Here is a 118,517-nt window from a genome sequence, read left to right on the forward strand (position 1 = left end):
GCAATATCGCGGCGGGGGACACCAGAAATGGGCTTCACACAGAATCACTTAAGAGTGAAGTTTAAGGGGGTGATTTAATCCTGTCAAACAATAGTGGGATTGGTGACCGCGCCTTCAAATTGAGCCCTGCTATGTTTTATGGTCCGGCCCTGCCCTACCATGAAATGCAGGTTATAGAAAAGAATGTGGCGTCTACATCGACAAAATGACATTCGCCCAACATTGTCGCACCTTAAAAACCTATGCAGTATTGGTGGGAATACACTTGAAATGCCCACTGTTGCGTTGACCGAGATAATGTTATCATGATGATGTTCCGAATTAATTTCATTGCTTGGATAATTTTGTTAGTGAAGACATCGGAGATTAAGACTTGGCTTAAGAGTGTGTTTATGAACTATGAACTTTCGTTAACTGTTTACTTGGCTGTTAACAAACAAATAACTGTTTACTTGGCTGTTAACAAACAAAGTCACCTGTTCTCGGTTTTGGAGTTGTTGTAGTTGTGGTGGTGGTAGTAGTAGTAGGAGTGGTGGTAGTGGTAGTAGTAGTAGGAGTGGTGGTGGTAGTAGTAGTAGTAGCAGTGGTGGTAGTAGTAGCAACAGTGGTGGTAGTAGTAGTAGCAGTGGTGGTAGTAGCAGTTGTAGAAGTAGTAGTCGTAATGCCAAAGCCATCACACTCGCTACGAGCTACAGAAGAGAGTTATATGTTTCCATTGAATATGACACCAAAATAAATCAATCGCAGATGAGGGCTTCAATACATCAACAGGATTTTTTTTCGAATCTCACTTTCACTAAACCTGCCAATTTCATTCTTACTCACTCCCCGTTGTATATAAATATAAATATCGTTTAAATATTTCAGCATATCAAGGCGTGGAAGATAGCCACATCGGAACACATGAGCACTAATATGGTGTTGACCCACCAAGGGTCATAATCAGGGCAAAACCTTGTATTCGAACCCACCACGCGCTGTTTTGAAAAACTATTTCTGAAATTTCCTATAATGGAAAACATAGTTAAGTTTCCCAACATAAGATATAATCATTTTTCTGTAATTAGATTGTTATTGTTTGTTGTTTAACGCCGCACTCAGCAGTATTCCAGCTATATGACGGCGGTCTGTAAATAATCGAGTCTGGGCCAGACAATCCAGTGATTGACATCACGAGCATCGATCCACGCAAATGGGATACGATGACAACAACCAAGTCAGCGAGCCTGACCACCCGATCCCGTTAGTCGCATCTTATGACAAGCATAGTCGGCATTTACGGAAAGCATGGGTTGCTGAAGACCTATTCTACCCCGGATCTTCACGGGTCAGCATGATCAGTCACTGTACGTGTATCAGTCTGAGCACGTGGACCGTTAGTAAAGATCAACCCAGCAGTGACCCACCCACAAGTGGTCCACACAGCAGTGACCCACCCACAAGTGACCCACCCAGCAGTGACCCATCCACAAGTGGTCCACCCAGCAGTGACCCATCCACAAGTGGTCCACCCAGCAGTGACCCATCCACAAGTGACCCACCCAGCAGTGACCCACCCACAAGTGGTCCACCCAGCAGTGACCCATCCACAAGTGGTCCACCCAGCAGTGACCCACCCACAAGTGACCCACCCAGCAGTGACCCACCCACAAGTGGTCCACCCAGCAGTGACCCACCCACAAGTGGTCCACCCAGCAGTGACCCATCCACAAGTTGTCCACCCAGCAGTGACCCACCCACAAGTGGTCCACCCAGCAGTGACCCATCCACAAGTTGTCCACCCAGCAGTGACCCACCCACAAGTGACCCACCCAGCAGTGACCCACCCACAAGTGGTCCACCCAGCAGTGACCACCCCCAAGTGACCCACCTAGCAGTGACCCACCCACAAGTGGTCCACCCAGCAGTAACCCACCCAGCATTTCTGTAATTAGAGTCTTCTCGTTTGTCATATGTTCACCTACACAAAACAGTCAAGCATTGACTGTCACAGTTTGCAATCTTCTTATTCATTGCTATGTCGAATTCTGCATAGTGGTCAACTTGACAGACAACGGACGTCTCTCTGTAGCATCGATTGTAGGACTCCCAGTCTCTGAAAATAGCCAAAGCACGTAACAGTTAAAACCTGTTGGTCTTTATCTTACCTGTAGATTCCTCTGTGTGCGTGCGTGCGTGCGTGCGTGCGTGCGTGTGTGCAGGAGACCAAGTCGTCTAAGGCGCCGCATTTCGCTATGCAGAGTTGCGTCCCTTAGGTACCCCAGACACCTATGATTGTGGGTTGGAAACCGGTTCGCCCCGAATATGTTTCCAGGTTCGTCAGCACCTTACCCGTGCTCGTGGGTTTCACGAGGTGGATACACTCCTGACACCTGCATCAATTCGGGCTTTCCTCCAACATTTATACAACATGATACAACTGGAATACTGGTCAAACTCACTCACTCACTCACTCACTCACTCACTCACTCACTCACTCACTCACTCACTCACTCACTCACTCACTCACTGAATGTCTGCATTTATCACTGGAAGAACAATATACCTTTACGCAATCAGATGTTTACATATTTGTAAATAAAGACTTTACAAGCATAAACAATTGTCGCATGTATGATGGTTACAAGCATTAACAATTGCTGTAAATATGATACACACAAGCATAAACAAGTACCACATATATGATATTTACTAGCATAAACAATTGTCGCATGTATGATGGTTACAAGCATTAACAATTGCTGTAAATATGATACACACAAGCATAAACAAGTACCACATATATGATATTTACTAGCATAAACAATTGTCGCATGTATGATGGTTACAAGCATAAACAATTGCTGTAAATATGATACACACAAGCATTAACAAGTACCACATATATGATATTTACTAGCATAAACAATTGTCGCATGTATGATGGTTACAAGCATAAAAAATTGCTGTAAATATGATACACACAAGCATAAACAAGAACCACATATATGATATTTACTAGCATAAACAATTGTCGCATGTATGATGGTTACAAGCATAAACAATTGCTGTAAATATGATACACACAAGCATAAACAAGTACCACATATATGATATTTACTAGCATTAACAATTGTGTGTAAATATGATACTTACCTGGCTTAAAACTTGTTGTAAATCAGAAGATAAATATTAATTTTCATTCTTGAGGTAGGTTACCTGCATCTTTAACCGTGCTAAATTGAATTGGGAACAGATCTAACTTAGAAAAACGCGAACTCTTTGGTGTAAGCAAATGTATTGAGTGAATCGGCACGGGTAGAGAGTCCAGGGTTTTGAGTAGGCTGTCGATCAGAATTTACGGAATCACCTACAACAGCCTTTAAACTGAATATGGTGCTCTGTATGCTCAAGCAATGTGTTGCTACACATCCTTTGAACATTGTAGTAACCGCAACTTTGCACTTTGTAGCCAATAATTGTACACATAATTATCTAAACATGCCTACCCACAATGACTATAAAAGAAGTACTATTCTAAAAATATAAGCTTCCGCGGTAAATGTATTCTTGTTTGTCTAATCATAAATGTCATCGATTGTGTCGTTATACCCTCAGGAAAGGGGCGGTCGGGTAGCCTAGTGGTTAAAGCGTTGGCTCGTCACGCCAAAGACCCGGGTTCGATTCCCGACATGGGTACAATGTGTGAAGCCCATTTCTGGTGTCCCCCGCCGTGATATTGCTGGAATATTTCTAAAAGCGGCGTAAAACCATACTCACTCACTCACTATACCCTTAGGTTGATCGCCGCATTCCTCTTGTGATGGTATCACCTGTCATCGGTAAATAAATTATGGAGCGAAAGCCTGACAGTGTTAGTCTGGACAATATTGAGTGAGTGAGTGAGGAAATTCATCCAGTATTTTACAAGCAGGCAACTGCTTCAGCACGAGACTGCATCCGTGGTGTAGTGGACAGAGCGCCCGTCCAGAGAGCGAAAGGTTGTTCGATCCCCGGCCGCATCAAAACAAAACATGTAAAAAGATGTACTTATTACCTTACTACCGTTCGGCTTTAAGGGGTTTAAAGAACAACTGGTCGTCTCGGAGACAGTATGCTGTGTCAGAGTTGAGTATCCATGTTAGGCGCGGTCAGGTGAAATGGGGTTTACTGAACTTATATAGCGACGTGCTGCTTACACGTGTGTGTATGATTGTGCTTGCCCACCGAGATACTTTGCTGCAGTTTAACATGAATACACAGTGCACTGACTCCGAGCCGACCAGTGCTTGTTTTATCCCCTTAATGCCGAGCGCCAGGCAGAGTAACAACAAGTACCGTCTTTTAACGTCTTCTGGTATGACGCGGCCGGGGACCAAACCCCGGACCTCCCGCCTGGCGGGTGGACGCTCTACCACTAGACCGGGTATCCATGTTAAACTGTGACAGGGTATCTCAGTGGGATATCACTCTTAAACCTGCATTACACACACACACACACACACACACACACACACACACACACACACACACACACACACACACACACACACACACACACACACACACACACACACACACACACACGAACACACACACACACACACACGAACACACACGAACACACACACACACACACACATCGAAACTGTGTAACCTTTAAATTGACGACACAGCAGGTTTAGCCTTAAAGTGAACGGCAATAAAGTTAGCACGTCAATGAACTGACACACATTTTGGATGTACTAGTAACTCTGACGTACTCGCAAGGCATGATGGGGTTGGGTCCTGTGAACGAGGCCGGTTTACAGGCGATCACATCTGGACAGAGCGACTTGATGTAGTCGTTCGCCTCTCTGACGCCGTCGCCCCTTCGCGCAGTGGCCACTGTCAATAAAAATTCCAGTTAATGAAAACATATTAAGCGTATAAAAAAACACAAAAAACTATAAACTCTTTATTCGATCTTAATGTAAAAGTAATCATAGACTATAAACGTTGATACGATGAGTAAGTAAGTAAAAAGACAAATCCATATATTGAAACGTTACGTCTTTGAAATATGAAACTTCAAAAGTCCACATTAATTTATCATCACAGCTATTGTTGGGCGTCATGGTCAAGTTTACAGTTTTAAAACGTATCTAACGAGCGAAGGCGAATCGATGCATAGCTTGTCTAATCGTAAGATCGAAGTGGCGCACTAGTACATTACAGCACGGTCATGGTTGACGCTATCCGGCTTAGTGCTTGCTATTGCTGAGTGCGATAAGAGAAACATATTTCCCCCGACACATGAAATATCCTACAAAATCAACTTTAACAAAAAATAAACTTAAAAACTACCGAACCGCTGCTGAAAGCGAAAAATACACGCTGCTCAAGTAACAAAAATGGCCCTTTGCGAAACGAACAGTCCGATTGAGTGAAGTGAGAAATTTACAGTTTATGACGAAACATTTTCAAGAGAATAACAAACAGCATGAAGCGATATTAACTCCATAAATGACTATCTGTCACTAGAGTGCCTTGTCGGTGTGGAAATAACTTCAAAAGGAAGTCAACAGTTTGTGTACGGGTCAGACACTCTTGTATGACAATAGTTCCGTCAAAGTGTTGTGTTAACTGCAGTGAAACATCAATTGTTATGTTCACTGCAATGAAAATATCCCTTTTCTCAACTTTGGAAAAATCAATCTTTCACACTTAAGTATATAATAGAGTCTGGTACTCACAGTGCACAATGCAGAGAAGCGTGGTTACTGTGAAGGTCGTCATGATCATGTCGAGCTGGGCAACGCAAGCGTTGTGATAAGCGTTCCTGTATTTATGTGTATTGGTAGGTAATTTCAATAAAGACATCAAAGAGGATTATGTAGACCAACTATCTATATGGTTATGGCAGATGACACGCTCATGGCTCATACGTGTCACGTGATCTGAGATGAGATCTCTAAGCGGTTAATCGGTTAATCGACAGAACATCGATATCGTTTCACGGACAGCTAGACAAACAATGTATTATATATTGAGGAAAATAGAAAAGATGTTTTACATCCAGCACTATCTTGTCTTATCTGTTTCGGTAGATAATCTAGACTGGTTATTCTCTTGCATTGATACTACATTCTAAACGTCTCCATAAACTGCCGAAACAAATTCCATTGGAAATGACAAACATTATAAACTTATAAATTGATTTGAGTTTGAGAGTCGATTGAAGCAAATCTAAAGCATGTTGGAAGTGAAAACATATACGTATTGAGGATGGCGTTTTAGCATCATGTGAACAAAATTTACTCCATAAAAGCAGTTCCGTGAAGATCCGGGGTAGAATAGGTCTTCAGCAACCCGTGCTTGTCGTAAAAGGCGACTATGCTTGTCGTAAGAGGCGCCTAATGGGATCGGGTGGTCGGGCTCGCTGACTCGGTTGAAACATGTCATCGTATCCCAATTGCGTGGATCGATACTCATGATATTAATAACTGGATTGTCTGGTCCAGACTTGATTATTTACAGACCGCCGTCATACAGCTGGAATATTGCTGTGTGCGGCGTTAACCAACAAACCAAACAACCAACCATAAAAGCAGAAACGTACGGGTAAAAAGAACACAAAGATAATGGGGGTCAAAATGAGATCTTTCACATCGTCATTGTCAAAACATCTGGTTACAACAGACTTGTAAGTCATAAGTCACAGGTTTAATATTGAGTATGTCCACCTCGTTCCTTAATCCGCACCGATGACGTCAAACGCTTGATGACGTTAGCTGGAATCCGATGCTATTCCTCGGAGAGAAGTCCCGACGGCTGGCTGGTGGTAGTGGTCGCCTTCTGACTTGCCTGTCGAGATGATCCTACAAATGTTTGGGTTCATGTCAGGAGGGGCGGTCGGGTAGCCTAGTGGTTAAAGCGTTCGCTCGTCACGCCGAAGACCCGGGTTCGATTCCCGACATGGGTACAATGTGTGAAGACCATTTCTGGTGTCCCCCGCCGTGATATTGTTTGAATATTGCTAAAAGCGGCGTAAAACCATACTCACTCACTCACTCACTCATGTCAGGATAACAGGAAGGTCAGGACAAAACATTAACGTTCATGTTTAAGAGGATGTCCCGTGTCAGCCTTGCAGTATTGGATCCAGTGTTATCACGCTGGAAGATTTTACCGCGTGGTTGTAGTTAGATAAATGGCAGCACAGCCGAACGCAAAACGTCATTCCGGTACCTTTGTTCAGTAATGTTGCTTTGAAGGATAACCAGCCTCTTCTTCAAGTCTCCACAGATTCCTCCCAAGGCCATGACACCACCGCCTTCAAAAGGCTGCACGTCCTGCACACAGTTGGGTGCTGGGCGCCATATTGACGTCTGTACACACGCTGCAGACCATCAGCTCGAAACAGGCAAAACATGCTCTGATCAGAAAACATGACTCGTCGATAGTATCAAACCTGACAACGTCGAACCCGCCTGGCCCCCTGTATGGAACCTACTAACGTCGAACTCGCCGCCCCATATCAACCTGTTATGTCGATGTTGTGACGTCAACGTCATTCAAAGCTATCCGCGTGCTGTAGATGCCGTTGCTGTCGGAGGGATGAAGCGGTTTCAGAGATGAATTCAACTGATGAAACGCTCTTCAATGGGCGTGGCCCTACTCCTAGGCCCGTGTGTAGTCTTCCAAGTTACACTGATTTCAGTATCTTTGACTATTGTGTTGATAACGATAACTCTTATCGGCCCAGTATCCCTGTAGTGTCTCCAGCCTCCCGATAGATAATTATAGCACATTAATGAGTGAGTGAGTATGGTTTACACCGCTTTGAGCAATATTCCAGCAATATCACGGCGGGGGACACCAGAAATTGGCTTAACACATTGTACCCATGTCGGGAATCGAACCCGGATCTTCGGCGTGACGAGCGAACGCGTTACCCACTTGGCTACCCCATCGCCCTCTGACACATTAAATTTACAAAGTCATTAGATAAACATCTTCTGAGTGTATTTCCTTTTGGACGTCAGTTGAATATAGGAAACGAATATCTGGTGAATGTTAATAAAAGCAACAAAAAACATTTTCATATTCACAAGAAGCCACCATATACAGTTATATCCTAATCATGTGTTAATGAATCACTATCAAATAGTGATGACAACGAGTGTACAAGCAAAGGTAAAACCGTAAAACTAAATCTAAGCTCTTCATAAAGGTTGCATTCTGTTTTAATATTATTACAGAAAGGACATAACATGTCCTCAAGAGTAATGAGAGTCTATATTGTGGCGTCCTGTCTTCGCATGTGAGGATAGGCTTCCATGACGTGGTCCAGGTTCTTAAGTGTATGCTAGTTTACTACGCATTGATAACTTTAGTCATCTAATTACATCAGTTTACAGTTTAGATTTTCGGGACATTATATATAAACTTAAAGAATAATAGCCGATTATCAACTTGAATCATGTAACCAATTCTAACATCAAAAGTAGGGTTCCGGCATATGGGATCTGTATACTGTCAGACTCGTATTGCAACAATCAACATTGTGGCTTCCTGAGGTTTAATTTCTTTTAAAGATTCATTTAATCATTTAAAACAAAATTTAGGTTTTTGCGGTAAACTACTTCTTGCGATATGATATACATTACAATCGAAATCGTCACGGTTTCGGTTATGTTCAGTTCAAATAAGTAGTGAAGAGAATTTTAAAGAGGAATTATATGTTTGGGTGTCGCTTTCACCTTTACCCTATACAGGTAACACAAATTCAATGCATAGGGGCCATCTTTACAGCAGTTTGTCTATCTACATGGTTGTCATTCTGGCATGTATACTTAGGGGCAAAAGAAAGTATACTGAGTTTGTTTTGCATGTCACTGAAAATTGAAAGAACTGTTGTTAAATTTGATTTTGTCTATTTAACCATCACTCATTCTTGAAAGGAATTTTCAAACACACGACCACTACCATATTTGAAATATATTTATTTAATTTATTTTCAACGATAAGATTCTAAGATACCCATCGGCAGTTGTGTATTATGTGAATGGTTTGTTTCGTCTATGAAATCCAAATCAGTAATTCACAACTTAGTGCGTAGGTTTTTGCAGTTTGTATAAGATTAATCTAGTTTGGGATACAAGGTACACGTTTAAGTACATAAAGGTAATAGTTAGCATGTGTGTGTCCAGTATAGACGTTTGTATAGACGATGTCTTGTCAAGGCACGGTGTAGCAAAGAGTCTTAATCGTAAAGATCTGTGTTAGCCGTCAGTGTATATCGGTCACGGCATGGCTGAACGCCAGCACGTCCCTCTGTACACCAAAGACCGGATATACTGTCATGGATTATTAGAGTCAGGGTGAAGTCACCAAGGGTTCTGACAAGTTCTGGGTGGCATCGCTAATGACCATGGCAGAGTTAGAACGTCAAGGACAACGACAGTCAGTGTAAAGTCAAGGACAATGACCGATTCGGGTGGGATCTCAAAAGACTATGAGTTAGGTCACCAAGGACCATGAAAGATTCTTGATGGGATCGTCAAGGGTCACGACAGGTACAGGGTATGTCACCAATAATCATGACAGAGTCTAGGTGGGGTCGTCAAGGAACATGACAGGTACAGGGTTATGTCACCAAGAATAATGACAGATTCCTGGTGGCATCGTCAAGGAACATGACAGGTACGGGGTCATTTCACCAAGATCCATGACAGGGTCTAGGTGGGGTCGTCAAGGACCAGGACAGGTACAGGGTTAGCTCACCAAGAACCATGACAGAGTCCAGGTGGCATCATCAAGAACAAGGAGAGGTACAGGGTATGGTCATCAAGGACTATGGATGTTAGCAGTGAGGGGGTTAAATTGTTCCTCACATAGGCGAACCGCCTCCTAGTAGCCCGGCTAGCAGTGAAAGGGTTAAATTGTTCCTCACATAGGCGAACCGCCTACTAGAAGCCCGGCTAGCAGTGAGTGGGTTAAATTGTACCTCACATAGACGAACCGCCTACTAATAGCCCGACTAGCAGTGAGTGGGTTAAATTGTACCTAACATTAGCGAACCGCCTACTAGTAGCCTGTCTGGTAGTGTTATCGCTGTCTGTACGTGGAGGCAGTGTACTTGGATGAGTGTATGATCTCCATGCCAAGTATTACGGACAGAGACTCAAGCCGAGTATTGGCATCAGCATATGATTTTATAACGCTTCTGCTTCTTGAAACAGTCACTCTTGATTTAATTCATTTCGATCACAGAACTGACGGTTTACTACCTATTGATAACTTGAGTCATCTAACTACATCTAACTACATCTACATTTTCTGGACATTATATATAAACTTTAAGAATAATAGCCGATTATCAACTTGAATTATGCAACCAATTCTAACATCAATAGTAGGGTTCCGGCATGTGGGATCTGTATACTGTCAGACTCGTATTGCAACAATCAACAATGTGGCTTCCTGAGGTTTAATTTCTTTTAAAGATTCATGGAATCATTTAAAACAAATTTTAGATTTTTGCGGTAAACTTCTTCTTGCGATATGATATACATTACAATCGAAATCGTCACGGTTTCGGTTATGTTCAGTTCAAATAAGTAGTGAAGAGAATTTTAAAGAGGAATTATAAGTTTGGGTGTCGCCTTCACCTTTACCCTATACAGATAACACAAATTCAATGCATAGGGGCCATCTTTACAACAGTTTGTCTATCTTCATGGTTATCATTCTAGCATGTATACTTAGGGGCAAAAGAAGGTATACTTAGTTTGATTTGCATGTCACTAAAAATTGAAAGATCTGTTGTTAAATTTGATTTAACCATCACTCATTCTTGAAAGGAATTTTCAACCACACGACCACTAACATAATTTATTTATTTTATTTATTTTCAACGATAACATTCTAAGATACCCATCGGCAGTTGTGTATTATGCGAATTCGTTTTAACTTTTAAAAGTTCAAATCAAATTATATTTAAAAATTAAAACCTTGTAGAAGTATTCTTTGAGTGCAGACTAAGCATCAGTACCGTTCATTTTTGGGATATGATATCGCTGACTTAGGAGATTTTAAATTGTAATTCAAACATATGATAAAATCAACTGAGAGGTATAGTTTGCTTCGTTCATGAAATCAAAATCTACTATCAATTTCAGTGATTAAAAACCTAGTAAGTAGTTTTTTTTCAGTTTATATAAGATTAATCTAGTTTGGGTTACAAAGTCCAGGTTTAAGTTCATAAAGGTAATAGTTAGCATGTGTGTGTCGAGTATTGCCGTTTGTCTTTCAAACAGGCTAAGACTTAACGATGTCTTGTCATTGCACGGTAAAGCAAAGAGTCTTAATCGTAAAGATCTGTGTTAGCCGTCAGGATATATCGGTCACGGCATGGCTAAACGCCAGCACGCCCCTCTGTACATCAAAGACCGGATATACTGCCAGGATTATTAGACAGCCTTGTCGTCCATGCGTCCCAATGCCATACTGTCCAGTTTTACTCTGATATAGTTCACTCTGGCGGTCATATAAGGGGTGTCAGTTGTCTGTGTTGTCAATGATATAGTCAGGGTGAGGTCACAAAGGGTTGTGACAAGTTCTGGGTGGCATCGCTAATGACCATGGCAGAGTTAGAACGTCAAGGACAATGACAGTCAGTGTTAAGTCAAGGACAATGACCGATTCGGTTGGGATCTCAAAAGACCATGAAAGATTCTTGATGGGATCGTCAAGGGTCATGACAGGTACAGGGTTATGTCAGCAAGGACTATGACGATGGACCATGACAGATTCAGGTTAGGTCACCAATGACTATGGCATGTACAGGTCGGGGTTACAAAAGGTCTTGCCATATTCTGTGTGAAGCCACGAAGGGCCACGCCAGGGTGGGGTTCAGTAACGGCCATGACAGGTTCAGGTGGGGATCACAATCACCCTGACAGGTTCAGGTGGGGATCACAGTTACCATGGCAGGTTCAGGTGGGGATCACAGTTACCATGACAGGTTCAGGTGGGGATCACAATTACCATGACAGGTTCAGGTGGGGATCACAGTTAACATGACAGGTTCAGGTGGGGATCACAGTAAACGTGACAGGTTCAGGTGGAGATCAAAATTACCATGACAGGTTCAGGTGGGGATCACAATTACCATGACAGGTTCAGGTGGGGATCACAGTTAACATGACAGGTTCAGGTGGGGATCACAGTAAACATGACAGGTTCAGGTGAAGATCCAAATTACCATGACAGGTTCAGGTGGGGATCACAATTACCATGACAGGTTCCGGATGGAGATCACAGTTACCATGAGAGGTTCAGGTGGGGATCACAATTACCATGACAGGTTTAGGTGGGGATCACTGTAACCATGACAGGTTCCCGATGGGGATCACACTTGCCATGACAGGTTCAGGTGGGGATCATAGTTACCATGACAGGTTCAAGTGGGGATCACAGTTACCATGACAGGTTCAGGTGGGGATCAAAGTTACCATGACAGGTTCAGATGGGGCTCACAGTTACCATGACAGGTTCAGGTGGGGATCACAGTTACCATGACAGGTTCAGGTGGGGATCACAGTTACCATGACAGGTTCAGGTGGGGATCACAGTTACCATGACAGGTTCAGGTGGGGATCACAGTTACCATGACAGGTTCAGGTGGGGATCACAGTTACCATGACAGGTTCAGGTGGGGATCACAGTTACCATGACGGGTTCATGTGGGGATCACAGTTACCATGACAGGTTCAGGTGGGGATCACAATTACCATGACAGGTTCAGGTGGGGATCACAGTTAACATGACAGGTTCAGGTGGAATCACAATTACCATGACAGGTTCAGGTGGGGATCACAATTACCATGACAGGTTCAGGTGGGAATCACAGTTACCATGACAGGTTAAGGATCGGGATCATAGTTACCATGACAGGTTCAGGTGGGGATCACAACTACCATGACAGGTTCAGGTTGGGATCACAATTACCATGACAGATTCAGGTGGGGATCGCAATTACCATGACAGGTTCAGGTGGGGATCACAATTAACATGACAGGTTCAGGTGGGGATCACAATTACCATGACAGGTTCAGGTTTGGATCACAATTACCATGACAGGTTCAGGTGGGGATCACAATTACCATGACAGGTTCCGGTGGGGATCACAATTACCATGACAGGTTCAGGTTGGGATCACAATTACCATGACAGGTTCAGGTGGGGATCGCAATTACCATGACAGGTTCATGTGGGAATCACAGTTACCATGACAGGTTCAGGTGGGGATCACAGTTACCATGACAGGTTTAGTAGGAGATCACAGTTACCATGACAGGTTCAGGTGGGGATCACAATTACCATGACAGGTTCAGGTGGGGATCACAGTTAACATGACAGGTTCAGGTGGAGATCACAATTACCATGACAGGTTCAGGTGGGGATCACAATTACCATGACAGGTTCAGGTGGGGATCACAGTTACCATGACAGGTTCAGGTGGGGATCACAGTTACCATGACAGGTTCAGGTGGGGATCACATTACCATGACAGGTTCAGGTGGGGATCACAGTTACCATGACAGGTTCAGGTGGGGATCACATTACCATGACAGGTTCAGGTGGAGATCACAGTTACCATGACAGGTTCAGGTGGGGATCACAGTTACCATGACAGGTTCAGGTGGGGATCACGGTTACCATGACAGGTTCAGGTGGGGATCACAGTTACCATGACAGGTTCAGGTGGGGATCACAATTACCATGACAGGTTCAGGTGGGGATCACAGTTACCATGACGGGTTCATGTGGGGATCATAGTTACCATGACAGGTTCAGGTGGGGATCACAGTTACCATGACAGGTTCAGGTGGGGATCACTGTAACCATGACAGGTTCAGGTGGGGATCACAGTTACCATGACAGGTTCAGGTGGGGATCACAGTTACCATGACAGGTTCAGGTGGGGATCACAATTACCATGACAGGTTCAGGTGGGGATCACAATCACCCTGACAGGTTCAGGTGAATATCCCCATTTCCAGGTTAGATGTTCAGGTGGGGGTCACCATTACCTTGTCAGGTTGAGAGTGAGATAAACAAAGACCAATGGTTTTTGTTTTGCGTTTCAAGATGGGATATCAACCTTTCTGATATATGCACTAAATGCCCAACGTATAAACAAGTGCGTAGAGGTAAGAGGTATATGTAAGTCAGTTGTGGTTGCGTTTTATTGCACCTTGTCAGTGCTGTCTGACGCATGTGGCTAATCACACGCAGTATCTCCATAGTTGTCAAATGTGGGTCCATGTCCGGAATTCAGCTAAGCTAGTATTTATCTCCACATCAAACACCTAACCACTAACGCATTGCAATCTACTTAAAGATGCATGAATGCTATTCATTATCGGGATTGACACAACAATGCGTCTACATTGAACATGGACGTTATTGTAATTAATATAGATTTTTTTAGAGGGAAATACATAATGTTTGTTCTTTATATCACGTCGGAGTTATAATTACAGCATGATCAGTTTGTTTGTTTGTTTGTTGTTTAAAGCCGCACTAATTAAGCAATGTTTCGGGTATATGACTGCGGTCTGTAAATGTAAATCAGACCATCCAGTGATTGACATCATGAGTACTTGGGATACGATGACATGTATCAACCAGGTAACCGAGCCTGACCACCCGATTTCGTTAGTCGCCTCTTTCGACAAGCATAGTCGCCTTTTTACGGCAAGCATGGGTTGCGGAAGACGTGTTTTAGTCACGCATTAAACAAGTATTACAGATGGAAGACGTGAGTGTTACATTTCGGGTCAACTAATCATAAAAGACTGAAACCCTTTCCAAAATCATAAGAAATCTCCATTGTACGATTCAATCCACGCAATTGGGATACGATGACATGCATCAACAAAATCAGCGAGCCTGACCATCTAATCCCGTTAGTCGCCTCTTACGACAAGCATAGTTGCCTTTTACGGCAAGCATGGGATTGTGTCTATAAACCACTATCAAGTAGATATGATACAAGGTGAGAGCATCCTACCTCACTGGTGGCACCTGTCACCTCGCCTAGAAGTGGACCGCCTGGTAGTCAGCCTCGTCGTACCCAACCAGGGAGTGGTCCGCCCACATTCATTGGTAACCTGCCTTGAAGTTGTCCGCCACAAATGGCCCGCATAGTATTACACAACTCGGCACAGGTCCACCTACTTGTAGCCCGCCAGCGAGTGAGTTAAATTGTTCTCACATAGGCGACCCACCTACTAGTAGCCCGGCTAGCAGTGAGTGGGTTAAATTGTTCCTCGCATAGGCGACCCGACAATTAGTAGCCCGGCTAGCAGTGAATGGGTTAAATTGTTCCTCGCATAGACGACCCACCTACTAGTAGCCCGGCTAGCAGTGAGAGGGTTAAATTGTTCCTCGCATAGGCGACCCACCTACTAGTAGCCCGGCTAGCAGTGAGAGGGTTAAATTGTTTCTCACAAAGGCGAACCGCCTACTAGTAGCCCACCTAGCAGTGAACGGGTTAAATTGTTGTTCACAAAGGCGAACTGCCTACTAGTAGCCCACCTAGCAGGAAGTGGGTTAAATTGTTCTTCACAAAGGCGAACCGCCTACTAGTAATGTGTTAATGAATCACTATCAAATAGTGATGACAGCGAGTGCTCAAGCAAAGGTAAAACCGTAAAATTAAATCTAAGCTCTAAAGGTTGCATTCTGTGTCAATATTATTACAGAAAGGGCATAACATGTCCTCAAAAGTAATGAGAGTCTATATTGTGGCGTCCTGTCTTCGCATGTGGGGATAGGCTTCCATGCCGTGGTCCAGGTTCTTAAGTGTATGCTAGTTTACTACACATTGATAACTTTAGTCATCTAATTACATCAGAGAAATCAGATTTTATATATAAACTTAAAGAATAATAGCCGATTTTCAACTTGAATTATGTAACCAATTCTTACATCAAAAGTATGTTTCGGGCATCTGGCCATGGGATCTGTATACTCTCAGACTCGTATTGCAACAATCAATGCAAGATTCATTTAATCATTTAAAACAAAATTTAGGTTTTTGCGGTACCCTTCTCCTTGCGATATGTTAAACATTACAATCCAAATCGACACGGTTTCGGTTATGTTCAGTTCAAATAAGTAGTGAAGAGAATTTTAAAGAGGAATTATAAGTTTGGGTGTCGCCTTCACCTTTACCCTATACAGATAACACAAATTCAATGCATAGGGGCCATCTTTACAGCAGTTTGTCTATCTACATGGTTATCATTCTGGCATGTATACTTAGGGGCAAAAGAAAGTATACTGAGTTTGTTTTGCATGTCACTGAAAATTGAAAGAACTGTTGTTAAATTTGATTTTGTCTATTTAACCATCACTCAACAATTTATTTTCAACGATAAGATTCTAAGATACCCATCGGCAGTTGTGTATTATGTGAATGGTTTGTTTCGTCTATGAAATCCAAATCAGTAATTCACAACTTAGTGCGTAGGTTTTTGCAGTTTGTATAAGATTAATCTAGTTTGGGATACAAGGTACACGTTTAAGTACATAAAGGTAATAGTTAGCATGTGTGTGTCCAGTATAGACGTTTGTTTTGACGATGTCTTGTCAAGGCACGGTGTAGCAAAGAGTCTTAATCGTAAAGATCTGTGTTAGCCGTCAGTGTATATCGGTCACGGCATGGCTGAACGCCAGCACGTCCCTCTGTACACCAAAGACCGGATATACTGTCATGGATTATTAGAGTCAGGGTGAGGTCACCAAGGGTTCTGACAAGTTCTGGGTGGCATCGCTAATGACCATGGCAGAGTTAGAACGTCAAGGACAATGAAAGTCAGTGTTAAGTCAAGGACAATGGCCGATTCGGGTGGGATCTCAAAAGACTATGAGTTAGGTCACCAAGGACCATGAAAGATTCTTGATGGGATCGTCAAGGGTCACGACAGGTACAGGGTATGTCACCAATAATCATGACAGAGTCTAGGTGGGGTCGTCAAGGAACATGACAGGTACAAGGTTAGGTCATCAAGGACTATGACAGATTCCTGTTGGCATCGTCAAGGAACATGACAGGTACAGGGTAAGGTCATCAAGGACTATGACATGGCTGAGTGGGATCGTCAAGGACCATGACAGGTACAGGGTATGGTCACCAAGAATAATGACAGAGTCTAGGTGGGGTCGTCAAGAAACATGACAGGTACAGGGTTAGGTCATCAAGGACTATGACATGGCTGAGTGGGATCGTCAAGGACCATGACAGGTACATGGTTATGTCACCAAGAATAATGACAGATTCCTGGTGGCATCGTCAAGGAACATGACAGGTACGGGGTCATTTCACCAAGATCCATGACAGGGTCTAGGTGGGGTCGTCAAGGACCAGGACAGGTACAGGGTTAGCTCACCAAGAATCATGACAGAGTCTAGGTGGCATCATCAAGGACCAGGAGAGGTACAGGGTATGGTCATCAAGGACTATGGATGTTAGCAGTGAGGGGGTTAAATTGTTCCTCACATGGGCGAACCGCCTACTAATAGCCCGACTAGCAGTGAGTGGGTTAAATTGTACCTCACAAAGACGAACCGCCTACTAGTAGCCTGTCTGGTAGTGTTATTGCTGTCTGTACGTGGAGGCAGTGTACTTGGATGAGTGTATGATCTCCATTCCAAGTATTACGGACAGAGAATCAAGCCGAGTATTGGCATCAGCATATGATTTTATAACGCTTCTGCTTCTTGAAACAGTTACTCTTGATTTAATTCATTTCGATCACAGAACTGACGGTTTACTACACATTGATAACTTGAGTCATCTAACTACATCTAACTACATCTAACTACATCTACATTTTCTGGACAGTATATATAAACTTAAAGAATAATAGCCGATTATCAACTTAAATTATGCAACCAATTCTAACATCAACAGTAGGGTTCCGGCATGTGGGATCTGTATACTGTCAGACTCGTATTGCAACAATCAACAATGTGGCTTCCTGAGGTTTAATTTCTTTTAAAGATTCATTTAATCATTTAAAACAAAATTTAGATTTTTGCGGTAAACCTTTCTTGCGATATGATATACTTAACAATCGAAATCGTCACGGTTTCGGTTATGTTCAGTTCAAATAAGTAGTGAAAAGATTTTTAAAGAGGAATTATAAGTTTGGGTGTCGCCTTCACCTTTACCCTATACAGATAACACAAATTCAATGCATAGGGGCCATCTTTACAACAGTTTGTCTATCTTCATGGTTATCATTCTAGCATGTATACTTAGGGGCAAAAGAAGGTATACTGAGTTTGATTTGCATGTCACTAAAAATTGAAAGATCTGTTGTTAAATTTGATTTAACCATCACTCATTCTTGAAAGGAATTTTCAACCACACGACCACTAACATAATTTATTTATTTTATTTATTTTCAACGATAACATTCTAAGATACCCATCGGCAGTTGTGTATTATGCGAATTCGTTTTAACTTTTATAGGTTCAAATCAAATTATTTTTAAAAATTAAAACCTTGTAGAAGTATTCTTTGAGTGCAGACTAAGCATCAGTACCGTTCATTTTTGGGATATGATATCGCTGACTTAGGAGATTTTAAATTGTAAATCAAACATATGATAAAATCAACTGAGAGGTATAGTTTGCTTCGTTCATGAAATCAAAATCTACTATCAATTTCAGTGATTAAAAACCTAGTAAGTAAGGTTTTTTCAGTTTATATAAGATTAATCTAGTTTGGGTTACAAAGTCCAGGTTTAAGTTCATAAAGGTAATAGTTAGCATGTGTGTGTCGAGTATTGCCGTTTGTCTTTCAAACAGGCTAAGACTTAACGATGTCTTGTCATTGCACGGTGAAGCAAAGAGTCTTAATCGTAAAGATCTGTGTTAGCCGTCAGTGTATATCTATCACGGCATGGGTTAACGCCAGCACGATCCTCTGTACATCTAAGACCGGATATACTGTCATGGATAATTAGACAACCTTGTCGTCCAACACTGGTTGAATCCCAAATGCCATACTGTTAGAATCCCAATGCCATACTGGCGGAATCCAAATGCCATACTGGCAGAATCCCAATGCCATACTGGCATTTCCCGGAGTATTTCACTCTAGTATAGTTCACTGTGGCGGTCAAATAAGGGGTCCCAGTTGTCTGTGTTGTCCATGATAGAGCCAGGGTGAGGTCACCAAGGGTTGTGACAAGTTCTGGGTGGCATCGCTAATGACCATGGCAGAGTTGGAACGTCAAGGACAATGAAAGTCAGTGTTAAGTCAAGCACAATGACCGATTCGGGTTGGATCTCAAAAGACTATGAATTAGGCCACTAAGGACCGTGAAAGATTCTTGATGGGATCGTCAAGGTTCATGACAGGTACAGGGTTATGTCACCAAGAATCATGAGAGAGTCTAGGTGGGATCGTCACGGACCATGACAGGTACAGGGTTATGTCACCAAGAATCATGACAGAGTCTAGGTGGGATCGTCAAGGACCATGACAGGTGCAGGGTTATGTCACCAAGAATCATGACAATCTAGGTGGGATCGTCAAGGACCATGACAGGTGCAGGGTTATGTCACCAAGAATCATGACAGACTCTAGGTGGGATCGTCAAGGATTATGACAGGTACAGGGTTAGGTCATCAAGGACTATGACATGGCTCAGTGGGATCGTCAATGACCATGACAGGTACAGACAGGGCATGGTCACTAAGAATATAGACAGAGTCTAGGTGGGATCGTCAAGGACCATGACAGTCACATGGTTATGTCACCAAGAACCATGACAGGGTCTAGGTGGCATAGTCAAGGAACATGAGAGGTACAGGGTTAGGTCATCAAGGATTATGACATGGCTGAGTGGAATCGTCAAGGACCATGACAGGTACATGGTTATGTCACCAAGAACCGTAACAGAATCTAGGTGGCATCGTCAAGGAACATGACAGGTACGGGGTTATGTCACCAAGAATCATGACAGATTGCCGGTGGCATAGTCAAGGAACATGACAGGTACAGGGTTAGGTCATCAAGGACTATGACATGGCTGAGTGGAATCGTCAAGGACCATGACAGGTACATGGTTATGTCACCAAGAACCATAACAGAGTCTAGGTGGCATCGTCAAGGAACATGACAGGTACAGGGTTATGTCACAAAGAATCATGACAGATTGCCGGTGGCATCGTCAAGGAACATGACAGGTACAGGGTTAGGTCATCAAGGACTATGACATGGCTGAGTGGAGTCGTCAAGGAACATGACAGGTACATGGTTATGTCACCAAGAATCATGACAGGGTTTAGGTGGGGTCGTCAAGGAACATGACAGGTACAGGGTTATGTCACAAAGAACCATGACAGGGTCTAGGTGGGGTCGTCAAGGACCAGGACAGGTACAGGGTTAGCTCACCAAGAATCATGACAGAGTCTAGGTGGCATCGTCAAGGACCATGACAGGTACAGGGTATGGTCACCAAGGACTATGGATGTTAGCAGTGAGAGAGTTAAATTGTTCCTCACATAGGCTAACCGCCTAGTAGTAGCCCGACTAGCAGTGAGTGGGTTAAATTGTACCTAACATTAGCGAACCGCCTACTAGTGGCCTGTCTGGTAGTGTTATCTCTGTCTGTACGTGGAGGCAGTGTACTTGGATGAGTGTATGATCTCCATTCAACGTATTATGGAAAGAGAATGAAGCCGAGTATTGGCATCAGCGTATGATTTTATAACGCTTCTGCTTCTTGGAGCAGTCACTCTTTATTTAATTCATTTCGATCACAGAACTGACGGTCTTTAAAAAAAAACAAATCGAGAAAGACATTTATTGATCGATATTTTGGTAAATTACAATTGGTTCCTTTTCTGGTTGTGGTCCCAACTTTAACTCAGAAATACACAATGTGATTGAACCATCATAGTCAAAGCTGAGACACATACCGCGACTGCAACTAAACATGGCTTGTATGTCATTGGCGGAGTCCAGACTGCTGGCATGTCAATGAAGATAGTGAAGAGAATTGGTAATTGGTAATTGTAGTAGTAGTAGTAGTAGTAGTAGTAGTAGTAGTAGTAGTAGTAGTAGTAGTGGTGGTGGTGCTGGTGGTGGTGGTGGTGATGGTGGTGGTAATAATAATAATAATAGCAATAGCAGTAGTAGTAGTAGTAGTAGTAGTTGTAGTAGTAGTAGTAGTGGAGGTGGTGGTGGTGGTGGTGATGGTGGTGGTAATAATAATAATAATAATAATAATAACAATAGCAGTAGTAGTAGTAGTAGTAGTAGTAGTAGTAGTAGTAGTAGTAGTAGTAGTAGCAGTAGTAGTAGTAGTAGTAGTAGTAGTAGTGGTAGTAGTAGTAGTAGTAGTGGCGGTGGTGGTGGTGGTGATGGTGGTGGTTATAATAATGATAATAATAATAATAGCAATAGTAGTAGAGTAAAAGTAATAATATTATTTGTTTCGCAGAAAATACTAAAAAATACTAAAGTTTTCTATTCACCTTTTAATTTCCCACAATTACACGACAGAACACGACAACAGTACTTAAACTATACAGAGCGATGGTATGCCGACTATGATGGGCACGGTCAGTCTAGGGCTAAGTTCTAAAGCTAGACTCAACAAACATGTTTATAAGAAAAACTTATAAGGCAACGCATGTGGCATTTTAATGTTCTTACCGCGAAGCTGAATGCGTTCGCAAGCACACTTCATTTTCTGAAAACAAAATAAACAAACGTCACTAAACAGTAATCCTTAACGTGCCTCCGCTACACATAGAAATCACGTGCACCGCAAAGTTCAATCCGGAAAGTAGATTACATTGTTCTTGTATTTGAACCTGAGACACATGAGACAACCCATGAAAAGTTCTTCAGTCCAGTAGCAGTAGCAGTAGTTGCAGTAGCAGTAGCAGTAGCAGTAGCAGTAGTTGCAGTAGTAGCAGTAGCAATAACAGTAGCAATAACAGTAGTCGCCTTTAATACAGCAAAAACAGAAAACCGATGGAAAAGCAGTAGTTGAATCAAATGTGGATTAGTTTGCATCAATATTACAGTACTCTGACGGAGGTTTTGAAACAATAGATCAGACAACCGGTGATTGCCATCCTTAGCAAGAAGTAGTATTAGCAGTAGCAGTAGCAGTCGTCCCCTTTAAAACAGCAAAAACAGAAAACCGATGGAAAAGCACTAGTTGAATCAAATGTGGATTGGTTTGCATCAATATTACAGTATTTTGACGGACATCTCGATACAAAAGATCAGACAATCCGGTGATTGACATCCTGAGAAAGTATCTGTGGTAGCAGTAGCAGTCCGTGGATCCGTAAACAAGCTAATTATGAACCGACATGAAAACAACGTTTCTTGAGCCAAGCATGATGGCCTGGTCATATCGGTCGAGTCGTGACATAAGCGATTACAATGTTAAATGTGTTGTTAATATCCTCCTTATTACAGTAATATTTAAAACATATTCAAAACAAGTACGTGTAAATGTTAACCTGGGACACATCATTTACTGATCATGAAAAATTACAAATATTTTCTAATTATGTTATTAAATAACAACGGCTTTAATGTATAAACTAAATGGTTACTACACATCTTCGTGGTGACGTAATTCACTAGTTGCGTAACATATAAGTGCATTTGATGACGTCATGCATTTGATGCCGTTGTTATTCACGGTACTGCCTCTTCCTAAAACGTCAACGACATCTTCCCGACGGTGAGACAGAACAGCGTCATCGACGTAGATGTCAAGGTCGTTGCAGCGTCGTTACGAAGATATTTCGAGATCTTGCCCAGCATTCCCTCGGTCTTGTTGTCGTGGCCATGTTGGGAAAAGCCGTAATTGAGATATTCGTTCAGGATGTGCTCGTGGTCAGGGTTGGTGGTCAGATTCGTCTCCACGTGGCCAAACATGTCCTCCCCTGAAAGTATGGGAACATGTCACTGACTATTTATGTAAATCAGATGGTCTAGGTTTAATTACCGCAAACGCCAAGAGCCGCATTGTGTGTGTTTCCATTCGGGAAAAAAACGAATATTATCACTGGTGTGAAAGCGTCATAGTCGTATGTCTCGCCGAAGTGATAAATATCTGCGACTTGGATCGCTACGGTCTTAAAACTACACACAACTCTGACACACCGTTTTACTACTGTTCAGACCGCCTCCGTGGTCTAGTTGTAGAGCGTCCGCCCGGAGAGCGGAAGGTCCGGGGTTCGATCCCCGGCCGCGTCATACCAAAAGACGTTAAAAGATGGTACTTGTTGTTACCCTGTCTGGCGCTCGGCATTAAGGGGCTAAAACAAGGACTGGTCCGCTCGGAGTCAGTATACTGTGTCTGAGTGGGGTATTCATGTTAAACTGCGGCATGGTATCTCAGTGAGCTAGCACTATAAATCGGCATCAGTCCGGACTAGTACAAGCAGCCACACAAACACACACACGTACATGCACGTCGCTATATAAGTGCAATAATCTTGGACGAGACGTTAAACCCCATTTCACCTCTCATCAATGTTCAAATCGGTCGATCGAGCGAATAATCAGTCAATCGATTAATCATGCACAAGTTTATTATATACAGTTTCAGCAAACAATTCATAAGACTTTTCATGCTCATTACAAAATTAAAACATGTGATGCATATGTTTCTTTGTGTCATATTTATGTCATATTTACAAATATTATATACTACCATGATGATCGTAGTCGTTGTGACCATAGTCGTTGCCGTAGTGGTGACCGTAGTAATGATTTCCGTAGTGGTTGTAGTGGTAATAATGTTTAGAGCCGTTGTCGGTGCCGTTGGCGTCCTTGTCGGTACTGTTGGTGCCTGTATCATAATCGGTAGAGTTACCAACAGGAGCCGCGTCGCTACCACAGAGGAGAACACAACCTGTGAACAGAGTGGAGTGTTCAAAGAGGTTTTTCATTAGTTTGGACGGGTAGAATTCATTATGATCATATATATATTATTTTGTCCGTACAAACGACACATTTGAAAGTGATTTCTCTTGCCATTCATCTCAAACATGCAGAGAACATTTCTATTTGAAGCATCAGCGACAAAAACTATGTCTGATGCAATTCGCTTCTTTGACTGTTAAGGTTTAACCACTTGACTTGCCTTTGCTTGTATTTGTGAAGGGTACCACCGGTGGCGCAGGATACGCTCACAGTTTTACACTTTGTGTTATTACTGTTTACTTTAAAGCATCCACATAAAATGTTCACGTCTGGCTTAAAGCTGAGTTTTTTCAATCAAGATTTCACCGTAAAAGGTTAGGTCATCTCAGGATGTTTTGTAGATATTCAGAAGAATTTACAAATTATGACACGTTGCTTGTCAACATCATCTTTGTGTTCTTGTAATTGAACCAGGATTTCAAAAGCTATTCTGGACGTGCATTTTATCAAGTAACACTGAACCAAATATAGGTCATTATGCAAAATTATAGATGTATCTGTTAATTTAGGAAATAGAATCAACATTTTTTCCTGATTTCTGTGTTACAGATTTCATATCTTACTCACCGGCACTTTCTGGTTTATAGAAAATTTGTGAGTGGTAGGTGCTACCGGTAGCATTATGTTTACCCTTTTCAGTGAACACCTGGTGTCATTACTGATTTTCAGTGATCCGTTCATATTATTTTCATCACTAATTTGCTTTTTATAATTTTACACTTTATCAATATGTATGGAATATGTTTCGGCAGATAGCCAAGACTAATAATCATCTGGCCAATGAATGTATTACTACATAAACCATTGTTAACGGAATGGAAAATGACGTCACAGCTAATCATTGTTGACGTCATATAATATCATAATTGATGACATCAGATTAGCTGATCGGTGCACTCCCATTTGCAGTGATAGATAAAGAACGGGGTAAAATAAAATGAGCTTATCTATAGAATAATTTTCTTGAATATTAACTTGCCTCTTGATTGTATGTTATCAGCATTTGACACAACGATTGCCGAGTTTAATGAATGGTTCGGAAATTTAAGAATTTGAAAAGACAAACAGCAGCTGGTTTTAGTGACACAACTTTCGGAGTATTTGGAAGAGAACCACTGCATATAAACATGTATAAATGCATTATCATTTTCTGGCTTGAAGCAAATATGAAATCCGAAAATTAACAAACATTTCATACCAGTCTATGACTCTTAATTGACCCCATATTGTTGATAAACTTCCATGGATTTCTTTTGTGAAAGAAGATACTAACTGTGGACTTACTGAATGGTTTGATAACCCGTTTATATGTTCTGCACAATGGCTGGCCTCAAAGGTAAAATAAATATTAAAAGATCAATATCTGCAAAACTGGCGCAGTCCCTTTGTGGAAAGAGCAGAGGGTACTACAAAAAAATTAAAGAAACCATATATTTTGAAAAGTAACTTCCAACATGTCCTTCACTTGCTGAATAAATAAATGAATAAATAAATAAATGCTAACAAGGAAATATTTGTCCTTTTCCCATTTTGAATACTCCAACTCCTCATCGAACCTCACCTGGAAACATGCATAAGGGTGATATGTGGTAATCAGCAGTCCCTGAACCATTAATTATAGAAACACGAGTCACAATGGGAAGTAGTCATAAAGGGAAGTACAATGTATGATACATATTTGTGGGTTTAAAACACATCCTTGACCAGTGCCAATATTACAGGTTAAACACTCAGATACACCTTTGGGAGTTCCAACACAAGCAGATAGATGGGATTATATAAAAAAAAATTACCCTTAACAACAACTTCACTCAATGAGTGCAGGAAAATATCATGTCTCAGAGTGTCAAATGGCTTGGAAAAATCAATGAAGAGGCAGTAAAATCTGCCTCTTTTCTTACCAATGTATTTTTTAACTATAGCCTGGAATGAAAATATTTTCAATAGTGGAGTAATGAGCCCTAAAACAGCTTGTTGTTCATTAATAATATTATGAATTTACACCAATTCTGTAGACATCTGTTCAAAATAGACGTAAATACTTTAGAATTTGAGTCTCTGGGAGAAATGCCTCTATAGTTGATGGGGTCAGTTTTACAGAAAGACTTGAAGAGAGGACATAATTTACTTCCTTTATCACTAGTCCCTTTATGACTACTTCCCTTGATGACTAATTCCCATTATCAATACTTCCCATTATCACTACTTCCCTTGATGACTACTTCCCATTATCACTACTTCCCTTGATGACTACTTCCAATTATCACTACTTCCCTTGATGACTAATTCCCATTATCACTACTTCCCTTGATGACTACTTCACATGACTACTTCCCATTATCACTACTTCCGGTGATGACTACTTCCCATTATCAATACTTCCCATTATCAATACTTCCCATTATCAATACTTCCCATTATCACAACTTCCCATTATCACTACTTCCCTTGATGACTACTTCCCATTATCACTACTTCCCTTGATGACTACTTCCAATTATCACTACTTCCCTTGATGACTACTTCCCATTATCACTACTTCCCTTGATGACTACTTCCAATTATCACTACTTCCCTTGATGACTAATTCCCATTATCACTACCTTAACACATCCCTTGATGACTACTTCACATGACTACTTCCCATTATCACTACTTCCGGTGATGACTACTTCCCATTATCAATACTTCCCATTATCACAACTTCCCTTGATGACTACTTCCCATTATCACTACTTCCCTTGTTGACTAATTCCAATTATGACTACTTCCCGTGATGACTAATTCCCATTATCACTACTTCCCTTGATGACTACTTCCCTTGATGACCCTCTTTTTTCAAGCAAACAATCAACTGGACAGTGTCCGAAAGCAACGTTGACTGATGGCGGAAATCCCACACAGAGCCTGTAAAACCTGTGGGAAATTCCAGCTAGGGTAAGTACTCGTGCACTGAACAACGACAGTCACGCCATGTATAGTTGGTGAACTTCAAAGACTTAACAAAACTCATTGTAGACTGCTGGGGAAAAGAAATTACACACTCATATTTGATTTTGGTTAAAAAAGAAACAAAAAAGAAGTGGATGGTGATGTATTTTATTCGGGCATCATTGATGTGTGTTGGACCTTGCAGTGTTTTGGTGTTTTCAGCCACGTAACGTTTTGTTGACATTTGAAATATTTTGGTCAAATCCAATTTTCAAGTGTATACTAATGTTTGACCGGCAGTTTATTTAGATATGCTGCATCTTGGATATCCAATAGGACGATGAGAGTTTTGCATCCATTTTGAACGAAAGTACTATATGCAAATATAAGACAATATCGCGATTAATCGCAAAGAACAATGAAGAACGAAGTGTGGTTTATTTCAGGATAAAACATTGTTCGTACATGACGTTATTTCCGGAGATTTGAACATGAGCTCCCAACTTGATGACTTCATAAATTGGCCGACGTTAGTATTGAGAGGGAAATGTCCAGTGAGTTGTTACCCATAGATAGCTTGGCTACGCAGATAGACGCAGTGGCCCAACGATCGCATCCAAAAGTGGGAGAGGTGTATGACAATCGGTATTGAGAAAAAAGGTCCGGATAATCGACGTACAAATTAGAAGAATATGCGGGAAAGACCAAATTTAAGCCCAATTGCCGAGGTGGGATTATTTATATGGGTAAATAATTTTATCTTACCTCCATGTCAGAATGATGAGATCTCTTGATCCACGTGATCGTGATAAAATACTTTATAGCTTGTACATTCTATTAACATTCTTAGAAGCTGTACATAATATTGATAAGAAATAAACATACCTACTTAAATGGGGGGAGGGGGGGGGGGGGGGGAGAGGAATTGTTAAAGTGTAAACGATCGGTTCGTTAGTATATTCCCTTATATCCCGCTTCAAAGCAAAACGCCGCACGTTTTTTTTCCGAATCAGTGGAAGTCACGTAACCTCAGCTCTATCTAACAGCCGTTTTCTATCCATTTTGATTTTGTTTGAATTCTTTTACGATGTCATATTAAAACATGTCGGTAAGATAAATTCGTTGTAGCAGGATCACTCGGTGTACATGGGGTTTTATGCGTCCCCCGAACACAGGACGCCTCCGGCTCATGGTATAAAACCTAACGTGGGAAGCATACAACCCCATGTTCCCCTCGTTTGCTGATGCAACTTTATAGATTGGCCCATTCGACTAAGACTGGCGGAGTAAGTCTGGATGCATGTACACAAACTGATGGTATCAACACCCATTCATTTATTTATAACAAATGTCTAAATACACAACAAACTACCGAACAATTGCCAACGTTACTAGACTGAAAAAAGTCGCCTGTTGTTTTTGTTTGTTTGCTTGTTGTTTAATGCCGCAATATTACGGCTATATGACTACAGTCTGTACATAATCGAGTCTGAACCAGTCAATCCAGTGATTGACATCATGAGCATCAATCTATGCCATTGGGGTGCGATGACATGACACCAAGTCTTCGAGCCTGTCCACCCGATCCCGTTAGTCGCCTCTTACGGCCAGCATGGGTTGCTGAAGACCACTTCTAATCCAGATCTGCACAGGTCTCCCCTGTTGTAAGATACGCATTGATATGATACATGTAATATCGTCTATAGTACCCGTATCAAATATATCACCATCGAAGAACCACTTGCTGTTTGTTTTATTTGTTGCCCGGCAGTTTTTTAGCCACTTCAGCTTGCTAAAAAAATTATCAATGTGTCCTGCAATAAGGACATACATATTTATCAATTCTTAATTCTATAATGTTGCAACGCATTGTTAAGATGAGTTTTTATACCGGTACATGTCAACAGTCTTGTTAGAGGCACTCCGGCTTGACCCTAACTGAAACAAGATGAGGTACAGGATCCGATGACAGTAGTTCGAATCCTCGATTCGTTCTGAAAATGATTCTTGGTTTAAGGGCTCCAAACCCGTGCTTTATATTAGATTTCACCAAAGCTGTAGACGTCTGAGATCTGTGTCACACTGTTTTGTTTGTTTGTTCAACGCCGCACTCGGCAATATTCCAGCTACATGAAGGCATCCTGTAAATAATCGAGTCTGGACCAAACAAATCAGTGATAGATATCATGAGCATCGATCTACGCACTTGATATTATGTATAACTTCCTATTACAATAGCACACAACCAATTCACCGAGGAGGACCACCCAATCCATTTTGTTACCCTCTTACGACGAACTTCGTGGGCACAAATCCCAACTCTCGATCCCCAGGGGGAGCAACTTTTCCAGATTAGGTTGACATACCGTGAAAAAAAAGAACTGGAATACATGCAATGCTTAAGTCCCCATTCACACACCTCATATGATCACTCACTCTTTTATACGGTTTCCATCATCATTGTGCTGTAAGTTAAATACTTGGTTTAAGATATATCTTCCATGCTTAGCTTGATGGTGTCAACTCAACCACGTCTTATCTTCGTTACCGCGTTCTCCCCAAGGTCACATATATCCTTAAGATGGCGGAATCGAGATTCAATATATTTAATATCATGTTACTTTCTTCTTCTTTTTTAAATCTGTCCAACACTCAGTGACCAATGTTTACGCACTCTTCATGATAATCCACCCGTGAGGAATCCGGTAAGAATATACTCCCGCTGCTTGTAAGGCTAAATGGATCGAGTGGTCAGGCTCGGTGACTTACAGCTGGAATATAACTGCGCGTTAAACAACAAACAAAACAACGTTTGGTTAATACTTGTTTGTCCTACCTAGTGCAAAGTACCCAACGACATCCATCCTCACACGTCTATACAGCATCTTCCCCCGATAAGCTTTTCTCTATGTTGTTTCTCCTTACACATCCAGCACTGGAATGTTCACAAAGCCAACATATTTTTTACAATATCGATTTTGGGTTTTGTAGAAAAACAAGGACGAAATTCACGTTCCCCTTGCTTTGTGTAATCAATAACAATGGTTGTATTGTCCGAACAAATACATATGTTTACAATAGCAATAATTGACCCCTTATTAGACGATTGCGATCAACCGCTCCATATTTGTCTGATGTCAATGGCTGTTTCTTTGAAGCATAGCTTTTGTTGTATTGTCATTACACTTAAAAAGATGCCGATTGCGGTTCATATTTCATAGGTAGCCTTCAATAGATTGCCTTTGTCATAACACTTCCAGACCCAAGTACCACATTACGATTAGCAAACTAGACTTCAATTACATTTGCATTTAAATTAAAACGACATTTTAAACATAATGCGTAATTGGCTACTTCTCCGTTCGGTACTTACTGGCCATTTTAAATAAAATAATTAACGCCGCAGACAAAACAAATGTGTCCTTGTGTGCGTATCTGAACAATGTTCGTTCTGGGCTCAATTTGTCTCCGCCCATTATACTGTTTATAGCTTAACAAACAGTTCAGGTGTGCGGTTTATGGTACTTATTTGTCATGTGCTGAATTTATCGTCGTGCTAAATGTGGACGCTAATCATATTTTTTTTATAAGAATGAACATGGAAGTCACCAACTACTAATTATTAAACGTATTCGGTTGTTTTAAATATGTTTAGATCTAAAAACACACCTCTAAATATGGACAGGGGGCACGGGTGGCCCAGTCGTCTAAGGCGCCGCGATTCGCTGTGCAAAGTTGCGTCCCTTGGGCACGCCAGAAACCTATGATTGTGGGTTCGAATCCCGGTTCACCCCGATTATATTTCTAGGTTTGTCAGCACCATAACCCGTGATCGTGGGTTTCACCGAAGTGGTAAACGTCTGAGACCTGCATCACTTCGGGCATTCCTCCCACATAAAGCTGACACGCCGTGATATAACTGGAACACTGTTAAAAGCGGCGTTAAACCCAACTCACTCACTCTAAATATTGACAAGGGGCGTTTTAGGTTTGTGCTTAAGACTGAAACACATTTTGTCAGTGTTTATACACACGGATGAGGATAGCCATGTGTCAGGGATCCATGACGTGTAGGAACAGTATTTGTATCATAACACATATATGTAGTAACCGTGTGATTGGGCGTAACGTCCACCTGTGCGACCCTATACCCTTGACCAGCATGACAGTAACATTGCTACCCGTATTGAGATAACATCTTCACGACTCTTTCCACCATTGACATTCCTCACGTTGTCGTCACAGTATAAGGTGTGATAAGCCCATTAAGATTCACCTCTAATAGTTAACAGCCAAATTGTATACCCTGTTCAAGGCCGTGCACCTAGGAAATGACGTGTCCATATACCTTGAACACCATGAAGGTGCTTGTACTTTGTCAATGATGATGTTGAAGACAATGAAGATCCGGGTAGAGAACAGGTCTTAATCAACCCATGCTTGCCCTGAGAGGCGACTAACGGGATCGGGGAGTCAGGATCGCTGGCTTGGTAAGCATGTCCACGTATCCCAATTGCGTGGGTCAATGCTCATGATGTCAATCCCTGGATTGTCTGGCCAAGACTCGATTATTTACAGACCGGCGTCATACAGCTGGAATATTGCCGAGTGCGGCGTTAAACAACAAACAAAGCAAAGCAATGGATGTATTGATATTGATCAGTGTTTCATTATTATCTATGCATTGATGGGTGTGTAAGTAGGGGAGGGGGTAACTACTCTGTAAGAGGGCGGTTTCGAATCTTGGTGCCTCGGCACCCCACACCGCTCACTTGTACACTGCTAATCATTATTTGAATGTATACTGATATTGATCCTGTATTCATAACAAGGGTTACGGGTGGTCAAGTGATATAATATTGCGGGGTAATCATCCCTAGTGGTTAGGACTACAGGGTTCCATGGTCGAGTCGCTGGTATGTCAGCACCAGACACGTCTGTTTAACTGTCTACGACGTCTCTCCTTTTCCTCCCATATCAAAAACAGCCCTTGGGTCGCAGATATGACTGGAATATCGTTAAAATGCAAATGTACCCTAAACCCATCATCACATACTCTCTAATGTTTGTATTAGTGAGAATCTGGTACGTTTTTTCTGTCGATGATATCAATATTCATTAATATTCCATGTCACATAATAATTTCATTTCAATGGAGAAATCCGTATTAAATTATTATTTTGAGTGAAACAATGTTAAATCATAGGCAGTGCGGGTAGGCGGGTGGGGGTTTGGGGGTCTCAGGGATGGGTAGGGGAGAAGGGATAATCTATCTGTGGAACACTTTCTAGAATGGCTGTCTGTCAACGTTAAACCCTACTTCAGATCACCTCACCTAACCTCACCTCACCTCGCCTCACCTCGCCTCGCCTCGACTCGACTCGACTCACTTCCCCTCACCTCACCTCACCTCACCTCACCTCACCTCACCTCACCCCACCTCACTTCACCGGTGCTCTCTCGAGGTACCAGGTGTTAATGTCTCGATTACTATACATGCTAGATGTTTGTATGGTTTTTCGGTTAAGCAGTGTGCTTTCTTTTCCCGATGTTCACGGTCGTGTGTCCCCTAGGCGTGCCTGGAATCTGTGATTGAGGTGTTCGAATCCCTGTTAGCCCTGATTAGGTGTTTAGGTTCCTAGCACCAAACCTGTGTTCGTGGGTTTCACCAAAGTAGTAAACGCCTTAAATCAGCATCAGTTGGGGCGTTCCTCTTCTCACCTCACAGTTTACCACTTCCGTGCGACCAACGAGCATTGGTATGGTGCTGACAAACCTAGAAACAAAATCAGGACAAGTGTACCTTGGTTACATACTGGCAATATTACCAGCAACCTTGACCCCTTTGAATAGAAGACATGCATATCGTGAACGTGTGACGTCGAAATCTCTCCTTTTCATGAATAGATCATTAATCCTTAAATCAAAGAAAGGAAATTGTAAGATTCAATCTATCATCCTGTTGGCTCACGCCAACCGTCACAATTATCGCCACCTTATCTCTGTTTTATCGGCTAAGGTTTGTTTCTGATCTGCTTTCTGAGGCGGTGATGGTCATGACACGCGGTAATAACCAGTGAATCACATTCAGGGATCAGCGGTATATATCAGAATACATCACGCCAGATGACGGGTATATTAACACACAGTGCCCTGTGTGTTGGACACTGGGCTTCATGAGAAAGATGTTCAGTCGACTTTTGAACATTCTGATCGGCGCTGCTCTTTTCGGGCAGATCGGCGCTTTATGGTTCGGTAAGTTGATTTTACTGTAGAAATGTACGTAAAAGTTAAATTGGTGTTCCAGAATAATTTTACTGAAGGAGGGGTGATTTGTTTGTTTGTTTGTTTAACGCAGCACCCAGCAATATGCCATCTTTGTGACGGTTGTCTGTAAATAATCAATTATGGGCCAGACAATCCAGTGATTGACACATAATCATCGATCTACACAACTGGTATACGATGACATGCATCAGCGAGCCTGACCACCCGATCCCGATAGTCGCCTCTTACGACAAGCATGGATTACTGAAGTCCAATTCTAACCCGGACTCTTCACGGGTCGTACGAGGCATGGGCGAGGTATGAAATCCACGATAGCCTTGGAAACAAGACGTTCTCATTAGATTATTGTTTTCCCATTTTACATGTCAAAAAGCATTGTGTTTGCTTGGTTTCGTCATTTTCTTTTTTTTTGATATATTGACAATCACCAGAAACAGATTGTGCATATGCGCATGACGACTGGATTTCATTTCAATTTTCCTACTCGCCTCTCGGGGCAATTTTCCTAATGCCTACTATAGACCTTTAAGGTGTCAATATTATGTATCTATTTTGAAATTCTACATGTTTGAGACAGTGTAGTGAGTCGCCCTAAATCTGGTTTTCGTTCGTCTTTGGAATTTTCACCACTTAACTCACCATCGTTGAATGGTCCAGACCTCATAGGTGATGGTGAAAAGGAGTGTTCCTTACGGTGTCATCGTTGCATCAGGGGCGATGTTGTTGCCTTGTGGATAAAGTGTTCGTTCGTCACGCCAAAGACCCAGGTTCGATTCCCCACATGGGTACAATGAGTGAAGCCCATTTCTGTAATCCCCTGCCTTGATATTGCTGGAATAATCCTGAAACTATACACATTTACTTTTTGCAAAGACACTTGGCGTTCGTATAATCACCCCAACTCGATGTCATTTTAACTTACATTTGTGCTGTGGAGATTTAAGCTGGTATACTGTTGTTGTTGTTGTTGTTGTTGTTGTTGTTGTTGTTGTTGACGTCGAGTTTGTTCTTGTCTTCATGTTCATAGTCTTCATCATCATGTCATTATTTTAAATGAATGAATAGCTCCTCCAGACCCGGATGAAATTGATGTTCGGTGTCCCACGTTCCGCAGCTGCAACACAGATTATTTCAAAGATCACAGAGAGGATCCAAATAAGCTTGTGGCATGCGCGTAAGTAGCACTTTCAGAAATAGTGTGGGAGTGAGTGATTTAAAATTTATTGCCGCTTTCTACAGTATTCCTGTTACATCCCGGTGTGTCTACTTAACGTGGAAGGAAAGTTCGAAGTGATGCAGGTCTCAGAGATTTACCACCTTTGTGAAACCCTAGAGAACGGGTATGGTTCTGACAAACCCAGAAACATCATCGGGACGACCAATGATCATAGGTTCCTTACGTGCCCAAGGGACGCAACTCTGCACATCGAATTGAGAAAACTTGGCCACCAGTGCACCCACTTTCAGAAATAAGTTTAAAATCGACCATCCTTTTTTGGGGCATGGCATTATGCGCGTCTGCTTGTGTACAGTTAATCATCGTTTACTCAAAGTCCTAATCACTATCGTTAGTACAGGTTAAAAATGATATTTTAGTTTAATACTTGTTGCACACGTAATGAGACATGTAAATAATATGTAAAGTAAGATAATTATGATAGGTGTTAATGTTATTTTTCTCATCACATTGGAGGATTTATACAGATCAAAAAAGCTGTATCCGCCCATGTTATGTATCTAGTCTGGTTTTCGTTCGTCTTTGGAATTTTCATAACTTATCTCGCCATTATTGAACGGTTCAGACCTCATAGGTGATTGTGAAAAGGAGTCTTCCTTACTGTGTCATCGTTGTATCAGGGGCGATGGTGTTGCCTTGTGGTTAAAGTGTTCGTTCGTCACGCTAAAGACCCAGGGTCGATTCCCCACAATGGTACAATGTTTGAAGATCATGTTTTATCCTAAAAGCTGCATTAATATAGATACGTAGGTTTGTGTGCGTGCGTGTGGTGAGGTGAGGTGAAATGGGGTTTAACGTCGCGTCCAAGATTAGTGCACTTATATAGCGACGTGCATGCACTTGTGTGTGTTTGTGTGGCTGCTTGTACTAGTCCGGACTGATGCCGATTTATAGTGCTAGCTCACTGAGATACCATGCTGCAGTTTAACATGAATACCCCACTCAGACACAGTATACTGACTCCGAGCCGACCAGTCCTTGTTTTAGCCCCTTAATGCCGAGCGCCAGACAGGGTAACAACAAGTACCATCTTTTAACGTCTTTGGTATGACGCGGTCGGGGATCGAACCCCGGACCTTCCGGCGGACGGTCTAAAACTAGACCACGGAGGCGGTCGTGTGTGCGTGTGTGTGTGCTTATGTTTAAGTGTGAGTGTGAGTGTGTGTGTGTGTGTGTGTGTGTGTGTGTGTGTGTGTGTGTGTGTGTGTGTGTGTGTGAGTGTGTGTGTGTGTGCGCGCGTGTGTGTGCGTGTGCGTGCGTGTGTGTGTGTGTGTGTGTGTGTGTGTGTGTGTGTGTGTGTGTGTGTGTGTGTGTGCGTGTTTGTACTAGACAATATAATATAAAACGTCAACGCGAGAGAATAACCAGTCTCGATTATCTGCCGAAACAGACTCCATTTGGCGTAAAAGGCACTACAGTAGTGAAAATAGTCTAACATTTAGTCTCTGTAATCTTATATTACACAATATCCTTCTTGACTCTAAAAATATATTTAAAAAATTCCCTATGCTGATTTCTAGCTTGAGCTGGCTAGACTTGCTTTTGTATGTGTTTCTGGATTATTTTTTTCATAAAATAAATTTATTCCAAGGTCATGGTGTAGGACTATAGTGAAAATTATAGGAAAGTATCTCAAATCGGTGGTGACACCAGGTGTTCGCGAAAAGGGTAAGCATGCACCCGCCACTCAAAGAAGTTTGCTGTCTGCATTTGTTGCCTGACGCGACACAGCAGAACTCCTGCCATGCGATGGCGATCTGTAAACAAACCAGACAATCAAGTGATCGATGGACCAAAACATCTACTGACACGATAGCGCATTTTTTTTACGAAAAGCAAAAACAAATAAACACGTCGAAGATGTAGTAAATAGTGAACTTTAGGCTTTAAATATACGTTCCAAGTATCTCAATCTCATTAAATTCAGAAGCCCGTGAAGAATCCGGGGCAGAATAGGTCTTCAGCAACCTATGCTTACCGTAAAAGCGACAATGCTTGTCGTAAGAGGCGACTAACGATATCGGGTGGTCAGGCTCGCTGACTCAGTTGATGCATGTCAACATATCCCTTTTGCGTAGATCGTAGACAATTGCGTCACTGGATTGTCTGGTCCATCGATTATTTACAGACCGCCGTCATATAGCAGGAATATTGCTGAGCGCGGCGATAAACAACGAATGCCATCTTCGAACCGTTAAGGACGATGGAGCATCCATTAATCAAACCCTGTTTATGTGTTTTCAGTTATGATGAATTTCTTACCACCTGCTGTTTTCTCTAGGGCACAAGAGACACATATGTCATGTGTTTACAACCAAGGGGTAATATGCGATCTATTCGACTTTGAGGACTATCTGCGCCGGTACGAAAACAAGCAAGAGAAGTGTTTTGCCCATTGCGTGGATGGTACGTACTGATTGCCCCAGTCACTGTTCACTCACTTCTAAGAATAAGAGGAAGAAGTTAGATTATTTATTACAAATCTTTACACTTCCATGTCTCAGGGTGGTGTGTGTGTGTGTGTGTGTTTGTGTGTGTGTGTGGGGGGGGGGGGGGGGCACGGGTGGCCCAGTCGTCTAAGGCGCCGCGAATCGCGGAGTGCAGAGTTGCGTCCCTTGGGCATGCCAGAAAACTATGATTGTGGGTTCGAATCCCGGTTCTCCCCGATTATGTTTCTAGGTTTGTCAGCACCATACCCGTGCTCGTGGGTTTCACCGAAGTGGTAAACGTCCGAGACCTGCACCACTTCGGGCTTTCCTCCCACATTAAGCTGACACGCCGCGATATAACTGGGATACTGTTAAAAGCGGCGTTAAACCAAACTCACTCACTCGCTCCATGTCTCAGAGTTCGAAAATTATATTCCAGACCACGTATTGCCTTAAAGTGAGTGAGTAAGTATGGTTTTACGCCACTTTACGAACACTTTAAGATATACGAGTAAACGTATACAAGGAAACGTATAATCGTAATAGTTTGAAAACATATTCAACGGCCACGACAGTGTCTGCAGTGGTGTGGCTATAGTACTGTGTTGTGAGTGAGTGTGTAAGGTTTTACGTCACTTTTAGCAATATTCCGGTATTACCACGACAGGGGACACCAGAAATGGGGTTCACACATTGTACCCCATCTTCCTGAGGTAAGGGAGTTAACTGACTGTAAAAGTCCAGTTTCCACCCTTGCTTAACAAAGCTGAAAATTCTGAGCTCGATCGTAGCGCCACCAGTGGCTATTACGATTTATGTCCCTTCTATGTCCCTCCTGTTGACCAATCAGATTCCATCTCTGATATCACTTATCACTTCTTCAAACAAAATGGCGGCGCCCAGTGAAGGCGGTCTGAGCGATAACCAAAATCTATATTGTAGTAAAACGGGTCTTACTTCGCGAAGTGCTTCATATCACGTGAAATGTCTGTGGACGCTTAGTTGACGGTACAAATGCGTTGCAAATCCTGCAATCGACCGAAGTCTGCACGGCAGTTTACGAACCGGATGTCGATTTTGTTACGCGAGTTTGATTGGGCTATACAAAAACTCGTTAGTCGAGACAACATATAGCTCCATAATTCCAGCCTAGTTCGGCAAGGGTGGCAAATTGACTTTTATAGTAAGTTAACTTTCTTGGTTCGGGAAGATGATTGTACCCAGGTAGGTCTCAACCGAAAACATTATTTATCACAAACCTGTAGACGTTGTTACAAGGTGATTTCCGATTTGAAACGCGAAGGTCCGCCCAGAACTAAATTGTTGAATTAGCAAATAACCCCCACACAAGATCAACGAATAATAAATTATATTGAAACTCACAGGGCGAGATTTACAATCACATGAGTCAATACAATGGTTCAAATGTGTGGAAGCATTATTCAATGCTGATGCCATATTTACATATGGTTCCCAGGACGACATGTGACACTATCGAATGCCTTGAAAGTGGCACGTTATCCGTTTTTGAATTCGGTAAACAGTGTTGGAAGCTGGAAATGTTTTCAGTTTGGTATCCAATCCGCACTGGACAAGTAGATGAGACGCAAGTGGGGTCGTAGAATGCCACGAATTGTCTTTATAGGTACAGACAGAATTCTAGTGACTGTCGAAACTATTCGGATGATGTAGGCCATTGTATCAACTAAGGGAGGAAACTCTAATGTACAAAGGTGCATAACTCTCAGGAACTCAGATCACTCAGATCACTACCAAAGATTGGTATTTTATTTTATTTTCTGCGGCAAATATAGATATAATTCAAGACGTCAACGCCAGAGAACAATCTCGACTATCTGCGGAAACAGAATCCAAAGACAAACTGGTGGTGAAATCATAGCTTGATATGATTGTCTATGGTATTTTCTTTAACTGCCATTGATTGGTTTACTATAGGTTATTCCGAGATATGTGGTAGGGAGCCGAAACTTACCACAACAACCACCACCACAACTACCACCACTACTACAACCACTATAACCACTACCACCACTACCACCACTACCACCACCCCTACAGCTACTGGAGACATCGTGGGTGGATCTGACAGCATCACTCAGACGGAGCCAGACAACACTGGGTCGCCTGGAGCTGGTGATGCGCTGAGGGGAGACAACTCTACTTTGTCGGACAACAGTCAGGATGAGGATGGGGATTCGGGCTTCAACCTAATGGATTTGTTTGACAACAACGGGAGTGACAGCATGGCGGCGTCTCTGGTAGTCACGATGTTTCTTCTTGTTTCACATCTCGTCCCAACCATTATGTAAACAAGGCATAAGCACTGATTGTGTCATGTAAGCATACATTACATCACGTAAGCACATATTACATCATGTGAGTACTGGTGACATCGTTTAAGTACTGATACTATCCTACAAGCAATGGAAATGTGTAATTTATGTTTTATTATGACGTAATCATACCAATACAGATACATAATAACGAAGCAGTCTATTTCTACTGGGGTGACGGGGTAGCCTAGTTGTTAAAGCGTTCTCTCGTCACGCCAAAAACCCGGGTTCGATTCCCAACATGGGTACAATGTGTGAAGCTCATTTCTGGTGTCCCCGCCGTGATATTGCTCGAATATTGCTAAAAGCGGCGTAAAACCATACTCACTCACTCACTCTGTTTCTGCTCTGTTTCAACACCATGAGTGTTTAAGACTCGTCTTCCAGCATCTGTTCGATAATTGAAGTGATAGCTCTCATACTGGGGCATGGGGTTGGTTACACGTCTGAAAACTGCTAGCATATAAAATTACTAACCCGAGGGTATGTGATACAATCATTAACACATTAAGTTAAATGCATGATTACAATGAATCTGTAAACATTGAAAATAAACAAAGGAAGCCTGTCCCCTCACTGCACTGCATTATTTGATTGTGTTATTATTTTCGTATTTAGTTTTGTTTGTTTGTTTGTTTATTGTTTAACGCCGCACTGCCGTAAGGATGACACCTCTGCAAAACTTACACCACTTGACCACCCGTAACCCTTGTTATGAATCCAGGATTAATATCAGTTTAAATTCAGCGGTGTGGTGCTGAGACACCAAGATTCGAAACCGCCCTCTTACAGAGTAGTTACCCCCTCCCCTTCTTACAAACCCATCAATGTATAGATAATAATGAAACACCGATCGATATCAATACAACCATTGCTTTGCTTTGTTTGTTGTTTAACGCCGCACTCAGCACTATTCCAGCTGTGTGACGCCGGTCTGGTAATAATCGAGTCTTGATCTGACACTACAGTGATTGACATCATGAGCATCGATCTACGCAATCGGGATACGATGACATGTATCTACCAAGTCAGCGTGCCTGACCACCCGATCCCGTTAGTCGCCTTTTACGGACAACGCCCATGAAGATCCGGGTTAGAACACTAGGTCTTCAGCAACCCATGCTGGTCGTACAAAGCGACTATGCTTGTCGTAAGAGGCGACAAATTAAGTGACCGAGCCTGACCTCTCGATCCATTTAGTCTTCAGCTACCCATGCTTGGCGACTCTGCTTGTCGTAAGAGGCGACTAACGGCACCACTGAGAGAGGGTCGTCTTCACTGCTGAAAGCCGGTTCTGTCTGTACAGAGCTGATGGAAGGCAGCGTATTTACCGATGATGGGGAAAACGAACGGTGGTATGTTGAGTTCGGAGGTCGTGCCGTATGATGGAGGGGGTGTTATGGTGTGTGGAAAAAATTTTGGACAGGAGAGAACACTACAGGTCATCGTTAACGGAAATTACATGGATGACAGTCTTCGTCCGATTTCCTACCATTTCTGCAACAACTGCTTTATCAGCATGACAACGCCAGGCCCCATACAGCACGAATCGTTCCGGAATTCCTTGCAGCCAACAACGTCAACATGTTGCCGTGACCAGCACGTTCCCTAGACATGGGACCCTAGTGGTTGTAGTTGTAGTAGTGGTGGTTGTTGTGGTGGTGGTTGTTGTCGTGGTGGTTGTTGAAGCGTTCGCTCGTCACGCCGAAGACCCGGGTTCGATTCCCGACATGGGTACAATGTGTGAAGCCCATTTCTGGTGTCCCCCGCCGTGATATTGGTGGAATATTGCTAACAGCGGCGTAAAACCATACTCACTCACTCACTCACTCACTCACTCACTCACTATACCGACGGCGTGGGACGTTGTTCATTATATCAATCTCTGGATTATCTTCTGCATACTCGCTTATTTACAGACCGCCCTCAAATATTTGGAATATTGCTGAGTGCGGTGTTAAAAAAAATAAAAGATGGACGATCAACTTTAACCTCACCGGTTTCCTGTTCTTGTTGTATTTAAGGGGAAGAGGATATACTATATCCCGTCTAGATATATAGTGTTTTGTAACAAGGATAACTGTATGTGCTATTACGTCACAATGCGAAACAAATATGTTAATAATCCATGGAGTAGTTACCTAAGTATAGTTTAGTATAGTATAGTATAGTATAGTATAGTATAGTATAGTATAGTATAGTATAGTATATCAGGTGTTTTGTATACCCCTGGGATCATTACTATTTAATAGTGATTCATAAACACAAGCTTATGATATAATCGGAATCTGCTTTCAGTGATTTCTTATGATAATGGAAATGTTTTTGTCACTTCTATTACCTTTAGCAAAACATTTGTATTCCAATGTATTGCGATGCATGTATCTGTATGCGATACGTATTGTGGTAGATTGGGAGTTAAAATGTCTGACAGTGATTGAACCTGAATGTACATGCAGATCCAATTTCAACATACTAAAGTAAATACTACACTGCATTATCAGTCGCCGCCATTTTGTAGTCATGGAACCAGGGGAGATAACAATGTGAGAGAAAATTCATTTCCGCAGTTTTGTCAATAAATTTCGAAGGAAAAACATCATTTGTGAATTTAAATATGTTAGGTTAAACCATACAAGTGATAGTGAAACTTGTTTTATTTGTTTTATCCAATATACCAGAACACAGAGAATATATTGCAATACCTATTTAAAATCGTATCGCAGTATACAGATAGTACGATGTAGTCCTAAAGTACTACATGTAGGAGTGTCCTAAAGATGCATTTGAAGGAAAAGCAATATTTGTTACTTGAAATGGTCTTGATAGTTTGATGACTTGTACCAGTAGCACGTTATCCGGTGGGTTATGTTTAACAGATGAAAGTTTGTCCTTTTGAAAGTCGTTGCCTGTGAGTACCTAACCGTGTAAAATAAGAAGTATTGACCTCATTGTTTTGTGAAAGACATTTTGTTGTTAAAAAACGTGATCAATACTGACCCAGATATGATCACTCGGGAGACAAGAGTGTCCTTAGTTTCTGTCGTCAGTATCTGTTACATAGTTTGTAAGTAAGGGTGTCCCGCGAAGATTCCGGGTTAGAATTGGTCTTCAGGTGAGGTGAGGTGAAATGGGGTTTAACGTCGCGTCCAAGGTTATTGCACTTATATAGCGACGTGCATGCACGTGTGTGTGTTTGTGTGGCTGCTTGTACTAGTCCGGGCTGATGCCGATTTATAGTGCTAGCCCACTGAGATACCATGCCTCAGTTTAACATGAATACCCCTCTCAGACGCAGTATACTGACTCCGAGCCGACCAGTCTTTGTTTTAGCCCCTTAATGCCGAGCGCCAGACAGGGTAACAACAAGGACCATCTTTTAACGTCTTTTGGTATGTCGCGGCCGGGAATCGAGCCCCGGACCTTCTGCTCTCCGGGCGGACGCTCTACCACTAGGCCACGGAGGCGGTCTGGTCTTCAGCAACCCATGCTTGACGTAATTGGCGACTAATGGGATCAGATGGTCAGGCTCGCAGACTTGGTTGATGCAAGTCATCGTATTCCAATTGCGCAAAGCGATGCTCATGATGTCAGTCACTGGATTGTCTAGTCCAGATGCGATTATTTACAGACCGCCGTTATGTGAAGATCGGTTCGGGGGCGGCAGCGTTATGGTATGGGGTGGGATTACAGCAATACAGAGGACCCGTTTGGTAGTGGTAGAGGGAAATCTCAATGGACAGTGTTACTGCGACGAGATCATCGGCCCTGTTGTTCTACCGTTTTTGCGTCGTCATGGCCCAGGCATTACCTTTCAACATGACAACGCCCGGCCTCATATTGCTCGACTTGTTCAGGATTCTCTTCAACAAAACAACGAGAATGTCATCCCCTGGCCGGCCCGCTCCCCTGATCTCTCACCAATCGAGCACATGTGGGGTGAGAAGCATCGGCGCCTTCGACGTCAACTACGTATTCCACAGACACTCCAGGAACTTCGAAACATGCTCCAGCAGATATGGACAGATATCCCACAGGACATTGTGCGACGCCTGGTCCATTCCATGAGACGAAGATGTGTTGCTTGCATCGCAACCATAGGTGGACACACGCTATTGATTTGTAAAATGACATTTTGGCATGTTCATGGTTTGTTTTATTTTATGAAATCACGCATTTTCTGAAGTCATTATGGCAAATTAGACCAGTTAAACACTTACAGGGGTCTTTTATCTGATGCAAACCGAAATTGTTTCCGATTTGGTAAAAAAGATAACTTTGCATTAAATCTTATTCAATGTCACAGGTACTTTTGTTGTTCAGTATATATCGCACATGGCAAACACTATTTAAAAACATGCCATACACGTCATACACATGTCATACACATGTCAAACCAATGACAAAAGCATGTCACACATGTTATACACGCTACACGTCACATAAATTTGTCCTACCATTAGGTTTCTTGGTTGTTCTTGAAAACCTGTTTTGGAGTCTATATTCTTCATTGTTGTTTATCAAGATCCCTGAATTTGCAAAATACGCTTACGTTAGAAATTGGTTTTTAATGGAACCTGATATTTCATTTACATTTACATTAAATCACGGTCGGAAAATATGCTTAGAAAAAACGACCGTTACTTCACAGTGACCCCTTCACAAAATTGTCACCACTATTTGGCTTTTTACGCCCAATGGAATTTGTTTCGACAGATCGTTGATATTCTCGGGCGTTGACCTTATAAATTCAACATTAACAGGTTTTTGTTCAATTTTGAAACATTCTCTGTACTAACAAACAACAACACGCACCAGAATGTTTTGTTCATGTTGCAAATGACTTTTATTTTTGAATAGAAGTTGGTTTCATGACACAAAATATAAGCAGGAATAGTAACGTGGGAATTACTGGGTTCAGCATTAATGTTTTCCATCACGCTGTTCAGGATCACCTATAAGATTCCAGAAGCGGTTTGCTAGTTCACATGTGATGGTTCCAGCGATATGACTACCTCGCAGTATCTTCATTCCCTTTGCTTATTTTGGATCGGAATAGGTGAGTAATGCAATTAATAACCATGTCAGAATAACCTGCCATACACTGAAATATAAACCGTCAACGCCAGAGAATAATCAGTCTCAACTGTTACGGTCAAAATAACCTCTCTAAAATAATTCCTATTTATTTTTCCAAATTATTAAAGTTTAAATTTTTCTTAAATTTTCATTCAAAATTTAGCATGTAGAAGATTATTATTGTATGCATGCTTCAGGAGTTTAGCCTGTTTAGGCTGCATGCCATGTATGCTTTTTAGTTTCTCGAAGGAGAGAATGAGGACCCATGTGGTCAGTGACAAAAAAGCAAAAAGTAAAGGTTAGAGAAGAATATGGGTCTACCAAAATGGTATGTTGTCATGCATTTGTATTTCTTTTCCATTGTCAATATATTTCTGTATATATCTGCCGAGACAGATTCCATTGGGCGTAAAGGGCAAAATAGTCGTAAAAGTTATATGAAAGTATCATTGAAAATCTGTCATGACATTGTTTGCGAAAAAGGAAGCATGCCTGCTCTACCGGAAGAACCCGCCACTCACAATTTGCATATAAATGTAAGCGTTTACATTTGTTACCTAACCTCGCACAGAAGTACTCCTGCCATACGATGGCGGCCTGTAGAACGATCGACTTTTGACCAGACAATCCATGGATGGACCAGCCAATCCAGTTATCCGATAGCATGTTTACAGATTTTGTTGTAGCTAAAACGATCTGGTAATTTTTTGTAACGTCTACTGCGTATAAGTTCAGATATTCTGATGCTTACAAGTAAAGAAAAACAATTAGGAAATTTAACCTGTGTTTTCTGAAGACGTAAGAACTCTCGCGATGCAAGCTGCCGAACACAGTGCCACCCACCCACTCTCCGCAACCGTAACTTGTACAATGGGCGCGGTATACAGGACCACGGGCCATGATAAAGTCAGTCAGTGCAAAACAAATTTGTCAAAAGATGTCCAGATCTTTTTGAAGAATTTATGGTGTCCCTGAGCGGATGCCATTATATGACCTTTCAAATCACTTGGTTTATTGGGTCAATGGTAGAAATATATACAAAAATAAAACGATTCCCATAACGTGTTTAGTTATGTTTTTAGGAATAATTGTTTGATGGCAGTTAAAAAGAACAATTTACTCTCCTCATGGGGGGGGGGGGGGGGGGGGGCGGCGGCGTGTGTGGCGCAGGGGTTCAGAAATAATTAGGCTCATAGTCTTATCTTGCAGCTATAGCTGATTAAATATTTAGTCTCAACCTCTCCATCAACCACCAAGAATATCATAAGTTCAGTGCCTTACTGACAATATTTCAAAGTCTGCCTGTGGTGTAACCAGTATCTATGTTTCAGTGCTAGTACTGCCGTGTCGTGGGCAACATCGTGGTTCCTGGAGGTCTAAACCAACAGCGGCATCACGATGGGGGACTGTGGGTGTTCGCCAAACTAAAACATTCAGCCAACCACCCAGCCCTTATTGTGATCATTACCAGAACTGTCTGACGACTCACACCACCCACAGAAGGACGGGTCAACGGTGCAGGTATAGCTCCATTTTCTCATGTGTTGGTTGCAGGAAAAATAATCCATCTAATCACGGCATATATTTATGCAGTTCCATAAGGCTCTACAACATTCCACAGCCGGCATGTATGGTAGTCCAAGTCAGTATTCAGGTGGCTCTACAACATTCCACAGCCGGCATGTATGGTAGTCCAAGTCAGTATTCAGGTGGCTCTACAACATTCCACAGCCGGCATGTATGGTAGTCCAAGTCAGTATTCAGATGGGCCTACAACATTCCACAGCCGGCATGTATGGTAGTCCAAGTCAGTATTCAGGTGGCTCTACAACATTCCACAGCCGGCATGTATGGTAGTCCAAGTCAGTATTCAGATGGGCCTACAACATTCCACAGCCGGCATGTATGGTAGTCCAAGTCAGTATTCAGGTGGCTCTACAACATTCCACAGCCGGCATATATGGTAGTCCAAGTCAGTATTCAGATTGGCCTACATCATTCCACAGCAGTCATGTATGGTAGTCCAAGTCAGTATTCAGATTGGCCTACATCATTCCACAGCCGGCATGTATGGTAGTCCAAGTCAGTATTCAGGTGGCTCTACAACATTCCACAGCCGGCATGTATGGTAGTCCAAGTCAGTATTCAGATGGCTCTACAACATTCCACAGCCGGCATGTATGGTAGTCCAAGTCAGTATTCAGATTGGCCTACATCATTCCACAGCCGGCATGTATGGTAGTCCAAGTCAGTATTCAGGTGGCTCTACAACATTCCACAGCCGGCATGTATGGTAGTCCAAGTCAGTATTCAGATGGCTCTACAACATTCCACAGCCGGCATGTATGGTAGTCCAAGTCAGTATTCAGATGGCTCTACAACATTCCACAGCCGGCATGTATGGTAGTCCAAGTCAGTATTCAGATGGGCCTACAACATTCCACAGCCGGCATGTATGGTAGTCCAAGTCAGTATTCAGGTGGCTCTACAACATTCCACAGCCGGCATGTATGGTAGTCAAAGTCAGTATTCAGATGGGCCTACAACATTCCACAGCCGGCATGTATGGTAGTCCAAGTCAGTATTCAGATGGGCCTACAACATTCCACAGCAGTCATGTATGGTAGTCCAAGTCAGTATTCAGATGGGCCTACAACATTCCACAGCCGGCATTTATGGTAGTCCAAGTCAGTATTCAGGTGGCTCTACAACATTCCTCAGTCGGCATTTATGGTAGTCAAAGTCAGTATTCAGATGGCTCTACAACATTCCACAGCCGGCATGTATGGTAGTCCAAGACAGTATTCAGGTGGCTCTACAACATTCCTCAGTCGGCATTTATGGTAGTCAAAGTCAGTATTCAGGTGGCTCTACAACATTCCACAGCCGGCATGTATGGTAGTCCAAGTCAGTATTCAGATGGGCCTACAACATTCCACAGCCGGCATGTATGGTAGTCCAAGTCAGTTTTCAGGTGGCTCTACACGATTCCACAGCCGGCATGTATGGTAGTCCAAGTCAGTATTCAGATGGGCCTACAACATTCCACAGCCGGCATGTATGGTAGTCCAAGTCAGTTTTCAGGTGGCTCTACACGATTCCACAGCCGGCATGTATGGTAGTCCAAGTCAGTATTCAGGTGGGCCTACAATATTCCACAGCCGGCATGTATGGTAGTCCAAGTCAGTATTCAGGTGGCTCTACAACATTCCACAGCCGGCATGTATGGTAGCCCAAGTCAGTATTCAGATGGGCCTACAACATTCCACAGCCGGCATGTATGGTAGTCAAAGTCAGTATTCAGGTGGCTCTACATCATTCCACAGCCGGCATGTATGGTAGTCCAAGTCAGTATTCAGATGGGCCTACAACATTCCACAGCCGGCATGTATGGTAGTCAAAGTCAGTATTCAGGTGGCTCTACAACATTCCTCAGTCGGCATTTATGGTAGTCAAAGTCAGTATTCAGATGGGCCTACAACATTCCACAGCCGGCATGTATGGTAGTCAAAGTCAGTATTCAGGTGGCTCTACATCATTCCACAGCCGGCATGTATGGTAGTCAAAGTCAGTATTCAGGTGGCTCTACATCATTCCACAGCCGGCATGTATGGTAGTCCAAGTCAGTATTCAGATGGGCCTACAACATTCCACAGCAGTCATGTATGGTAGTCCAAGTCAGTATTCAGGTGGCTCTACAACATTCCTCAGTCGGCATTTATGGTAGTCCAAGTCAGTATTCAGATGGGCCTACAACATTCCACAGCCGGCATGTATGGTAGTCAAAGTCAGTATTCAGGTGGCTCTACATCATTCCACAGCCGGCATGTATGGTAGTCAAAGTCAGTATTCAGGTGGCTCTACATCATTCCGCAGCCGGCATGTATGGTAGTCCAAGTCAGTATTCAGGTGGCTCTACAACATTCCACAGCCGGCATGTATGGTAGTCCAAGTCAGTATTCAGATGGCTCTACAACATTCCACAGCCGGCATGTATGGTAGTCCAAGTCAGTATTCAGATGGGCCTACAACATTCCACAGCCGGCATGTATGGTAGTCCAAGTCAGTATTCAGGTGGCTCTACAACATTCCACAGCCGGCATGTATGGTAGTCAAAGTCAGTATTCAGATGGGCCTACAACATTCCACAGCCGGCATGTATGGTAGTCCAAGTCAGTATTCAGATGGGCCTAAAACATTCCACAGCAGTCATGTATGGTAGTCCAAGGCAGTATTCAGATGGGCCTACAACATTCCACAGCCGGCATTTATGGTAGTCCAAGTCAGTATTCAGGTGGCTCTACAACATTCCTCAGTCGGCATTTATGGTAGTCAAAGTCAGTATTCAGGTGGCTCTACAACATTCCACAGCCGGCATGTATGGTAGTCCAAGACAGTATTCAGGTGGCTCTACAACATTCCTCAGTCGGCATTTATGGTAGTCAAAGTCAGTATTCAGGTGGCTCTACAACATTCCACAGCCGGCATGTATGGTAGTCCAAGTCAGTATTCAGATGGGCCTACAACATTCCACAGCCGGCATGTATGGTAGTCCAAGTCAGTTTTCAGGTGGCTCTACACGATTCCACAGCCGGCATGTATGGTAGTCCAAGTCAGTATTCAGATGGGCCTACAACATTCCACAGCCGGCATGTATGGTAGTCCAAGTCAGTTTTCAGGTGGCTCTACACGATTCCACAGCCGGCATGTATGGTAGTCCAAGTCAGTATTCAGGTGGGCCTACAATATTCCACAGCAGTCATGTATGGTAGTCCAAGTCAGTATTCAGGTGGCTCTACAACATTCCACAGCCGGCATGTATGGTAGCCCAAGTCAGTATTCAGATGGGCCTACAACATTCCACAGCCGGCATGTATGGTAGTCAAAGTCAGTATTCAGGTGGCTCTACATCATTCCACAGCCGGCATGTATGGTAGTCCAAGTCAGTATTCAGATGGGCCTACAACATTCCACAGCCGGCATGTATGGTAGTCAAAGTCAGTATTCAGGTGGCTCTACAACATTCCTCAGTCGGCATTTATGGTAGTCAAAGTCAGTATTCAGATGGGCCTACAACATTCCACAGCCGGCATGTATGGTAGTCAAAGTCAGTATTCAGGTGGCTCTACATCATTCCACAGCCGGCATGTATGGTAGTCAAAGTCAGTATTCAGGTGGCTCTACATCATTCCACAGCCGGCATGTATGGTAGTCCAAGTCAGTATTCAGATGGGCCTACAACATTCCACAGCAGTCATGTATGGTAGTCCAAGTCAGTATTCAGGTGGCTCTACAACATTCCTCAGTCGGCATTTATGGTAGTCCAAGTCAGTATTCAGATGGGCCTACAACATTCCACAGCCGGCATGTATGGTAGTCAAAGTCAGTATTCAGGTGGCTCTACATCATTCCACAGCCGGCATGTATGGTAGTCAAAGTCAGTATTCAGGTGGCTCTACATCATTCCGCAGCCGGCATGTATGGTAGTCCAAGTCAGTATTCAGGTGGCTCTACAACATTCCACAGCCGGCATGTATGGTAGTCCAAGTCAGTATTCAGGTGGCGCTTCAACATTTCACAGCAGTCATGTATGGTAGTCCAAGTCAGTATTCAGGTGGCGCTTCAACATTTCACAGCAGTCATGTATGGTAGTCCAAGTCAGTATTCAGATGGGCCTACAACATTCCACAGCAGTCATGTATGGTAGTCAAAGTCAGTATTCAGGTGGCTCTACAACATTCCTCAGTCGGCATTTATGGTAGTCAAAGTCAGTATTCAGATGGGCCTACAACATTCCACAGCCGGCATGTATGGTAGTCCAAGTCAGTATTCAGGTGGCTCTACATCATTCCACAGCAGTCATGTATGGTCGTCCAAGTCAGTATTCAGGTGGCTCTACAACATTCCTCAGTCGGCATTTATGGTAGTCAAAGTCAGTATTCAGATGGGCCTACAACATTCCACAGCCGGCATGTATGGTAGTCCAAGTCAGTATTCAGGTGGCTCTACATCATTCCACAGCCGGCATGTATGGTAGTCAAAGTCAGTATTCAGATAGGCCTACAACATTCCACAGCCGGCATGTATGGTAGTCCAAGTCAGTATTCAGATGGCTCTACAACATTCCACAGCAGTCATGTATGGTAGTCAAAGTCAGTATTCAGGTGGGCCTACAACATTCCACACCCGGCATGTATGGTAGTCCAAGTCAGTATTCAGGTGGCTCTACATCATTCCACAGCCGGCATGTATGGTAGTCCAAGTCAGTATTCAGATGGGCCTACAACATTCCACAGCAGTCATGTATGGTAGTCCAAGTCAGTATTCAGGTGGCTCTACAACATTCCACAGCCGGCATGTATGGTAGTCCAAGTCAGTATTCAGGTGGCTCTACATCATTCCACAGCCGGCATGTATGGTAGTCAAAGTCAGTATTCAGGTGGCTCTACATCATTCCACAGCCGGCATGTATGGTAGTCAAAGTCAGTATTCAGGTGGCTCTACAACATTCCACAGCCGTCATGTATGGTAGTCAAAGTCAGTATTCAGGTGGCTCTACATCATTCCACAGCCGGCATGTATGGTAGTCAAAGTCAGTATTCAGGTGGCTCTACAACATTCCACAGCAGTCATGTATGGTAGTCCAAGTCAGTATTCAGATGGGCCTACAACATTCCACAGCAGTCATGTATGGTAGTCCAAGTCAGTATTCAGGTGGCTCTACATCATTCCACAGCCGGCATGTATGGTAGTCCAAGTCAGTATTCAGATGGGCCTACAACATTCCACAGCCGGCATGTATGGTAGTCAAAGTCAGTATTCAGGTGGCTCTACATCATTCCACAGCCGGCATGTATGGTAGTCCAAGTCAGTATTCAGATGGCTCTACAACATTCCACAGCAGTCATGTATGGTAGTCCAAGTCAGTATTCAGGTGGCTCTACAACATTCCACAGCCGTCATGTATGGTAGCCCAAGTCAGTATTCAGATGGGCCTACAACATTCCACAGCAGTCATGTATGGTAGTCCAAGTCAGTATTCACGTAGTAGCTCTACAACATTCCACAGCCGGCATGTATGGTAGTCCAAGTCAGTATTCAGATGGCTCTACAACATTCCACAGCAGTCATGTATGGTAGTCCAAGTCAGTATTCAGGTGGCTCTACAACATTCCACAGCAGTCATGTATGGTAGTCCAAGTCAGTATTCAGGTGGCTCTACAACATTCCACAGCAGTCATGTATGGTAGTCCAAGTCAGTATTCAGATGGCTCTACAACATTCCACAGCCGGCATGTATGGTAGTCCAAGTCAGTATTCAGATGGGCCTACATCATTCCACAGCCGGCATGTATGGTAGTCCAAGTCAGTATTCAGGTGGCTCTACAACATTCCACAGCCTGCATGTATGGTAGTCCAAGTCAGTAATCAGATGGGCCTACAACATTCCACAGCAGTCATGTATGGTAGTCCAAGTCAGTATTCACGTAGTAGCTCTACAACATTCCACAGCCGGCATGTATGGTAGTCCAAGTCAGTATTCAGATTGGCCTACAACATTCCACAGCCTGCATGTATGGTAGTCCAAGTCAGTATTCAGATTGGCCTACAACATTCCACAGCCGGCATGTATGGTAGTCCAAGTCTGTATTCAAATGGCTCTACAACATTCCACAGCCGGCATGTTTGGTATTCCAAGTCAGTATTCAGATGGGCCTACAACATTTTACAGCCGGCATGTTTAGTAGCCAAAGTCGGTATTTATTCTGTCCAGCACATCCTACAACGCTTATGTCATGAACGTCCTCAAGACCGTTGCGTCAGCTATATCAGTGCAAAGTCACATGTCATGTTGCAGTTCCTCAAGTGCCTACCTGCAATGTCTCACCCAAGCCAGGTTGAAATGTGATGCAACTATGCTTCCCCGAAAGATGGACATGATTTATAATTATTTGCAGAGTACTTGCAGAAGCCATTGCCAAGGTAAGAATTAATTAAAAAAGCCCGGGTTACTGTTTTCTCTGTTAACCCTCGACAATGGTGCTTGCATCCTCTTTTTCCCCAGGGCTAGACACTAACCGACACTAACCCCTGCATCCATTCCCGTGGTTCTCGCGATCTCAAATTATGGTACTTGTTGTTACCCTGTCTGGTCGGCTCGGAGTCAGTATACTGTGTCTGAGTGGGGTATTCATGTTAAACTGCGGCATGGTATCTCAGTGAGCTAGCACTATAAATCGGCTTCAGTCCGGACTTGTACAAGTAGCTACACACATACACGCACGCACGCACAGTTTCGTATCTTTTTATATTTGGATCTTACACTTAAATTTATACGAGTAAAGCTCTTTCAACCCCTTCGTATCAAAACACCGTAAACGACACAAATAACTAGCCTATGACACAATGGCTTGACATGAATAATAGTCGCATACAGCGTTAAATATAGGATCCAGATTGAAGGTGTGAACACATCTTATTGGACGCTTATTAAAGGCGGTGTAAATTTAAAGGTGCACCGATGCACATTATCCTATTCTTACCATGTGGATTCTCAACAACTCAAGACATTTGCTTGATGTTTTTGCCGTCTCAAAAAAGAACTAAGATCAATTATTTCAATAAAAGCGACAAACATGTCCATCACCGTAAAAAATGTAACCTTCAGATGGCATTTGCTTTCATTTTTGTCAAATTGTCCTGAGCCGTTAAGGATAGAGGTGTAACTATATTCATGTTCACCGCATTTATCAACAAATGCCCATTGGATCAATGGATGAAGTTTTCCTTAACTTTGTTGTGTGGGAGAGTGGTGTACAATGTAGAAAATAAAATTCTTTGACACAATTAAACTTGGTCCCTTTGTGAGAGTGCAAATATTAAAGCAATTCCTTTGAGTTTTTGAGAATCCACAATTGTTTTTTCAAAGTTGATTTTTCATCACTTTTTCCACCACTATCCCACCTTCGTTCTCTGATCCATGAGACATTCATAATCAAACGTGGTGACCATAGATATAGTTTCCTCACTATCTTTAGAAGTTCAGGACTATTTGTCAAAAAAATGAAAATGTCATCTGAAGTTTACTGAGAATCAAATATGTGAAATGCTGGACTGGGTAGGGAATGGTCGGTGTGGTGAAGGGACTGGTGGATGTGAAGAAGGGAGTTGATTGTGTGGTAAAGGGAGCGATGGGAGTGGTGAAGGTCGCGGTGAGTGTGATCAAGGGCCTGGTCGATGTTCTGAAGAGAGTTGATTGTGTGATGAAGGAAGTAGTTGGTGTGGTGAAGGGAGCGGTGGAGTGTGGTGATGAGAGCGGTGGAGTATAGTGAAGGGAGTGGTGAAGAGAGCGGTAGAGTGTGGTGAAGGGAGTCGGGGGTGTGGTGAAGGGAGTCGGGGGTGTGGTGAAGGGAGAACTGGGTGTGGTGAAGAGAGAAATGGGTGTAGTGAAGGGAGCAGTAGGTGTGGTGAAGAGAGTGGTTGGTGTGGTGAAGGGAGTGGTGGGTGTGGTGAAGAGAGCGGTAGAGTGTGGTGAAGGGAGTCGGGGGGGTGGTGAAGGGAGTCGGGGTTGTGGTGAAGGGAGCGATGGGTGTGGTGAAGGGAGAACTGGGTGTGGTGAAGAGAGTGGTGGGTATAGTGAAGGGAGTGGTGAAGAGAGCGGTAGAGTGTGGTGAAGGGAGTCGGGGGTGTGGTGAAGGGAGTCGGGGGTGTGGTGAAGGGAGAACTGGGTGTGGTGAAGAGAGAAATGGGTGTAGTGAAGGGAGCAGTAGGTGTGGTGAAGAGAGTGGTTGGTGTGGTGAAGGGAGTGGTGGGTGTGGTGAAGAGAGCGGTAGAGTGTGGTGAAGGGAGTCGGGGGGGTGGTGAAGGGAGTCGGGGTTGTGGTGAAGGGAGCGATGGGTGTGGTGAAGGGAGCGGTGGAGTGTGGTGATGAGAGCGGTGGAGTATAGTGAAGGGAGTGGTGAAGAGAGCGGTAGAGTGTGGTGAAGGGAGTCGGGGGTGTGGTGAAGGGAGTCGGGGGTGTGGTGAAGGGAGAACTGGGTGTGGTGAAGAGAGAAATGGGTGTAGTGAAGGGAGCAGTAGGTGTGGTGAAGAGAGTGGTTGGTGTGGTGAAGGGAGTGGTGGGTGTGGTGAAGAGAGCGGTAGAGTGTGGTGAAGGGAGTCGGGGGGGTGGTGAAGGGAGTCGGGGTTGTGGTGAAGGGAGCGATGGGTGTGGTGAAGGGAGAACTGGGTGTGGTGAAGAGAGTGGTGGGTATGGTGAAGAGAGTGGTGGGTATGGTGAAGGGAGTGGTGGGTGTGGTGAAGAGAGAAATGGGTGTGGTGAAGGGAGCAGTAGGTGTGGTGAAGAGAGTGGTGGGTATGGTGAAGAGAGTGGTGGGTATGGTGAAGGGAGTGGTGGGTGTGGTGAAGAGAGCGGTGGGTGTGGTGAAGAGAGCGGTAGAGTGTGGTGAAGGGAGTCGGGGGTGTGGTGAAGGGAGCGATGGGTGTGGTGAAGGGAGAACTGGGTGTGGTGAAGAGAGAAATGGGTGTGGTGAAGGGAGCAGTAGGTGTGGTGAAGAGAGTGGTGGGTATGGTGAAGGGAGAACTGGGTGTGGTGAAGAGAGAAATGGGTGTGGTGAAGGGAGTCGGGGGTGTGGTGAAGGGAGTGGTGGGTGTGGTGAAGGGAGAACTGGGTGTGGTGAAGAGAGAAATGGGTGTGGTGAAGGGAGCAGTAGGCGTGGTGAAGAGAGTGGTGGGTATGGTGAAGGGAGTGGTGGGTGTGGTGAAGAGAGTGGTGGGTGTGGTGAAGAGAGCGGTAGAGTGTGGTGAAGAGAGTGGTGGGTATGGTGAAGGGAGTGGTGGGTCTGGTGAAGAGAGTGGTGGGTGTGGTGAAGAGAGTGGTAGGTGTGGTTAAGAGAGTTGATTGTGTGGTGAAGGAAGTAGTTGGTGTGGTGAAGGGAGCGGTGGAGTGTGGTGATGAGAGCGGTGGAGTATAGTGAAGGGAGTGGTGAAGAGAGCGGTAGAGTGTGGTGAAGGGAGTCGGGGGTGTGGTGAAGGGAGTCGGGGGTGTGGTGAAGGGAGCGATGGGTGTGGTGAAGAGAGAAATGGGTGTGGTGAAGGGAGCAGTAGGTGTGGTGAAGAGAGTGGTGGGTGTGGTGAAGAGAGCGATAGAGCGTGGTGAAGGGAGTCGGGGGTGTGGTGAAGGGAGCGATGGGTGTGGTGAAGGGAGAACTGGGTGTGATGAAGAGAGAAATGGGTGTGGTGAAGGGAGCAGTAGGTGTGGTGAAGAGAGTGGTGGGTATGGTGAAGGGAGTGGTAGGTGTGGTGGAGGGTGTAGTGGGTATGGTGAAGGGAGTGGTGGGTGTGGTGAAGGGAGCAGTAGGTGTGGTGAAGGGAGTGGTGGGTGTGGTGAAGGGAGCAGTAGGTGTGGTGAAGGGAGTGGTGAGTGTGGTGAAGGGAGTGGTGGGTGTGGTGAAGGGAGCAGTAGGTGTGGTGAAGGGAGTGGTGGGTGTGGTGAAGGGAGTGGTGGGTGTGGTGAAGGGAGCGGTGGGTGTGGTGAAGGGAGTGGTGGGTGTGGCGAAGGGAGTGGTGGGTGTGGTGAAGGGACCAGTAGGTGTTGTGAAGGGAGTGGTGGGTGTGGTGAAGTGAGTGGTAGGTGTGGTGATGGGAGTGGTAGGTGTGGTGAAGGGTGTTGTTGGTGTGGTGAAGGGAGTGGGGGGTGTGGTGAAGGGAGCGATGGGTGTGGTGAAGGGAGTGGGGTGTGTCGTGAAGGGAGTGGGGGGGTGGTGAAGGGAGTGGGGGGGTGGTGAAGGGTGTAGTGGGTATGGTGAAGGAAGTGGGGGGTGCTGAAGGGAGTGGTGGGTGTGGTGAAGGGAGTGGGGTGTGGGGTGAAGGGAGTGGGGGGATGGTGAAGGGAGTGGGGGTGTGGTGAAGGGTGTAGTGGGTGTGGTGAAGGGAGTCGGGGGTGTGGTGAAGGGAGCGATTGGTGTGGTGAAGAGAGAAGTGGGTGTGGTGAAGGGAGTGGTGGGTGTGGTGAAGAGAGTGGTGGGTATGGTGAAGGGAGTGGGGGGTGTGGTGAAGAGAGTGGTGGGTGTGGTGAAGAGAGCGGTAGAGTGTGGTGAAGAGAGTGGTGGGTATGGTGAAGGGAGTGGTGGGTGTGGTGAAGAGAGTGGTGGGTGTGGTGAAGGGAGAACTGGGTGTGGTGAAGAGAGAAATGGGTGTGGTGAAGGGAGCAGTAGGTGTGGTGAAGAGAGTGGTGGGTATGGTGAAGGGAGTGGTGGGTGTGGTGAAGAGAGTGGTGGGTGTGGTGAAGAGAGTGGTAGGTGTGGTTAAGAGAGTTGATTGTGTGGTGAAGGAAGTAGTTGGTGTGGTGAAGGGAGCGGTGGAGTGTGGTGATGAGAGCGGTGGAGTATAGTGAAGGGAGTGGTGAAGAGAGCGGTAGAGTGTGGTGAAGGGAGTCGGGGGTGTGGTGAAGGGAGTCGGGGGTGTGGTGAAGGGAGCGATGGGTGTGGTGAAGAGAGAAATGGGTGTGGTGAAGGGAGCAGTAGGTGTGGTGAAGAGAGTGGTGGGTGTGGTGAAGAGAGCGATAGAGCGTGGTGAAGGGAGTCGGGGGTGTGGTGAAGGGAGCGATGGGTGTGGTGAAGGGAGAACTGGGTGTGATGAAGAGAGAAATGGGTGTGGTGAAGGGAGCAGTAGGTGTGGTGAAGAGAGTGGTGGGTATGGTGAAGGGAGTGGTAGGTGTGGTGGAGGGTGTAGTGGGTATGGTGAAGGGAGTGGTGGGTGTGGTGAAGGGAGCAGTAGGTGTGGTGAAGGGAGTGGTGGGTGTGGTGAAGGGAGCAGTAGGTGTGGTGAAGGGAGTGGTGAGTGTGGTGAAGGGAGTGGTGGGTGTGGTGAAGGGAGCAGTAGGTGTGGTGAAGGGAGTGGTGGGTGTGGTGAAGGGAGTGGTGGGTGTGGTGAAGGGAGCGGTGGGTGTGGTGAAGGGAGTGGTGGGTGTGGCGAAGGGAGTGGTGGGTGTGGTGAAGGGACCAGTAGGTGTTGTGAAGGGAGTGGTGGGTGTGGTGAAGTGAGTGGTAGGTGTGGTGATGGGAGTGGTAGGTGTGGTGAAGGGTGTTGTTGGTGTGGTGAAGGGAGTGGGGGGTGTGGTGAAGGGAGCGATGGGTGTGGTGAAGGGAGTGGGGTGTGTCGTGAAGGGAGTGGGGGGGTGGTGAAGGGAGTGGGGGGGTGGTGAAGGGTGTAGTGGGTATGGTGAAGGAAGTGGGGGGTGCTGAAGGGAGTGGTGGGTGTGGTGAAGGGAGTGGGGTGTGGGGTGAAGGGAGTGGGGGGATGGTGAAGGGAGTGGGGGTGTGGTGAAGGGTGTAGTGGGTGTGGTGAAGGGAGTCGGGGGTGTGGTGAAGGGAGCGATTGGTGTGGTGAAGAGAGAAGTGGGTGTGGTGAAGGGAGTGGTGGGTGTGGTGAAGAGAGTGGTGGGTATGGTGAAGGGAGTGGGGGGTGTGGTGAAGAGAGTGGTGGGTGTGGTGAAGAGAGCGGTAGAGTGTGGTGAAGAGAGTGGTGGGTATGGTGAAGGGAGTGGTGGGTGTGGTGAAGAGAGTGGTGGGTGTGGTGAAGGGAGAACTGGGTGTGGTGAAGAGAGAAATGGGTGTGGTGAAGGGAGCAGTAGGTGTGGTGAAGAGAGTGGTGGGTATGGTGAAGGGAGTGGTGGGTGTGGTGAAGGGAGTGGTGGGTGTGGTGAAGGGAGCGGTGGGTGTGGTGAAGGGAGTGGTGGGTGTGGCGAAGGGAGTGGTGGGTGTGGTGAAGGGACCAGTAGGTGTTGTGAAGGGAGTGGTGGGTGTGGTGAAGTGAGTGGTAGGTGTGGTGATGGGAGTGGTAGGTGTGGTGAAGGGTGTTGTTGGTGTGGTGAAGGGAGTGGGGGGTGTGGTGAAGGGAGCGATGGGTGTGGTGAAGGGAGTGGGGTGTGTCGTGAAGGGAGTGGGGGGGTGGTGAAGGGAGTGGGGGGGTGGTGAAGGGTGTAGTGGGTATGGTGAAGGAAGTGGGGGGTGCTGAAGGGAGTGGTGGGTGTGGTGAAGGGAGTGGGGTGTGGGGTGAAGGGAGTGGGGGGATGGTGAAGGGAGTGGGGGTGTGGTGAAGGGTGTAGTGGGTGTGGTGAAGGGAGTCGGGGGTGTGGTGAAGGGAGCGATTGGTGTGGTGAAGAGAGAAGTGGGTGTGGTGAAGGGAGTGGTGGGTGTGGTGAAGAGAGTGGTGGGTATGGTGAAGGGAGTGGGGGGTGTGGTGAAGAGAGTGGTGGGTGTGATGAAGAGAGTGGTGGGTGTGATGAAGAGAGTGGTGGGTGTGATGAAGAGAGTGGAAGGTGTGGTGAAGAGAGTTGATTGTGTGGTGAAGGAAGTAGTTGGTGTGGTGAAGGGAGCGGTGGAGTGTGGTGAAGAGAGCGGTGGAGTATGGTGAAGGGAGTGGTGAAGAGAGCGGTAGAGTGTGGTGAAGGGAGTCGGGGGTGTGGTGAAGGGAGCGATGGGTGTGGTGAAGAGAGTGGTTGGTGTGGTGAAGGGTGTGGTCTGTGTGGTATAGGGTGGGGATGGTTGACCAATTGATATGTTTGGCCAGTTCACGAACATCTTTCCTGTAGTTCTACATTGATCACTCAAGCTAAAGCCAGAGGATTTGTATTTTTTATTGACAGATAACAAAGACAAATGTAACATGAGTGGAAAAGGAGGCACCTCGGGGAACTTTGCGGACCGCAATGATCAGAATACGAAGACAAACGTGACGGAAAAGGAAAGAAAGGAGAAAGAAAGGGAAAAGAGAGAAAAGGAGGAGAAGGAAAGAATGGAAAAGAAAACGAAAGAATTGCATGAGAGGGTGGAACTTGCAAAGATGCAGAAAGAAAAAGAAAGAAAGGAGAAGGAACGGAAAGAAAGGGAAAAAAGGGAAAATGAGGAGAAGGAAAGAATTGAAAAGAAAAATAAAGAATTGCATGAGAGGATGGAACTTGCAAAGATGCAGAAAGAAAAAGAAAGAAAGGAGAAGGAACGGAAAGAAAGGGAAAAGAGAGAAAAGGAGGAGAAGAAAATAATGGAAAAGAAAACGAAAGAATTGCATGAGAGGATGGAACTTGCTAAGATGCAGAAAGAAAAAGAAAGAAAGGAGAAGGAACGGAAAGAAAGGGAAAAAAGAGAAAAGGAGGAGAAGGAAAGAATGGAAAAGAAAACGAAAGAATTGCATGAGAGGATGGAACTTGCAAAGATGCAGAAAGAAAAAGAAAGAAAGAAGAAGGAACGGAAAGAAAGGGAAAAAAGAGAAAAGGAGGAGAAGGAAAGAATGGAAAAGAAAACGAAAGAATTGCATGAGAGGGTGGAACTTGCTAAGATGCAGAAAGAAAAAGAAAGAAAGGAGAAGGAACGGGAAGAAAGGGAAAAAAGAAAAAAGGAGGAGAAGGAAAAAATGGAAAAGAAAATGAAAGAATTGCACGAGAGGATGGAACTTGCAAAGATGCAGAAGGAAAAAGAAAGAAAGGAGAAGGAACTGAAAGAAAGGGAAAAAAGGGAAAAGGAGGAGAAGGAAAGAATGGAAACGAAAATGAAAAACCTGAATGAGAGGATAGCAATTGCAAATATGCAGAAAGAAATGGATAGAAAGGAGAAGGAACGGAAAGAGAGGGAAGGAAAGGTCGAGCAGCTGGAAAACGAACGAAATGAAAAGGAAAGAAGGGGCGAACAACTGAAAGAAAATGGAAAGATCCACGAACAAAACAACAATGACAACCATGGGGGATCGCAAATAAAAAATGATTTAACCCTGAAACCAAACTTCATTTCTCCTGTTACCTCGGAGACGACAAGGGACATTCTCATCGACAAACAAGAAACTTCGTTGATGGCCTCAACGAAACAACCAAGCGAAGCTTTTACCGGGGATGCTGACACCACACTTGTCGGTGACACGGATGGTGACTATGGAGACGAGGACCATGCCGATGATGCCGATGATGCCGAGGCTGAACGTTTAACAGGAGCGATGGCAAGTGCAAATAGATGGGATATCCTTGGCAACAACAGCGGTGCGTCATTTGGCGATGTCTTCAGTACAGTCTGCTTTGCAGCCGCAGCGGCGACTCTATTTTACTCAGTTATATGGGGCGGTGGGGTAGCCTAGTGGTTAAAGCGTTCGTTCGTCACGCCAAAGACCCAGGTTCGATTCCCCACATGGCTAAAATATGTAAGCCCAATTTTTGGTGTCCCCCGTGGTGATATTGCTGGAATATTGCTAAAAGCGGCGTAAAATTCGCTCTTGGCAATTGGATTTGTTTTCTAACTTTTACAATTATTCGTTTACTTGTATATCGTACGTGTTCTTAAAATAATTAATCTTTTAAAAAGCCTGCATCGGTTATAATAACTCAATACGTGTAAGAAATTGATATCGGCCAAGTACTTCATCTCTGACGTTCCTCGAGCGAGTCATCCATGACAAGAAGACATAGTTCTCGTGTCTTCACAAAGGAAACTATTGAAAACCTCTGTCTTTTAGTCGACAGTACTCCACGGGTTGTGACCACCTTGCTTTTTCTGTTATTACAGTATTGCAATATAATGTTCCTGTTTACATGTATGAATACACTGTCATGTTTGAATTTATACTATGGCATTAAATCGGCTACTGGCACATTATTTCAACTTGCTGATTCAGTGTTTCGTTCACACGGCGTACAATGAGGTCCAATATGGTGGAAGCACGTCAATAGTGATTGACTTTTAGTGTCATCGCGTGTCAGCTTGGAAAGCCCAAGTTAACGCAGTGTCTTTGACATTCAACGCCTTGGCGAAAACCACAAGCGCAGGTATGGTGTTGACAAACCTAGACACATGATCAAAATTATTTTTTTAATAAAAAAACTTGAGGGGAGGGAACTGTATTTCCTAAATCACAAGTAGTGCTGAAACTGTTCCAAGTGTTATACCCGGTGTTGTGTTTAATCTGGCTTCTACTGCTCTGATTTGCAAGTTAACCCTAAGGTTATATCAGACGTTTGTTGTTTAATTATTTGGTTAAATGATCCGCCGACCCTAAATTTCATGAATGTTGAATAAAAAAATAATTATTAATTTCTTTATCACGCTGAACCTATCAATATATACAGAACAAAAATGTTAGGGATCATGACTACTTTGGGGAATATTATTATAAAAATGTGTGCTAAGTCTTCATTACAAATATAATAAATAGTAAAAACCTTCAGCATGTACAAGCACCACTACTCGGATCTCCGCATGCGCAGAGGGGTGTACGTGACCTCCAATAATTAACCGTATACCGTCGTATGCGAAATAAACAATTGAAGATCACGGCAAAAGGTGCTTATGGCTGAAAATAAGTATGCGTACACACAAATCGAGTCAAGGAAATTAACTGTGTCAACTGGGGGCAATTCACACTTGCATGCACCCATAACAGAATGAGCAATTGTTACCAGTGTGTTTACTTACACCAAGATACAATGGGCGGGTGGGTGTATACAGCTGAACACCGTTATCCGTACAGATTGAATTTCAATGTCTAAATAATTAACGGAGGTCAATCATCCATTCTTAGAGTACGTTAAGGGCCGTGGGGTATTATTTGGAAAAGATTGACGCAAAGGGTGGGTGAATGTGGAAGAAGGGGCGGGGAGATTTGATGACATACAGTGGTGTCTACAAAGTCTTCATGACCTTTTTAACGAGAAAGTCTAGTTCCAGTCGCCGTGCCAGTCTGTTATTTTTATAGTTTTATAGTTATAGTTTTTAACCCCCAGGCTTTATTCGACCCATGGAACAAAAAGTCGGTAAAATGGAAAGTGAAGGACAAGGTTTTATAAATGACATCTGTGGCCAACAAGATCAGTATTAAATTAGCAAAATTGTAAGAAATAGGTCTGAAAGTTATCTGAAGTGTTGATATGAACGAGAAGAAGATTTTTTTCTCAACATTTTAGAGATTAAAACAATACTGAGTGTAGAGAAATGAAAAAATGTATGAAAGATGTATATTTTAGTGGTTTTCATAAAACGCGGTTTATAATTTGAACATACATGTACGTCTTTGACACAAATACATTTTCTTGGGAGATGTTGGCAATGTGATTATACAATAAATCTTCGAATTGTTATTTTGAAGTTCTTAACACCTGCCTTTTACACTCATCATAGGTTTACTTATGTAGTTTATCATCCATCACTGGCTTCCATGGGAGAGTCGCTTGGGGGAGACCAAGCGGTATCTTCTAGGAAATGTCGCTTCAATGAAATTACGTCATATTGCTTTGCAGACCATTGTGACGTTAGTGTCACCATGATGCCACAATACATTGCCGTCACTATTCCCTCTGCCACTGAAGCTGGTCAGCTGTACTTTTACACTCAAGGCACTGGGTCCCGTTCCACAAAGCGATCGTAGCACTAAGACAATCGTAACACACCTACTTTAACATAGACATACTAGCAGTCATACCGCCACGATCGCTTTGTGGAACGGGTCCCTCGTTATTACTGTGGACAAACTGAAATAGCTGGAATGATGATTTGGGAGGGAAAAAAGAATCTCACCCGAGTGTTGGATATCAAATTTATCAACACAAGTTGAGGATTGTCGAAGAGGTTGAAACATTCATAGTACTGACACATTTTATATTAAAAGACACCAGGTGAGATATTCTTTTGATCATGTCAAAGGTGCACACCTCCCATGTGTATTACTAAGAAAATAAAAGTATGTTTTCTGAACATGACAATAACTTGAAACTGTGCCATAGCCACCTGTCCAAAAAATCTTTTGATTATAATAATCTTTTCATGAAGAACAATTGTGTTAATGAACGCGAAAACTTCTTCGGGCCTTTTACTGTATTTACAATGGACTTGGTTTACATACTTTTCTTTTCCAAAATGCACAATCGGTGGTCGAAAGATAGAGAAAATTGGAAAATAATGTCTGGAATTTGTCACTATACAGTAAAATGGGTATGGTCAGCGTACCACTAATTACAGCCATTCTCTCCTTTGTACCATTTATACCACGTGCCTCGAAAATATCAGAGACATTATTTGTTTTTAGTGAAATGCTATTGACAGACTCGGCGGAAATAAGAAATTATTGCAATCATAATTTTAATTTTGTTCCACATTTTTTTAAATTTCGGGTTGTCGAATCTGTAAAACAATTATTTATAAACGGACGTGTTAGTTATGCTGTTTGGATGTAGAAAGTTCGTCATCGCCTCACCCAACTTCTATATGTGATTGTAAGTACATAAGTATAAAAATTACCTCTCTGTAGTTGACAGTATGTTGACCCGAAATCTAAAAAAATTGTTCGATATTGACCATTATCTTAAAGTTAGATTTCCCGTGCACAGTGTACAGTGCACAAAACACACACTACATGTACACTCGCGAGGGACGTGGCATTGCTTCCGTGTTGTAGGTAATAAAAAAACAACCACGGCAATAATGATGGTGGGGGGATTTCGGTGTACGTCCTTGTCCGATGAAATGCGAGACAAGTCCGAAACTAGGTTCAGATTTCAAAGTGAAGGCGTTCAACTGTACGTACCACAAGATGGTTTAAAATATCATATTTAAAGGGAGGAGAAGGGGGGAGAGATTGTAAAGGGGGGGGGGGGGGGGGGGGGGAGGAGAAGGGGGGAGAGACTGTAGGGGGGGAAGAGGAGAAGGGGCGAGACTGTAGGGGGAAGAGGAGAAGGGGCGAGAGGCTGTAGGGGGGGAGAAGGGGGGAGAGGCTGTAGGGTGAGAGGAGAAGGGGGAGAGACTGTAGGGGGGAGGGGAGGGGCGAGAGACTGTAGTGGGAAGAGGAGAAGGGGGAGAGATTGTAGGGAGGGAGAGGAGAAGGGGGGAGAGGCTGTAGGGGGGAAGAGGAGAAGGGGAGAGATTGTAGGGGGAAGGGGCGAGAGGCTGTAGGGGGGGAGAGGAGAAGGGGGAGAGGATGTAGGGGGAAGAGGAGAAGGGGGAGAGATTGTAGGGGGGAGAAGGGGCGAGAGATTGTAGGGGGCAAGAGGAGTAGGGGGAGAGGCTGTAGGGGGAAGATTAGAAGGGGGGAGAGAGTGTAGGGGAGGGAGAGGGGAAGGGGCGAGAGACTTTAGGGGGGAGAGGAGAAGGGGGAGAGGCTGTAGGGGGCAAGAGGAGAAGGGGGAGAGATTGTAGGGGGAGGGGAAGGGGTGAGATACTGTAGGGGGAAGAGGAGAAGGGGAGAGATTGTAGGGGAGGGAGAGGGGAAGGGGCGAGAGACTGTAGGGGGAAGAGGAGAGGGGGGAGAGATTGTAGGGGGAGAAGGGGCGAGAGACTGTAAGGGGCAAGAGGAGAAGGGGGAGAGAGTGTAGGGGGGAGAGGAGAAGGGGTGAGAGATTGTAGGGGGGGAAGGGGTAGGAGACTGTAGGGGGGAAGGGGTGAGAGACTGTAGGGGGTAAGAGAAGAAGGGGGAGAGACTGTAGGGGGAAAGAGGAGAAGGGGTGAGAGACTGTAGGGGGCAAGAGGAGAAGGGGGAGAGACTGTAGGGGGAAAGAGGTGAAGGGGTGAGAGATTGTAGGGGGGAAGGGGTAGGAGACTGTAGGGGGGAAGGGGTTAGAGACTGTAGGGGGCAAGAGAAGAAGGGGGAGAGACTGTAGGGGTGGGAGAGGAGAAGGGGTGAGAGACTCTAGGGGGCAAGAGAAGAAGGGGGAGAGACTGTAGGGGTGGGAGAGGAGAAGGGGTGAGAGACTGTAGGGGGCAAGAGGAGAAGGGGGAGAGACTGTAGGGGGAAAGAGGGGAAGGGGTGAGAGATTGTAGGGGGGGAAGGGGTAGGAGACTGTAGGAGGGAAGGGGCGAGAGACTGTAGGGGGTAAGAGAAGAAGGGGGAGAGACTGTAGGGGAGGGAGAGGAGAAGGGGTGAGAGACTGTAGGGGGCAAGAGAAGAAGGGGGAGAGACTGTAGGGGAGGGAGAGGAGAAGGGGTGAGAGACTGTAGGGGGAAGAGAAGAAGGGGGAGAGACTGTAGGGGTGGGTGAGTGGAAGGGGCGAGAGACTGTAGGGTGGTAGAGGGGAAGGGGTCAGCGAGTAAGGATGGGGATAGGAGACAGGCAGGTGAGTGACAGAGGGGCAGGTGAGAGAAACATTGAGAGAGAGAGGGAGGATGGAGTGAGAGGAGGTACATGTAGGTAAGCGAGCGGGACAAGTAATTGATTGAGAGAGGGAAGTAGTTGAGGTGAGTGAGGAAAGATAAGACAGATGGGGGAGGGGGGGTTCGCGTAGGAGTGTCGGGGTGAGGGTGGAGGTCGAAGAGCGGTGGGGGTTGGCTTGGATGCAACCTCATCCACATCATGGAAGTATTTGAATTAAATAAACACATTCAATGCATCCGTCCAATTTGAATAGAAACTTTGTCACGCACTGTATTCTGTATTCTGACATTATGACGATTTCACTGAAAGGCAGCCAATGTATACTTTATATGTAATCTCACATTAATACTCAAATGACATGTTAAACTCTTAAAACGTTGCTCAACCACACTTCCAGATACCGTGTCATGCCTAGGCACGCACATGTCACTTCTCTCTATTGTTTTATTATAATGAAAGTCGGTTATCTTAAATCGAGCCGTACACCAATTTAAGTTCACGAACTGGGCAAGATCCGAACTCCAACGCATGGCCGGGCGCTGTAAGTTGGAAAGTGAGATTCCGTGCCTACAACATAGGATCAGAAGGTCAGAGTCCTGTGCAGCTCTCTCCAGCCAGCCACTGCCGGACAGTTCCAGATTAATCAGAGGCTAAGATAAGCCTATCTTTATAAGGGATATATTCAAAGTGTTGAAGATCTCACCAGTCTTATAATTATATATGAACAAATGTCTCGCGCTATATTTTCGGATTTTGAACAATCTCCCTGATCATGGTTCTTGGTTTGTCAGCACAAAGGTCGTAGGTTTAAACAAAGTAAAGAACGCGTACCTTCATCACTTCGGACTTTCAACATTTTGCTAACATTTTTCTGACGTTTGTGTTAAAACTGAATCAAACTCACTCGGTCACCAGACAGTTTTGTTAGCGGCGAAATATAAATAAGCATACACCGTAGTATCTGATGAGTGATAATGAAGATAGCTCACACATAGTATGGACTGTCTTCACATCATTTAACCGGTGCGGTGCGGTGCGGTGCGGTGCGGTGCGGTGCGGTGCGGTGCGGTGCGGTGCGGTGCGGTGCGGTGCGGTGCGGTGCGGTGAGGTGAGGTGAGGTGCGGTGCGGTGCGGTGCGGTGCGGTGCGGTGAGGTGAGGTGAGGTGAGGTGCGGTGCGGTGAGGTGCGGTGCGGTGCGGTGAGGTGAGGTGAGGTTAGTTGCGGTGCGGTGCGATGAGGTGAGTTGAGGTGAGGTGAGGTGAGGTGAGGTGAGGTGAGGTGCGGTGCGGTGCGGTGCGGTGCGGTGAGGTGAGGTGAGGTGAGGTGAGGAGCGGTGCGGTGCGGTGCGGTGAGGTGAGGTGAGGTTAGTTGCGGTGCGGTGCGGTGCGGTGCGGTGCGGTGCGGTGCGGTGCGGTGCGGTGAGGTGAGGTGCGGTGCGGTGCGGTGCGGTGCGGTGCGGTGCGGTGCGGTGCGGTGCGGTGCGGTGCGGTGCGGTGCGGTGCGGTGAGGTGAAGTGAGGTGAGGTTAGTTGCGGTGGGGTGCGGTGGGGTGCGGCGCGGTGCGGTGCGGTGCGGTGCGGTGCGGTGCGGTGCGGTGCGGTGCGGTGCGGTGCGGTGCGGTGCCATGCGGTGCGGTGTGTATGTGGTGTTACCTAGTGTGGTTGTGGGTGTGATGATGTTATTACTCAGCTTTGTAGGGAATGCTTCCTCGCAATATGTTTTGTTAGTATGTAAAAACATAACATTGGTAATTCAAACAAGGTATATGTCCAAACGCCGCAGGCAAGATGAGTGTGGGCGGCCTCCTAATGACTGTGCCCTCTGATTCTTAATAGGGAGCAATAGTCACAAAAAGTAACGACCTTTGAAACATTTATTAATTTTATTGAAATGTGTCTCAATAATTACGTGACATGAATTATACCCGTGACATATGTATAACAATGTGACCATGAAATTAAGTTCATTGTTTGTTTTTTATAAAAAGTAAAAAGATTTATCGAATCAATTAGCGTTTGGGATGAATTTGTTTACATTCAAAGCATAATGTATGACTCTTTGAGATTCCTTGTTCAATTACAATGGATGGCTGAATGTTAATGATAAATTAATATTAATTCTATTCAATGAACAGTGAATTATATTATCGGATAACACATGACGATCTCGTGTATAAGATCAAGCGTGAGTGGTCTTAGCAGGGTTCCCTAACGTGGCATCCCAGATTTTCATGTCCTTGAACTTCATATCAACGGACGTGCCGGCCATATTGGATTGCCTTTGGTTGACCGGAATACCAAACATGGCTTCCCCGAGATCTTCACTCAGTTGCGCCAGTTTTGCGGGTTCCCGGAAGTGGGTGACAGCCTGCGCCATTGCACGTGCCCGAGGGGGAGGATTGGAGCTCTTGAATATTCCTGATCCCACGAACACACCGTCGACCCCCAGCTGCATCAGTAACGACACGTCAGCCGGAGTAGCTGCAACATATATTCATTATAGTGAGTGAGCATTGTTTTACGCCACCTTTAGTAATATTCCAGCAATATCACGGTGGGGGAGACACGAAATGGACTTCACACATTGTACCCATGTCCGGAATCGATCCCGGGACTTCAGCGTGACGAGCGAACGCTTTAACCACTAGGACTGTACATTCATTGGAGTCGTGTCACGGTCTAGACATACCGGCTGTATCACGATGTACACACTCGGAGTCACAATCAGGACACGTTCGTTATAGCATGATGGTCAATCGGAACACACCACCTCTATGATTACGTACTTCACACAGGGACAGACACACACAACAGGGACAGATCTTGGGTAGAAGAGGAACCCATGCTTGCCGTAAAAGGCGACTAATGGGATCGGACTCTCCTCCAACATTAAGCTGACACACCTTGATATCACTGGAATAGTGTTCAAAGCAGCGTTAAACCCCTTACTCACTCACTCGATTATCGTGTTAGAATAGGTCTTCAACCCATGCATGCCGTCAAAGGCGACTATGCTTGTCGTAAGAGGCGACTAACGGGGTCGGGTGGTCAGGCTCGCTTACTCGGTTGATGCATGTCATCGTATCCCAATTGCGTGGATCGATGCTCATGATATCAATCACAGGATTGTCTGGTCCAGATTCGATTATTTACAGACCGCCGTCATATAGCTGTTATATTGCTGAGTTCCGCGTTTAACAAACAAACAAACAAACAAACAGAGTCTATACTATGTACTCACCTAGGCCCCCTGCTGCAAAGTTGACAACCGGAAGTCGTCCCAGTTCCGCTGTTTTCTTAAGAAGATCATAGGGAACTCGAAGTTCTTTGGCATATGCGAAGAGTTCTGTGGAGTCAAGGGCCTGGGCTATCTTGACCTGCTTGTTGATAGTTCGGGCATGTCGTACCGCCTCCGACACGTCGCCTAGGCAACACCAATGTTCAAGAATAGGTCAAAAATAATTGTATACATGCTGAATCATCATCCATTTTATTATTTTAACATAATAATGATCAAGGAAATGTTAATGGTCCGAGGAGCCCAAATTCGCTGTGCAATGCTGCGTCTCTTAGGGTCAGGGGTCACTGGTTTGGGGTTCGAATCCCACTTTCGCCGCAATAATCCTTAGTCTGTCAGCATCATATACGTGATCGTGGAGATCACCAAAGACACTTGCGAATTTCTGTCTGCATGAAGCTAATACATCGCAATCTAACGGAAATGCGGTTAGAGTGGCGTTAAACTCACCTCACTCACTTATTTACTCACCCAAACTCATTCGCTCACTCACTCATTCTTACCTGTCCCAGCCTCCCCCTTGGTCCTGATCATTGCAGCACCCTCAGAGATCCTCCTCAATGCCTCTCCCAGATCCCTGGCCCCGCACACAAAGGGGACCTTGAACGGGTGTTTGTCAATGTGGTTTTCTTCGTCAGCTGGCGTCAGCACTTTAATAAGAGACCTTAATACTGTACAATCGTACGTTTACATATTAATAAGTATTTAAGTCATTAATGAAGAACCTCATATTATATGGAGCCTGGACCCAACAATCCAGTGATTCAAATCATAAGAATCGTTCTACGCAATTGAGCTACGATGACATGCATCAACCAAGTCAGCGAGCCTCATCACCCGATACCGTTAGTTGCCTCTTACGACAAGCATAGTCGCCTGTAAGCATGTGTTGCTGAAAACCTATTCTAACCCGGATCTTCCCGGGGCGTACGACTCATGGTCGGGTATGGATGCATTATGGATACAGTCTTCTCCAGTATAGTCACCTTCCGACTCGTCAATCATGTCCACACCCAGCGACTCCAGGATCTGTGCCTCGGCAATGTGGCCGATTCGGGTTTTGGCCATGACGGGAATAGTCACGGCAGCGATAATCCCTTTAATTATCTGTGAACATACCGGAAGAATCAAGCATTATCACTTTAATTATCTGTGAACATGCCGGAAGAATCAAGCATTATCACTTTAATTATCTGTGAACATACTGGGAGAATCAAGCAGTATTACCTTTAATTATCTGTAAACATACTGGGAGATTCAAGCATTATCCCTTTAACTATCTGTAAACATACCGGAAGAATCAAGCATTATCACTTTAATTATCTGTGAACATACCGGAAGAATCAAGCATTATCACTTTAATTATCTGTGAACATACCGGAAGAATCAAGCATTATCACTTTAATTATCTGTGAACATACCGGAAGAATCAAGCAGTATCACTTTAATTATCTGTGAACATACCGGGAGAATCAAGCATTATTACTTTAATTATCTGTGAACATACCGGAAGAATCAAGCATTATCACTTTAATTATCTGTGAACATACTGGGAGATTCAAGCATTATCAATTTAATTATCTGTGAACATACCGTGAGAATCAAGCATTATCCCTTTAATTATCTGTGAACATACCGGAAGAATCAAGCATTATCACTTTAATTATCTGTGAACATACCGGGAGAATCAAGCATTGTCCCTTTAACTATCTGTGAACATACCGGGAGAATCAAGCAGTATCCCTTTAATTATCTGTGAACATACCGTAAGAATCAAGCATTATCACTTTAATTATCTGTGAACATACCGGGATAATCAAGCATTATCCCTTTAATTATCTGTGAACATACCGTGAGAATCAAGCATTATCCCTTTAATTATCTGTGAACATACTGGGAGAATCAAGCATTATCCCTTTAACTTTCTGTGAACATACTGGGAGAATCAAGCATTGTCCCTTTAACTATCTGTGAACATACCGGAAGAATCAAGCATTATCACTTTTATTATCTGTGAACATACCGGAAGAATCAAGCATTATCACTTTAATTATCTGTGAACATACCGGAAGAATCAAGCATTATCACTTTAATTATCTGTGAACATACCGGAAGAATCAAGCATTATCACTTTAATTATCTGTGAACATACCGGAAGAATCAAGCATTATCACTTTAATTATCTGTGAACATACCGGAAGAATCAAGCAGTATCACTTTAATTATCTGTGAACATACCGGGAGAATCAAGCATTATTACTTTAATTATCTGTGAACATACCGTAAGAATCAAGCATTATCACTTTAATTATCTGTGAACATACTGGGAGATTCAAGCATTATCACTTTAATTATCTGTGATGAACATACTGGGAGAATCAAGCATTATCCCTTTAATTATCTGTGAACATACCGGAAGAATCAAGCATTATCACTTTAATTATCTGTGAACATACCGGGAGAATCAAGCATTGTCCCTTTAACTATCTGTGAACATACTGGGAGAATCAAGCAGTATCCCTTTAATTATCTGTGAACATACCGTAAGAATCAAGCATTATCACTTTAATTATCTGTGAACATACCGGGATAATCAAGCATTATCCCTTTAATTATCTGTGAACATGCCAGGAGAATCAAGCATTATCACTTTAACTATCTGTGAACATACTGGGATAATCAAGCATTATCCCTTTAATTATCTGTGAACATACTGGGAGAATCAAGCATTGTCCCTTTAATTATCTGTGAACATACTGGGAGAATCAAGCATTGTCCCTTTAACTATCTGTGAACATACTGGGAGAATCAAGCATTATCCCTTTAACTATCTGTGAACATACTGGGAGAATCAAGCATTGTCCCTTTAACTATCTGTGAACATACCGGGAGAATCAAGCATTGTCCCTTTAACTATCTGTGAACATACTGGGAGAATCAAGCATTGTCCCTTTAACTATCTGTGAACATACTGAGAGAATCAAGCATTATCCCTTTAACTATCTGTGAACACACTGGGAGAATCAAGCATTGTCCCTTTAACTATCTGTGAACATACCGGGAGAATCAAGCATTGTCCCTTTAACTATCTGTGAACATACTGGGAGAATCAAGCATTGTCCCTTTAACTATCTGTGAACATACTGGGAGAATCAGGCATTGTCCCTTTAACTATCTGTGAACATACCGGGAGAATCAAGCATTATCCCTTTAACTATCTGTGAACATACCGTGATGAGAATCAAGCATTATCCCTTTAATTATATGTGAACATACTGGGAGAATCAAGCATTGTCCCTTTAATTATCTGTGAACATACTGGGAGAATCAAGCATTATCCCTTTAATTATCTGTGAACATACCGGGAGAATCAAGCATTGTCCCTTTAATTATCTGTGAACACACTGGGAGAATCAAGCATTATCCCTTTAACTATCTGTGAACATACCGTGAGAATCAAGCATTATCCCTTTAACTATCTGTGAACATACTGAGAGAATCAAGCATTGTCCCTTTAATTATCTGTGAACATACTGGGAGAATCAAGCATTATCCCTTTAATTATCTGTGAACATACTGGGAGAATCAAGCATTATCCCTTTAATTATCTGTGAACATACCGGGAGAATCAAGCATTGTCCCTTTAATTATCTGTGAACATACCGGGAGAATCAAGCATTGTCCCTTTAATTATCTGTGAACACACTGGGAGAATCAAGCATTATCCCTTTAACTATCTGTGAACATACCGTGAGAATCAAGCATTATCCCTTTAATTATCTGTGAACATACTGAGAGAATCAAGCATTGTCCCTTTAATTATCGGTGAACATACTGGGAGAATCAAGCATTATCCCTTTAATTATCTGTGAACATACTGGGAGAATCAAGCATTATCCCTTTAATTATCTGTGAACATACCGGGAGAATCAAGCATTGTCCCTTTAATTATCTGTGAACATACTGGGAGAATCAAGCATTATCCCTTTAACTATCTGTGAACATACCGTGAGAATCAAGCATTATCCCTTTAATTATCTGTGAACATACTGAGAGAATCAAGCATTGTCCCTTTAATTATCTGTGAACATACTGGGAGAATCAAGCATTATCCCTTTAATTATCTGTGAACATACTGGGAGAATCAAGCATTATCCCTTTAATTATCTGTGAACATACCGGGAGAATCAAGCATTGTCCCTTTAATTATCTGTGAACATACTGGGAGAATCAAGCATTATCCCTTTAACTATCTGTGAACATACCGTGAGAATCAAGCATTATCCCTTTAATTATCTGTGAACATACTGAGAGAATCAAGCATTGTCCCTTTAATTATCTTTGAACATACTGGGAGAATCAAGCATTATCCCTTTAATTATCTGTGAACATACTGGGAGAATCAAGCATTATCCCTTTAACTATCTGTGAACATACCAGAAGAATCAAGCATTATCCCTTTAATTATCTGTGAACATACCGGAAGAATCAAGCATTGTCCCTTTAACTATCTGTGAACATACTGGGAGAATCAAGCATTGTCCCTTTAACTATCTGTGAACATACTGGGAGAATCAAGCATTGTCCCTTTAACTATCTGTGAACATACCGGGAGAATCAAGCATTATCACTTTAATTATCTGTGAACATACTGAGAGAATCAAGCATTGTCCCTTTAATTATCTGTGAACATACTGGGAGAATCAAGCATTATCCCTTTAATTATCTGTGAACATACTGGGAGAATCAAGCATTGTCCCTTTAATTATCTGTGAACACACTGGGAGAATCAAGCATTATCCCTTTAACTATCTGTGAACATACCGTGAGAATCAAGCATTATCCCTTTAATTATCTGTGAACATACTGAGAGAATCAAGCATTGTCCCTTTAATTATCTGTGAACATACTGGGAGAATCAAGCATTATCCCTTTAATTATCTGTGAACATACTGGGAGAATCAAGCATTATCCCTTTAACTATCTGTGAACATACCGGAAGAATCAAGCATTGTCCCTTTAACTATCTGTGAACATACTGGGAGAATCAAGCATTGTCCCTTTAACTATCTGTGAACATACTGGGAGAATCAAGCATTATCACTTTAATTATCTGTGAACATACCGGAAGAATCAAGCAGTTAACGTGGATCCAAGCTGGAGTTGTTTTCGGCTTTGATCATTATATGAATAAGGTGTGAGAAAAATTCGCAAATACACATATGTGCGTGTGATCTAACCTTGGGATCGGTCATTCGAGCAACACCACCTTGGCGGCGAATATCGGCCGGAACTCGTTCTAAAGCCATCACTGCGCATGCCTGGAATATGGAATGTTGATATACAACTACGAACTGTTCACGAACGTGACAGTAATTTAACAAAACTTTAATTAGTAATGTGTAGGTGGGTTTTTCGTTTTAAATGCATGCTTTCTGGGGTTTTTTATACGCACTCCCGCTTCCTCTGCGATCCTGGCTTCTTCCGGTGTAGTAACGTCCATGATGATCCCGCCCTTCGCCATCTGGGCCATACCGGCCTTCACCTTGAATGTGCCTGAAGGTCAAGGTTATCAGGTTCGTCAGGAATGGAAACTCTTTGCAAACTCAATCTATCTATACTAAAACAGCTACCCAAATGCAAAATTCAAAAAGAACTTACCATTAGAATAATCAAGTAAATAGAGTTGGTATTCTGTGACTTAAAGAGCCTAGATTTTGCGTCTTTGTTGTAACGCTGATCTCATATGATTTTCACCGAAATATAATTTCTTCGACACCAAATATTGATAAACAAATTCGCATCAAATCAAGTCAAAACGCGTCAAATGTATCAAAAGTTATTAAACGTGAAGAACATTGACAATAAGGGGCCCATTCTTATCAAACCTGTCTGCGACGATGTTTTTGCAGCATTGTCGACAACGAGGTTGGTGACGTTGATGCCGGAACCTGCAACGTCAATCAGATACGGTGTATTGAATTTGTAAATATGTGTAAATGTTCCAAGTCAGTAAGCGTCGAGTCTGGACAAATCAGTGAGCCTAAGCCTAAGAGATGGAGGTTTTTAGACTTTTAACACGTTGGTGACAAACCTAGCAGCATCACCAGGACATGTCTGGGATTCGAACTCACGATCATAGGTTTCTGGCACGCTAAAGGGACGCGACTGCGCACAATAGAATCAAGCCTCGGAGGTTAAAAAATCATCTACTAGTGTTGACATATTTGATATGAAAAGGTCGCTCAGTGAGATTGTCTACATATCAAACATTAAGATATCTAGTGGTAGACCGTCTGCCCGGCCGCGTCCTATCAAAAGACGTAAAAGATTATACTTGTTGTTACCCTGCCTGGCGTTCGGCACCAACGGGCTAAAACATGGACTGGTCGGCTCGGAGTCGGTATACTGTGAGAGAGGCAGTGGGTGAGTTAAACTGCGGCATGGTATTTCAGTGGACTTGCACTATAAAATCGGCGTTAATACGCACTAGTACAAGCAGCCACACACGTACATACACGTCGCTATATAACCGCAAAAATCTTGAACGCGACGTTAAACCCCATTTCACCATCACATCAAACAGTGAAATGTAAATATTATATCCCATGCATAACATAACAGTAAACTTACCGTTTACAAGTGTCGCCATCTTCGGTGTTGATTGTTCTGGAAGCGTGAAAGGATTCTGGGTCAATGTGTGGCGAATACTGAACGTGACATGAATATGACCAGTACGTGTGTGTCTCGAGCTCGTGGTTCAAAGTTCACAAAACACTATTGGTGTGCTTTGTGCGATCATAACAGTTCCTTATAAGGACAGCGAGATATGTGAAGGTAAGTTTAAAATAGTTCTGTGTTATATGGTTAGTTCAAAACAACGAATGTCCTTATTTCGAATTTGTTTGTTTGTTTGCTGTTGAACGCCGCACTGAGCAATATTCAAGCTATATGACGGCAGTCTGTAAATTATTGAATATGACAACCCGATCCCTTTAGTCGCCTCTTACGACAAGCATGGTTTGATGAAGACCGATTCTAACCCGGATCTTCAAGGGGGAATTGCGATGTAAAAGTGTCATGTATGCCGAGATCATACATTGTAAGAAAACTATCTTGCTGTAACTGTTGGAACCATACGCCATATACAAGTAAAAACAATCAAAACGAATATGAGGTCTGAGTGTTAATGAAATGAATAAATGAGGTTTGTACATAACTACAATACAATAGAGTGAATGATGAAACGTGTTTGTTTTCTCATGAAAATGAAAACAATACAATTTATGTTCTTGCATAATAAATTCGGTAAAAGACCGGTAATAATTTTATATTTGTTTAAGTTGACATATAGTGGAAAGTTGTAACCTCTATCACCCTGAGGGGCGGGCGGGTAGCCGAGTGGTTAAAGCGTTCGCTCGTCACGCCGAAGACCCGGGTTCGAATCCCGACATGGGTACAATGTGTGAAGCCCATTTCTGGTGTCCCCCGCCGTGATATTGCTGGAATATTGCTAAAAGCGGCGTAAAACCAAACTCCCTCTCTCACTCACTATCACTCTGAATTCGACACGTTGTTCAAAAAGATTTGACATGCCGTGCCAATATACTCTTATCAGAGGGTTACGCAAAGTACGGGATCGAGGTTAGCAGTTGTCGGACTTACAGTTGTGTGGAAGCCTCGGTGGCTGTGTGAGTTAGGTGCCCCCCCCCCCCCCCCCCCCCCCCCCCCCCCATCATCCCAATTACTAGAATTTTTACTTTACTTGTAATCCTAAATACAGCATGTTAAATTTGATTACTTTCTAAAAGACAGTGTCAATTCAGACGAACTGGTGTTTCAACAGGTTGAAACAAACTTGCTATGACTATACATTCTCCAACCCAATCCCCCTGTTAAAGGTACATACCCGACCAGAATATTTGAAGGTCCTCACCTTGTTGAAGTAACGTCGTTGGTCCAGAGGGTGTAGTTGATGGAGGGTGGTCGTGTGACACTGATACCCGACACTCCTTCTGGGTCCGTATTTACAAGAGTCGATCACGTGACCTATTACATCAGCTTATCTTTCTGTATTGTCACCGCTCGGAATATTCTATTCAACGGCCCCCTTGTGATTAGGCGCTGATAAAGTATGCAAACACCCTCGTCAATACAAACGTGAGATCACACGTCACCCTCTCTTGCAAACATAGGTATTAGTGTTTTATCGCTATAACTTTTGACATGATAAGGTAAGGTTTTTTCATGGATATCGGATACCGATGTTTTAACGTTGCACCAGATAGTTACAAGTGTGTCAGGTCAAAGTGAAAGAGGTCAGAATTATTTCATAAGACAAGCATGACTCGCCATTCAGACGAATGATTTGCTTCAGCAGCGCCTGAATATCCAGTGATGTAAGTGCCAGAAAACATTCGCTCTTTTTAACCAGTTTATAGTTTACCAGTTTACTTGTATAACTATCCAACATTCATGATTCTCAAAGATGTTGACGATCGATATGTTTTAATTCAACTATCAAATACACTACCGGGCAAAAGTTATATACACCCATGACTGTGGCTAAAAATGAATCAAACAAGAAATGGTTATTCGATGGTGATGTATTTGAGGTTCATGCACACGAAGTCGAGTTTCCAATGACTGGACACGGGTAAGTAATACGTGTATCTTAGACTAAGTTTGAACTGTTTCGGTGACTGTTTTTAGCTAAGCAATATCTTGATACCGTGTGTAATTTTCAAGTGTATACATTCTTTTGCAAGGCAATTGTTTTATTAAGATTTACGTTTGCATCTGCAAAATGTGTATGGCGTTATGTGGAAAGTCACTGAACAGCTCATTTGCAAGACTGATAATGTGTTACTAGATTAGATGATGAGTCCTTCAGCTACATTGTATATGGCAGCGTCGTCACTCTCGCACCATCAGTGTCTCCACCACCCTATATCTAAACAAACCGGTCGCCATTGCTCAACCAAAGTTACCCCCTTGTCCGTAGCAAACGGGAGTAATTAAATACCGTATTCGACGTAATAAGCGCCCCGCTCTAATAAGCGCCCATGGCGATATTTGCTAATATGTTGGCTAGTGAACAATCCAAATTAGCACCCCTTCCGATTGATCAATGTACACAAGACTTATTTATTCGCGTATTATACCCACTCGTGTGTTATATGCACCCTTAATTATGGGCAATTATATTCTGGAAAAATCTGTCGTATATCAACATTTCAGGCTGTAAGCATAAACCACAAAATTTATCTTTCAAATCGTTTTTTTTCCACCAAAATAATTTTCAAATAAGAGCCCCCCAATTTCTAATTTTGAGAACGCCCAGGGCGTTTAAGACGTCGAATACGGTAATGATAGTTACATTAAAACTGCTTGTGGTTCCAATCAATGCGACCGACAGTCTAACAATATAAGACGAGTAGCAACTTTTGGAAGTACTGATATTGTCATGTGACGTTCTTATAGCCAAGTTTATATTTTCAACTTAAACGCAAGTTTTCAAGCATATGTTTTGATTATTAGGATAAAACGCAATGATATGCACTCGTCTGTGTCGTAAACATGTTTAGATGATGGGAATGGTTTAGGTGGTTTTAGGCTATAGGGGAACAGCTCATTTGATATGTTTAGACCCTTAACGTGTTTAAATAGAACACAGTATAAGTGTTTCCCGTTTAGAATTAAAACACATTTCTAAACATGTTTAGATTTCAACTTGCCTTGTGTGTTTACATTCTAAACATGTTGGCATCCAGTGATTATGCCAGACTATAACAATATAGTTGTCGAAGTTACAATTGCAGTCCTTAATTCCACTGTATGTGTATCGCTCTCGGTGTCATAAATATGTGTCGTTTACATAACAATAATCTCAATGGGAGAGGGAGTTCTAAGTTGTGATAACTTGTACCCAATCCTTTTCATGAGAATAAAATATGTTTAAACTAAACTAACAATAATCATTATTGTTGTATAAACACTGGATCTGTGAATCATGTTACACAAGCAATGCGCGGGTCGTTTCATAAGCACCCTGTATACAGTTTCATAAGGGTATTTATCTTATCTATCAACGATAAAGAATTACATCATCAACCGAGAAGATAGTATGTAGTTCACGGAATAAGGACAGTAAGGTGATGAGGATGACAAAGTAAACTGATATAAGTGCTAGGTGGTAAGTTGAGTGAGTGAGTATTGTTTTACGACGCTTTTAGCAATATTCCAGAAATATCATGGCGGGGGACACCAGAAATGGGCTCACACATTGTGCCCATGTCGGGAATCGAACTCGGGTCTTCGGCGTGACGAGCGAACGCTTTAACCACTATGCTACCCGACCGACCAGGTGGTAAGTGGAACAAGAGACGATGTAAAGTCGCGAACACCTGGTGTTATCACTTTGTTGTAGTGGTTTATAAAGACATCCTTATTGTATACTGTAAATCTTGAAATTAACGCGTGCGCGAATTAAATGCGAAAATGCGAATGGTCTTTGCTCGCATTAATTGACTTCACATTTATGTCTCCAAAATGACTATCAACAATTAGACGGCCCCGCTGCACGCTTTAGATAGCGGAAATACCAACTCCAATGTAAACACAAACACGTTTTTAGTATATAAAATCGTACAGTTTATTTTAGATTTCTTTTCTTTTCTTTTGATTATGGAAACGGTTGGGTCGCTTTTGTTGTTTTTGCAAGAGATTAGGATGCCGTAAAATGGTATCTTCCCAAAACGCAGGCCCGTTAAAACAACACTCGTTATGGCTGGTTGCATCAGTATTTAGTACCCTGTACCCTTGATTAAGTAAAATGGTATCACCCATGTAACAAGAAAGAAAGCTGGGTAGATTTCACAATTTTCTCATGTTGAAACATATTTATATGTTATACCATAAACAAGTAAAATACGGTGTATAAACAGTGAAGAAGAGTGTAATTATTTTCCTGGATCATTGTATATTGGAAGTGAGGGAGTGGCATCTAACGCATCTTCCCGGGGCAAGTGTGTCCACGTGACTTTGATATAGAAGCTGGATGACGCTCCTGCCTCGGGAAGATGCGTCCAACGGTGCTTTGAACACTTATATCAAGACGTGTCAGCTCAATGTGAGAGGTAACAGTGTGAAGGTGACACACGTCAAGCATAAACGTATGCTACTGCATGGTGAACCCTTCTAACACGTTCTGACTTGTGTGAAGGATACAAATCTGCATAGCGAATTGTGAATCAGGTCGATTCAAGGACGAACCGTGCCTCCGTACGAGTAAATGAACTGAGATATGGGTTAAAAAGCAGTACAACGGAAACTGGTTGAACGGAATAGGGTTAACCTTACACAGCATACGGTTTATTCACACTGTGACCCATAGCCAGTTGGGGCTATCAAGTTCTCGTGTGTCTTGTGCACACACGCATACATGTTTGTCCTACCCTAAAATAACTCCTGCATATACTAACCCCACCCACCCACCCCACCCCCACCCCCCACCCCCAACCCCCCCCCAAAAGTAGGTTAGTATTGAATTGCGCACCCTACCCTATAGTTATTTAACATGAGTTATTGCCCTTTAAATCGATCAAAGTTGGATTAATTTGCAAAACTCAGTCTGAACTCCTTTGTGTCTGCATTCATAAAAACTTCTAATTTGTTATTTTTTGTTTGTTTGTTTGTTGTTTAACGCCGCACTAAGCAATATTCTAGCTATATGACGGCGGTGTGTAAATACTCGAGTCTGGATCAGACAATCCAGTGATTGATATCATGAGCATCGACCCACGCTATTCGGATACGATGACATGCATCAACCGAGTAAGCGAGCCTGACCACCCGACCCCGTTTGTCGCCTCTTACGACAAGCATAGTCGCCTTTGACGGCATGCATGGGTTGAAGACCTATTCTAACACGATATTCGAGTGAGTGAGTGAGGGGTTTAACGCTGCTTTAAATCTATTCCAGTTATATCAAGGTGTGTCAGCTTAATGTTGGAGGGAAGTCCGAAATGATGCAGGTATCTATCTGACGTCTACCGCTTTGGTGAAACAAACTAGTACGTATATGGTGGTGACAAACCTAGAAACAGAATCGGGATTCGAACCGATAATCTCAGGTTTCTAGCGTTTCCAAGGGACACAAAACTGTCAAGTGAATTGCGGCGCCTTAGACTAGGTCAGCCGTGCCCTCACGCGAAATTGGACTCACACTTTATTACATTAAGATGCGTCATGTAACCAATATGCATTTAGCAGTTATATACATCAAACACTATGACCACTAAAGAAAAATATAGTTTCTAATTTTCTCTTTCAGATAACCTCGTCTTCTGCAAAAATATTTCCATCTTTACAAAATGGAAACATTAAAAGTTGGAATCCTTGAGATTCAAGGCGCATTCCTCGAGCATAAGATATCCCTCCTGGCTGCTGCTAAGGAACTATCAGATGACGTCACAGTTGACGTCATCGGTGTCCGGAATGTGTCACACATTACGTCAGACATGGTTGGCTTGATTATTCCCGGAGGTGAAAGCACAGCCATAAGTTTATTTCTGAGAAGAAACGACATGGAGCAGCCCCTGAAGGATTGGGTTAAGGACAAGCATCACGTGACTTGGGGAACATGCGCAGGGATGATTCTGTTGTCCAAGGTTACGGAGAACCAAAAGAAGGGAGGTCAATATTCGGTGAGTATGAGCAAACTGATGAAACAGATACCTTTGTTTTTTGGTCTCCTCTAATGTATTCTAACACGCCAGTGGTGGTATATATCATATCGTTGAGGAACTGTCACTTATCCTGTATATCTTTTAGGCAGTTAAAAACATTCTCATGAGGTTGTTCTTTCAAAACTGACTATTTAGCGAGGGTTAATATTTTTCTGTTTTATTTCTCTACATTCAAGGGCGGTGGGGTAGCCTAGTGGTTAAGGTGTTCGCTCGTCATGCCGAAGGTCCGGGTTCGATTCCTCACATTGGTACCATGTATGAAGTCCATTTCTGGTGTCCCCCGCTCTTGCTGGAATATTGCTAAAAGCGACCTAAAACCACACTCACTCACTCTCTAATTTACATTCAAAACGTCAACCTGAAAGTAGTCTTTGCTGTTGTGTATCACGAGATCCTTTCTGGTCACGCTGAGCAACGTCGAGATGGGTCAGAGGCCACGGTGACCACAGCTGGGTTTCCCTGCGAATCTGACCCGGCGAATGGCATGGTGTGTGAAAAATGTTTGTGAAGAAAGAGACTCTCTTCATTTAAACGCATGCATCATTTGGAATTCTTTAGAGTAGTACTTTCGAGTGAGTGAGTGAGTGAGTATGGTTTTACGCCGCTTCCAGCAATATCACGGCGGGGGACACCAGAAATGGGCTTCACACATTGTACCCATGTCGGGAATCGAACCCGGGTCTTCAGCGTGACGAGCGAACGCTTTAACCACTAGGCTACCCGACCGCCCCTAGTACTTTCGAAAAGTAATATAGGCCATAGTCCCAGGTTACACGTCGAGAAGTACAGAGTGAGTATATTTATTTTAATGAATAAGAATGAAAACAACATGAAATTACAGGTACGGCTATATAACATGTTGAAAAAATTGCTTTCGTGGTTATCAGGAAGCGTTTTTATGGTACTTAAACATGAGCAAGTCTTTGAACCGAGCTGATTTTCTTACACGTACACAAAGGCAGTACAAATATTTGGTAATCATTATTTTGGGCCACGAGCTTGCATTATGGTTAAAATTTCTTTTGAAGATGTAACAAATGTCCCCTTTCCCTCATTTTAACTGTTATTTTGTACTTGATCATCCCCAAAAGTACACGATCGTCTAGGGGGCACGGGTGGCCCAGTCGTCTAAGGCGCCGCGATTCGCTGTGCAGAGTTGCGTCCCATGGGCACGTCAGAAACCTATGATTGTGGGTTCGAATCCCGGTTCGCCCCGATTATGTTTATAGGTTTGTCAGCACTATATCCGTGCTCGTGGGTTTCACCGAAGTGGTAAACGTCTGAGACCTGCATCACTTCGGGCTTTCCTCCCCCATAAAGCTGACACGCCGTGATATAACTGGAATTTAAACCCAACTCACTCTTTCACCCCATAATCGTCTAGCGAAAGAAACGGAAATGGCTACTTGTCAACCATGTGAACATGTCTGGTTACGTTCTTCCTAATATTTCATAGTTTTCCGTAACCATAACGTTTCCAGTGGGCCAACACACCTACCTAGTCCTTTTTAGTATATCAATACGTTCCCTAGATCTCGTCATGTAATGTTATATAATATCTTTATTCAGTTGGAGGCCCTTGACGTAGTGGTATCACGAAACTACTTCGGGAGACAAGTCAACAGCTTCGAAGGAGATCTGAACATCACCGACCCGGAACTACTTTCAATGCAAACCGGAAACGAACCATTTCGTAGTGTATTCATACGAGCTCCTGCTATCAGCAGAACAACTGACCCGAGTGTCAAGATCCTGGCCAGTGCGTCTACCGAAGACAAACCAGAAGCAGCTATTGTGGGTTGTCGTCAGGGGAATATTCTTGCAACGGCATTTCATCCGGAACTTACCGAAGACACCCGATGGCATCTATATTTTCTTCGAATGATTCAACGTAGATGACTGCAGATGAGAAGACGAACGCTACTTCTTGTTATGTGAAGTCCTCGTCAAGCAAATACCGTGCAGGATAATGTATAATACTATGTATGCCTGTATATGTAAAATTAGCCCTTTGATTGAATTCTGCAGGGGCAGGTACTGCATTGAATTGGATATTCAGTATGACATTCAGATATGTTACACCATATATATGGTCAAATATTATTTTTCAATTCGAAATCAAAGCATTTCGTTTCCTAGATATTGTAAAACTGTGGTTCTAATGTTTCATGAATAAAGTTCAAAATCCAGTGAATTTCTGTCAAAGTACATTCTAGTTACCGATGTGATATTCTATTATGACAACTTCATTACCGTCGAGTGAACTGGGGCGGCGTGATTGGCCAATTGCATAATCATGTACCGATGGCGTCAAGCATTGGTCTTCTGTTTTGCAACTGGTTTTCCTGGTCCAGGCTCGATCTGTACAGGCCCACGTGGTATAGCTGGAACATTGGGGCCTATTTCGTCGAACGACTTTCACTCACTATGAACTTTCAGAGCAAAAAACTCTTGCGCACTGACAGGTCGCCATTGTGTAAATGCACTTCATGGAAAAAGAACATGTGCCTTGAGAAGGATAAATAACTCATGTTATATAAATGTTATAAAGGCACTGCACCACGAACATGGTTTTTTTAGCGATCTTATCTTCATATCTGATAGCGCCATCTGTTATTCAAGGCTGGTTCACGCCCCCGTTCTATACATGTAGATGGGTCGCCATCATGTAGCTGGAATGTGACTGAATGCTGTCGTCATGTCGCTGGAATGTTACTGAATGCGGCCATCATGTAGCTGGAATGTGACTGAATGCGGCCGTCATGTAGCTGGAATGTTACTGAATGCTGTCGTCATGTAGCTGGAATGTTACTGAATGCCGCCGTCATGTAGCTGGAATGTTACTGAATGCTGCCATCATGTAGCTGGAATGTTACTGAATGCGGCCATCATGTAGCTGGAATGTTACTGAATGCGGCCGTCATGTAGCTGGAATGTTACTGAATGCTGTCGTCATGTAGCTGGAATGTTACTGAATGCGGCCGTCATGTAGCTGGAATGTTACTGAATGCTGTCGTCATGTAGCTGGAATGTTACTGGATGCGGCCGTCATGTAGCTGGAATGTTACTGAATGCGGCCATCATGTAGCTGGAAATCGACTGAATGCGGCCATCATGTAGCTGGAATGTGACTGAATGCGGCCATCATGTGGGCTGGAATGTTACTCAATGCTGTCGTCATGTAGCTGGAATGTTACTGGATGCGGCCGTCATGTAGCTGGAATGGTACTGAATGCGGCCATCATGTAGCTGGAATGTTACTGAATGCGGCCGTCATGTAGCTGGAATGTGACTGAATGCGGCCATCATGTAGCTGGAATGTTACTGAATGCGGCCATCATGTAGCTGGAATGTGACTGAATGCGGCCGTCATGTAGCTGGAATGGTACTGAATGCGGCCGTCATGTAGCTGGAATGTTACTGAATGCCGCCATCATGTAGCTGGAATGTTACTGAATGCCGCCGTCATGTAGTTGGAATGTTACTGAATGCTGCCATCATGTAGCTGGAATGTGACTGAATGCGGCCGTCATGTAGCTGGAATGTGACTGAATGCGGCCGTCATGTAGCTGGAATGTTACTGAATGCCGCCGTCATGTAGCTGGAATGTTACTGAATGCGGCCGTCATGTAGCTGGAATGTGACTGAATGCCACCGTCATGTAGCTGGAATGTGACTGAATGCGGCCGTCATGTAGCTGGAATGTGACTGAATGCGGCCATCATGTACCTGGAATGTGACTGAATGCGGCCGTCATGTAGCTGTAATGTGACTGAATGCGGCCGTCATGTAGCTGGAATGTTACTGAATGCGGCCATCATGTAGCTGGAATGTTACTGAATGCCGCCGTCATGTAGCTGGAATGTTACTGAATGCGGCCGTCATGTAGCTGGAATGTTACTGGATGCGGCCATCATGTAGCTGGAATGTTACTGAATGCGGCCGTCATGTAGCTGGATTGTGACTGAATGCGGCCATCATGTAGCTGGAATGTTACTGAATGCCGCCGTCATGTAGCTGGAATGTTACTGAATGCCGCCGTCATGTAGCTGGAATGTTACTGGATGCGGCCATCATGTAGCTGGAATGTGACTGAATGCGGCCATCATGTAGCTGGAATGTTACTGAATGCTGCCATCATGTAGCTGGAATGTTACTGAATGCGGCCGTCATGTAGCTGGAATGTTACTGAATGCTGTCGTCATGTAGCTGGAATGTTACTGAATGCGGCCGTCATGTAGCTGGAATGTTACTGAATGCGGCCATCATGTAGCTGGAATGTGACTGAATGCGGCCGTCATGTAGCTGGAATGTTACTGAATGCTGTCGTCATGTAGCTGGAATGTTACTCAATGCGGCCATCATGTAGCTGGAATGTTACTGAATGCGGCCGTCAAGTAGCTGGAATGTTACTGAATGCGGCCGTCATGTAGCTGGAATGGTACTGAATGCTGTCGTCATGTAGCTGGAATGTTACTGAATGCGGCCATCATGTAGCTGGAATGTGACTGAATGCGGCCATCATGTAGCTGGAATGTTACTGAATGCGGCCGTCATGTAGCTGGAATGTTACTGAATGCGGCCGTCATGTAGCTGGAATGGTACTGAATGCGGCCGTCATGTAGCTGGAATGGTACTGAATGCGGCCGTCATGTAGCTGGAATGTTACTGAATGCGGCAGTCATGTAGCTGGAATGTTACTGAATGCGGCCGTCATGTAGCTGGAATGTGACTGGATGCGGCCATCATGTAGCTGGAATGTTACTGAATGCGGCCGTCATGTAGCTGGAATGTTACTGAATGCGGCCGTCATGTAGCTGGAATGTTACTGAATGCTGCCATCATGTAGCTGGAATGTTACGCAATGCGGCCGTCATGTAGCTGGAATGTTACTGAATGCGGCCGTCATGTAGCTGGGATGTTACTGAATGCGGCCGTCATGTAGCTGGAATGTTACTGAATGCGGTCGTCATGTAACTGGAATGTTACTGAATCCGGCCGTCATGTAGCTGGAATGTTACTGAATGCCGCCGTCATGTAGCTGGAATGTTACTGAATGCGGCCGTCATGTAGCTGGGATGTTACTGAATGCGGCCATCATGTAGCTGGACTGTTACTGAATGCGGTCGTCATGTAGCTGGAATGTAACTGATTTCGACCGTCATGTAGCTGGAATGTTACTGAATGCGGCCGTCATGTAGCTGGGATGTTACTGAATGCGGCAGTCATGTAGCTGGAATGTTACTGAATGCGGCCGTCATGTAGCTGGAATGTTACTGAATGCCGTCGTCATGTAGCTGGAATGTTACTGAATGCGGTCGTCATGTAGCTGGAATGTTACTGATTTCGACCGTCATGAAGCTGGAATGTAACTGAATGCGGCCGTCATGTAGCTGGAATGTTACTGAATGCTGCCATCATGTAGCTGGAATGTTACTGAATGCGGCCGTCATGTAGCTGGAATGTTACTGAATGCTGTCGTCATGTAGCTGGAATGTTACTGAATGCGGTCATCATGTAGCTGGAATGTTACTGAATGCGGCCATCATGTAGCTGGAATGTGACTGAATGCGGCCGTCATGTAGCTGGAATGTTACTGAATGCTGTCGTCATGTAGCTGGAATGTTACTCAATGCGGCCATCATGTAGCTGGAATGTTACTGAATGCGGCCGTCAAGTAGCTGGAATGTTACTGAATGCGGCCGTCATGTAGCTGGAATGGTACTGAATGCTGTCGTCATGTAGCTGGAATGTTACTGAATGCGGCCATCATGTAGCTGGAATGTGACTGAATGCGGCCATCATGTAGCTGGAATGTTACTGAATGCGGCCGTCATGTAGCTGGAATGGTACTGAATGCGGCCGTCATGTAGCTGGAATGGTACTGAATGCGGCCGTCATGTAGCTGGAATGGTACTGAATGCGGCCGTCATGTAGCTGGAATGTTACTGAATGCGGCAGTCATGTAGCTGGAATGTTACTGAATGCGGCCGTCATGTAGCTGGAATGTGACTGGATGCGGCCATCATGTAGCTGGAATGTTACTGAATGCGGCCGTCATGTAGCTGGAATGTGACTGAATGCGGCCGTCATGTAGCTGGAATGTTACTGAATGCTGCCATCATGTAGCTGGAATGTTACGCAATGCGGCCGTCATGTAGCTGGAATGTTACTGAATGCGGCCGTCATGTAGCTGGGATGTTACTGAATGCGGCCGTCATGTAGCTGGAATGTTACTGAATGCGGTCGTCATGTAACTGGAATGTTACTGAATGCGGCCGTCATGTAGCTGGAATGTTACTGAATGCGGCCGTCATGTAGCTGGAATGTTACTGAATGCGGCCGTCATGTAGCTGGAATGTTACTGAATCCGGCCGTCATGTAGCTGGAATGTTACTGAATGCGGCCGTCATGTAGCTGGGATGTTACTGAATGCGGCCATCATGTAGCTGGACTGTTACTGAATGCGGTCGTCATGTAGCTGGAATGTAACTGATTTCGACCGTCATGTAGCTGGACTGTTACTGAATGCGGCCGTCATGTAGCTGGGATGTTACTGAATGCGGCAGTCATGTAGCTGGAATGTTACTGAATGCGGCCGTCATGTAGCTGGAATGTTACTGAATGCCGTCGTCATGTAGCTGGAATGTTACTGAATGCGGTCGTCATGTAGCTGGAATGTTACTGATTTCGACCGTCATGAAGCTGGAATGTAACTGAATGCGGCCGTCATGTAGCTGGAATGTTACTGAATGCGGCAGTCATGCAGCTGGAATGTTACTGAATGCGGCCGTCATGTAGCTGGAATGTTACTGAATGCGGCAGTCATGTAGCTGGAATGTTACTGATTTCGACCGTCATGTAGCTGGAATGTAACTGAATGCGGCCGTCATGTAGCTGGAATGTTACTGAATGCTGTCGTCATGTAGCTGGAATGTTACTGAATGCGGCCGTCATGTAGCTGGAATGTTACTGAATGCGGTCGTCATGTAGCTGGAATGTTACTGATTTCGACCGTCATGTAGCTGAAATGTAACTAAATGCGGCCGTCATGTAGCTGGAATGTTACTAAATGCGGCAGTCATGTAGCTGGAATGTTACTGAATGCGGCCGTCATGTAGCTGGAATGTTACTGATTTCGACCGTCATGTAGCTGGAATGTTACTGATTTCGACCGTCATGTAGCTGGAATGTTACTGATTTCGACCGTCATGTAGCCGGAATGTTACTGAATGCGGCCATCATGTAGCTGGAATGTTACTGATTTCGACCGTCATGTAGCTGGATGGTTACTGAATGCGGCCGTCATGTAGCTGGAATGTGACTGAATGCGGCCGTCATGTAGCTGAAATGTTACTGAATGCGGCCGTCATGTAGCTGGAATGTTATTGAATGCCGCCGTCGTGTAACTGAAATGTTACTGAATGCGGCCGTCATGTAGCAGGGATGTTACTGAATGCGGCCGTCATGTAGCTGGAATGTGACTGAATGCTGCCGTCATGTAGCTGGAATGTTACTGAATGCGGCGTCACGCAACACACAAACATGGAGATGGTTGACACCGTGTCAAGCATGGAAGAAACACAATCAATAAACAATTATTGTACGATCAAAATAGGGATATTTTATGAGTGCTTCTATAAATTTCTTGCATACGCAAAGGGACGCTACTCTGCTTTGTGAACCCTTGGAAACCATGTGTATTGAGAGGTAGACCTGTGTGATGAGAGAGAGTTGCATGAGAAAACCCATTGTGAAATGGGCCCAACAAAATGTCAATCGTATCCTCTGAGAGAATTTTGAAAGTGAGAAAGGAACAAATAATATATGTGATGATGGTGGAATTGGCATGTTGTTCATTATAGTCACTGACATTTTGGCCTGATAACAGAGTTACTCGTCCATGCAACATACTTTTAAGTCATTTATCTTTCTTTTCCCACGTAGCGCGAGGGATGATTTCGGTTGTCTTAAAATGTATGCCATTCAAATGTCATTATAACAACCTGGTGCATGTGTCCTCAACGATGGTTCACCAATATTTACTGTTATAAGCACAAGGTTGGTTGTTTGGTTTGTTGTTTAACGCCGCACTCAGCAATATTCCAGCTATATGACGGCGGTTAAAAGCACAAGGAATGGATATTGATTTCGGATGAAGGCCGTGGACGTGGACACTTATATTTACAGCCATTACCATAATTCCCATTATAAAGACGCAGGTGAACGTATGGATCAGTTTAACGTCGTGTGGAGCAGGTTTAACCAATCAAATGTCCATCGTGGCTGTGCTGCCTCAGTATTTCTATGATAAATTCGTTCCATTTTCTCTCCCATTTCTTCATGGCTTCCATTTTCTCACTACTTGTCATTGCGCTATATCTGAAATAATAATGATAATAATAATAATAAAAAATAATAATGATACCAAAAGACGTTCAAAGATGATACTTGTTGTTACCCTGTCTGGCGGTCGGCATTAAGGGGCGAAACAAGGACTGGTCGGCTCGGAGTCAGTATACTGTGTCTGAGTGGGGTATTCATGTTAAACTGCGGCATGGTATCTCAGTGAGCTAGCACTTTAAATCGGCATCAGGCCGGACTAGTACAAGCAGCAACAAACACACACACACACACGTGCATGCACGTCCCTATATAAGTGCAATAATCTTGGACGCGACGTTAACCCCAATTTCACCTCACCTCAGTACAGATTCCGAATGGACTCAAAAGAACGAGAATCTGTACTTTACTGAGAAAGCGTTATCCCAAATATAATAATAATGTATTTTTTATTTTGCGCTTAATGCAGATTTCCACTTAGCTTCAACAAATATGTTCCAGATCTTTTCATGTTTTTAATCAAGGTGCTCACGTGATATGATGCACGTCGCGAAGTAAGACCCGTTTTATTATCATATATACTGAACAACAAAAATTTCCTGTGACATTGTAGAAGATTTATGCAAAGTTATGTTTTTTTTCCAAATCTGAAATAATTTCGGTTTGCAACAGATAAAAGACCCTTGTAAGTGTTTAACTGGTCTAATTTGCCATAATGACTTCAGAAAATGCGTGATTTCATAAAGTAAAACAAACCATGAACATGCCAAAATGTCATTTTACAAATCAATAGCGTGTGTGTCCACCTCTGGTTGCGATGCAAGCAACACATCTTCGTCTAAAGGAATGGACCAGGCGTCACACAAAGTCCTGTGGGATATCTGTCCATATCTGCTGGAGCATGTTTCGAAGTTCCTGGAGTGTCTGTGGAACACGTGGTTGACGTCGAGGGCGCCGACCCTTCTCATCCCACATGTGCTCGATTGGTGAGAGATTAGGGGAGCGAGCCGGCCAGGGGATGACATTCAGGTTGTTTTGTTGAAGATATGCCTGAACAAGTCGAGCAATATGAGGCCGGGCGTTGTCATGTTGAAAGGTAATGTCTGGGCCATGACGACGCAACAACAGGGCCGATGATCTCGTCGCGGTAGCGCTGTCCATTTAGATTTCCCTCTACCACTATCAAACGGGTCCTCTGTCTTGCTGTGATCCCACCCCATACCATAACGCTGCCGCCCCCGAACCGATCTTCTTCCATGACACAATGATTGACGTAACGTTCACCTCGACGTCGGTACACTCGAATCCGTCCATCGCTGTGGCTGAGGTGAAAACGAGACTCGTCAGTGAATAGAAGTTGTCCCCACTGCATGGCCGTCCAGCGTAGACGCTGTTTGCACCACTGTAGACGTGCTTAACGGTTGTTTCCTGTCAAAATGGGACGTCTGGCGGGTTTTCTAGCGACAATCCCTGCACATCTGAGGCGACGACGTGCGGTTTGTGAAAATATTCGTCGAAGGCCATGGATGCTTCTTGCAGTCACTGTTGCTGGCTGGAATCGACTTCGTAGGTGTGTTGTTCGAATCTATTTGTCTTGTCCATTATTGGTTACGCGTGGCCTGCCGCTCCGAGGATGGTCTCTGACTGCATTCGTCTGTTGCCAACGTTGCCAGAAACACCAAATGGTGACTCGATCCTGCTTCAAGCATACCAATGGCTCGCAGACGCTCATTTTCGGACAGGCGTGGCATTTCGTAATGTTGAATAATTGCGTGATTTTGTCGTTTTTCTGAGTGGTTGTTGTCAGCACGATGCTAAACAATGCATATGGAATCCCCTTAACGCACATGTCTGTATACCCATTCTTGGGTAGTGAAAATTTTAATGTATGGGGCTTGCATAAAAGTCAACTTTTGCATGGAATGCATGCTTTTCTGTAGCAGTTGCGTTTCTGTGACTTGATTCCATACGTGTACTACAATATTGAAAACCAAACTTTACTTGTTTGAAAAATACACTAAAATATTGGTGTCACAGGAAGTTTTGTTGTTGAGTACAGATCTTGATTAGGCGCCGCCATTTTGTTTGAAGCAAATGCAAGTGACATCAGATGTGGAATCTGATTGGTCAATAGGAGGAACATAGAAGGGACATAACTCGTAATAGCAACTGGTGGCAGGACGATCGAACCCAGAAATTCCAGCCGTGTTCGGCAAGGGAGGAAACTGGACTGTTACAGTCAGTCAACTCCTTTGCCTCGAGAAGATGTGCTGATGGCACAGCGCGTCTTCTTCGTGTGACACACGCGTCCCACTCAGGGGTGACGTTGCGGGTGGCATGCGTACACAATGCGATATTAACACATTCATAAGTATTATCTACTTTCGACTTGGAGTGTTTATATAGACATATTTATGACCAAGAATACACTTAAAGCGTTGACAACTGTACCAGTAATGATACACCGAAAACATACGGTTTCCACCTGTAGCGAATTATTGGCCCATTGGTTGCATATCATACATAGTGAGTGAGTGAGTATGGTTTTACGCCGCTTTTAGCAATATTCCAGCAATATCACGGCGGGGGACACCAGAAATGGGCTTCACACATTGTACCCATGTCGGGAATCGAACCCGGGTCTTCGGCGTGACGAGCGAACGCTTTAACCACTTGGCTACCCGACCGCCCCAATATCATACATAAGACGGGGTTTGAAACCTGAAACTATTCTTGTCAAACCCGTAATGATATACATATTGGTCTGAGGACCGCTTCCCATGATAACCCGTGATATATAACACTGTAATACTGTTTCCGCATTATTCACTACTGACTACCCAGATATGGTTTGTATTTTCGAAAGGGTCACGTGTATCCGTCAAGTCTTACTGTATGGAGTTGATGGCGAGTTGTTTCAGCACCTCCAGACCCGCATCCTCTCTCGTCATCGCCATGTACGCCATGTAGAAGTCATGTGACAGAGGAAGAGCGCCCCAAGCGGCAGGATCGTCACTACTTACAACTAGCGGGTAGTCGTTGGCAAACAGAGTTATCGCCCCATGGTTGCGCAAATCTTCCACCAATTTCAAAACCTAGTGCAAATAAAAATAATTATCACAACAAACAATGATTTTTTATTATATTTTGGTTAATAGAATTGGCATTTATCTGTAAATATACAATAAATATTTCATTCGTGAAATTAAACTTTGTTTCGGAACAACCCTCAGCCTTCCTCAATGACATGGTTTTCAGACAAAGATCAAGGATAAAACTATCGAATTGAACTTGTTTGCTGATCCTTTCATGTGACATGTTTGTATCATCTCATAACCCGATAAAGTTGGCAAGTTAAGTTCATTCATTCAAGATACATTCGTTATTTGACAGAAAAGACCAAATGTCCCCCATGTACTTAGTGTCAGCAATCAGCAAATATTGACAAATTCTGTATAGATATTAGCATTTGAGGAGAATATTTAACACATCCTTTTTTAAGATATTAAATGTCATTATTTAAAAACACAAACTTAAGAATGTACCGTGAGAATGTATTGCTTCAGTAGGCAAAGCAAACCGGACAACAAACGCCCAAATGAGTGAGTGAGTGAGTTGGGTTTTACGCGGTTTGGGGCAATAGTCCAGTAATATCACCACGGGGACACGAGATATGGGCTTCATACATTGTACCCATGTGGGGATATCGAACCCGGGTCTAAGGTGTGAAGAGCGAACGCTTTAATCACATGGCTACCCCACCTCCCAACGCGAGAATGTCAGGATACGACGTTTCCTATTGAAGTCCGATGTTTCAATGTGGATGTGGTTAAAGTCTTTGCATGTCCATGGGTGTTCTCGTCGATTACGTAGGTAGGCTTCTGGATTCGTTGGGGACACGGTGGCGAAGTCGTCGAAGGCGCAGCAAATTCACTGTGCGGAGTTTACACTGTGCGTACCGGAAATCCAGGTTTGAATCCCAGATTCGCCCTCATTATGTTTCAAGGTTTTCAGTTGTATACCACGGTAGCCTAGTGGTTAAAGCGTTCGCTCGTCTCCCCGAAGAACCGGGTTCGATTCCCCACATGGCTACAGTGTGCCCATTTCTTGTGTCTCCCACCTTGATATTGCTGGAATATTGCTGAAAGCGGCATACTCACTCACTCACTAACTTGGTAAATGTCTAAGACCAACATCAATGCGGGCTTTACTCCCATATCAAGCTGACACGCTGTGACATTACATAACTGAAATACTGTTAAAAGCGGTCACTCACTCGCCCACTCGCCCACTCATCCACCTCTTCATTCACTCTCTCACGCCAGATTAGTCACCAGATTACTCTACACATCACCCACCTGGTTCGATATCGGGTTGACCTCAATAGCTATATCTTTCTTTTTAATCATCTTCATCACTTCAGGGTGTTTGTAGAGAGCAAAGCCGTGGCCGATGCGGGACGTGTTGAGCAGGACGGCGTCCACGAGATTCAGATCCACCTGGCTACCCTCCCAGTCTGGTTAGACAATTGAAGGAATTATACATTAACTTAAATAACTTAAAGTACCCGCGAAGATCCGGGTAGAATAGGTCTTCAGCAACCCAAGCTTGCCGCAAAGAGCGCCTAACGAGATCGGGTGGTCAGGCTCACTGACTGGGTTGATGCATGACATCGTATCCAAATTGCGTAGATCGATGCTTATGGTATCAATCACTGGATTGCCTGGTCGAGCTGGATAATTGCTGCGTGCGGCGTTAAACATCCCAAAACAAACAAAAAGTAACTTAAAAGAGTGAGGGAATTCATGTTGTTCAGCACCTCAGACGGCCATAGTCCGGCCGTTGCAATTACGTCACAGAGCCTAGCAACCCGAAACCCAATTCAGTTCTATCCATACCAGGAGGACAGCCTCTGTGGTCCAGTGGCAGAGCACGCACGCACGCACATGTGCATCCACATCGCTATATAAGTGCAATAGTCTTTGACGCGACAACACTAAAACACAAACCTGATTCAATCAAGGAAGAGAAAATTGGAACACCCTTCTCAGTCAGACAATCGACAATAGTGATAGATAATTTTGACAGGCAGCAGTAGATGTCTGTGTCAAACATGAGTGGATTTTGTCAAGCAATAGATTGTGTCAGGCAGGAATGGATTGTGGCAAACATGAGTGGATTGTGTCAAAGCATAGACTGTCAGGCAGTAATGGAGTGTGTCAAACATGAGTAGATTGTGTCAAGCAGTAGATTGTGTCAGGCAGTGATAAATTGTGTCAAGCGGTAGATTATGTCAGGCAGTAATAGATTGTGTCAAACATGAGTGGATTGTGTCAAGCAGTAGATTGTGTCAAGCAGTAGATTGTGTCAGGCAGGAATGGATTGTGTCAAACATGAGTGGATTGTGTCAAGCAGTTGATTGTGTCAAGCAGTAGATTGTGTCAGGCAGGAATGGATTGTGTCAAACATGAGTGGATTGTGTCTAGCAGTAGATTATGTCAGGCAGGAATGGATTGTGTCAAACATGAGTGGATTGTGTCAAGCAGTAGATTGTGTCAGACAGGAATGGATTGTGTCAAACATGAGTGGATTGTGTCAAGCAGTAGATTGTGTCAGACAGGAATTGATTGTGTCAAACATGAGTGGATTGTGTCAAGCAGTAGATTGTGTCAGACAGGAATGGATTGTGTCACACATGAGTGGATTGTGTCAAGCAGTAGATTGTGTCAGACAGGAATGGATTGTGTCAAACATGAGTGGATTGTGTCAAGCAGTAGATTGTGTCAGACAGGAATGGATTGTGTCAAGCGGTAGATTGTGTCAGGCCGTAATGGATTGTGTCAAACATAAGTGGATTGTGTCAAGCAGTAGATTATGTCAAGCAGGAATGGATTGTGTCAAACATGAGTGGATTGTGTCAAGCAGTAGATTGTGTCAGACAGGAATGGATTGTGTCAAACATGAGTGGATTGTGTCAAGCAGTAGATTGTGTCAGACAGGAATGGATTGTGTCAAACATGAGTGGATTGGGTCAAGCAGTAGATTGTGTCAAGGCAGGAATTGATTGTGTCAAACATGAGTGGATTGTTTCAAGCAGTAGATTATGTCAAGGCAGGAATGGATTGTGTCAAACATGAGTGGATTGGGTCAAGCAGTAGATTGTGTCAAGGCAGGAATGGATTGTGTCAAACATGAGTGGATTGTGTCAAGCAGTAGATTGTGTCAGGCAGGAATGGGTTGTGTCAAACATGAGTGGACTGTGTCAAGCAATAGACTGTGTCAAGGCAGGAATGAATTGTGTCAAACAGTAGATTGTGTCAGGCAGGAATGGATTGTGTCAAACAGTAGATTGTGTCAGGCAGGAATGGGTTGTGTCAAACAGTAGATTGTGTCAGGCAGGAATGGGTTGTGTCAAGCAGTAGATTGTGTCAAGGCAGGAATGGGTTGTGTCAAACAGTAGATTGTGTCAGGCAGGAATGGGTTGTGTCAAGCAGTAGATTGTGTCAAGGCAGGAATGGGTTGTGTCAAACAGTAGATTGTGTCAGGCAGGAATGGGTTGTGTCAAGCAGTAGATTGTGTCAAGGCAGGAATGGATTGTGTCAAACATGAATGGATTGGGTCAAGCAGTAGATTGTGTCAGGCAGGAATGGGTTGTGTCAAACAGTAGATTGTGTCAAGCAGTAGATTGTGTCAGACAGGAATGGATTGTGTCACACATGAGTGGATTGTGTCAAGCAGTAGATTGTGTCAGACAGGAATCGATTGTGTCAAACATGAGTGGATTGTGTCAAGCAGTAGATTGTGTCAGACAGGAATGGATTGTGTCAAGCGGTAGATTGTGTCAGGCCGTAATGGATTGTGTCAAACATAAGTGGATTGTGTCAAGCAGTAGATTATGTCAAGCAGGAATGGATTGTGTCAAACATGAGTGGATTGTGTCAAGCAGTAGATTGTGTCAGACAGGAATGGATTGTGTCAAACATGAGTGGATTGTGTCAAGCAGTAGATTGTGTCAGACAGGAATGGATTGTGTCAAACATGAGTGGATTGTGTCAAGCAGTAGATTGTGTCAGACAGGAATTGATTGTGTCAAACATGAGTGGATTGTGTCAAGCAGTAGATTGTGTCAGACAGGAATGGATTGTGTCACACATGAGTGGATTGTGTCAAGCAGTAGATTGTGTCAGACAGGAATGGATTGTGTCAAACATGAGTGGATTGTGTCAAGCAGTAGATTGTGTCAGACAGGAATGGATTGTGTCAAGCGGTAGATTGTGTCAGGCCGTAATGGATTGTGTCAAACATAAGTGGATTGTGTCAAGCAGTAGATTATGTCAAGCAGGAATGGATTGTGTCAAACATGAGTGGATTGTGTCAAGCAGTAGATTGTGTCAGACAGGAATGGATTGTGTCAAACATGAGTGGATTGTGTCAAGCAGTAGATTGTGTCAGACAGGAATGGATTGTGTCAAACATGAGTGGATTGGGTCAAGCAGTAGATTGTGTCAAGGCAGGAATTGATTGTGTCAAACATGAGTGGATTGTTTCAAGCAGTAGATTATGTCAAGGCAGGAATGGATTGTGTCAAACATGAGTGGATTGGGTCAAGCAGTAGATTGTGTCAAGGCAGGAATGGATTGTGTCAAACATGAGTGGATTGTGTCAAGCAGTAGATTGTGTCAGGCAGGAATGGGTTGTGTCAAACATGAGTGGACTGTGTCAAGCAATAGACTGTGTCAAGGCAGGAATGAATTGTGTCAAACAGTAGATTGTGTCAGGCAGGAATGGATTGTGTCAAACAGTAGATTGTGTCAGGCAGGAATGGGTTGTGTCAAACAGTAGATTGTGTCAGGCAGGAATGGGTTGTGTCAAGCAGTAGATTGTGTCAAGGCAGGAATGGGTTGTGTCAAACAGTAGATTGTGTCAGGCAGGAATGGGTTGTGTCAAGCAGTAGATTGTGTCAAGGCAGGAATGGGTTGTGTCAAACAGTAGATTGTGTCAGGCAGGAATGGGTTGTGTCAAGCAGTAGATTGTGTCAAGGCAGGAATGGATTGTGTCAAACATGAATGGATTGGGTCAAGCAGTAGATTGTGTCAGGCAGGAATGGGTTGTGTCAAACAGTAGATTGTGTCAAGCAGTAGATTGTGTCAGACAGGAATGGATTGTGTCACACATGAGTGGATTGTGTCAAGCAGTAGATTGTGTCAGACAGGAATCGATTGTGTCAAACATGAGTGGATTGTGTCAAGCAGTAGATTGTGTCAGACAGGAATGGATTGTGTCAAGCGGTAGATTGTGTCAGGCCGTAATGGATTGTGTCAAACATAAGTGGATTGTGTCAAGCAGTAGATTATGTCAAGCAGGAATGGATTGTGTCAAACATGAGTGGATTGTGTCAAGCAGTAGATTGTGTCAGACAGGAATGGATTGTGTCAAACATGAGTGGATTGTGTCAAGCAGTAGATTGTGTCAGACAGGAATGGATTGTGTCAAACATGAGTGGATTGGGTCAAGCAGTAGATTGTGTCAAGGCAGGAATTGATTGTGTCAAACATGAGTGGATTGTTTCAAGCAGTAGATTATGTCAAGGCAGGAATGGATTGTGTCAAACATGAGTGGATTGGGTCAAGCAGTAGATTGTGTCAAGGCAGGAATGGATTGTGTCAAACATGAGTGGATTGTGTCAAGCAGTAGATTATGTCAGGCAGGAATGGGTTGTGTCAAACATGAGTGGACTGTGTCAAGCAATAGACTGTGTCAAGGCAGGAATGAATTGTGTCAAACAGTAGATTGTGTCAGGCAGGAATGGATTGTGTCAAACAGTAGATTGTGTCAGGCAGGAATGGGTTGTGTCAAACAGTAGATTGTGTCAGGCAGGAATGGGTTGTGTCAAGCAGTAGATTGTGTCAAGGCAGGAATGGGTTGTGTCAAACAGTAGATTGTGTCAGGCAGGAATGGGTTGTGTCAAGCAGTAGATTGTGTCAAGGCAGGAATGGGTTGTGTCAAACAGTAGATTGTGTCAGGCAGGAATGGGTTGTGTCAAGCAGTAGATTGTGTCAAGGCAGGAATGGATTGTGTCAAACATGAATGGATTGGGTCAAGCAGTAGATTGTGTCAGGCAGGAATGGGTTGTGTCAAACAGTAGATTGTGTCAGGCAGGAATGGATTGTGTCAAACATGCGAGTTTATTTCAAGCTTGAGTTGGTTGTGTTGTGATAATGGCTAGATTATATCAGGTATGAGTGGACTGTCAAACATACGAGGAATGTTTCAAGCATGTATGGATTGTGTCAACCATCAGAGTGACAGAAACTGTCATTGACGTCCACGACTACATGGGGACACTTGCCTGTTTCCCCCGCGTGGAAGAAGTACGGTACAGAGACAGGGGGGTCCAGCGTGGAGGGATACAGCAGGTCATCCAGATAGTAGCTCAGTGGCTTCCCGGGACCCTCCTGACCAATCAGATCGAAGCCACGGATCATGTCCGAGTATTTCTGTTGATATTTTATGTAACTTTTTATGTCATCCAGAATGTCCTCTCTTTTGAAAAATCTGAAACAAAACATTGATATGTAAAAGACAAAAATATAAATTGTCAATGCAAGAGAAAAAACATCCTCGAAACAGATTCCACTTGGCGTGAAGGTCAAATAGTCAAGTCTAAACATAAATTGTTTGGGTTTCTTGATTATATTATTTTTAAAGTTATGGGACGAGGGGGGAGGGGATATCGTTTTATAAAACTTGAAATAATTTGGTTGGTGCAGCATTCAATACGACTGACGACATGTTGTCTCTATGTCACCGTACAGGAGATAGTCTGCTGCTTCACAAGATTTGTATTGTGGCCAAAACTCGCTCAAAAGGCAACTATATTACAAGTAAAAGGTTCGTGATTCCTGGAAATATGGAACACCGTCACGGGCATAATAACATACTTCATCGTCGTAGAATAGGAATGGATGAAGATGCTACCCCGGTCATCATTGAACACACAAAGGCGTTCGATTCCTAACATGGGTACCATGTCTGCTGTCCCCCGCCATGATATTGCTGGACTTAAGCGACGTAAACCCACACTCACTTTCAATAAGAGTGTAAGAAGTTCGGGGCTCAACACCATGTTTGACTTAAAGTTGGGATTATGTTAAACATGGAAAACTATTTCGGTTTGTGCTTGGATTGCAATGGAAACGCTACTGTTCAGATTAAGAGACCGATCATTTGATATTCTGGAGTGAGCCTGGGGTTTAGCGTCGAGATCATTTTTTTTTTCAGATGCAGCTACAAAATCAGATATTTCTTTATTTAAAATTATGAGCATATGAGAAAACACCTTGCAACAATGTTATTCTTTGTGGCATGCTATTCTTTGTCAACAGTCTGGAGCATAATTACTGTTATTAAGCATTTTCGAGACAATGTAATTTTTGCGATAAAATCCCAGAACCACCCCCCCACACACACACACACACACACACCCCATACACACATCCCATAACCCAACACCTCCAACATCTCCAACACCACCACCCCAACCCCACCTTCCCAACACACGCACACACATACATACACACATACACACATCCCATACCCAAACACCTCCAACACCCCCCCCCCCCCACCACCTCACCCCCCCCCCCCACACACACACACACACACACACACATCCCATACCCCAACACCTCCAACACTCCCACCTTCCCAACACACACACACACACACACCCCATACACACATCCCATAACCCAACACCTCCAACACCCCCACCCCATCCCACCTTCCCAAAACACACACATACACACATACATTTACACACATCCCATACCCCAACACCTCCAACACCCCCACCCCACCTTCCCAACACACACACACACACACATACACATACACACATACACACATCCCATACCCCAACACCTCCAACACCTCCAACACCTCCAACACCCCCACCCCCACCCCACCTTCCCAACACACACACACACACACACACACACACACACACACACACACACACACACACACACACACACACACACACACACACACACACCATACCCCAACACCTCCAACACCCCCACCCCCACCCCACCTTCCCAACACACACACACACACACACACACACACACACACACATACATACACACATACACACATCCCATACCCCAACACCTCCAACACCCCCACCCCCACCCCACCTTCCCCACACACACACACATACATACACACACCCCACACCACCACACCTCCAACACCCCCACCCCTAACTCTGTATGATTCTAGTGGTCTCGACTTACCTAATACCGCTCTGTATCAACTTGCATCCTATGAAGTCTGGATGCGCTGCCATGTAGTCGTTGACAGTGTCTCGGTACGTCAGCAGCTTGTGTTCCTGGTCATGCTTGCTCCCGTCGAGCTCATACAGCTGGGGAGTAGACAGATGGCCGTGTGGTTATAGAGGCGGGTTGTTCAACACGAAGGCCTACGTAATCTGGTTCAATGTAAATAGCGAACATGTCGTGCTCCTTCAGGAAATACACCGCCTCAGTGGTCACGTGGATAGAGCATCTACCCATGGCCGCGTCATACTAAAATACGTTAAAAGATGGTACTTGTTTCCCAGCCTGACGCTAGCCATTAACGGGCGAAAAAAAGGCCTGGTCGGATAGGAGTACCGACCTACAGCTTCTGCTAGCTCCACGCAGACTCACCGGAGATAGTGTTGCGCTGATATCTATGTACCGAGCTATATCCACGCAGACTCACCGGAGATAGTGAAGCTCTAATATCTGTGTACCGAGCTACTGCTAAAGCTAGCTAGATGCAGACTCACCGGAGATAGTGAAGCTCTAATATCTGTGTACCGACCTACTGCTTCTGCTAGCTCCACGCAGACTCACCGGAGATAATGTAGCTCTGATATCTATGTACCGAGCTACTGGTTAAACATATCCACGCACACTCACCGGAGATAATGTAGCTCTGATATCTATGTACCGAGATACTGATTAAACATATCCACGCACACTCACTGGAGATAATGTAGCTCTGATTTCTATGTACCGAGATACTGGTTAAACATATCCACGCAGACTCACTGGAGATAATGTAGCTCTGATTTCTATGAACCGAGATACAGGTTAAACATATCCAAGCAGACTCACCGGAGATAGTGTAGCTCTGATCTCTATGTACCGAGCTACTGGTTAAACATATCCACGCAGACTCACTGGAGATAATGTAGCTCTGATTTCTATGTACCGAGATACTGGTTAAACATATCCACGCAGACTCACTGGAGATAATGTAGCTCTGATTTCTATGTACCGAGATACAGGTTAAACATATCCAAGCAGACTCACCGGAGATAGTGTAGCTCTGATCTCTATGTACCGAGCTACTGGTTAAACATATCCACGCAGACTCACTGGAGATAATGTAGCTCTGATTTCTATGTACCGAGATACAGGTTAAACATATCCAAGCAGACTCACCGGAGATAGTGTAGCTCTGATCTCTATGTACAAAGTTACTGGTTAAACATATCCACGCAGACTCACTGGAGATAATGTAGCTCTGATTTCTATGTACCGAGATACTGGTTAAACATATCCACGCAGACTCACTGGAGATAATGTAGCTCTGATTTCTATGTACCGAGATACTGGTTAAACATATCCACGCACACTCACCGGAGATAATGTAGCTCTGATTTCTATGTACCGAGATACTGGTTAAACATATCCAAGCAGACTCACCGGAGATAATGTAGCTCTGATATCTATGTACCGAGATACTGGTTAAACATATCCACGCAGACTCACCGGAGATAATGTAGCTCTGATTTCTATGTACCGAGATACTGGTTAAACATATCCAAGCAGACTCACCGGAGATAATGTAGCTCTGATCTCTATGTACTGCACATTATCCTCTTCAAACTCCCTCAGTGCTTGCTGTAAGTAATCTTTGAAGATCGGTGTATAGCGATACAAGCCATTGACGATCTTAAAATACAGCCCAAACCTGCGCCAAACATCGTTGACAGTGACGTAGGTGGAGTGTGGGTCGTCAACGATGATGCTGATGTTTTTTATAAGTCTGAAAATGGTACATACAACTTGATATATTTCTTTACAACAGTATCATTAAAATCAGATCTTTTGCTCTGGCACATTATCTCTCTGTGTGAAAATCTTATGAATTCTTCCAACTGATTGGAGGACGCGTGGGTTCTTTGGCCAATCAAAAGTCAGCTTTCTAAAACAATTCGGATTCATTTGTGTGCCACCTTGATTCCCAAATTTCGGTTTAGTACAAACGAAAACAAAAGCAGTACACAAATATTCCTACGATGGTACCCTCTTTTTGGGTGCAGATGAATTGACTGGATGTATAAAATATCCACAACTTTATAATGGCGAGACCGTGATAATCTACATTCGGAACTGAATGTTTTAGTTCGTTTTCTAGAAATCGCATATGATGGTCTGATGGCTTTGTCTCATCGAACCGAGAATTTATAAGCCTGGGCTTTGCTTGGCTGATTAGAAAGTTAACCTCCCATTCTGATATCGTATCGTATCGGGGTAAAAGATAATAAGATTGTTTTGACACATTTTAGCCTTGCGTTGTCATAAGTTCAAACCACGCAATTGTCTAGTACTCACATGGACACTTTCATAACTTATTTGGCCCATTTCCCAGATTTTGCAGAACTAGCGGGCCAAACGTTTCCTTTGAAATATTATTTTCGGTTAATCTAAACTATAGCTACCCTTTGTGGAGAAACGTATTCAGTATGACTCACTGCTGGTCAAACAACTGAGCGTTCCCTGACCGCTCCCGCACGTGCTGCACGCTCTCCCACTGACAATCTGCAGGAGACAATAAGACTTCCACACATGAACGGAATATAGTCTAAACAACACCATCTAAAACATAATTCCTAGACACAATATTCACAACATATATCACTCTATAGAGTTATCAGGCTGTGTGGTCATTTACGAAATAGAATATGATAGACGGTACTTGTTGTTACCCTGCCTGGCGCTCTTCATTAACGGGATAAATAAAGGACTGCTCGGCTGTGTCCGAGTTGGGTATCCATGTCAAACTGAGGCATGATAATCGTTGAGGTACGCTATAATGCGTAATTTTCAACATAATATCCCTGCTTTTCAATACACTTCTCATATCGATAGTGAAGCTTTTCAATTCCAGTCAGGAAGACGTTTTCCGAAGCCACCCTGAAAAACCCATTCACGGCAGCTTTGAGGTCATCGTTGTCGTCATAGCGCTTTCTGCCAAAGTGTTCTTTCAGTTTAAGAAACAGGTGGAAATCACTTGGTGCCACGTCTGGCGAGTATAGAGGATGAGGAAGCTCTTCAAACCTACATTGTTGCACAGCAGCCTTTGCAAGTCGAGAGGTGTGAGAAGAGGCATTGTCAAGAAGTAGTAGAACTCCAGCAGTCAACATTCCTTGCCGCTATTCGTTACTCATCTGGTTGTTTAATTTAACAAAATTCCCCTCAATTAGCTCTAAATTTGCTCTGGCAATGTCAGTTCTTTTTTCCTTTAAGTCAGAATTTAGAAACTTTGGAACGAACAGATATCTTCCTTATCTGTAAATGTTCATGAATAATAGTTTCAGTGGATCCATGACTAAGATCTGTGTCTTCCTCAAGTTCTGCAATGGTATACGTCTATCTGACAAGTTTTGTTCTCCTTGACTGAATCATCATTGATGGAAGTTGAGGGACGTCCAGACCTAGGGTCATCACCAAGGCGTGTTCACCTAGCCTTTACATAGCTATCGCGATATGGCTGCAATATTGCCGATGCGATGTAAAATCATAACTCACTCACTCACTTAAACATAGCTGCCCAAAGTTGAACGGTGGAGTAGCTGGGGCACTAATCCACATACACTTGTGACATGCGGTCATGAATTTCTTGGGGAGTTGTTTTCTCTAAAGTCAAAAACTTGATGACTTTTCGGTACTCGTCCTTTCCCCTTTTTATGACGATTTGGAACCCTATCACATTCAACTGGCTGTCCTTAATATATAAACGGCCTCAACAGACCAAATACAATAAACTACTCGAACAAAGTACCACATTGACTAGTTCACTTTGGTATGGCCAATAGTTGAAAGTTAGTCAGGCTTAGAACATTTTGACCAGCCTTCGTAGCACATACACGCACGCACGCACGCACGCACGAACGCACGCACGCACGCACGCACGCACGCACGCACACACACACACACACACACGCACACACACACACGCTTACATGCACGTCGCTATAAAAGTGCGATAATCTTGAACGCGACGTAAAAAACCATTTCAAATCAGCTCACTCAGAAAGCGACCTCGGCGTAGTATATGTAAATGTGTCTCACATGAGGGTTGAGGCGGAGTGTCGTAGAAGTGCATCTGCAGGTGTCCCTGGTTGTCGTGGCACATGTAGCAGTTAGCTCTGTACGTCACGTTCTTGACCAGCCAATCCAGACTTGTGATGGCAGACCCATGGGTGTGTAGAGCGCCACCTAGAGGAGATAGATACTCGTCACGCAAGTCTTGCAGCAAAACCCACCAAAATAAAAATCGAGTGGTTACATCTCACACGACCCGTGAAGATCCGGGGTAGGTCTTTAGCGACCCATGCTTGTCGGAATGGTTGACTATGTCGCCCTTCCAAAAACAAGCAAAAAGTGTCAAAATTAACCAAAGCGCGACATTGCGACAATGCGACAACGCGACAACGTCCCTTCTAGTAGTCCATACTTGACTTACGGGGTCGGATGATCAGGCTCGCTGATTTGGTTGATGCATATCAACGTATCCCAATTGCGAAGATCCCAATTGCGTCCAGACTCGATTATTTACAGACTGCCGTCACATAGCTGGAATATTTCTGAGTGCGGAGTTAAACATCACACAAACAAATAAAAAGTAACTTAAAGAGCGAGGGAATTCATGTTGTTCAACACCTCAGACAGGTTTATTCAGAGTCATATATCAGGGCAGTCTGTACCGCAGTCAGGGCATACAGCTGGGATATTGCTGAGCGCGGCGTTAAATAACAAACAAACAAACAAACAACTTACAATGTTCGTGTGTCATCGTCCTCCGGCTGCATTGAGCAATGTTCATACTTTCAATCACCGGTTGACTTAATTAATTACATGACGTCGTGGTGTAGGTATACTCATGTTGCTAAAGGTGGCGTAAAACAGCATTCAGTCGCTCATTTATACTATTCACGTATAATCATTTACCCATAGTTTGAATAGAGTCTATGATCACCCCACAACAACTGACGACAAGCATAGTCGCCTTTTACGGCAAGCATGGGTTCCAATAGCAACTACACAAATTAGAAAATAGAGTTCATTTTGACATGGCTAGTTTTGGAATAATCATTCAGCAACTTAATTAATGGCAGGTTGTTTAACTATAGCAATCGCATGTTATATTTAACTGCAAATATACCTATCGCTTTTCTAAAAGATTTAGGTAACATGGGAACGATTTTTTTGTATTTAAAGACGGGTGCGTGTAGACATGCACCTGAAATTATGCAGTAAAGCAAGGACATGCACGTGTAGACATGCACCGGGAATTATGCAGTAAAGCAAGGACATGCACGTGTAGACATGCACCGGGAATTCTACAGTAAAGCAAGGACATGCACGTGTAGACATGCACCGGGAATTCTACAGTAAAGCAAGGACATGCTCGTGTAGACATGCACCGGGAATTATGCAGTAGAGCAAGGACATGCACGTATAGACATGCACCTGAAATTATGCAGTAATGCAAGGACATGCTCGTGTAGACATGCACCGGGAATTATGCAGTAAAGCAAGGACATGCACGTGTAGACATGCACCTGAAATTATGCAGTAGAGCAAGGACATGCACGTATAGACATGCACCTGAAATTATGCAGTAATGCAAGGACATGCTCGTGTAGACATGCACCGGGAATTATGCAGTAAAGCAAGGACATGCACGTGTAGACATGCACCGGGAATTATGCAGTAAAGCAAGGACATGCACGTGTAGACATGCACCGGGAATTATGCAGTAAAGCAAGGACATGCTCGTGTAGACATGCACCTGAAATTATGCAGTAAATCAAGGACATGCACGTGTAGACATGCACCGGGAATTATGCAGTAAAGCAAGGACATGCACGTGTAGACATGCACCTGAAATTATGCAGTAAAGCAAGGACATGCACGTGTAGAAATGCACGTGGCTTTCTGTAGTAATTCAAACACAGGTACATGTTCATGCAGACATGCAACGGCCGAATTAAGAAGGTGAGTGTAACCTGGTAATAAAGGACTTGTACGTGTGACGGTGCACCTGGAAATAAAGGACTAGTACGGGTGACGGTGCACCTGGAAATAAAGGATTAGTACGGGTGACGGTGCACCTGGAAATAAAGGACTAGTACGGGTGACGGTGCACCTGGACATAAAGGACAAGTACGGGTGACGGTGCACCTGGAAATAAAGGACTAGTACGTGTGACGGGGCACCTGGAAATAAAGGACTAGTACGGGTGACGGTGCACCTGGAAATAAAGGACTAGTACGTGTGACGGTGCACCTGGACATAAAGGACTAGTACGTGTAACGTCGCACCTGGACATAAAGGACTAGTGCGTGTGACGGTGCACCTGGAAATAAAGGACTGGTGCGTGTGACGGTGCACCTGGAAATAAAGGACTAGTGCGTGTGACGGTGCACCTTGAAATAAAGGACCAGTACGTGTGACGGTGCACCTTGAAATAAAGGACTAGTGCGTGTGACGGTACACCTGGACATCAAGGACTGGTGCGTGTGACTGTGCACCTGGAAATAAAGGACAAGTACGTGTGACGGTGCACCTGGAAATAAAGGACAAGTACGTGTGACTGTGCACCTTGAAAAAAAGGACAAGTACGTGTGACTGTGCACCTTGAAAAAAAGGACTAGTACGTGTGACGGTGAACCTGGAAATATAGGACTAGTACGTGTGACGGTGCACCTGGAAATAAAGGACAAGTACGTGTGACGGTATACCTTGAAATACAGGACTAGTACGTGTGACGGTGCACCTGGAAATAAAGGACAAGTACTTGTGACGGTGCACCTCGAAATAAAGGACTAGTACGTGTGACGGTGTACCTCGAAATAAAGAACTTGTACGTGTGAAGGTGCATATGGAAATACAGGACAAGTAATGGAGACCGGGGTGCTTTGGGACACGGGATGCATTGGGACACACCCCAAAACTGCTATTTATAGGTGTACAAGAACATGAGGAAAAGGAAGTGACATCATATATCCTGGCACTTATTGTAACAGGGGTGGAAGCAGCACCTTTTGACAGAAGTTTGGTAAATTAAATGTTATTTTTGCACTTCATTGTAAAATCCAGACTCCTTATATTAATCTTTCAGTTAATGTATGAGTTTTATTCAAAACAGTGATATCTTAAAAGTATTCCGCAAAGAGATGAAGGTCATTTTGTCACATGGTTATGCCATACAGCCTAATGGCAAAAAGATGCAAGGGTAGCGTCAGGGCGCATTGGGACTCCCTGACCGGGGTACATTGGGACATGTTCCAATGCACCCCAAACATGTGATTCTAAATTACCAGTGTATAATCATTATTATGAATTCAAAATTACTTTCACATTTGCTTTGGATTTGTTTCTAGAACTTTGATGAAATATCCACCTTCCAGTGGAACTTATTGGGCTGATCTGCAGATATCTACCGGTCAAAGAGTTAGTTATATTCTGATATTTAATTAGTTGTTTCTTTGTGAAGTTAGAGTCCTGAAAAAGAACTAGTTATATACAGACAAGATGAAACAGCCATGACTTTGTTAATGTCCCAATCCACCCCAGGATAGGGTGCATTGGGACGAAACAAAAATAAAATTAATCATTGTGTCTCAGTAAATGTCATGTTTCATGGGGGGGACTCAGTGATTCATTATTAAACTGCTGATAAGAACATGTATCTATATCTTTATGAATCCATTTCAAGTGGCATATAGACTGGATAATACACATTTTGTGACGGTGCACAAGGAATACAAGGCATACCTACCCTTTGGCATACGTTTGATAATCTGGAAGACTTTGCTGGAGTCTATAAGTTTCCTCGATTCAAAGAAGTTGATTGCGGGGGGAAATACGGTTCCGTTGACCCGGGAATCTTCAATCTCCGCACGCTTGGCTTTGACTAATAAATCACTAATCAGGCCCTCCTGTTTGTTCAAGACAAGGGAAGATCCAAACATGTCTGACTCCTCACTCTTCATGATGCGCTGTCTTTCCAAAGTATACGCCGATATCGACATGCAGTCAATGTGCAGAAATAAAACATTCAACAGCAATAGAGGAAAATAGGGTTTGAAGCACGAATACGTCATTTTAGTGGCAACTGGTAACACTGTGTCCAGTCTCGGTCTCTCCTTGGTCTCTCCTGTTTCTCCTGTCTCTCCGAGATAAGATTACACAGAGCTATATCACCTGGAATATTACAGGATTTCGAACAAATCTTCCACTGAAAAATACATAGAGATTATAATATGAGCATGTGTTTCGTTTCTGACACTCGTATCGTAAGGTCAGTACGACACACATGTGAGTGTAATATACAGAGATTTATTATTACGAATATGTGTATCATACTGATTTTAAGAAACGAGTGTCCGCATTTTTGCATTTCCCGAGCGAGAGCACGAATTTTATAAATTCGGGATGACACACAGTATGACATTAGGCATATTTTCTTAAACATATTTACTCCCCTTAGTAAGCACCTACCCAGAGTTCCATGCGACCATGGGGGGAGGGAGATATTTACACGGGTGAACATATCTCCTTTTCCCCATTCACGAGATGAGAGAATGATATGAGAAAGATTTCAGGAGACACATGGAATATCCTATTTATTACATACTTTTTGCGTTGTGCTCTACCGGAAAATAAAATTATTTCATTACAAATGTTAAACCTTGAACCATAAATTCTTCCTACCTAACACACAGGGACGGGTCACCACCCCTTGTATTTGCGACTTAAAAAAGTAGTTTCGTGTTTGCAAAATCATGAAAAATATATACAAAAGTAACAAAAAATATTTTGGGTCGCGAAAATTCTGCATTATAATATAGATATGATTATATACAAAACAACTTTAACAAAATATATTCTTGTAAACTTCGCGACCGCTGTTTGAAGCGAAAGAATACATTCTGGTCAAGTAACAAAAATGGCGCTTTGCGAAACGAACGGTCTCGATTCACGAGTTAAGTGAGAAATTTACAATTTATAACGGAACATTTTCAAGAGATTAACAAATGCCATTAAGCGATATTAAAAGATCATCTGTCATTATTTTGCCTTGTCAATGTGTAACGAGCATAAAAAGGAAGTTAACTGTTTGTGAAGGGGCCAGACACTTACGATAAAGGGAGACAATTTGAGGGGAGGTCACTCTTGTATGATATTAGTTCCGTCAAAGTGTTATGTTCACTGCAGTGAAATATCAATTGTTATGTTCACTGCAATGAAAATATCCCTTTTCTCAACTTCGGAAAAGTCAGTCTTTCACACTTAAGTGTAAAATCACAATTGTCAAATGCCGTCAATAATCTTCAGCTATGACGTCATTCCGACCATTCAAAGGGGTGAAAACTCCATCTGTTTATAATGATTAACGTCATGTTGATTTGACGTCGGTTGCCATGAAATCCTGCATGGAATAATAACAATGACACGTTACAGCGGTCAATCTACATATAATGAAGAAATTATTACTTAAAGTATCACTTAGCATATTTTAGACCCACTTTGCTGGCAATCCAGGGCCCCGTTCCACCAAGTGACCGTAGCGTTAAGACTGCCATTAAAGGTTTGCTTTAAAGTATGGGGGTTACGATCGTCTTAGAGCTACGATCGCTTTGATTAGTTACCCTTTGTTACGTGGTATGCAGTCTTGTTATAAGAGTTGCTTCCCTTGGCATATGTCTGCCATGTAAGTTGTAATAAACGCAGAAGTTTTACTCTGAGTTGTCTATGACTATCGAGACATGTGTACAACACACACACATCACGTAACACCCTTGATGTATCCAAAAAGGTCACGGACATTACAAATCACTTGCAGACGACAGTGGTTTTTTTATCTTTTCCTTGATAAGGGAAAAGGTATGTTGTTTCACACTCCTTTCAGCATTAAGTCAGGTGGGAATAATACTTTTAGCTTTCGACTCGATAGTTATGTGGTTCATTATCGAAAATAACGATATTTCTGATGTGACATCTGTGGTGCGTTTTTCGTGTTGTTGGAGTGTCGATTCGAATCATAAAGTATAACAAAATACAGAGGCAATGCTTGAATATAAAACAGATTATTTATGTGAAACTGACCCTGTCTTGCAGGCCATTTTGTCAAGTTTATTTAGGGACTACAACGATCTTAGCTACTTAAGATTGGTCCGGACCAATTGTAAGTTTCGATTGTAGCTTACGATGATCTTTGCCTACAATCGCGTTGTGCAAGTGGTGGCGATTGTAGCCGAAGCCTAAGATCGCGATCTTAAGGATTTACAATAACTTTAACGCTAAGATCGTTTTGTGCAAGTGGACCCAGGTGTAAAAGATGTAGGGGAGAAGTTTGACCTTAGATTTTAACTCTGAAGCAAAACATAATCTCATATTAACCACTAATCTAAGTTGAAAAACCTATACTTTTTCACCACTTTTGCTAAAATGATGCTCCCAATTACCTGAACAGACCAGTGCAACGATTTAACGTAGGTATTATATAAACGTATTTCGGTGTTTTGAATACAATGTCAGCATTAAAAAAATACATGCTCTGTTCTATAAATTTACAGATATTCAAACATATGTTATTATTTTTAAAGAGATTGTTCGGAGACTGTCTTGTTGGTAATTCCTAGTGAACTATTTATATCAAACATCAAACACATGAACTTAGAAAGAGAAAACACATATGTCTGGACTATGTAAACAAAAGCCACAAAACATTCTCCATAATCATCAGAAATATCTGCCAAAAGCAAAGTCCATTGTATGATTCAGACTCTATGATCAGCATTTGTTTTGGAATCATCATGAAATAATGATGACACCAGCTGATCGAGAAAAGGTGTGGATACAACCCCACCGGTGGCACACCTTCGAAACACGCAAAACGGTTAGTCATTTGTTCACTTGCGAAAAGCTGGGAACATGTTTTACAAAACAGGGAATTGCATCAGACATAATTTTGGTCACTGATGCAACAAATTTCGACATGTCTGCTATAAAACATGAAACCCTGATCAACAACGGTCGTATGCCGCTCTTTGAATGTTTTCGTTTAAGAAAGAGCATGCTCGAATGTATCTCAAAAGTTAAAGTGAAATGTAAACTGGAGCTGGACCACCAAAGGTTGGAGCTGCTGGAACATTGCTCGACATTTAGGGAAATTGACTATCGGAAATATGTTGACGCCATCCTTATCATACAGTCTTGTGGAGATGTGTTTTGTCACATCTGAATTTGTATGCATATATATCTAAATATGAAATAGATGAGGTGGTTTCACCGGTCTCCTATATTACTAATGCTGGTGGGTAAATCTGCATAAAAAGCCGATCAACAAGAAGAGGAGCATAATTGGTGCCCATGGGAATGCCAATAACTACTTCTTGTGTACATGTTTTATCCCCAAATTTCACTATGGATGTTTTCAATGAGGAGGTCCAGCATTTCACATGTTGTTTTCTCAGTGAATTTTAGATGATATTAGCTTTTATTAGCCCCGACCCCCTGAAGATAGAGATGTAAATATAGCTATGGCAACCACGATTAGGAACAAATGTCCCATCGATCAAGGAATAAAGTTTTCCTCACAGTTTGTAGTGTGGGACATTGTAATGTCTCAAATACAGTCTGTGGATATATAGAAAGTGTTAAATATATTAATGATTATGGTTAATCTTTGAGACAAGGATCAGGGATTTGGTGCTACGTATGCAGAACCTGCAATATGTCGTTCTGAGTACGGATTTTTAATGGAGCTTTGAAAACCAGTTAAAAAAAGGAAATGGACCTGTCTTCATGTGTCATGCCAAAAGTATCTCAGTAAACATACTGACCTTATCTGTTGCGTCACTTAATATGTAACTCATACCATTTTCTGCAATCAAACACTCAATTAATTGTATTGTTTTAAATCAGTGGTAAAAACTAACATTTTTGGTCCACTAGTCCTTATAATGATAACATATAGAAAAGAAAAGAAAATGACAAATATCTACTAGTCCTTATGATACCTTAACTACTGGGCAGATTTGCAAGGACTAGTATAGGACCAGCGCCAATTTCTAACCCTGTCTTTTAGGGTTTGTCAGTGGGAACTACGACACACACATCATGAAAGTTCAGACAGACTAGGATGACTGAAAGATGGGACAGAATAGGTTTATTCCCATTCTGGTTCCTCTTTTCAGTTGTGCATTCAGCCAATTACAATATCACGCACAGAATAAGTAGGGAAGTCACTTGTGGTTATGACCATCATATTGGTAGCAGATTACGTCTTGGGAGTCATAAGTAGTAAAAAACACATCTTCATATTTACATCTACATCATGTCCATTTTGGCAACACGTTCAAATAATCGAGTGAGTCAGTTTGGTTGAAAGACGCATTTGACAGTATTTCAGTTATATCACGGCGTATCAGCTTAATGTCGGAACAAACCCAAAGTGGTGCAGGTTCCAGACGTGTTAGTGAAACCCACAAGCACGGTTATGGTGCTGAGAAACCAAGAAACATAACCGAGGAGAACCTGTATTCCAAGCTACGATCATGGGGATGCAACTCTGCTCAGACGACTGGGTCACCTGTGCCCCCTCCTATAACTGAAAAATTGGACGAAACTTTGTGTGTGTGTGGGGGGGGGGGGGGGGGGTCAACTTGTTTGAGGTAAAAAGATAAATCATAATATTTATAGCAAATAAATGAAAAGTGAGTATTGAGTGAGTAACTAATGTTTTACGCCGCTTTTAGCAATAGCACTTCGGGGGACACAAGAAATGGGCTTCACACATTGTACCCATGTGGGGAAACAACTGCAAAGTATATATACAGAATAGAACTGATAGAACAGATATCATTTGATAGGCAAAATATTAATATACTCAACAAAAGAAATTAAAGAACACCTAATTTTTTATACTACAGCACAGAGCCTTCCAATTATTGTTTTGAGTAGTTTATATTTATGTACGTATGTTTCCTATACCACTATTATATATAGTATGAATATCTATAATTTGCGAGACCCATCACGGTTTGATATTGCGGAGTAGGTGGGGTACATTTGTATAATTGACATTGATTGTTTTCATTTAAAATGGTTACCACATGGTTGCTTTCGTTGCATATCTAACTCAAGAGTGAAAACAACGGAACTTTGAAGGCATAGCGTTCTCTCTGTTTGGGCATGTATCATTTACATGTAGCAATATTAATCAAATCATGTTGTCTCATGTTTTATTTATCTAACAAATGATTAAACTTTCATAATACAGTTTTTGGCACGTCTCAGCTGACCCTTAACCATTTTGTTGTGAACAAATAATATTAAATCGCACATAAAACGAACATTTTTACCAGGTGATACTTACAATGAATGTACATAAGCATAACAATGTCGATCCTTTGATTACATTTTGTAATGTTTATCAAATCATATAAATATCCAACATTTATTTTCAACGATGAGCAATCGTCGGGTTCTATTTCATTATATAAATCGAAGTAACTGAATGATATTTCAATTTACACATTCAAAGAGACAAGGGAAATAAGGACTTGAAGAAATCTATCTGACCTGTATTATGCTGCCAGTACATTCGGTGTTCTCCAGGCAAATACAACGTGCAATATGTTTGTGTACACCCAACTGGTCCACTTGCACAAAGCGATCTTAGCGCTACAATTATTGTAAATCCTTACGATCACGATCTTAGGCTTCGGCTACAATCGCCATCCACTTGCACAAAGCGATTGTAGGCTAGGATCATTGTAACCTACAATCGATACTTACAATTGGTCCGGACCAATTTTTTGCGAAGAATATGGCAGATTTATAAGAAGAGAACGGGTTTTTAGAGATAGAACCATGCAACTCGAAATTCTAAGTGACGACGAGCTGTACGCGCGATACAGAATGCCTCGTTCATCCTTGTTCCAGGTGGACAAAGTACGGCCATTAATAGAACACCCCACAAAACGTTCGTATGTCCTTAAGGGGCGGTCGGGTAGCCTAGTGGTTAAAGCGTTCGCTCGTCACGCCGAAGACCCGGGTTCGATTCCCGACATGGGTACAATGTGTGAAGCCTATTTCTGGTGTCCCCCCGCCGTGATATTGCTGGAATATTGCTAAAAGCGGCGTAAAACCATACTCACTCACTCGTATGCCCTAACGCCAGAGACACAGTTTCTTGTTACACTGCGTGTTTTTTTAAGTAAGGGTGGGTTCTTGCTCGAGATGGGTGATCTGCACGGTGTGCACCAGTCCAGTAATATCGAGGGCATTTCACAAAACTGTCTCTGCCTGAGCACTGTGTTGGACAACGTCCCATTGCTAGACCCTGCGTCCTACGTGTGGCTTCCACATCATCGCGGAGATGCCGCAAGTAATAGGTAAGAACGGGAAGACACAGATGGACAAATGCGGGTTAGAAATGAAACTCGAAGACATGACAAAAACAGGCGAGCGAGCCTGCACGTTTGCTGTTTCATTCCTTCTCGGCCTTCGGTCTCAAAGGGTAGTTTGGAAATAAATGTGCATGAATTTCGCTAAATGTCCTGTGCATGACGATACACGTGAGCAGAAAGGGAATTCCCTTGACTGCAATATTGGGATTCCCCGACATTTTGTAGTAATCGTAGTCCGGTTCAGTTGGCGTGGCCTAATTGGGAAATGAATGCAATAAGAAGTGACCAATTCAGCTAATCAGAATGCACACACAAAATTAATTAGTTACTGTGGAGTGAGTTGGGTTTACCGCCGCTTTTAAGTGATGCAGGTCTCAGACGTTTACCACTTCGGTGAAACCCTCGAGCACGGGTATGGTGCTGAAAAACCTAGAAACACAATCGGGGTAAACCGGGGTTCGAACCTACAATCCTAGGTTTCTGGCGTGCCCAAGGGACGCAACTCTGCACACCGAGACGACTGGGCCACCCGTGACCCCCAGTTACTGTGGAATGTACATTAAAATTTGCCACATGTAGTGCATCGCGACGTATTAACTTTCGTTGGGAGTAAGGTATTATTTTAAAGAAGATCACTCCAAAATCAATATCTGAATTAAAGCCCATGGGATTAAATAGGGAAATATTTTCCGTTTTTAGGCCCATGAGCGTAATTCCGCGTGGGCCTAAATACGGGAAGTCCCGGTACAGCATTCATTCATCGGGACAGATAATCCATTATTCCTCGTTGGCTATATAATTTATGTTTTAAAGTTGAGTGTTAATAATGGGAAAATTTTGCCCATATAATTTTGCAAAATAACCAACAGTTACCAGCCAGGAGTCATGTTAATGAGCGCAGTACCATATCTACAGGGAGTTATAGGGTCACGTGCATGGTACTCTATGTTTGATGTAAAAGTCGACCCGTGAGGATCGCTCGGTCATAGTGTGAGTTACTGAGCACTGAAGGCGTGGATTGCTGCTCATGCTATCAACCACTGGTTAACGTGGCCCAGATTTCAAACTGCTGTGGTATAGCTTCATCGCTATATGTGGCGTAAAGCAACTAGTCCTAATGCAAATGTGATTTGACGATTTCTTTTACGTGTTCCACGCCTTGGAATTGCTTTGGTAACGCTAAATGAGGCTACGCGGAACATTGGTCAGTCTACACGGAACACACATCCAGCCGACAACAAACGTATCATACCTCGAGCCAACAATCAATCATAACTTGCATTTGGATCCAGAATCGGCGTTGACCGTTATTTGTCGCAAGTGATAACCATTTCCGAGTTTCAGAGTGAGTGAGTTGTGTTTAACGCCGCTTTTAACAGTATTCTAGTTATACTACGGCGTGTCAGCTTAATGTGGGAGGAAAGCCCGAAGTGATGCAGGTTTCAAACGTTTACCACTTCGGTGAAACCCACGAGCACGGGTATGGTGCTGACAAACCTAGAAACATAATCGGGGCGAACCGGGATTCGAACCCACAATCATAGGTTTCTGGCGTGCCTAAGGGACGCAACTCTGCACAGCGAATTGCGGCGCCTAAGACGACTGGGCCACCCGTGCCCCCTCTGAGTTTCAGAGCTTCGGAGGCCAAATCTGGCTGGTCCGAGATCACCGATTTTACGGACGCTTCGCTATATTCTCAAACTCCGTTCAAGTACACTGGATGTTTTGTTTGTTTGTTTGTTGTTAAACGCCACACTCAGCAATATTCCAGCTATATGACATACATCAACCAAGTCAGCGAGCCTGACCACCCGATCCCTTTAGTCGCCTCTCACAAGCATAGGTATCAGTGGCGGATGACATCAATAACGTTAACTATAAAAATAAGTTTGAGAAGGGCCGAGTATTGTTTTAAGCTTCTTGGAAACGTCTCAGACCTACACCGCTTTGACACGTTACATGTTATCTGGATTCCGGGGTAGAATAGGTCTTCAGCAACCTATGCTTGCCGTAAAAGGCGACTATGCTTGTCGTAAAAGGCGACTAACGGGATCGGGTGGTCAGGCTCGCTAAATTGGTTGATACATGTCATCGATCCCAATTGCGTGGATCGATGCTCATGATGTCGATCACAGGATTGTCTGGTCCAGACTCGATTATTTTACAGACCGCCGTCATATAGCTGGAATATTGCTGAGTGCGGCGTTAAACAACAAACAAACAAATAAACAAACAAACAACATGTTATCGGTGTTCGGTTTTGTAAACTTTTCAGATTAAGCTGCAACCTATTTTTGACCTTTCTTGACGCAGCGTGATGTAATCGAAATAATGTTCGAAGCGGCGTAAAACCAACCTCACTCTCGATGGCAACTATGGGTACTTTCCAAAAAAGGTGTCCGGTAGAGAGGTATGCTTCCCGACCAGTAAGTGAAGAAAAACAAGGACAAGGACCATTCATACAAATTCATTTAATTCATAATCACATTAGCATCATTTAGAAATCATGAAAGACAAGCGGATTTAGTGACTATAAGTTGGCCAGAGACAAATAGCTTATGAAACACAATATGACCTCTTCATTCACCAGTGAAAAATAATGTTTTTGTCGTGTGACGCTTTTAAAACAATCGTAATAACTGTGACACATTCTACATATTAATGACCAAGTGTATAATACAGCTGGTTTGAAAAGAAGGCATAAAAACAATAACAGGTTGCAGCGGTCAATCTGCAGTTTCCGCACCACATATGCCAACTACCATGTATATACAAGGCAGTGATCTCAGCCTTTCTGAATAGTTCCTTTCATCTATATTTTATTAATCAAGGGGCCGACCATTTGATATTCTCGGTTGGGCGGATCTAAACGGAGACTAGATATTTTTCAGCAAACTCTGCAAACCAGATTTG

At 43.5% G+C, this 118,517-nt stretch overlaps 8 protein-coding genes across 11 annotated transcripts in view; 4 read left to right on the forward strand and 4 right to left on the reverse strand.

Annotated features, from left to right (window-relative positions):
• Positions 1-522, reverse strand: part of LOC124113451 — a 2,547-nt gene extending 2,025 nt beyond the window's left edge. Inside the window, exon 1 of the mRNA XM_046473798.2 lies at positions 477-522. The gene's annotated coding sequence lies outside the window, so the exon portion shown is untranslated. The remainder of the gene's footprint in view (positions 1-476) is intronic.
• Positions 523-1,333: 811 nt separating this feature from the next.
• Positions 1,334-1,930, forward strand: LOC125374819 (vegetative cell wall protein gp1-like). Its single transcript, XM_048386478.1, has one exon. It carries the CDS (start codon positions 1,334-1,336, stop codon positions 1,928-1,930), a length of 597 nt encoding a protein of 198 aa, XP_048242435.1.
• Positions 1,931-21,644: 19,714 nt separating this feature from the next.
• LOC124113441 (probable serine/threonine-protein kinase fhkB) lies at positions 21,645-29,904 on the reverse strand. The gene is made up of 3 exons (XM_046473789.2): positions 29,781-29,904; positions 23,742-23,942; positions 21,645-22,968 (listed from the first exon to the last, which is right to left on the reverse strand). The coding sequence occupies exons 1-3, from the start codon at positions 29,827-29,829 to the stop codon at positions 22,736-22,738; spliced, it is 483 nt and encodes a 160-aa protein (XP_046329745.1). The 5' UTR covers positions 29,830-29,904; the 3' UTR covers positions 21,645-22,735.
• Positions 29,905-33,104: 3,200 nt separating this feature from the next.
• LOC124113443 (xylanase/beta-glucanase-like) lies at positions 33,105-39,838 on the forward strand. The gene is made up of 4 exons (XM_046473791.2): positions 33,105-33,199; positions 34,298-34,406; positions 36,751-36,875; positions 38,855-39,838. The coding sequence occupies exons 1-4, from the start codon at positions 33,121-33,123 to the stop codon at positions 39,226-39,228; spliced, it is 687 nt and encodes a 228-aa protein (XP_046329747.2). The 5' UTR covers positions 33,105-33,120; the 3' UTR covers positions 39,229-39,838.
• Positions 39,839-44,239: 4,401 nt separating this feature from the next.
• LOC124113450 (trichohyalin-like) lies at positions 44,240-60,983 on the forward strand. The gene is made up of 4 exons (XM_048386311.1): positions 44,240-44,311; positions 45,663-45,852; positions 52,190-52,314; positions 58,979-60,983. Exons 1-4 carry the CDS (start codon positions 44,260-44,262, stop codon positions 60,451-60,453), a joined length of 1,842 nt encoding a protein of 613 aa, XP_048242268.1. The 5' UTR covers positions 44,240-44,259; the 3' UTR covers positions 60,454-60,983.
• A 6,327-nt stretch (positions 60,984-67,310) lies between these two features.
• LOC124113465 (pyridoxal 5'-phosphate synthase subunit PdxS-like) lies at positions 67,311-76,817 on the reverse strand. Of its 2 annotated transcripts, none has more exons than XM_046473819.2 (9): positions 76,681-76,817; positions 75,378-75,413; positions 74,633-74,695; positions 74,200-74,300; positions 73,985-74,065; positions 69,731-69,851; positions 69,248-69,394; positions 68,688-68,870; positions 67,311-67,927 (listed from the first exon to the last, which is right to left on the reverse strand). In XM_046473819.2, the coding sequence occupies exons 2-9, from the start codon at positions 75,394-75,396 to the stop codon at positions 67,626-67,628; spliced, it is 1,017 nt and encodes a 338-aa protein (XP_046329775.1). In that variant the 5' UTR covers positions 75,397-75,413; positions 76,681-76,817; the 3' UTR covers positions 67,311-67,625. The 2 variants fall into 2 exon arrangements, with proteins under 2 accessions (XP_046329775.1, XP_046329776.1); XM_046473820.2 differs by having other exon boundaries at positions 76,654-76,788.
• LOC124113467 (probable pyridoxal 5'-phosphate synthase subunit PDX2) lies at positions 75,477-83,687 on the forward strand. 3 transcript variants are annotated; one of them, XM_046473822.2, is made up of 3 exons: positions 75,477-75,581; positions 81,079-81,451; positions 83,063-83,687. In XM_046473822.2, the coding sequence occupies exons 2-3, from the start codon at positions 81,119-81,121 to the stop codon at positions 83,390-83,392; spliced, it is 663 nt and encodes a 220-aa protein (XP_046329778.2). In that variant the 5' UTR covers positions 75,477-75,581; positions 81,079-81,118; the 3' UTR covers positions 83,393-83,687. The 3 variants fall into 3 exon arrangements, with proteins under 3 accessions (XP_046329778.2, XP_046329779.2, XP_046329777.2); XM_046473823.2 differs by lacking the exon at positions 75,477-75,581 and adding an exon at positions 76,855-76,978; XM_046473821.2 differs by lacking the exon at positions 75,477-75,581 and adding an exon at positions 76,993-77,143.
• A 5,639-nt stretch (positions 83,688-89,326) lies between these two features.
• On the reverse strand, positions 89,327-109,370 carry LOC124113468 (adenosine deaminase AGSA-like). The gene is made up of 9 exons (XM_046473826.2): positions 108,965-109,370; positions 105,250-105,396; positions 103,650-103,716; positions 102,730-102,940; positions 101,137-101,264; positions 99,186-99,391; positions 94,195-94,352; positions 92,729-92,931; positions 89,327-89,875 (listed from the first exon to the last, which is right to left on the reverse strand). The coding sequence occupies exons 1-9, from the start codon at positions 109,287-109,289 to the stop codon at positions 89,755-89,757; spliced, it is 1,566 nt and encodes a 521-aa protein (XP_046329782.2). The 5' UTR covers positions 109,290-109,370; the 3' UTR covers positions 89,327-89,754.
• Positions 109,371-118,517: the final 9,147 nt, after the last annotated feature.

This window comes from Haliotis rufescens, unplaced genomic scaffold, assembly GCF_023055435.1.
Source record: "Haliotis rufescens isolate VD_foot unplaced genomic scaffold, xgHalRufe1.0.p SCAF_6, whole genome shotgun sequence".
Lineage (NCBI taxonomy): Eukaryota > Metazoa > Mollusca > Gastropoda > Lepetellida > Haliotidae > Haliotis > Haliotis rufescens.

Bases quoted from the DNA above. Each gene is read 5' to 3' on its own strand.
- LOC125374819 (XM_048386478.1), top strand. From the start codon at position 1,334: ATGATCAGTCACTGTACGTGTATCAGTCTGAGCACGTGGACCGTTAGT.
- LOC124113467 (XM_046473822.2), top strand. From the start codon at position 81,119: ATGGAAACATTAAAAGTTGGAATCCTTGAGATTCAAGGCGCATTCCTC. The intron at 81,452-83,062 runs GTGAGTATGAGC...ATCTTTATTCAG, and splicing joins AGAAGGGAGGTCAATATTCG to TTGGAGGCCCTTGACGTAGT.
- LOC124113468 (XM_046473826.2), bottom strand. From the start codon at position 109,289: ATGACGTATTCGTGCTTCAAACCCTATTTTCCTCTATTGCTGTTGAAT. The intron at 103,717-105,249 runs GTGAGACACATT...TGTCTCCTGCAG, and splicing joins CACTCCGCCTCAACCCTCAT to ATTGTCAGTGGGAGAGCGTG. The intron at 101,265-102,729 runs GTGAGTCTGCTT...TCTACTCCCCAG, and splicing joins TCAGAGCTACATTATCTCCG to CTGTATGAGCTCGACGGGAG.
- LOC124113465 (XM_046473819.2), bottom strand. The intron at 74,301-74,632 runs GTTTGATAAGAA...CTTGACCTTCAG, and splicing joins AAAAACATCGTCGCAGACAG to GCACATTCAAGGTGAAGGCC. The intron at 69,852-73,984 runs GTTAGATCACAC...GTATGTTCACAG, and splicing joins CTCGAATGACCGATCCCAAG to ATAATTAAAGGGATTATCGC.
- LOC124113441 (XM_046473789.2), bottom strand. From the start codon at position 29,829: ATGCTGTATAGACGTGTGAGGATGGATGTCGTTGGGTACTTTGCACTA. The intron at 23,943-29,780 runs GTAGGACAAACA...CTCTGTTCACAG, and splicing joins CGTTGGGTACTTTGCACTAG to GTTGTGTTCTCCTCTGTGGT. The intron at 22,969-23,741 runs GTAGTATATAAT...CCATACTTTCAG, and splicing joins CAACGACTACGATCATCATG to GGGAGGACATGTTTGGCCAC.
- LOC124113443 (XM_046473791.2), top strand. From the start codon at position 33,121: ATGAGAAAGATGTTCAGTCGACTTTTGAACATTCTGATCGGCGCTGCT. The intron at 33,200-34,297 runs GTAAGTTGATTT...ATGAATGAATAG, and splicing joins GATCGGCGCTTTATGGTTCG to CTCCTCCAGACCCGGATGAA. The intron at 36,876-38,854 runs GTACGTACTGAT...GGTTTACTATAG, and splicing joins TTTTGCCCATTGCGTGGATG to GTTATTCCGAGATATGTGGT.
- LOC124113450 (XM_048386311.1), top strand. From the start codon at position 44,260: ATGACTACCTCGCAGTATCTTCATTCCCTTTGCTTATTTTGGATCGGA. The intron at 44,312-45,662 runs GTGAGTAATGCA...TCTATGTTTCAG, and splicing joins CTTATTTTGGATCGGAATAG to TGCTAGTACTGCCGTGTCGT. The intron at 45,853-52,189 runs GTATAGCTCCAT...GTCATGTTGCAG, and splicing joins AGGACGGGTCAACGGTGCAG to TTCCTCAAGTGCCTACCTGC.